Genomic DNA, 143,804 nt, shown 5'->3' on the forward strand with positions numbered 1-143,804 from the left:
ATATTGCTGCTAGTAAGATTGCACCTAAATCAACCATTTATCGGATCATCAAGAACTTCAAGGAGAGAGGTTCAATTGTTGTGAAGAAGGCGTCAGGGCGCCCAAGAAAGTCCAGCAAGCGCCAGGACCGTCTCCTAAAGTTGATTCAGCTGCGGGATCGGGGCACCACCAGTGCAGAGCTTGCTCAGGAATGGCAGCAGGCAGGTGTGAGTGCATCTGCATGCACAGTGAGGCAAAGACTTTTGGAGGATGGCCTGGTGTCAAGAAGGGCAGCAAAGAAGCCACTTCTCTCCAGGAAAAACCTCAGGGACAGACTGATATTCTGCAAAAGGTACAGGGATTGGACTGCTGAGGACTGGGGTAAAGTCATTTTCTCTGATGAATCCCCTTTCTGATTGTTTGGGCCATCCGGAAAACACCTTGTCCGGAGAAGACAAGGTGAGCGCTACCATCAGTCCTGTGTCATGCCAACAGTAAAGCATCCTGAGACCATTCATGTGTGGGGTTTCTTCTCAGCCAAGGGAGTGGGCTCACTCACAATTTTGCCTAAGAACACAGCCATGAATAAAGAATGGTACCAACACATCCTCCGAGAGCAACTTCTCCCAACCATCCAAGAACAGTTTGGTGATGACCAATGCCTTTTCCAGCATGATGGAGCACCTTGCCATAAGGCAAAAGTGATAACTAAGTGGCTCGGGGAACAAAACATAGACATTTTGGGTCCATGGCCAGGAAACTCCCCAGACCTTAATCCCATTGAGAACTTCTGGTCGATCCTCAAGAGGCGGGTGGACAAACAAAAACCCACAAATTCTGACAAACTCCAAGCATTCTGGGCTGCCATTAGTCAGGATGTGGCGCAGAAGTTAAATTGACAGCATGCCAGGGCGGATTGCAGAGGTCTTGAAAAAGAAGGGTCAACACTGCAAATATTGACTCTTTGCATAAACTTCATGTAATTGTCAATAAAAGCCTTTGACATTTATGGAACGCTTGTAATTATACTTCAGTATACCATAGTAACATCTGACAAAAATATCTCATAACACTGAAGCAGCGACCTTTGTGAAGACCAATACTTGTGTCATTCTCAAAACTTTTGACCACGACTGTACACACATACCCCATGATGAAAGAAAAAACAGGTTTAGACATTTTTGCAAATGTATTAAAAATAAAATATTACATTTACATAAATATTCAGACCCTTTACTCAGTACTTTGTTGAAGCACCTTTGGCAGCGATTACAGCCTCAAGTCTTCTTTGGTATGACGCTACAAGCTTGGCACACCTGTATTTGGGGAGTTTCTCCCATTCTCTGCAGATCCTCTCAAGCTCTGTCAGGTTGGATGGGGAGCGTCGCTGCACAGCTATTTTCAGGTCTTTCCAGAGATATTTGATCGGGTTCAAGTCCGGGCTCTGGCTGGGCCACTCAAGGACATTCAGAGACTTGTCCCGAAGCCACTCCTGCATTGTCTTGGCTGTGTGCTAAGGGTCATTGTCCTGTTGGAAGGTGAACCTTCGCCCCAGTCTGAGGTCCTGAGTGCTCTGGAGCAGGTTTTCATTAAGGATCTCTCTGTACTTTGCTCCGTTCATCTTTCCCTCGATCCTGACTAGTCTCCCAGTCCCTGCCGCTGAAAAATATCCCCACAACATGATGCTGCCACCACCATGATTCACTGTAGGGATGGTGCCAGGTGCCTTTTACTGAGGAGTGGCTTCCGTCTGGCCACTCTACCATAAAGGCCTGATTAGTGTAGTGCTGCAGAGAATGGTTGTCCTTCTGGAAGGTTCTCCCATCTCCACAGAGGAACTCTAGAGCTCTGTCAGAGTGACCATTGGGTTCTTGGTTACCTCCCTGACCAAGGCCCTTCTCCCCTGATTGCTCAGTTTGGCCGGGCGGCCAGCTCTAGGAAGAGTCTTGGTTGTTCCAAACTTCTTCCATTTAAGAATGATGGAGGCCACAGTGTTCTTGGGGACCTTCAATGCTGCAGATTTTTTTTTGGTACCCTTACCCAGATCTGTGCATCGACACAATCTTGTCTCGGAGCTCTACGGACAATTCCTTCGCCCTCATGGCTTGGTTTTTGCTCTGACATGCACTGTCAACTGTGGGACCTTAGACAGGTGTGTGCCTTTCCAAATCATGTCCAATCAATTGAATTTCACAGGTGGACTCCAATCAAGTTGTAGAAAAATCTCCAGGATGATCAATGGAAACAGGATGCACCTGAGCTAAATTTCAAGTCATATAGTAAAGGGTCTGAATACTTATGTAAATAAGGTATCTGTACCATTTCAAAACAACTGTTTTCACTTTGTCATTATGGGGTATTGTGTGTAGATTTTTATTTTATCCATTTTAGAATAAGGCTGTAACGTAACAACATTTGGAAAAAGTCAAGGGGTCTGAATACTTTCCAAATGCACTGTAGGTATGCGGTCAGTTGTTATATTGAGAAGAGTCAAATAAATGCATCTTATAAGTGATTTGAAAGATCTAATATTTTTTTATCTTACTTTAATTCATGTAGTTTACTCATCTTTGTTTCCCTATGACAGTGTAGAAGTAGTACCACAACCTCTTCAGTAGATGGCACGGTGTAAGCCTGGGGTGTAATCATTACTCCAAACAGTTACAAAACGTTCTGTTTTGTTACGAAAATGAGTTTCTATTGGACAAATTCAGGTAAGTCTCTCCCATTTCATTCCGTTTTGTAACAGAATCGGCATAATGAATACGCCCCTGTTCAAAGCACTGAAAATCTGGATTCTATGACCTTGATATTGTGGTATCTGGATCAGAATGATCCTATCTGATTATTTTCTGAAAAACTGGCTCAAAAACAGCCAGATCGATCTGATCCTGGATAGTAAAAAACTGGGCCCAGTGGGAGGGGTGTTTACATGCCTGTCCCACAGACCTGTTTCTCTGTCCTGGTGGTGAGGTGAGGAGACATTTCACATGAACAGCATCCACAGAAACCTGAAACCTTAGGTGTCAAACCAATCTAAGCTTCCCCAAGTGGTGTAAAGTACTTATGTATGTTTGTAATTCTGTCCTTGTCTTTGTGTGGACCCCAGGAGGAGTAGCTGCTGCTTTCGCAACAGCTAATGGGGATCCTAATAAAATACCCCCAAAAAAGATGACAAAAATACTTTAAAGTACTACTCAAGTAGTTTTGGGGGGGGTATCTGTACTTTGCTATTTTATATTTTTGACAACTTTTACTTCACTACATTCCTAAAGCAAATAATGTACTTTTTACTCCAAACATTTTCATTGACACCCAAAAGTAGTCATTATATTTTGAATGCTTAGCAGGACAGAAAAATGGTTGAATTCACGCACTTATCAAGAGAACATCCCTGGTCATCCCTACTGCCTCTGATCTGGCGGACTCACTAAACACACATGCTTCATTTGTAAATTATGTCTGAGTATTGGAGTGTGGACCCTGACTACCCCCCCCCCCCCCAAAAAAAAAAACTTTTAAAAAACTGGTTTGCTTAATATATTTGAAATGATTTATACTTAAAGGAAAATTCCACCCGAAAACTATCTTTTGGTATTTCTTTCATTTTGCATCATATGATGCTGCGTTTTGCGTCATGATGCAAAATGTATCATACAGGGATGATTTCTGTATTTTGAAAGTTGCATATTTTGAAAACCTGGTTGCTGACAAGCAAAACATTTTGGGACAGTGTCAACAATGGACTAATGAAACAAATACCAAAATACAGTTTTTGGGTGAGTTTTCCTTTAAGTATATTTTAACAATTACATTTACTTTTGATACTTAAGTATATTTAAAACCAAATACTTTTAGAATTTTACTCAAGTAGTATTTTACTGGGTGACTTTCACGTTTACTTGAGTCATTTTACATTTTTTACATTTTAGTCATTTAGCAGACGCTCTTATCCAGAGCGACTTACAGTTAGCACATACATTATTTTATCGAACCCACAACCCTGGCGTTGCAAACGCCATGCTCTACCAACTGAGCTACATCCCCTGCCGGCCATTCCCTCCCCTACCCTGGGCCAATTGTGCGTCGCCCCATGGGTCTCCCGGTCGCAGCCGGCTACGACAGAGCCTGGATTTTCTATTAAGGTATCTTTACTTTTACTCAAGTATGACAATTGGGTACCTTTTCCACCAGTGGATTCCCCTTATCCAGTCACTGTGTACATGGCAGCTGTTGCTAGGCCAGCTATGACTGATAAACACATATGTAACATGGGTGAACTGAATAGACTCCAGGGGCGGTCACCATGTATGTTTCATTACTCCCAGATTGTTAACATCGCTTTCCCCCCAGTTTGATTGATCTCCCACACTAAATGAGCAAAATATTTGTTACTGAGCTAAGTGTGTTTTTATAACAATATAATAATTACATATTGTATCTCTATGGGGGTTTTTATCCATAGGAGCAGTAAGACCAGGCCTGTGAAAGAGTTGAGACAAGATGATGCGTCAAGCTTTAAGATGATGAGGCCCTGAGACCACTTACATGGAAGAGCCAACACAAAACCATGCAGCCTGGCCAATAACAAACCATGAGAAGTAAGTCTACCATACCCTTACAAAACCCATGTCAATATTCAATACATAAAATATATATTCTCTCTCTACACGTGCTGTACAGGTATTGGATTAATGCTTTACATTACAATGTAAGCCTATTGAATGTATGAACAGCTAAGATACTAAATATATTGACAAGAAACATGGTAACACCGCATTTAGATATACCATTCCCCCTCCCATGCTAACCAGCTGTTTGTGTGTGCGTGCGTCCTTGGTGAAACCCAGGTGTTCTCCTGATGCTGATGCTGTCAATCACACATGACCAGAGCCTTTCTTCATGTCCAGCCTCCTGTGTTGTGTGCTCTGGCGACGCTGTCATCTGCCACAAGCTCTCCAACATCATAGGTAAGAATGAGCATTGACTAAGTTTGATGAACAAATATTGCCGTCTACTGATGGAAAGATGGCATTAATTGGAGTATGATTTGTTGGAATGTCTGGCTCCACACTAGCCTATGGCTATCATAAAGATCCTGACTCTTTGTGTCAGCTATCTGTGTAGCCAGGTGTATGTTTTCTTCCCCATCTAGAGGCCCCTGAGACCACCAAGGCCCTGATGCTGACCGATGGCGCCATCGTCTCCGTGGACCGTCACTTCCTGTCTGACATGTCCAACATGACCGTGCTGTCCCTGAGCCACAACGCCATCGCCACCCTCACCCACGACGCCTTCCAAAACCTCACCATCCTCCACACCCTCCTCCTGGACCACAACCGCCTCTCCAGCCAGGCCCTGGAAAGGGCCACCTTCTCCTGGCTGCCCAGGTTGGAGATCCTCCAGCTGGGGAACAATGTCCTGGGGGAAGTCAAAGGCTCCTGGTTCCACGCTGCCAGGGCCCTGCGGACACTGCAGCTGGGGGGGAACCGCCTCACCAGGCTGGACACCACCACCTTTGCCTCGGCCGACCTCCGGGGGCTGGAGACCCTGGATCTGTCTGATAATCTGATCACATATCTGGGGAGGGATAGCTTTCGGGGTCTGCCGGGGCTCCGTAGTCTGGATATGTCCAGGAATCAGCTCCAGAAAGCCCTGCCTGAAGCGTTTTCATACCTGTCTTGGCTAACTAGTCTCAACCTGGAACTGAACAGGTGGAACTGTACGTGTGAGCTGAGGGAGCTGGCGTCTTTCCTCACCAGCTACATGGAGGCTCCGGATAAGGTTGTTTGTTTTAACCTCTTATTGTTGTCTTTTCATACAATTATTTAATTTGGACTGCACATTGTATGAAAGATACTAAATAATGTTTATTATTCTTGTTCAGGTGCTGTTCAACGGGCGTAGGATGGTGTGTGTGAGTGCTGACAACCCGGCAGTGAAGACTGTGTTGGAGCTGACGGAGGCCAACTGTGTTCCACCCAATCAGAACATCACAGTGCAGGTGGAGGCCAAGAACTCAGTCTCTCCTCAGCGCTACACCAGAGACCTGGCTCTGGCCGCTGCCTTCTGCTTCGCTGGTCAGTACCTCAGGAACTATCTCCTCAATGGCCACATGTACAGTTGAAGTCGGAAGTTTACATACACTTGGTTGGAGTCATTAAAACTCGTTTTTTCAACCACTCCACAAAATTCTTGTTAACAAACTATAGTTTTGGCAGGTCGGTTAGGACATCTACTTTGTGCATGACACAAGTCATTTTTCCAACAATTGTTTACAGACAAATTATTTCACTTATAATTCACTGTATCACAATTCCAGTGGGTCAGAAGTTTACATACACTAAGTTGACTGTGCCTTTAAACAGCTTGGAAAATCCCAGAAAATGATGTCATGGCTTTAGAAGCTTCTGATAGGCTAATTGACATCATTTGAGTCAATGGAGATGTACCTGTGGATTTATTTCAAGGCCTACCTTCAAACTCAGTTCCCCTTTGCTTGACATCATGGGAAAATACAAAGAAATCAGCCAAGACCTCAGAAAAAAAATTGTAGACCTCCACAAGTCTGGTTCATCCTTGGGGGCAATTTCCAAACGCCTGAAGGTACCACGTTCATCTGTACAAACAATAGTACACAAGTATAAACACCATGGGACCACGCAGCCGTCATACCACTCAGGAAGGAGACACGTTCTGTCTCCTAGAGATGAACGTACTTTGGTGCGAAAAGTGAAAATCAATCCCAGAACAACAGCAAAGGACCTTGTGAGGATGCTGGAGGAAACGGGTACAAACGTATATATATACACAGTAAAACGAGTCCTATATCGACATAACCTGAAAGGCCGCTCAGCAAGGAAGAAGCCACTGCTCCAAAACCGCCATAAAAAAGCCAGACTACGGTTTGCAACTGCACATGGGGACAAAGATCGTACTTTTTGGAGAAATGTCCTCTGGTCTGATAAAACAAAAATATAACTGTTTGGCCATAATGACCATCGTTATATTTGGAGATAAAAGGGGGATGCTTGCAAGCCGAAGAACACCATCCCATGACGGGAGTGGCAGCATCATGCTGTGGGGGTGCTTTGCTGCAGGAGGGACTGGTGCACTTCACAAAATAGATGGCATCATGAGGAAGGAAAATGATGTGGATATATTGAAGCAACATCTCAAGACATCAGTCAGGAAGTTAAAGCTTGGTTGCAAATGGGTCTTCCAAATGGACAATGACCCCAAGCATACTTCCAAAGTTGTGGAAAAATGGCTTAAGGACAACAAAGTAAAGGTATTGGAGTGGCCATCACAAAGCCCTGACCTCAATCCTATAGAAAATGTGTGGGCAGAACTGAAAAATTGTGTGCGAGCAAGGAGGCCTACAAACCTGACTCAGTTACACCAGCTCTGTCAGGAGGAATGGGCCATAATTCACCCAACTTATTGTGGGAAGCTTGTGGAAGGCTACCCGAAACGTTTGACCCAAGTTAAACAATTTAAAGGCAATGCTACCAAATACTAATTGAGTGTATGTAAACTTCTGACCCACTGGGAATGTAATGAAAGAAATAAAAGCTTAAATAAATCATTCTCTCTACTATTATTCTGACATTTCACATTCTTAAAATAAAGTGGTGATCCTAACTGACCTAAGACAGGGAATTCTTACTAGGATGAAATGTCAGGAATTGTGAAAAACTGAGTTTAAATGTATTTGGCTATGGTGTATGTAAACTTCCGACTTCAACTGTAACTTTTCTCTTCTTAAATAGTGGTAAATACAGTATATGAAATTGATTGGCTTCTGTATCATTCATTCAACACTGTAAAGTGTATCAACACTAAAGTACAGTGTGTTTTGTCTTTTATCCCCCTACATAAATAAGTCAGTCAGCTGTAACTCATAACTATGCTAATAATTTAAAGGTGGTGTTGGACTCACCCTAGCTGTGGTGTACATTTTTCACCACAAACTGGAGACGAATAAGAGAGACCGGACTGGAGCTGAGGAGGAGGAGAATAGGAGGACAGCACCCACCCAAACAGTCCCCCAGTGGGATCTGAGCAGGGAGAACCAAGCCCTACACTTGGCTCGAATGGGACTGGAAACCAAGCTGACGCTCCTCAATAGCAACCAGCAAGGCAGCCACCTTCAGCCCTGGGAAAGGGAGAAAGCCATGTATGATCTGAGGATGGGTAAAGACGGCTGCCATTTTACATGCCCCCACTGTGGCCCTGCACTCACTGGGTCTGCAGTGGAACAGGGGGGAGGAGTTGGACACATAGACGCGGCCCTGGACATGCTCAGGCAGGGCGGAGCCCAACCTAATAAGATGGAGAGTCTGGCCATGACAGAAGAGAGGGATGAGAGGAGTAGACACGTGCCACCGCAAGCACTGATCTCAAAGATGAAAGGTGAGCATGTTTTGGTGACTATTTCCCTGACTGTGTAGCTAGCACATGGGGATGCGTGAAACGTACTCCTCAGCATGAAGTGTCGCCACAAAATTGTTAACTTATCGGTGGCGCCGACTGGTAAAACGCTTCGGGAGGGCGGTTACGTGTGCTAGCATAGCAGAGGTCCTGGGTTCAAGCGTCAGTGTGAGCCGAATCAGGCAGAAGTGGTACTCGCTAAGCAGGGTTGGGAAGGTTACTTTCTAAATGTAATCCATTACTAGTTACCTCTCCGAAATTGTAATCAGTAATGTAATTTTTGGATTACCCAAACTCAGTAGCATAATCTGATTACTTTCAGTTACTTTTGGATTATTTTCCCTTTAAGAGGCATTAGAAGACAAAAAGGCATCAAACGCATTTAGTGTGTCTCTGACTTGTGGATAAAATGCAAACTTTATTCAATGAATGTCATTGAGAAAACAGAAAGGTGTCATAATGTGTTCTTTTTTTCTGCAAACATCCTTTCTGAATTTTAGTTTTTCTAAGTATCTGTAATCTGATTACAATATTTTAGCTGGTAACGTAACTGATTACAGTTGCAGTTTCTATGTAATGAGTTACTCCCAAACCCTGTCGCTAAGCAAGGAGCGTGACGTCCATTACAACTGCATAGACTGTTAGGATGAGAGAATGAAGGAAAATGTATTAGGATGAAAGAAAATTAGACTACAGACAATACAATAAGTAATTGACAGACACACAAACTTCAGATTATCAAAGATTTATCTAACACTGTCTTTCCCGGTGTTCATACATAGATCTAAGAGGTCAAAGGCCATTTAACAGGAGACCAGAGGGTCAGAGCAACCATACTCTCAGTCATCAGGAGTTTCTCCATCACCAACAGGGTTATAAAAAACATGGTCCTAATGGCAACAACCAGCCATTGGGTGGCAGCAACAGCTACTTTTCGCCTGATCAAAGAAACATGTCCACACATAACAGTGTAAAATATGAGATGGCAAGGCCTAGAAATTACATTGACAACAAACAGTCAAATTTCTATGTCCAACCAGAGGGTGGGAGACCTGTGACTGACTATCAACCCCAAATCACCAGCTGTGTGAACTGTCACAGAACCTATGAGTACAGACAGCCAGGGGATAAAGTCAGGGATGTTTCATATGGACTCCATGCAAGAGAATCTGCTGGGTATGAGGGATTCCCCAACCACAACCAACTGACAAGCCTAAATATGGGAAAGAACATGAACTACAACCAGTCTAATGTGGGCATCTATGCAAAGCATGCAAGTGAGCAGAGGAGTGTGACTTTTGACTTGGAAAGATCTGGAGTGCATGACAGGATTCAAAGTTCTAAGAATGTGGAATATAGTGACAAGCAGACCCTGAGCTATGAAGGCACTGGACGATCTGTGAGGAATAATGCTCTTGAAAGAGAAGACCACTCCAAAAGGCATAAACATAAAGTCCAGTCAAATGGTTTACTAAAAGTAAAGCTCAACCTTAACCCACTTAAGAAAAGCAAGGTCCATCCAAGGAAAAACAGCCGCGAGAAACTAGAACAAGGTGATAGAGAACGAACCAACTCCAAGAACCGAAAACTGAAAACGAGGGTTAAAGATGTCAAAGGCAAAAGGCACCACCAGGATGAGTCTAAAGGAAAAACAGACATATCCAATAAAGGAAACTCGACTCCCAAAAACAAAGCCAATCAGTCAACCAAAAATAAATCTACCACCAGCAAGTCTAAAGAAACTGATGATAATTATGAAGATAATGAGTCAGAAGAGGAGGAAGATAAGGAAGGCCACAGAAAAACAAGGCATCCTCCAAGCAAAACAGGAACACCAGGAAGGCTCGAATTACCATCCCAATGAGAGTAGAGCTGCTCAAGATCAGAAGAAGGCCAATGTCTCACAAAATAGAACTGGAGGAGTAACAAAGGAATCTGGTGGAGCACCTATACCAAGTAATTTGAGTCCTTACCAGTCAGACCCCAACAGAGCTGGTGGTAGTTCAGCCAATGGGCAACAAGTGAAACAATACAAAAATGGACAGGGCCTAGCACTAATCCCTGAGGTACCCCAACACCCCCGTTACCTAGGCGATGGAGTGACTCTTCAGAGGGCATTGAGTAACCCACAACTGTCAACAGCACACCCCCTCACAGGAATGGAAAGGACTTCCAGTTACAGTAAAAAAACACAAACAACTGTACATTCAATATTTGTCAGCCAATGCACTTACTCAACCTGTCATCCTATTTGTAACACCTGATTCAAGGGGTTATAAACTATTTAATGCTGAATTTTTGTTACGTGTGTACACTGGAAGATGACTTGTATTTCTATTAATTCTGTTTTACACAAATAAAAAAATAAAAATAAACTTGGAAATAAAACGTGCCCTGTCCTCAAGTGTCCTGAATCCTTATTTTAAGTTACACATGTTGGTTTGGGTTACATTTGGCACAGGGTAGACACATGGCAGTGTTTACGGTTTAGTTTGACAGCCCTACTGACCCCTAAATCCACTCCATTGGGTTTAGGCTTTCACAAGGTGACTGTTGTGAAGGGTCATGGCACCCCTACAGGACTCTATTTGCTTCCAATTAGCCTTAATCACCTCCTCTACTTTTTCACTTCTCTGTTTCACCATATAAACAGCTTTCTTCTCCCTGAGCACTAGTAATGGTTCATTGGTGATGCCACGGGGCAGCCCTTTTCCTCCCTTCCGTTTGTGCGTGATATGAGAAAGTGCCTATTTAACATGTTGTTGGAGATACCACTACATCCTAAAGCACATCCTTGTTATCCACATCCAATCCAATCTCCAAGACCTTACAAGCCACAACTCCTAACCCTATCCTAACCGCCATCCAAACCCTCCCCCCATGTGCTCTGTTCGTTCCTATGTTCAACTGTGTGTGTGTAATAAATACCCCTAAACCTGGATTCCTGCTCCATCTCCTTATTTGCATTCTGACTGATGCACCATTATAGCAAGAACAGTCCTGAACCCAGTCCATTCTAGCCCTAGTCCTTTTAATATAATAATATAATAAAATGCCATTTAGCAGACGCTTTTATCCAAAGCGACTTACAGTCATGCGTGCATACATTTTTTTTTGTGTATGGGTGGTCCCGGGGATTGAACCCACAACCTTGGCGTTACAAGCGCCGTGCTCTACCAGCTGAGCTACAGAGGACCAGAGAGCTACAGAGAACATTTTCTTCAGTGACACTTCATTATAAGGCTTTGTAGCTCAACAAGGGGCTCTATTTCTAGGTAAACTATTAGGGGCGGTTTCCCAGACAGAGTTTAATTTAAAATCAGGACTAGGCTAATTCTACTTAAATTAATCCAGATTTAAAAAATGGCTTTCTGAGACGTTGCTTAACTTCAGCTGAATTAGTTCTAGACTAGGGAGTAAGGACTAACCAGTTAATCTTTGTGAAGCCTAATTAGATTATAAAAAACAGGGATGGGACACTAATACATAAGCATTGTGTGGAATTTGAGCAAGTCACCTAAACCAAACAATGGACAGAGGTAAAAGAAAACGTTCAAAGAATTTCAGTGACTTTGGAAAAAACGTAGAAGGGAATCGTGTCAGACCCCCCAATTATCGAGAACAAACAGCATGATTCAGCAACAGAAAACAATGAAAAGATTGCCTGGACTACCATTTGTAATGAATTCAACAAATGAAAAAGTAAACAAAAGGACGCTACAATAACTTCAGGTAAGATACTGTATTTACTGTTGGCCCACTTTTACAAATCAGAGTCACTTTGAAATGTTAGTTTTCTTGGGTAACACAATTCAGTGGGGACTAAATGTATTTGTGTGACAGAAATACAGTTGAAGTCGGAAGTTTACATACACTTAGGTTGGAGTCATTAAAACTTGTTTTTCAACCACTCCACAAATTTCTTGTTAACAAACTATAGTTTTGGCAAGTCGGTTAGGACACCTACTTTGTGCATGACACAAGTAATTTTTCCAACAATTGTTTACAGACAGATTATTTCAATTATAATTCACTGTGGGTCAGAAGTTTACATACACTAAGTTGACTGTGCCTTTAAACAGCTTGGAAAATTCCAGAAAATGATGTCATGGCTTTAGAAGCTTCTGATAGGCTAATTGACATCATTTGAGTCAATTGGAGCTGTACATGTGGATGTATTTCAAGGCCTACCTTCAAACTCAGTGCCTCTTTGCTTGACATCATGGGAAAATCAAAAGAAATCAGCCAAGACCTCAGAAAAAAAAATGGTAGACCTCCACAAGTCTGGTTCATCCTTGGGAGCAATTTCCAAATGCCTGAAGGTACCACGTTCATCTGTACAAATAATAGTACGCAAGTATAAACACCATGGGACCACGCAGCCGTCATACCGCTCAGGAAGGAGACGCGTTCTGTCTCCTAGAGATGAACATACTTTGGTGCGAAAAGTGCAAATCAATCCCAGAACAACAGCAAAGGACCTTGTGAAGATGCTGGAGGAAACAGGTACAAAAGTATCTATATCCACAGTAAAACAAGTCCTATATCGACATAACCTGAAAGGCCGCTCAGCAAGGAAGAAGCCACTGCTCCAAAACCGCCATAAAAAAGCCAGACTACGGTTTGCAACTGCACATGGGGAAAAATATCGTACTTTTTGGAGAAATGTCCTCTGGTCTGATGAAACAAAAATAGAACTGTTTGGCCATAATGACCATCGTTATGTTTGGAGGAAAAAAGGCGGTAGCTTGCAAGCCGAAGAACACCATCCCAACCGTGAAGCACGGGGGTGGCAGCATCATGCTTTGTGGGTGCTTTGAGGCAGGAGGGACTGGTGCACTTCACAAAATAGATGGCATCATGAGGAAGGAAAATTATGTGGATATATTGAAGCAACATCTCAAGACATCAGTCAGGAAGTTAAAGGTTGGTCGCAAATGGGTCTTCCAAATGGACAATGACCCCAAGCATACTTCCGAAGTTGTGGCAAAATGGCTTAAGGACAGCAAAGTCAAGGTATTGTGGCCATCACAAAGCCCTAACCTCAATCCTATAGAACATTTGTGGGCAGAACTGAAAAAACATGTGTGGGCAAGGAGGCCTACAAACCTGACTCAGTTACACCAGCTCTGTCAGGAGGAATGGGCCAAAATTCACCCAATTTATTGTGGGAAGCTTGTGGAAGGCTACCCGAAACGTTTGACCCAAGTTAAACCATTTTAAAGGCAATGCTACCAAATACTAATTGAGTGTGTGTAAACTTCTGACCCACTGGAAATGTGATGAAAGAAATACAAACTGAAATAAATCATTCTTTCTACTATTATTCTGACATTTCACATTCTTAAAATAAAGTGGTGATCCTAACTGACCTAAGACAGGGAATTTTTACTAGGATTAAATGTCTGGAATTGTGAAACACTGAGTTTAAATGTATTTGGCTAAGGTGTATGTAAACTTCAGACTTCAACTGTATAACACTATCATACATAATTACTAATATAATTTCTATATTGTCTTCATAAGTTCCTGTGGAAAAACAAAAATCAACATAAAGAAGACAAATGCTGTTACTCATAGGGAGCGTTTCAAGACAGGTGGCGGACCCCCAGTTAGACCAGAGACAGATTAGCTGGAGGACTTGACCGGGATCATTGATGGCCAGCAACCGCTGGAAGGTATCCCAATGATGACCATTTGGACAGCTCAGATGGGGGACCATTCCAATCCTCTTTTGGTAGGACACAATTCAACATGTGCCATCCTCGGACTGCAGGGAATATGTCATGTCAGTCATCTCTGTAATGAACTCAACTCTTGAGGAAATAATATTGTCTAATGCAGCAATGTAATCATTTTCTTGAGGCAGATGATCACCATAGCTTGCAGGGCATAAGACAGGATAAAGGTCAGCCAGGAGGGAAAATTGTCACTAACCCGGGCCGGAGGACAAAGACAAAGAGGCTGAGTATGCATGAGAAACTGGCCATGGAAATTCATGAGTGCAAGCTAATGTATTTAACAGAAGAGCATGATATGAAGACGTGAATCCTTCATGTTGAATTAGCTATGAAGGAGGAGAGAAACACAAAGCAGCAGCAGTACCAATGTTCTTCTCAAACCAGCACCAGTTCGGGGTTCCAATATTTCCATTTGTGAATTAAAACCCAATTTGTTACCAATCCATGGCTATTGTTTGCTTCAATCACTTGAGCCACAGTATCTCTGCAGGCGAATCCCTTACTGTCATTGTCTGCCTCGACCATGGGAACATCTGGGTCATCCTCATCTTCAGTGCGAGGATCTGGGCAGCCATGCTGTTTGAGGTCATTGTGAAGCACTGCTGTTGCAATTATGACAATGCAGCATCTTCTTGTGTTTGAGACACTGGAAACGACTCTTCCATACACCAAACATGCGCTCCACTACACCTCTGGTGCAGATATGAGCGTGGTTGTACCGTTGTTGCTCAGGTCCTATTGCATGAAGATAGGGGTGAAAAAGAAGTAGGTCTGTGCATACCCACTGTCACAAAGTATGATTCCACTGTTGTCCTCCTTCAAGAGGAATTCTGGATAATTATTGAGTCAGGAGTTTCACCTTTCCAACGTGCAACACTGTTGGAGAACTGCAAATTGGGAGTGCACACACTGTACATTTATTGAGAACCAGTTTTTACGATTACAGCACTCCTCAGCATCTGCTGTAGAATATGACATCCCTCTATACAACCAATGACTCCAGGGAAGTTCCCATATTCATAAAACTCTACCTTGTAGTTAGCTTGGGCAGCAGCATCAGGGAACTTGATGTAATTGTCTTTCAGTTCACATATAGCATTGCAGACTTTGTGGACTATTCTGCATACAGTCGGTTCACTTACACCACACAAATCTCCTGTTTCACAATGGAAGGTTCCAGATGCCAAAAACCTCAAGGTAATCAGTACTTGTAGGGAAGGAGGGATGGGCCTTACCCTAAAAGAGTCAGATGAAAGCCTTGGCTCAAGCAAACAAATGATGTCAGCTGCATTTGGGTTGCCGTCTGTCTATAACCGCTCTTCTGTCTGGCCTTGGTGGTGCTCTTTGATCATCATTGAAATAGTCCAGGTAATCCATTGCCAAGGTCAACCTGGGTGCTAACATCCATTCATCTGAAATTAAACCTTCACTTAGATCTAGATTAACTCTAATCGTCCTTCTGGAAATCAGACTTATAATCTAGACTAGGGCAAATCAGACTATTTTAAACCATGTCTGAGAAATGCCATTTCAGTTAGTCCAGTTTAAAAATTCAATTTAGTCTAGGATTAGGCTTAATCTCTGTCTGCAAAACCACCCCTGAATGAGTGGAACAGTGGGATGAAGTTCATGGAAGACTGTCTGAATGGTGACCTTGTAAACTCTTAGCCTTGGTTGTGTGTGAATAATGAATAAGGCAGTCTGCCATTATTACCAGCTTGCACCTGAGCCTAAAAGTATTGACAAGAGTCAGTTATTCCATTGTTTACTTGGCCCACTAACTCTTTTATTCACATTTGCTCATCTCATGTGATCCCCTCACAGGGCTCTGAGGTTTCCAAATTCCATGTTAGTCTTTAACTAGGGCCCCAAGTTTGTATGTTTACCATGGTCAATATCCATAGTCATGAGAGTAAATTGCAATCAACAAAATATTATTCAGTATGGGACTGTCTGTCCTTCACAGCGTTCAGTAGTGAATCACTGGGTCATGTTCATTAGGCACCAAACGGAACAAAACATACTGAAACAGGCAGGGACAACCTGGACTAGTCCAGTAAGAAACTTACATTTTCGTTTTCCGTTGTAAAATATTTTGATATTTTCCGTTGCATGTCCTAATGAACACAATCCTGTTGTCTGGAGAAAAACAATGTTCTGATAAGCTGATAATGTGACATTAGAATACAAGGTGCTGGAAAATAAACTCCCTATCACACCAGCAGTTGTTATTACTATATCTTTATATAAAAGGGTATCAATAATTAACCCATCAACTATTGGATACATTAATTTGGTTATAAATCATTAGGCCACCACACTTTCACCTTCTAAGTTCATCCTTGACCCGTGAAAAACCAATAGTTTTCCCTGAAGGGTCGAGCCATTAAGAGTGAGATGAGAGGTGATCTGCCCTGTGAAATCACTGATTACTGGTCCACAGATTACTCTCCAGTGCAGGCCAACAGTGTTAACACACACTAAAACTCTAAACTTTCTCTCACTCCACAACAGTCCTTGTCTGCACCCAATCTTAAAATAATAATAATAATAATAATAATAATGCCATTTAGCAGACGCTTTTATCCAAAGCGACTTACAGTCATGTGTGCATACATTTTTACGTATGGGTGGTCCCGGGGATCAAACCCACTACCCTGGCGTTACAAGCGCCATGCTCTACCAATTGAGCACTTGTCACAGCTTTGAGACCTCATAGAACAGAGAAAGAATGTATGAAGAAATTAACGATGCATGGAGGAAGAAAACATTTGAAGAAGGAAAGAAGAGGAAGAGGATGATATATCAGATACTTTCCTGAAGAACAGTAGATCATGCTGTGTCGGTGTAGGTCTCCTTGTACTGCTTCTGACCATCACCATCACCTCTGTTGTTGTGACTCAAAATGCAGGTAACTCAAACTTCTTATTTTGTTTCACTTTTTCAAGACAGAACAAAAAATACATTCATCAGCATACAGTAATCAGATATACTTGGAACGTATCATCACCAGTATTGACCTTAATGTCATACAATAATGTCAAAATGACCTTTTTTTACTGTAGCCTACTGTATATGACTTTCTTATTTATCTTTGTAACTAGGGTTTACAGGGTAATGATAGATAACCATCTGTGATAACTGTGCCTGTGCATACTGCTAGGGACCTCTGAGACGATCCTACCGTTCCCTACTGATGGACACATGCTGGACTTCCTTGTCCAAACTGGAGACATCAGGGAGAGAGACGCACTGCATGCCACCTGGTATCACCATGCCAACATGTCAGAGATGAACAAAGCACTGCAAAGTAATGTATTTTGATAAAATATAAGTTGTTCTCTGAATTCTATGTAACTTTAGCAGAATCGTACAGAAAGTGTCGACATCAAGTCTACATTTGACAGTTTACATTTGCAGTAGTAAAAACCTGGGTAGTATTCATTAGGACACACCTTAGCAAAACGTTTAGCAAAGGGAGGGACTGTGAAGAGACACACACAGGCACATATTCACATACGTATAGACACTCACTCTACACATGGATGTTGTATTGTAAATATGTGATAGTGGAGTAGTGGCCTGAGGGAACACACTAAATTTATTGGGTAAAGTGTTATGAAATATGATGTTATGTAATATTTTAAATTGTATAAAACTGCCTTAATGTTGCAGGACCCCAGGAAGAGTAGTTACTGCCTTGGCAGCAGCTAATGTGATCTTTAATAAATACAAACACCTGAATGTGTTTCTTATTGGACACATTCAGATAGTCCCTCCCTGTTTCAGTTCATTTTCATCTGTTGGTGCCATTTGAATACAACCCTGTTCTGTCCACCTCTCTGGGTTCTAGAGGCTGATGTGACCATACAGGGACACAACACGGTCAACGTGACCACCACTCTGGGCCAGTGGCTGGATGCAGTGCTCCAGTCAAAGAAAGGTATCAAACCTATCAATACAACTTTAGATATCAGTTAGAGCCTTAGCGTCTTCTGGTCCTTTAGTACCAATCAATAATGTCGATCAATTACCTAAAAGGATCAGCTGCATAACATAAGATAGCATAGTGAATCTAATCTGATGTACTTTCATATTTTACGAAACCAGCTAACTAGACTAATAATATTGATACACTCGCTAAGGCTAGGGGTCTTAGGCCTAGCTAAATCGTCTGTAACCTGATTTAATGTGTGCATTTACGTGAGAATTCAGTATGCAGACCGTGTTGTATGCATGTGCCCCAGGAGACAGCAAACTTACAGAGTTCAAGGCTAGCTGTCTTGACTTCCCGGTCGGCCAGCCCAAGTGAGTGATTGATGTTCAGAGTAGTGATGAAAATAAATATATACAAAAAGGAGACTACAAAAAGGTATGCCCAAAACTAAGGATTTAAACCAAACCAAAAGGCCCACCAAACTCCAGCAGCCTCACGGCTCTGCAAGCTGCCACACTGATTGCCCACACCTGTGCACAATCGAAACTTAAAGATGCACGATACAGAAATCGCTCTGCCATTTCCTGGTTGCTAAAGTTCTAATAGTTTGCCTAATTTCAGATTGTGACAAAACAAGCGTTCATTGTGTAGTGAATCATTGTACCATCTAAACTGCTGTGAAATATATATATTCCCATAACCAAAAATATTATATTTTCAGCTGTTTAAAGCTGGTGTACAAAACCGAAAGTAAAAGACGCAAAAACGACACTTAAGAACGGGAAGCATAGAAATAGCGCACATAGAATAGATCTACCGGTTCTTAGACTTGCTTTCAATGACAATTAAAGATCTATAACTTACATTTCTATGTGAATTTGGTCATTACATATTGTAGCTTTAAGTTACATGTAGCTTTAACAAGACTCCCTGGCAAAGCGTGTGGAAGTGGTAGTATAGTGTCTAAATATGCTCCTAAGAACTAACATACCTAACCTATTCCATAACACATACAACAGGTGTATGATACTATTGTATTCTGACCCCTTCAGGCATAAAGCTGGACTTCAAAAGCATTCAGGCGGTGAGTCCTTCCCTGGACATCCTGAGCATGACAAACACGACTACAGGGATCAACAGGCCAGTGTGGCTAAACACTGACATCCTCTCTGGGCCCAACGTCCCAGCCTTCTGGCCTGTCGTTAACGGATCTGAGTGAGTAGCCAGGTAAGGGCAATCATATTAGCCAGATCTCAGACCTGTATGTGCTTTAGCTATAATAGCCAACTCCTTACACATACAATCTGGGACCAGGCTAGAGCAATCTTTCTTCATTGACCTCTCATTGGTCTTCTGTTTCACCATGTACAATTTAGTTTTGTCTTTTTCTTTTACAATTAGCCAGATAAAACTCACTTCTCTTCTACTAGTATGCTCAACTGTCCTATTTCTCCAGGTTCTTGGCACTGATCCAGCAGAAGTTTCCAGACGTGACCATCTCTCCTGGATGGGCAGTTCTGTACATGCCCCTGTTCTCTAAAGTCACCTACACATAGGCCATGGTGGAGGACATGTACACCATCATCAAAAATGTCCCTCAGAAAGTCACCTTCCCCATCCACGCTCTCATGGCCAGGAACGGATCACCTCACATCAGCTGACTGCTCAGTCAGTCGCCATGGTAACTGGAACTGCTCCTATATACAGTAATTGATCTAGTCGTGACTTTCACATCTTTCAATCACACTGGTTGAGGTTACGGAAATATCTCAGGTTTGACTTGTTCACACTCACTAGTTAGTGTGGGGATCTAGATGTGATGACTAGCTTAGAAAGAATGCATTAATGATTAAACATAAAAGGTTTGTACTGTACTGATATAAATTGTTTCACATAACAAGCTGTGATTCATGTGAGGAACGTTAGGGGGTAGGATGAGATAAGACTTGTATTTCTCACAGACACATACACACTGCCTCTTTGTTAAACCATCATACTCAAGGACATGTGTACTGCAAAAAGTGCTGACTTTCTGGATAAGTTGCAAAACAACTAGACACCTGGCAACAGTGGAGCGCCAAGGGTCTGGGACCAGCCTGTGCGCCAACGATTGGCTGAGTAAGTCTAAACCACGCTCAGTCTCTACTCTGATAGGCCCAGCAGGGAGCAGGAACTATCTCTGTCAGAGTATTTTAAGAAGAACTCATAACAATGGCTTAGTTCTCTGAGTGCCCTGTGTGGTATTTCAGTGGACCCGTATATACGAACATCATATTTACCATTGAAGTTGTTTGCATTAATTAAAATACTAGTCTATTTTAGAAGACCTCTTTTGTTCCTAATACCAGATTTGAATTGACGCAACTTAACAATTGGTGACCCCGATGTGATCTGGTAGAAGGGACTTCGCTGGGTATTGTCCGGCCCATTGGACATCTCTGTCATTGAACGGTGTGTTTCACAAAGAGTCCGGACTACTAAAAACAGGTAAGCAGACACCTATTGTTATATAACTAAAGTTCTGCACATTGGCTTTATCCAAATTAATTTTGTGAAATACCTGTCTGATGTAAGTGAACTAAATTATGAAACTATTATGAGTAGATAAGCACCATATTGTGACATGCAAACCTGTGGTGAATGTGATGTTAAACCATGGTACCATAGAGTATTGTTCTACCGGCAAGGTCCGTAACTACGAGGGTACGGCTAGGTTCGAAGATACAGGGAATAATTGACTTAGTAATTGCTATCGGCAAGGTCCGTAACTACGAGGGTACGGCTAGGTTCGAAGAATTACACCGGCAAGGTCCGTAACTACGAGGGTATGGCTAGGTTCGGGAAATTTTTGATAAATACTAGCGACTGGCAAGGTCCGTAACTTAGAGGGTACGGCTAGGTTAAGCGGAGTATTTTTTAGATAGGGAGGAGGATAGTAGGCGATGGTGAATTTGACAATGTAAAGATAATGAATAACTAGTATGACTAAACTGAAACGTTTGAACTGATATAACTGAACTGTAACGTTGGTGTTTGAAATAACATAATACTGGTTTTAAATAATTATGTTGAAGCAATTTGGTTTATTATTTGATTTAACGTTTGATGTTTGACCCTGCAAAATACTGGTAAAATAATTAGACTGAAATAATTTGGTTTATCGTTGAAATATAAATATGCACCGACTTTAACTAATTAGGTGGGAATAATTTGATTTAAATAAATAGACTAAAGTACTTTAAATAACGGCAGAATATTGGAAACGCTAAAACGAAAAACAGACAAAGCCTGTTCCCACTGGACACAGAAGGGAGAGCCGCGAGGGGAGGGGCTGGAGACAGCGAGAGTGTGGCTTTTGGAGTCAGGAAAGACTGGGAGTTGGCTGGGAACACCACGGGGCGATTGTTTGAGAGGTGCCTGTGGGTTTCTGACGATATATACGTATGAACTTGCTCACCCGAACGTAGACGTACATCATGGGTGAGAAAGTAGAGAATATTTACATTTGCATTTTTGGTAATTTAGTAGACGCTCTTGTCCAGAGCGACTTGCAGGAGCAATTGGGGTTGGGTGCCTTGCTCGAGGGCACATCGGCAGATTTTTCGCCTGGTTGGCTCGGGGATTGGAACCGGCGACCTCTAGGTTGTTGGCGCGGCGCTATTGGTCACTAAGCTGCCTGCCGCCCCATATGAGTTTAAGGTTGTGCCGTTGTTTGATCATGTGATAAGGTTTAATGGGTAATCGGACCATAACTAATGTGGTTATAGAAGTAATGTATAAATAGTGGAGAGCCAATAGGGGGCTCCATTGAACTATTATGTTTTGTTGGGCATTTCGGTGGCATGAGGTGAAGTCTGTGTGTATGAGTGAATTCAACGGCTGGTGTGGGTGGTGACCGGATGCTACTGAGTATTTGGTTTGGTAATGTTGAATGGACGATTTGTAGCGTGTTTTGGGGTTAAATAGAAAAACTCACTTATTCAATAGGGAATGGGTGAAGGGAGAGAGAGCATTACTGATTGGATTGAAAACTGATTGGATTTGCAAAAAGTCATCAACGTAAGGACATTTCGTCCTTTTTTCACCCAACTTTTAACCTAAATCCAATGAGATGACATTTTTTGTTGATTTCACATTGAATCCACGGGGGGCCAGTATGAAAATGTATGCACTCACTAACTGTAAGTCGCTCTGGATAAGAGCGTCTGCTAAATGACTAAAAATGTAAAATGTAAATTCAAGTTAGTTGACAACTCAACCAAATGTAAATCAAAACTAGACGTTGAATTGACGTCTGTGCCCAGTGGGACAGGTCTAAGATGTGAAGACATGATCACGTCTTAAATGACAGTTTGTAACATTTATGTTTTGTTGTATTTAAAGTTATTCCAAAAAAATGAAAAACAAATGTATTCAATTTCATCATAAAATATTTATTGTAAGATTATTAGCAATAATTGTGTACTATCTTTTGTATTTTCTATTCAATTTTCAATATATTCACTTTTTTTTAATTACCTTAGTTTAAGATAACAATATCTTATCTTAGATAACAATATCTTATCTTATGTGTAAAGTTCAACATTTAATTGCCTAAAAACATATCGGACATATCAAATGCAATTCTGACCCTTCGTCAAATAAAAGAGCCCTTCTCAGTAAAAAACAACATCTCGTTAGTATTCTTTCTCTGGAAAAGTTTAAATACTTTAAATTGATTTCAAACATTGTCTCATTTTTCACAAGTTATGATTGGAACATTGTTCAAAAAGAAAACTATATCGTTTTCCATACGAATAATCCTTGTTGTCAACTTCATGGATCATTTTAGCGTGTGCAGAGGCCAGAGGGCTCTGGGCATGGTTGAGCCAGGTCACAGGGGGTTGGGTGTCAATCTAATGAACACAGGTGGGGAGTGTAGGGAGACAAGTGCTTTAGGGGTAGTCATATGCATTGCTCACATCCCCAAAAACTGTCCAGGTGCTGGATTGAGTCCTGTTCAATCCACACAATTTCACTGTAGATGCTCCAAAATCTTCTTTCATTATAGCCTGGTCCCAGATCTGTTTTGCTAAATCCTACATTCATGGTCATTGTCAATGACCATAGGAGTTGGCAAGACTGCACAGATCTGGGAACAGGCTCCTTTCATTAATCAGTCTAATAAACAGTTGAAGATAATCAGATCATCTAATGGAAGTTTGTTCAATCGATCAGTACAATAGTCATCAAGGGTGAGGGGGTCAGGGTGGTGAGGATAAGGGGTTACAGTTGTGTACTTTTTAGTGTGGAGAAGGGTGGTTGGTCTCTCTAGTTGGGACTGGGGGTGGAGGCATGGTCCTCCCTGTTCTCCTGGAGGAAGGTGTTACAGGAGCAGAAGATGCCGTAGAAGCTGGAGGAGAGCCCGGCGATGTCTGTCGAGATGTAGGGCAGGACCTCGGGAGACGCCTGGTTGAAATAGGAGATCTAGGAGAGCCAACACAAGGATAGGAGTTGTCATCATCATTAACAGTGCAATCTGTCATGTTCATTTTCCCAGTGGAAATTCAAGGTATTTCAAAGAAATTGGGCAAGCAAAAGGCAAACAATTACATTTGCCAAGACCCACCGCTTTGGTTTACAAACAAGTGCAGGGGCAGAACTTATGAGCAGAACTACAAATTACAGTTCACACTCTTTCTTACCTTGGAGATATTTTTGGAGACCTCCAGTATGCTGAAGCCGGCACACAGCACCTCTCCCCTGTTGTAGCCCTCTATAGGAGGGTGTGTGGGTAGAGTGACCGAACGCAGAGCAATAACATAAGGGTCCCTTGGAAGGCAAAAAAAACAAACATTGTCACTCAATCGCTTTCACTCACATGGTCTCTCCTCTCTTTTCCTGCCTGCCTGTCTGTATGTCCGTCTGCCACTCACCCGCTGTCACAAGGTGGTCTCCTGGAGGCCAGGAGGATGAAGTCCTGGACCATCCCTCCCTGATTGGATGAAGGGCTGTTACTGACCCCGCCCTGGCCTATGGAAGGAGTCACCAAGCGGTACAGAGAGTCATCATCGTCCACCCTAAGAATCAGCTCACACCTCCTACACAGGGAAAGTCATGAAATCAGGAGAAGCCAGTGTGACACATTACACTGTAAATGTGGGGGAGGCTGCTGTGTATACTCTTGAGGACTTATATGCCACCAGAGAGAGTCCGGATTGTGTGTGTGTGTGTGTGTGTGTGCATACAGATACCCACTCATAGTTTGGGTCCCACTCCACTCTCTTGCTGAGGTCAGAGAGCAGCATGAAGGCCCTCTCAGCCGGGACGTCTACCTCCGTCTCAACCTTAAAACTCAACACCTGCTTCTGCTCCAGGGTGTACAGGTTCACCTGGGGGCCAGAGGGGGATTACATAAACCAGGAAAAGACTAGTTCGGTCATGTGATCAGGAAAAACTGAGGGCCCCCTTGGCCCTAGACATGACCTTTACATATGTGATCATGTGATCGAGAAAAACTCAGGGCCCCCATAGCCATAACCTGTGGTCCACTATGCCTTGTGGTTAACCTAAAAGAGAGTCTCAAGAATGCTCACCTTGTTTTTCTCAGAGTTTAATACCCAGTTGTTTCTAGCGGCCAGCATCTTCAGAGCAGACACGTTGTTGTAGCTGAGGTACACCTGCAGCCATTCACAATACATTAAAAGTCAGTTGTTACTCACATACTACTATCATATTACTACTGTATGTGAATAGGAATTGTTCCACTATTCATATTTTACACTAATTTAGCTTCAAGTGATTGGACAGTCCATAAAACCGGCCCAAGTATGCCCTTTGGTCTTACTTGTGACTGAGATGTGTTTATTATTCTTGATCCTTCTTGATCAGCATTTCAACTCATGTCGGTACTGTTTAACTCTCACGTCTAAGTTGTATCAACTGTTATGTTAAGAGAGAACCCGAGTGAGAACCAGAGCTTGTAGTCAGTGAGTACAGTGAGACCTTTGAGGCCCCTTCTCCTCCTTTACCTGGTTGCTGTGGTCCCACGGTACAGATAAGGGCACCTCTGTCTGCTTGCAGGATATTATGTACTTCCTGAATAAACACAGAAAATTCTGTTGGCATCTCCGTTTTGTGCCTTAATTCCAATTATGAATATATATAGTGCATGAAGATATTTTGATAGATCTAGATTTTGCAGTTACATTTTACATTTTAGTCATTTAGCAGACGCTCTTATCCAGAGCGACTTACAGTTAGTGAGTGCATACACTTTCATACTAGTTATGTTAACAAATAGGCTAATCTGTTCACCTGTCGAGTCGGATCTTCTTTCTAGCAATGGCCTCCTGGTAACGTCTCCTTCCCTCCTGTCAGTGAGATTCAGATCAGACAACAGGACAATAGTAATATGATAGTTTAAGCTTCGTCGAGTAAAGCTTAAACTATGTATTTAGATTGTAGTCAGGTATTGTAGGTAGTTATCGTGGGTTGTTGTATGTAATTATTGTAGGTATTGTATTCGGCTGAGCCCGGTGAAGCACGAAGCTAGCTAACCCACTACCTGGACTAGCTAGCGGGTAGCTACTGGTAACTATTAGCAACTGTGGATAGTTGTTTCACGCCTGAGAGTACCTGTAATTACGGCAGCTAGCTGCCTACAATAATTACATACAATAATGCCTACCATTCAGCTGTTTTTCTAACCTCATTGTCTGAAGCGTTAACGTTAGGTAGTAAGTAGCTACTGTGCTCGAAATGTAGCTAGGTTGTTGCTACCTGGATAGCTACTAAACAATAGCTGGAACGCCTAGCGAACAGACGAACTGGCTGAGTCAATTCAGTGGCTAGCTTTGCACTTGGCTAGCTAACAGTAGCTGCTAGGGGTAAGTTATAACCTACATTTTTGTTTTGTTTTTACATACTGGTAGCCAGAGTCGTTCAAGGGAATTCGGGACATGGGTGACTAGTTAACGTTAGCTTGGCTCTCTCTGTGTGTTCGTGCCGTGGGAGGACGGGTTTCTTCATTGGCAGAAAGCAATGGCTAGCTAAGCTAGTATGCTAACTATTCTAGCTAACTAACTGGCTGAATAAATTGACGACGGACTCGCTCAAGCTGTCCGGACTAGCCCACAACGTTAGACACGGACACGAATGATTGGCTTGGCGTGTTGACACACTGGTGGTTTGTTGTGGCCGAGTATTGGTGCTAAACCGTGTTGTTGGAGTCCGGCATGCTAGTTGGCTGTGGCGTCATATGACTAGGTGCCCTGGACGGTTTTCACGGACGAATACTGTACCAAGTTAGCTAGCTGAATAAACTAAGTTAGTCTATTCCTAGAAAACATTGAACCACTGTAGTTTACAACAATTACAGTTTCTGAGGTGGAAGTTGGGAGAGTTATATTTGGGTGTTTCAGTGAAACGTAAGTGAGGGAGGCCCGCTCTCTCGCTTTTCCAGATGTTTAGTTCATTTCATTCCGATCTCCTTTGCATTATTGTAGCCATTTTCTGTAGCCTGTCAACTATGCCTCTGTCTATCCCTGTTCTATCCTCTCCGCACAGGCTATACAAACGCCTCACACCGCGTGGCTGCTGCCTCTCTAACCTGGTGGTCCCTGCACGCATGACCCACGTGGAGTTCCAGGTCTCCGGCAGCCTCTGGAACTGCTGTTCTGCGGCCAACAAGGCAGAGTTCATCTCAGCCTATGCTACCCTCCAGTCCCTCGACTTCTTGGCGCTGACGGAAACATGGATTACCACTGAAAACACTGCTACTCCTACTGCTCTCTCCTCGTCTGACCATGTGTTCTCGCATACCCCGAGAGCATCTGGTCAGCGGGGTGGTGGCACAGGAATCCTCATCTCTCCCAAGTGGACATTCTCTCTTTTTCCCCTGACCCATCTGTCTATCTCCTCATTTGAATTCCATGCTGTCACAGTCACTAGCCCTTTCAAGCTTAACATCCTTGTCATTTATCGCCCTCCAGGTTCCCTTGGAGAGTTCATCAATGAGCTTGACGCCTTAATAAGTTCCTTTCCTGAGGATGGCTCACCCCTCACTGTTCTGGGTGACTTCAACCTCCCTACGTCTACCTTTGACTCATTTCTCTCTGCCTCCTTCTTTCCACTCCTCTCCTCTTTTGACCTCACCCTCTCACCGTCCCCCCCTACTCACAAGGCAGGCAATACGCTTGACCTCATCTTTACTAGATGCTGTTCTACTAATCTCACTGCAACTCCCCTCCATGTCTCCGACCATTACTTTGTATCCTTTTCTCTCTCGCTCTCCTCCAACACTACTCATTTTGCCCCTACTCAGATGGTAATGCGCCGTCGCAACCTTCACTCTCTCTCTCCCGCTACTCTCTCCTCTTCCATCCTATCATCTCTTCCCTCTGCTCAATCCTTCTCCCTCCAATCTCCTGATTCTGCCTCCTCAACTCTCCTCTCCTCCCTTTCTGCATCCTTTGACTCTCTATGTCCCTTATCCTCCCGGCCGGCTCGGTCCTCCCCTCCTGCTCCGTGGCTTGATGACTCATTGCGAGCTCACAGAACAGGGCTCCGGGCAGCCAAGCGAAAATGGAGGAAAACTAGACTCCCTGCGGACCTGGCATCTTTTCACTCCCTCCTCTCTACATTTTCTTCATCTGTTTCTGCTGCTAAAGCCACTTTCTACCACTCTAAATTCCAAGCATCTGCCTCTAACCCTAGGAAGCTCTTTGCCACCTTCTCCTCCCTGCTGAATCCCCCCCCTCTCTCTGTGGATGACTTCGTCAACCATTTTGAAAAGAAGGTTGACGACATCCGATCCTCGTTTGTTAAGTCAAATGACACTGCTGGTCCTGCTCACACTGCCCTACCCTATGCTTTGACTTCTTTCTCCCCTCTCTCTCCAGATGAAATCTTGTGACTTGTGACGGCCGGCCGCCCAACAACCTGCCCGCTTGACCCTATCCTCTCCTCTCTTCTCCAGACCATCTCCGGTGACCTTCTCCCTTACCTCACCTCGCTCATCAACTCATCCTTGACCGCTGGCTATGTCCCTTCCATCTTCAAAAGAGCGAGAGTTGCACCCCTTCTCAAAAAACCAACACTCGATCCCTCTGATGTCAACAACTACAGACCAGTATCCCTTCTTTCTTTTCTCTCCAAAACTCTTGAGCGTGCCGTCTTTAGCCAACTCTCTTGCTAGCTCTCTCAGAATGACCTTCTTGATCCAAACCAGTCAGGTTTCAAGACTGGTCATTCAACTGAGACTGCTCTTCTCTGTGTCACGGAGGCTCTCCGCACTGCTAAAGCTAACTCTCTCTCCTCTGCTCTTGTCCTTCTAGACCTGTCTGCTGCCTTTGATACTGTGAACCATCAGATCCTCCTCTCCACCCTCTCCGAGTTGGGCATCTCCGGCGCGGCTCACTCTTGGATTGCGTCCTACCTGACCGGTCGCTCCTACCAAGTGGCGTGGCGAGAATCTGTCTCCGCACCACGTGCTCTCACCACTGGTGTCCCCCAGGGCTCAGTTCTAGGCCCTCTCCTATTCTCGCTATACACCAAGTCACTTGGCTCTGTCATATCCTCACATGGCCTCTCCTATCATTGCTACACAGATGACACACAACTAATCTTCTCCTTTCCCCCTTCTGATAACCAGGTGGCGAATCGCATCTCTGCATGTCTGGCAGACATATCAGTGTGGATGACGGATCACCACCTCAAGCTGAACCTCGGCAAGACGGAGCTGCTCTTCCTCCCGGGGAAGGACTGCCCGTTCCATGATCTCGCCATCACAGTTGACAACTCCGTTGTGTCCTCCTCCCAGAGTGCGAAGAGCCTTGGCGTGACCCTGGACAACACCCTGTCGTTCTCCGCTAACATCAAGGCGGTGACCCGATCCTGTAGGTTCATGCTCTACAACATTCGGAGAGTACGACCCTGCCTTACACAGGAAGCGGCACAGGTCCTAATCCAGGCACTTGTCATCTCCCGTCTGGATTACTGCAACTTGCTGTTGTCTGGGCTCCCTGCCTGTGCCATTAAACCCCTACAACTCATCCAGAATGCCGCAGCCCGTCTGGTGTTCAACCTTCCCAAGTTCTCTCACGTCACCCCGCTCCTCCGCACACTCCACTGGCTTCCAGTTGAAGCTTGCATCTGCTACAAGACCATGGTGCTTGCCTACGGAGCTGTGAGGGGAACGGCACCTCCGTACCTTCAGGCTCTGATCAGTCCCTACACCCAAACGAGGGCATTGCGTTCATCCACCTCTGGCCTGCTGGCCCCCCTACCTCTGCGGAAGCACAGTTCCCGCTCAGCCCAGTCAAAACTGTTCGCTGCTCTGGCACCCAAATGGTGGAACAAGCTCCCTCACGACGCCAGGACAGCGGAGTCACTCACCACCTTCCGGAGACACTTGAAACCCCACCTCTTTAAGGAATACCTGGGATAGGATAAAGTAATCCTTCTACCCCCCCTTACCCCACCCCAAAGAAAAAGAAGAAAAAAAAACATATTGTGAAGTGGTTATCCCACTGGCTATAAGGTGAATGCACCAATTTGTAAGTCGCTCTGGATAAGAGCGTCTGCTAAATGATGTAAATATAAATGTAAAGGACAACATTGTGAAACATTGATTAAATAGGGCCCTTAATTACCGTTACTGCTTATAAATTTTTTTTTTTAAATTTGAATATTTAATCTAATCTTGATCAGTTGTAAATGAGCTTCAGGTGACTGACCAGCGGTTCGGGTTGTATCCTTGGCAACGTGCAGGGCTTGCCTTCCCGGTCGCGGACCTCGAAGATCATGAAGGCGCTGTTGATGTGTCTCAGAGGCTCCTCCCCCTGATAAGCCTCCGCACACACGCCCACCTCCATGCTGCGACATCACAGGTACACTCACGTTACCATCTCAGCTCAGCACTCCAATGGAAGTTAATGAGTGAAATTTGAATTTATTAGAAATTGATCAATCCATTACTGGTAACACTTTACATAATAATAATAATATAATATGCCATTTAGCAGACGCTTTTATCCAAAGCGACTTACAGTCATGCGTGCATACATTTTTTTTTTGTGTATGGGTGGTCCCGGGGATCGAACCCACTACCTTGGCGTTACAAGCGCCGTGCTCTACCAGCTGAGCTACAGAGGACCACAATAAGGTTACATTTGTAAAGGGTTTATAAAGGGTTTGTAATTACACTTTTTTATTCCAGGAATGAAGGCCTCATCTGAAGATCTCAAGCCATATTATTGGTGTGGTTCGCTGGTTTCGGAGAAATTCCAGACTTTGTGAGATCTGCCCATTTGTGAAACGCGATTGAAATAAAGACGACCTGGAACGAGCACAGAATTTTGTGTTGACACTGACATCATGTGACAGTGCGTCGTGAAGAATCAGGATGGATGTGGCTATGAGAAGTGTGCAAAGGCCATAAAGAAGAGATTGCGCAAAATAAACGTTGTTCAGAAGATACAAATGTTGACAGAGGGTAAATTCTCTATGCAATTTGTTTCTGTTTTGTATACAGAAGTTCTGCTGGATGATTTAGCACGCTGCTCAGCTAAGTAGCTAGCTAGATAGATCATGTTTGCTAGCAGTAGTAGCACCTCTGTTCTACTTAGCTAGCTAGGAAAAGTTAGCTAACATTAGGTCAAACTTAAAACACATTTTTTTATATAGAAATTCTGCTAGACGATTTAGCACAAGTTAATATTTGGCATGATATAGTTAGCTAGCTAAGTAGATCAAGTTTGCTGGCTAGTTATCTAGCTTCGCTAGCTAGCAAACGTTAGCTGCCAGCTAGCTAACAAAATTTCCATGCAATTTGTTAAGCTAGCTAGCTTTTTTGGATTTGAACGCTAGCTAGCTAAGTAGTTATCTAACCGTTGAACTCAGGTACTGTCTCTAGCTAGGTAGCTGGCAAGTTAGCTAGCTAGCATCCTTTGTCACCACACTAGCGGTTCCAATTTGAAGTCTAACTTACTAGCTAGCTAGTGTATTAGCAGGAATTGTGATAACTAACCCCTTTAATCTGTGGTAGCTAACTATTAGGGTTAAACACTAGCTATTATTATTATTATTATTATTATTATTATTATTAGCTTGCAGTGGATAAAATAACTAGCTAAGCCTAAATAGTATAAATAATGATGATAGTAGAGTTATGTGTAGCTAGTGTTAAAGGGGAGAACACAACCCCCCAAAGGCATCTTTTTAGCAGTTATAAATGTTGGTAACTCATTTGTTAATGGTCAGTGGATTGCCACTTTAAAATAAGGTATACTTTTAGCAGTTCTACATGTGGGTAAATCATTTATAGATGATTTGAGAGTTCAATCAGAGCTTAGACATACACTACATGACCAAAAGTATGTGGACACCTGCTCATCGAACATCTCATTCCAAAATCATGGGCATTAATATGGAGTTGGTCCCCCCATTGTTGCTATAACAGCCACTCTTCTGGGAAGGCTTTCCACTTGATGTTGGAACATTGCTGCGGGCTCTTGCTTCCATTTAGCCACAAGAGCATTAATGAGGTCGGGCACTGAAGTTGGGCGATTAGGCCTGGCTCACAGTCGGTGTTCCAATTCATCCCAAAGGTGTTCGACGGGGTTAAGGTCAGTGCTCTGTGCAGGCTAGTCAAGTTCTTCCACACCGATCTCAACAAACCATTTCTGTACGGACCTCGTTTGTGCACGGGGGCATTGTCATACTGAAACAGGAAAGGGCCTTCCCCAAACTGTTGCCACAAAGTTGGAAGCACAGTATCGTCTAGAATGTCATTGTCTGCTGTAGCGTTAAGATTTCCCTTCATTGGAACTAAGGGGCCTAGCCCAAACCATGAAAAACAGCCCCAGACCATTATTCCTCCACCAAACTTTACAGTTGGCACTATGCATTGGGGCAGGTAGCATTCTCCTGGCATCCACCAAACCCAGATTAGTCCGTCGGACTGCCAGATGGTGAAGCGTGATTCATCACTCCAGAGAACACGTTTCCACTGCTCCAGAGTCCAATGGCGGTGAGCGTGATTCACCACTCCAGCCGGCGCTTGGCATTGCGCATGGTGATCTTAGGCTTGTGTGCGGCTGCTCGGCCATGAAGCTCTCGACGAACAGTTCTTGTGCTGACGTTGCTTCAGCACTCGGCGGTCCCGTTCTGTGAGCTTGTGTAGCCTACCACTTTGCGGCTGAGCCGTTGTTGCTCCTAGACGTTTCCACTTCACAATAACAGCACTTACAGTTGACCGGGGCAGCTCTAGCAGGGCATACATTTGTTGGAAAGGTGGCATCCTATGACGGTACCACGTTGAAAGTCACTGAGCTCTTCAGTAAGGCCATTCTACTGCCAATGTTTGTCTATGAAGATTGCATGGCTGTGTGCTCGATTTTATACACCTGTCAGCAACGTGTGTGGCTGAAATAGCCAAATCCACTAATTTGAAGGGGTGTCCACATACTTTTGTATATATAGTGTACTTATAGGCAGTATTGGGTACTCATCACTACATACATCACTTTGTTAAACATGTTCAGTCAATGAATGGTGGGTACGAGGACCAAAACATTCAACGTTGAGAGGATACCTCCTCCACTGTTTTACCAACCAAAGGTATTACGGTTACCATTTCACACCAGAGCGTTCACCATACTATCACAGAGAAGTGGTAAGTGTGTTGCCATAATCTGGTAAGGGGTAATATGTTAGGAATGATGATTGAATAAATGTCCTGGATGTAAATTTGGCCAGGGCATCAAGGTTTCAAAGGTGGGTCCACACACATGAAAACCAACCTCTTCTGTTCCTGGGACAGAGCACCAATGCATCAAACCCAAAAGTGAGAAAGTAACTGTTGTTCAACGGTGCATTGAAAAGACGGTTGCATGATGATACATAAGGGCTAATCTTATAAGCATTTGTAAATCCATTTATAAATGGCTAATAACTGGAGGTAAATATTGGCTCACTATTTGGCTAACACTGACCTGTTATTGCACTATTTTGACCAAATGCGATATAACCGTTTATTAATGGTTTATAATGCATTTACAAATGATTAAATCAATCGTTAATAACTATTATAACCCCTTTACAAATGGAACCTTATTGTAAAGTGTTACCCCGATTACTCAATAGTACACAAGTACTCCCCCATTGATTTAAAAGACTCAAATACAAAAAACTGTCACTGTCAAACCAATTTATAATTTTGCTTTATACAGTATATGATCTAAAGCTCACCTGTTCTTGAATGCATTGTTGACGATGGCTTTGAGGACCAGCCGGTCACCCACGTGCGAGGGACCCCTGAAATGGAACATGTCTATGCTCTGCAAGGTGGGGTGGGCGTTACACAGACGACTGGAGGAGGAGAGGAGGAGGAGGACATGACACAGATGAGTCCAAAAAGTCATTTAAATGTCATACGTTTTGTTTTACCTGGAATCAATGTGTAATAACATTATTACACTCGGCTTGTGTCAAAATAGGACCATCACACTCTCCCAAAAGTTTGGTTGGAGAATAAAACCAATGAATCTAGCTAAGCAAAAATGTGATAGGTGCGCAGTCAAAAAAGCTTTTTGAGTGCAGTCCTGTAACATCTTTACATATTTAAGAGTATTACAGGTGGTGTGCATCTGGTGTGGGTGTTATACCTAGCAGCGATGGTAGCCACGTTCTCCATCCAGGCCATGATCTGTCCTCCGAACGTGTTGACCTGGTGGTTGGCATGAGGAGGAAGAACCAACTCAACACTCTCCACCCGTGTCCTCTCTGCTGGCACCGCCTTCTCAGCCTCCTGGACCTCCACTAACACACACACACGTTATTACAGCACCCGTCAGCACACACAAATCCTCCCAGAGTGCGAAGAGCCTTGGCGTGACCCTGGACAACACCCTGTCGTTCTCCGCTAACATCAAGGCGGTGACCCGATCCTGCAGGTTCATGCTCTACAACATTCGGAGAGTACGACCCTGCCTTACACAGGAAGCGGCACAGGTCCTAATCCAGGCACTTGTCATCTCCCGTCTGGATTACTGCAACTCACTGTTGGCTGGGCTCCCTGCCTGTGCCATTAAACCCCTACAACTCATCCAGAATGCCGCAGCCCGTCTGGTGTTCAACCTTCCCAAGTTCTCTCACGTCACCCCCCTCCTCCGCACACTCCACTGGCTTCCAGTTGAAGCTCGCATCCGTTACAAGACCATGGTGCTTGCCTATGGAGCAGTGAGGGGAACGGCACCTCCGTACCTTCAGGCTCTGATCAGTCCCTACACCCAAACGAGGGCATTGCGTTCATCCACCTCTGGCCTGCTGGCTCCCCTTCCTCTGCGGAAGCATAGTTCCCGCTCAGCCCAGTCAAAACTGTTCGCTGCTCTGGCACCCCAATGGTGGAACAAGCTCCCTCACGACGCCAGGACAGCGGAGTCACTCACCACCTTCCGGAGACATTTGAAACCCCACCTCTTTAAGGAATACCTGGGATAGGATGAAGTAATCCTTCTAGCCCCCCCCCAAAAAAAAAAAAATTTAAAAAATGTTTTTGTTGTAAAGTGGTTAACCCACTGGCTATAGGGTGAATGCACCAATTTGTAAGTCGCTCTGGATAAGAGCGTCTGCTAAATGACTTAAATGTAAATGTTAAATGTACCAGACCCCACCACAGGGGACATAGTATAGACAGACTGCACTACCTTTTAGGACTATGCTATTGTTCCATTGTACTTTTGGGACTATTCTATTGCTTACATTGTACTTTTAGGACAATGCTATTGGTTCCATTGTACTTTTAGGACAACGCTATTGTTTCCATTGTACTTTTGGGACTATGCTATTGGTTCCATTGTACTTTTGGGACAATGCTATTGATTTCCATTGTACTTTTAGGACAAAACTATTGGTTCCATTGTATGAAAATGTATGCACTCACTAACTGTAAGTCGCTCTGGATAAGAGCGTCTGCTAAATGACTAAAATGTAAATGTAAAATGTAAACAAATGCAATATTACTCAGCATAAAGTGTCATACACCATTACAGTTCCTATAGTGGTGATAGTCCTCTCGCAAAGGTCGATGCCACGGCGACTTACCTTGTTGGAAGGCCCTGTTGGTGAGCAGGTCCTTTATGATGTCAGCGTGGACGAGCCTCATCCTCCTCCTCTCAGCTGCTAGACTGTGCTCCACCTGCTCCGCCTGGGTACGGGGGACCAACGGACGCAGCTGCACCTGTAGAGTGGACAATCACAAAGTGAAGTGAATGCAGATTACAGCACAGAGCATACACACACTTAACATTACTCAGCATCAACTCTTAAACGTCATCACAGCATCTTTATAAAGGCATTCTCTCATTGATGGTCGTCCACACACTATGTCCCCAATCCAATCCCACCTTCCCTTCCGTAGTGCGCTGGCTGACAAACGTGGCAACTGCCTGACACACCCTCCAGTGGCTATCGCTGAACAGGTCCTCACAGCTCACCACGATGCCAACCTTTAGACACACACACAAAGCATCACAGTGGATAAAATCACAGGAATTATACTATTGTGCAGTTGAAAATCAATACGTTTGGATTTGGACTGGGTATATGTTATAGGGTTTGGATATGGCCTGACCTCCATACTGGTGTTGAAAGCTCGATTGACTTTGGCCTTGATGTTGACCACCTGTCCAACCCTGAAGAAACACACAGACTTCCATAAGTAAACCATACTTTATCATGATAGTAATTTAGCAGAAGTTCTCATTAAGAGGGAATTAGTGCATTCAATGGAAGATGATTCAACAACAGACACTTACCCAATAGTGTGTTCAAAGTGGATGTCATCGACCGAGGCAGTGACACAGGGACACCCAGCATGCCTTTCAGCTGTGGTGAGTAAATAAATATTGACGTTATACTTCCTGTCTAAAGTGTGCTGATTACAGTTAAGGATGGACTACTGTTCCACATACTATTATAGCCTTGTGTGCCAAGTTTAGGGCTCTAGTGAGCGCAAGAGTCATTTATTATGACAGCCATTTACAGTGAGGGTAAAAAGTATTTGATCCCCTGCTGATTTTGTACGTTTGCCCACTGACAAAGACATGATCAGTCTATAATTTTAATGGTAGGTTTATTTGAACAGTGAGAGACAGAATAACAACAAAATCCAGAAAAACGCATGTCAAACATTTTATAAATTGATTTGCATTTTAAATGAGGGAAATAAGTATTTGACCCCCTCTCAATCAGAAAGATTTCTGGCTCCCAGGTGTCTTTTATACAGGTAACGAGCTGAGATTAGGAGCACAATCTTAAAGGGAGTGCTCCTAATCTCAGTTTGTTACCTGTATAAAAGACACCTGTCCACAGAAGCAATCAGTCAATCAGATTCCAAACTCTCCACCATGGCCAATACCAAAGAGCTCTCCAAGGATGTCAGGGACAAGATTGTAGACCTACACAAGGCTGGAATGGGCTACAAGACCGTCGCCAAGCAGCTTGGTGAGAAGGTGACAACAGTTAGTGCGATTATTAGCAAATGGAAGAAACACAAAATAACTGTCAATCTCCCTCGGCCTGGGGCTCCATGCAAGAACTCACCTTGTGGAGTTGCATTGATCATGAGAACGGTGAGGAATCAGCCCAGAACTACATGGGAGGATCTTGTCAATGATCTCAAGGCAGCTGGGACCATAGTCACCAAGAAAACAATTGGTAACACACTACGCCGTGAAGGACTGAAATCCTGCAGCGCCCGCAAGGTCCCCCTGCTCAAGACAGCACATATGCATGCCCGTCTGAAGTTTGCCAATGAACATCTGAATGATTCAAAGGAGAACTGGGTGAAAGTGTTGTGGTCAGATGAGACCAAAATGGAGCTCTTTGGCATCAACTCAACTCGCCGTGTTTGGAGGAGGAGGAATGCTGCCTATGACCCCAAGAACACCATCCCCACCGTCAAACATGGAGGTGGAAACATTTAGCTTTGGGGGTGTTTTTCTGCTAAGGGGACAGGACAACTTCCCAGCATCAAAGGGACGATGGACGGGGCTATGTACCGTCAAATCTTGGGTGAGAACCTCCATCCCTCAGCCAGGGCATTGAAAATGGGTCGTGGATGGGTATTCCAGCATGACAATGACCCAAAACACACGGCCAAGGCAACAAAGGAGTGGCTCAAGAAGAAGCACATGAAGGTCCTGGAGTGGCCTAGCCAGTCTCTAGACCTTAATCCCATAGAAAATCTGTGGAGGGAGCTGAAGGTTCGAGTTGCCAAATGTCAGCCTCGAAACCTTTAATGAGTTGGAGAAGATCTGCAAAGAGGAGTGGAACAAAATCCCTCCTGAGATGTGTGCAAACCTGGTGGCCAACTACAAGAAACGTCTGACCTCTGTGATTGCCAACAAGGGTTTTGCCACCAAGTACTAAGTCATGTTTTGCATAGTGGTCAAATACTTATTTCCCTCATTAAAATGAAAATCAATTTATAACATTTTTGACATGCGTTTTTCTGGATTTTTTTGTTGTTATTCTGTCTCTCACTGTTCAAATAAACCTACCATTAAAATTATAGACTGATCATGTCTTTGTCAGTGGGCAAACATACAAAATCAGCAGGGGATCAAATACTTTTTCCCCTCACTGTATGTCACAGCAGCACATCAGTAGGAACAGTGTGACCTTTCAGTCCCTGGATATTGTCCATATTTAGCCTAACCTGACTGGATGTTTTCTCCCCCTAAACTAAGTAACAAAAGTTACAATTGTTATGCCAGTGAGAAACTATGCCAACATTATATATGCAAAGGGCTTACTGAGGAGGATGTGGGCTTGTATGAGATATTATCATTCAATCATGTCTTACTAGCTATAAAACCTAAGATAAACTTTACTATGAAACCTAATCATGTCTTACTAAGAAACTTTAGTCCTATTGTCATTTAGTCTGGTGTTCTTAGTTTAAACTTGTGTTGCTGTTCTTGTCCATTAGTGTTCTGTATTTTGTCATGTTCTATGTTTTGTGTGGACCCCAGGAAGAATAGCTGCTGTTTCTTCAACAGCTAATGGGGATCTGAATAAAAATCATTAAAATTATCATCCCATCTATAATCCAAAACTGGACAGATAGGCCTATTCCCACAAGCCCATTGTGAGTAAGAACACACATACACACACACCTGACAGACAGGCTGTAGAGTCCATCCATTTGAGCAGCTCGCCTACGCTGAGCTCCTGGCGGTGGTTGGCATGGCAGGGCATCACTATCTGGCACTTCTTCACCTCTGTTGGGTTCCTGTACTCCTCCTCCCCATTTTGGTGTCTGCTCATTTTAGGGGTCCCAGAGAGCTTATGCCTTCTCTAGGAAAAGTAATATAACGTTAGTTAATAAGGAAAACGCATTTAATTTGAATGACCTACCATGACCAACATGTTACCCATAAAATTAGGCTATAGCCTGCGAATACAGAAATGGCTACATTTAAAATGAAATATATAATATATGCTTTATAATCCCTGGGTCTTCAAAGGGTTAAATAGACAGCGCAGTAGCAAAGAACTCTGTGGCAGTAGTGCTTGCCTGCCAAGCCCCATGACTCACCTGACCTTAAATATACAAAGTAGGTGTGACATTCTTGCGCAGTGATTGCAAAATATTCTTCTGTGTAAGGAGCTTCCCCAAACCTACACAGCTAAATAGCAGCAATTCTAGTTGATTCCATTTAACAGCTGCAAGTACCGTCGTAAAAAGTGTAGCAGCATATTTTCATATTAAGACTATAAATGTATAGCTAAACTAAACTGTCTGAGATACCAGCATAAATGGGCACTGCACTAGTGGGCGCAACTCCAAAGTACAAACATGAAATAGAAATGGCTACGAAGCAGCGGAATTAGGATACAAAGAAGAGAATGGTGGTTTTGTCGATTAATTTACCTCAAAAGTTATAACACGCACGGAATATCTCGAGATTGGGTTTTTCAGCTCGTGTACTCCACCAATATAGTGTCGACAATCTCCGGCCCGCTTCAGGTGGTCATGACAGCGTGGTAGGAAGTGGCACTAAACAACACCTCTCTCCACATTTTAAGGTGGAATGGATAATTTCACCGGCATATTTCATTGTAGTTTGAGTACGACATACAGTCCACCTTAATTCTGTGACAACATCTGTACCCATTCAATACATTCTGGAAACAAATAAATCATTAAAATAATGTGTTTATCATAATGACATAGCTATAATGAACAAAAATATAGACGCAGCAAGTGTTGGTCCCATGTTTCATGAGCTGAAATAAAAGATCCAATACATTTTCTATACACACAAAAAGCTTATTTCTCTCAAATTCTGTGCACAAATTTGTTTACATCCCTGTTAGTGAGCATTTCTCCTTTGCCAAGATGATCCATCCAACTAACAGGTGTGGCATATCAAGAAGCTAATTAAACAGCATGATCATTACACAGGTGCACCTTGTGCTGGGGACAATAAAAGGGCACTCTAAAATGTGCAGTTTTGTCACACAACACAATGCCACAGATGTCTCAAGTTTTGAGGGAGCATGCAATTGGCAGGCCCGGGCTGACTGACATGCAGGCTACCACATAGGTGGATCAGGTTCCTCAGCAGGGCCACGCTGGAGAGACACAGAGGAGAGACACACCACATAAAATAAAATTGTATTTGTCACATGTGCCGAATACAACAGGTGTAGACCTTACAGTGAAATGCTGACTTACAAGCCCTTAACCAACAATGCAGTTTTTAGGAAGTAAAAAAGAAAAAGAAAATAAAAATAACCAATCATTAAAGAGCAGCAGTAAAATAACAGTAGCGAGGCTATATACAGGGGGTACCAGGACAGAGTCAATGTGCGGGTGCACAGGTTAGTCAAGGTGTTAAGTAGCCTTTTGGACCTAGACTTGGTACCGCTTGCCGTGCGGTAGCAGAGAGAACAGTCTATGACTAGGGTGGCTGGAGTCTTTGGCAATTTGTAGGGCCTTCCTCTGACACCACCTGGTATAGAGGTCCTGGATGGCAGGAAGCTTGGCCCCAGTGATGTACTGGGCTGTACATACTACCCTCTGTAGTGCCTTGCGGTCAGAGGCCGAGTAGTATCCATACCAGGTGGTGATGCAACCAGTCAGGATGCTCTTGATGGTGCAGCTGCTTTGCGGATCTGACGACCCATGCCAAATCTTTTCAGTCTCCTGCGGGGGAATAGGCTTTGTTGTGCCCTCTTCACGACTGTCTTGGTGTGTTTGGACCATGATAGTTTGTTGATGATGTGGACACCAAGGAACTTGAAGCTCTCAAACTGCTCCACTACAGCCCCATCGATGAGAATGGGGGCATGCTCGGTCCTCCTTGTCCTGTAGTCCACAATCATCTCCTTTGTCTTGATCACGTTGAGGGAGAGGTTGTTATCCTGGCACCACACGGCCAGGTCTCTGACCTCCTTCCTATAGGCTGTCTCATCGTTGTCGGTGATCAGGCCTACCACTGTTGTGTCGTCGGCAAACTTAATGATGGTGTTGGAGTCGTGCTTGGCCATGCAGGCTTACTAGCTACACACTGCTGCAACATGACCATAAACGTTGCAGCTGAAACAGCGCCGTGGATTCAGCACAAAAGCTCTAACAGGATAACTGATATATCCTATCATGATTTTATTGCGTAAAACTCAACTCAATTAGTAAATTAGTAATTATTGTTAGTAACAATTATGATGATTGTTGATTGAAATTAAGGTTAGCTACAGTGCATTTGAAAAGTATTCAGACCCCTTGACTTTTTCCACATTTTGTTACGTTACAGCCTTATTCTAAAATTGATTAATTGTTTTTTCCCCTCATCAATCTACACACAATACCCCATAATGACAAAGCAAAAACAGGTTTCTATAAATATTTGCAAATGTATTAAAAATAAAAAACTGAAATATCACATTTACATAAGTATTGAGACCCTTTACTCAGTACTTTGTTGAAGCACCTTTGGCATTGATTACAGCCTTGAGTATTCTTGGGTATGACGCTACAAGCTTGGCACACCTGTGTTTGGGGAGTTTTTCCCATTCTTCTCTGCAGATCCTCTCAAGCTCTGTCAGGTTGGATGGGGAGTGTTGCTGCACATCTATTTTCAGGTCTCTCCAAAAGATGTTAGATCGGATTCAAGTCCTGGATCTGGCTGGGCCACACAAGGACATTCAGAGAATTGTCCCGAAGCCACTCCTGCGTTGTCTTGGCTGTGTGCTTAGTGTCGTTGTCCTGTTGGAAGGTGAACCTTCGCCCCAGTCTGAGGTCCCTGAGCGCTCTGGAGCAGGTTTTCATCAAGGATCTCGCTGTCCTTTGCTCCTTTCATCTTTCCCTCAATCCTGACTAGTCTCACAGTCCCTGCCGCTCAAAAACACCCCCACAGCATGATGCTGTCACCACCATGCTTCACCATAGAGATGGTGCCAGGTTTCCTCCAGACATGACGCTTGGCATTCAGTCCAAAGAGTTCAATCTTGGTTTCATCAGACAGGTGTGCCATACTTGTAGCATCATACCCAAGAAGACTCGAGGCTGTAATCACTGCTAAAAGTACTGAGTAAAGGGTCTGAATACTTATGTAAATGTAATATTTATTGTTATTTTTATTACAATTTCTAAAAACCAGTTTTTGCTTTGTCATGATGGGGTAATGTGTGTAGATTGATGAAAGAAAAAAACTATTTAATAAATTTTAGGATAAGGCTGTAACGTAACAAAATGTGGAAAAAGTCAAGTGGTCTGAATACTTTCCAGATGCACTGTACATAGAATATGTCATGAGACAAGAACATAAATGTATGAAATATGAATTGTTTAACTTAAAAAAAATAAAACATTGACATTGAAGTAAAAAAGAAGCCACTGTATCTAGCATGGAATATGAACATGGAATAATATTATGTCTTGTGAAGGAACAAGTGTAAGTACATGTGAGATGGTCAAGTGATACTCGACAAAAAAGAAGCTAGCTACCATGGAATAAGTACATGGAATATGTCATGAGACGAGAACATGAATGTATAGAATATGGAATTTTTATTAACTTTAATAAAACAAATTTAATTGATGTGTGAAATTAAATGCTTATTAAATGTGTCACGATCGTCAGGGAGACAAGTAGACCAATGCGCAGCGTGATGAACGAACATGTTACTTTATTTAATAAAGCACGAAACAAAACAATAAATGACTCGTAACGTCCTTGGTAACAATGACCAACACGGAACAAAAACCCACAAACACAAAGGAAAAAACAGACAGTTTAAATATGGCTCCCAATCAGAGACAACCAGCCAACAGCTGACACTCGTTGCCTCTGATTGGGAGTCACTCAGGCAAACATAGAAATACAACATATAGACTATCCACACCCTGGCTCAACATATAGAGTCCCAGAGCCAGGGTGTGACAAAATGTGAACCTTGTCAAATAAATTGTTTGAAATTTGAAATGGATTCTTGTTTTTCCTTTGTGTGTAATTACATTGTTGTGTTATAATATCCAGGCTCTGTCGCCGCCGGCCGCCGGCCGCGACCGGGAGACTCATGGGCGGCGCACAATTGGCCCAGCGTCGTCCAGGGTAGGGGAGGGAATGGCCGGCAGGGATGTAGCTCAGTTGATAGAGCATGGCGTTTGCAACGCCAAGGTTGTGGGTTCGATTCCCACGGGGGGCCAGTATAAAAAAAATATGTATTCACTAACTGTAAGTCGTTCTGGATAAGAGCGTCTGCTAAATGACTAAAATGTAAATGTAAATAATATTAACCACCTGGCCACCTTGTAGACGATATGTCATAGCCATGTACTTACATGCATTTCTGGAATACATTGTCAGGAATATGCAATTGAGCATAGATGCACATGTATTTACATGCATCCCTGGAATATATTTCAAGGCATTACATGCATTTGAGCAAATGTACAGTATTTTAAATACATTTGAAATACATTTTAAGTTAAATATATTTAAATGTATTTTTTTTTCCATATGGGAAAACTCAAAAGGACTGACAGTAACTCCTGTTTCACCACGCTCACCACAGAGTCTGCGTCGCACCAAACGGCAGGCATCTTCAACTTCAATTGCTCCACCTCCCAGAAATCACTCCTTTCAATGGTGCCCTATTCCGAAGCGCGAAGCAAGAAACAAGTTGCATGACACAGCTCCCTCTGGCAGAAGAAACACAAAGGACTACAACAGCGTACCACCCTGCATCCCACTGCTGGATTGCATCTGAAGCTAAGCAGGGTTGGTCCTGGTCAGTCCCTGGATGGGAGACAAGATGCTGCTGGAAGTGGTGTTGGATGGCCAGTAGGAGGCACTCTTTCCTCTGGTCTAAAAAAAAATAAATATCCCAGGGCAGTGATTGGGGACATTGCCCTGTGTCGGGTGCAGTCCTTTGGCTGGAGCGTTAAAAGGGGTGTCCAGACTTTCTATGGTGACTAAAGATCACATGGCACTTATTGTAGGGGTGTTAACCCTGGTGTCCTGGCTAAATTCCCAATCTGGCAATCATACCATCATGGACACATAATCTCCCCAGCTTCCAATTGGCTCATTCATCCCTCCTCCTCTCCCATGTAACTATTCCCCAGGTTGTTATTCAACTGCACCCAACTCCTTTCCCACCCACACTGAAACTAAAAATGGATCTGCCAGAAGGCAAGGATCCACTTTCTCCAAAAATGTCACTCCTACTGGAGCAGATTCTTCTTTATCGATGCCAGGCTCAAACTCCAAACTCTTCAGCACACCTTCCACCTCACTTAACTCGCATTCATTCACTTCCATTTCACCTCCAGAACCAAGTCTGGTGCACGGCTCGCTCTGTTTGCAATTGACACCAATCTTCTTCGACAACCCATCTCCATTTTTTATCGCCATCTTCCTCAAATTCAACTCCAACCTCTGCTTTCCTCATTCTCTTCACCTCTTCTTCCTCTTTTTCTCCCTCCATAGAAATTCACCTTTCTGTGTCCCTGTCCCAATATTCCTCTTCTTCCGATATTGCTTGCATAGCATCCCACAGTTTCAACAGCAGTAGTTCCTGGTTTGGGGTTTTCTTAATTGCTTATTTGGACGAATCAGGATTAGGTGAAGGTGGTGCTTCATTTGGGGTGGTGATTTCAAGCCGTGTGTGCAGTAGTTACTGTACTACCTGGGAAACACTAAAGACGGACTGTTCGTTCAACATTTATATTTTCATTAATGCCATGTTTTACATTAACACCCCCAAACAATAATGTGTAGTGCATATATGTATAAATATGTCACTGTTATTTTATTAAAAATTGGACATTTGAGATAAAATCGATGCTGCTGTGCCAGTGAACAGCTTTGGAACACTGAGCAATGGCTGCACCAGGTGGCTGTATAACAAGTGGGTTGCTTTTTGACAATAAGGCACCGGACTGTCTACAGCAGGGGTCTCCAACAGGTCGATCGCAAGCTACCAGTAACTCGCAGCCCATCAATGAGTAGCTCGCCAAATAATTCTGAAAGTACATGCAATTTTCACGTGTTCCACCCCAAACTGTCATAAACAAATCTCACAAGTATCAGAAACTGCAAGCTCCCAGCTACTATCTAATCAACATAACATTGACATTATCCCACACCTGGTTAGCCACTAAAAAAGCCAACCTAACACAATGGGCCGGTTTCCCAGATAGATTAAGCCTAATCCTAGCCTAAAAAACATTTTCCATTGACAGCACGTTTAAATACAGGACTTGGCTTAATCTGTATCCAGGAAACCGTCCCTCCATCTGCCAATTAATTTCCAGCACTATTGCCGATCTGTCTGTGTGGTGCGAACATTTGTCTATCACTCTGTGTGTAGCCGGTTGACGTGATAACCGTCTTGTGGGTTGACAGAAATACTTTCCCCAAAACCTTCTCAATGAAATGTTAACTGCAAAGTACAGGAACATGTAGCACTCTGTATCAGTAAGTCATGATCTTATTGTTTTCCTTTACATTGCATGATACTATTTCAACAATATCAAGAGTACTAATACTCCACTCATATGAGCCTAGGTAGTCTCATCACACAGTCGGCCAATCAGATTGGTCAGTCAATTACAGTCAAGCTGTGTGACATGGGTAAACTTGTTGGGGACAGTGATACAGCAGAGAGTGTGTCAACAGAGAGCAGAGCAGAGCAGGGACCTACAGAGTTAAATCTCACAGGGGTCAAGCTAGTGTTGCAGTCTGACGTCAAAGAGCCTCCATGCTTTAGGGGAGATGGTTCAGACAGATGTTCAGTACGTGCGTGGGAGGAAATGGAGCTATAGCTGCTGAAGAGAGACGTTTCCATCTTAACGAGGGGAGGCACAGCAAATATATAGCCTGCACGACATCCAGCCCTGATGTCCCCTTTCCTTTTGCCCTGTGATCCAGAGCTTTCAATAAAGCCAATCCTCAGACCCTCAGCACGACTCCTCTTTTAAGGCGCCAGAACACAACGCAACACACCACCTGACGTAGGCTTTTATAAAAACGAACACGTGTCCATCAGTGGAGGCTGCTGAGGGGAAAAATGGCTCCTAATAATGGACAGAACAGAGCAAATGGAATGGCATCAAACACCTGGAAACCATTTGTTTGATGTATTTGATCCAATTCCACTGATTCCGCTCGTCATTCCCATGAGCCCGTTCTCCCCAATTAAGGTGCCACCAACCTCCTGTGGTGTCCATCCCCCTATCCCCAGGTGAGTCTTCTGGGCTATGGAACTCTATAGCAGCACATCAAAAAACCTGACACCCTGTTGTCAGCTATCCGCAGAGTTTCCTGAGGAAGGATGCAACTAACTAACCCTTTTAATGGTTACATTTTGGGGATGACCAAATGCAATAAGGTTTTGTATAAAAAAACTCATTTACATTTTTCTAATTGTTAGATTACGAACAATAACTTTGACAAAGCATGTTTGGCATGTTGGTCTTTAGTTTTTATGTTTTACTTCTGTGGTAACTTCAACATCAAGACAGCACTTATGATTCAAAAGGTCTAAAATCAGTGTCTCATGTCCAGGGTGACTACCTTTTTATTCATTAGACGGGCGTGTCACCTAAAATTTACTGCATATCCCAGTCAAGATTGAAGAATGGGTCAAATGGACAAAGTTTAATATAAGTCACTGCTTCTGCCCGTAGTACTTCGTATGAATTTGAGTGGTTACATACAATATATGTTGACAGAATGGCTGTGAGAGAGATTGTTGCTGTGCTCCCAAGTAAGGCCCTTGCTTCCAGTAGCCCTGAAGGCCCCAGTCTTCAGTCAGTATGCTTGAAGATATGTCACCATCCAGGCCCATTTCACGGCAGATGACAATAAATGCATTGTGTACCTTTCATCACCAAAGCTGTGTTAGCATTCACTGCACATGTTGCTGAACAATTCAACCCATTTGTTAGGGTCATTGATATATGGAAATTCACTTATATTCAGTTCATAAGCATTGACTGGAATACCTCTAAGGTCCCGTGGTGAAACGAATGCTGTGCAAGGTATTGGGGAAACAGCTTTATTCCAGGGCCTGTATTCACAAAGAATCTTCAGAGTAGGAATAGTGATCTAGGACCAGCTCCCCCTTGTCAATGTAATCATATTCATTGTGACATAAAAAGGCAAAACTGATCCTAAATCAGTACTGCTACTCTGAGATGCTTTGTGAATACGGGCCCTGGTCTGTCTGCAGCAAGCTGCTTTCTGTGATCCAACTCCCTCTCCACCTGAAATGCAACATGAATAAGAATTAGTCTAGTCAGTCAGTAACTAAGCTAACTAATGAAATCAGCTAAATAATATCAAAACAGAACAGCCTACTTGCAGTAAAATAGGGAGGGGCATTTACAACTCTGTTCACAGGGCCTGTTTCTGCACATCTGCTAATTGACACAAAGATAAAAGGATGTACTTTCTATAAAAGGAGCTCTGTTCATTAAGCTTTTCAATTCTGAACTATTCAGTGATGGATGATTGCTTCATTTTTGCAAATCTTATAATAAAGTTGTTTTGAAGAATACAGTCTCTCTCTCTTTGGTTAGAATTACCACCACAATTGGCGATGAGGAGACTGAGGTTAACTGCGCGCAGGAGCTGCGTTAGACGTGGCTCAGGGAGCCCCACACTCGGAGCAGAAAGGGACCCGCCTCGGACTGCAGGGAGCGTCAGTGAACGCCATTCCGAACATGCAGAGTTAAGGGTGAGACTGATTTTCTTAAAACACAACCTCCAAATTGGGGAAAGTTCTGGGAACTTTAAAAATCATGTTCTAAGTAATTGTAGAAAATCCCGTTCTAGGAATAGGTCACGTGTTGGAGATACCAGGACAGAGTCCTGAAGAAAGCGAATCCAGAATAAGATCCTGAGGTACTATAGAGATACCAGGACAAAGTCCTGAAGAAATATGCCATGGGTTATGATCGTAAGATGTAAATGCATGAGCTACAGTGGGGAGAACAAGTATTTGATATACTGCCGATTTTGCAGGTTTTCCTACTTACAATGTATGTAGAAGTCTGTAATTTTTTATCATAGGTACACTTCAACTGTGAGAGACGGAATCTAAAACAAAAATCCAGAAAATCACATTGTATGATTTTTAAGTAATTCATTTGCATTTTATTGCATGACATAAGTATTTGATACATCAGAAAAGCAGAACTTAATATTTGGTACAGAAACCTTTGTTTGCAATTACAGAGATCATACGTTTCCTGTAGGTCTTGACCAGGTTTGCACACACTGCAGCAGGGATTTTGGCCCACTCCTCCATACAGACCTTCTCCAGATCCTTCAGGTTTCGGGGCTGTCGCTGGGCAATTCGGACTTTCAGCTCCCTCCAAAGATTTTCTATTGGGTTCAGGTCTGGAGACTGGCTAGGCCACTCCAGGACCTTGAGATGCTTCTTACGGAGCCACTCCTTAGTTTCCCTGGCTGTGTGTTTTGGGTCGTTGTCATGCTGGAAGACCCAGCCACGACCCATCTTCAATGCTCTTACTGAGGGAAGGAGGTTGTTCGCCAAGATCTTGCGATACATGGCCCCATCCATCTTTCCCTCAATACGGTGCAGTTGTCCTGTCCCCTTTGCAGAAAGCATCCCCAAAGAATTATGTTTCCACCTCCATGCTTCACGGTTGGGATGGTGTTCTTGGGGTTGTACTCATCCTTCTTCTTCCTCCAAACACGGCGAGTGGAGTTTAGACCAAAAAGCTATATTTCTGTCTCATCAGACCACATGACCTTCTCCCATTCCTCCTCTGGATCATCCAGATGGTCATTGGCAAACTTCAGACGGGCCTGGACATGCGCTGGCTTGAGCAACGGGACCTTGCGTGCACTGCAGGATTTTAATCCATGACGGCGTAGTGTGTTACTAATGGTTTTCTTTGAGACTGTGGTCGCAGCTCTCTTCAGGTCTTTGACCAGGTCCTGCTGTGTAGTTCTGGGCTGATCCCTCACCTTCCTCATGATCATTGATGCCCCACGAGGTGAGATCTTCCATGGAGCTCCAGACCGAGGGTGATTGACCGTCATCTTGAACGTCTTCCATTTTCTAATAATTGCGCCAACAGTTGTTGCCTTCTCACCAAGCTGCTTGCCTATTGTCCTGTAGCCCATCCCAGCCTTGTGCAGGTCTACAATTTTATCTCTGATGTCCTTACACAGCTCTCTGGTCTTGGCCATTGTGGAGAGATTGGAGTCTGTTTGATTGAGTGTGTGGACAGGTGTCTTTTATACAGGTAACGAGTTCAAACAGGTGCAGTTAATACAGGTAATGAGTGGAGAACAGGAGGGCTTCTTAAAGAAAAACTAACATGTCTGTGAGAGCCGGAATTCTTACTGGTTGGTAGGTGATCAAATACTCATGTCATGCAATAAAATGCAAATTAATTACTTAATTCTGGATTTTTGTTTTAGATTCCGTCTCTCACAGTTGAAGTGTACCTATGATAAAAAATTACAGACCGCTACATGCTTTGTAAGTAGGAAAACCTGCAAAATCGTCAGTTTATCAAATGATTGTTCTCTCCACTGTACGTGATTTCAGGACAGGGTCTTGAAATACAAGTCAAGAATATTCCTGCAGGTTATAAAAACATTAAAATTAATAACTACCATGTGGGTATAACATTTAAAATTACATAGAATAATTAAAAATATATATATACAAAATAAATATACAAAAAATGTATCCCCAGCCCCATGGGCACCCCTACAATTAACACATACCACTACTTTCCCCAATGCTACACATTCCTTTTCTCATGCCCTTCTGCACACTTCTCACACCTAGGAACCTCCTTCCTACACACTGCTGCCACATGCCCATAAGCTTGACACCTGTAACAACGTAAGCTATTCGGCACAAAAGCTCGTACAGGATAACTTATATATCCTAACATCACTTTGTCGGGAAGAGATTCAAGATCAAAACTCAACAGAACAGACAATGACTATTCTGTTTCACCACTCACGCCACCCTGTCTGCGTCGCACCAAACGACGAGTATCATAAACACCGGGAATCTTCCCCTTCAGTTGTTTTTTTTACTGCTACCCCAGTAATCACTCCTTTCAATGGTGCCCTTTTCTTGAGAGCAAAACAATTCACATCTCCTGTCCCCATTCATTTAACGCAGAGCGTCTGCTCCCTCTGACCAGCAGAAACTCAAACAATTATCACCAGACCACTTCTGGTTACCTTCACTGATTCCACAGCACCCAACTCTTCACCCACCTTGAAACCACAAACGGATCATCCAAAAGGCAAGTGTCCACTTTAAAAAGAAATAATCACTCCTATCGTCACAGACTTATCTTTATCCTGACCCTCGGTGCAAGCTTCGGGCTCCGAGAACTTCACCACACCTACCGCCTCCGATACTTCGCCCTCACTCACTTCCATTTCTCTTGTCTTCAATCTGACGTACAGCTCACTCTGCTTACACTTTCTACCAATCTTCTTTAATAAACCATCTCCCTTTTTCCCTACATTTTTTCCAGATTCAAGCTCACCCTCTTCCTCCCTCTCTCTCTCTTCGACCTCCTCTGCCTCCCTTTTCCCCTCCATTCCTCCTCTGTATTCCAAGTATACGTCTCCTTATGATAATACTGCACTTCTCCTGACATACATCTTGTTCTTGCCCTCTCAAGGGACGCCATTTTCCTTATCTCCAGTGCGTCCAGTCCAGACACAACAACGAGTCCCTCTGCACAATGAATGGACCAAAATTAAATAATTTGTTTCGCACTTCAGCAACAGCAGGCGTCAGTAAACCACTAATAATAACACTATTTCAAAACCATATCTGCTAGTAATCTAGAGAGGCCAGTTTCTGGAAGTCTATGGGCTTCACGGGCGGAAATTCTCACTTCCTTTACACAACGGAAAACACAATTTCACAACACATTCCCCCAGAAATTAAACGGGAAGTGACAACTTTGCGAGAATTTTTATTCTGGGTAACCAAGATTACATTTGCACACACTGTATATATATTTTCTGTTGTATTTTCGACTTCATGTTTTTTTACCCCATATGTAACTCTGTGTTGTTTTTATTGCACTGCTTTGCTTTATCTTGGCCAGGTCGCAGTTGTAAATGAGAACCTGTTCTCAACTGGCTTACCTGGTTAAATAAAGGTGAAATAAAAAATAAATAAATAAAAAATTAGTAGTAGGCTATTTCATATTGATGAGCCTAGTTTTATACCCTTTCCAAAGACACAATATCAGTTAATCAGGAAAAGAATTGCTGCTTCAGAATCATCTGTGCCTTTTGAGACAAATGATTTAACACTGACATCACAAAAAAGGTTTGGATTATGACAATGGTATGAATGATAGAATGGAATGGAATGACATCATAAATAAGGAGTTCCCAAGAAGAGACACAGCTGTGTTTAGTCTTCTTCAGATTGATCACCTCCATACATCCCTGTTTTGTGCCAACAAGACAGGCAGGAGGCAGAGATGGACAGGAGGCAACAGGAGAAGGGAACAAAGGAGAGACTGAAAGAGATAGAGAATTTCAGGGTACAAGAGGATAAGACAAAGGCAGAAAAATATGAAAGAAAAATAGGACAGAAGACAAGGGGGAACACAGATATGGAGAGTGTGCAACAGGACAAAGGGAGGATCCCGAGAAAGTGTGAGCCTGCTGTCCCTGTGCTAAATGTCAGGGTCATCGAGTGCAAGCCCAGGCCAAAACCAGAACTGACACCTGAATATGGACTCGAGCCCAATGCTGATCCAGCACCGAGGCCCAGGGCTGACAAGACAAACATGGAGCTGCCGGACATTGAGGATGAGGAGTGTGAGGATGAAGAGTTGACTCTCATGGGCAACAATAACATTATGCGTTCCTCAGATCTGGAGGAAGCCCAGCATAAGCTTCAAAAGGAGGCTGAGGAGGCCAGGCGTAGAGGCCAGGCCGAGGCCATCGAGAAATGTTACAGACACAATGATGAGGAAATCTTATCAGGCTCTAGTAATATTAGTAAAGAGGACAGCGCACCACCTATGAACGTTGCCAATGGTACGACTAATGGGGATATGGAGGGAGGAACCTGTTCCTCAAACAGTAACGAGTCAGATGAGAGAACTACCAAAGTGGACAGCGTGACAGGGAAAGTGATTGGCTGGGTGAACAAAAAAGTCAAAGAGAGAAATGAGAGAAAGATTGCAAGAACATACTGGAGGGAGGAGACTCAAAGTGATCAGTTGTACATAAACGGTGTAGTGATTTGCAGCCGTGCCCAGCGAGAGAGAGAAAAGAGGTCAAAACTCCTCAAGGGTGAGCAAACCAGACGGAGGCTGGAAAGACGCTGGCAAGAGTGTGAGGAGAAGAGAGACAGAAAAAAGAACACGCTGAAGAGGGTACAGAGAAATGGGCTCTGGTACAAGGAGTTGGAGAACAAGTACAACAGCCAGGGTAGACATGAGGACAACTCACTGCCTGATGAAGCAGCTGAGGCTGATGGTGATGAAGAGGTGGAATACCTTTTAACGTACGGGCCCTGCGACTGCGAACTCTGCAGGGACGGATACAAATGTCTCTGGTACAATTATGACAAGGAGGAGACAGACCCCAACGAGGCGAGGAGCAAGAGGAGGATAATCAATTGGATCAATACAAGAGTCAAAGAAGATTATCGCAAGAGAATCAACACAACCTTTAACATCCAGAGTTTAGTATGTGATGATTATGCAATTTACGGAAACGCCATCCTTCGCCAATGGGACCTACAGAAGATCATAAGGCGGGAACTCGTAAAAAAGGAGGAGAGAAGACAGAGGCTGGAGAAGCGCTGGAAGGAGTGGGAGAAGGCGAGGGCCGAGAAGATAAATACAATTCTTCAGAAGAAGGAACAGGCCAGGCTCAATAGACTGATAGACCTGAATCTAGAGGCAGACCAGAAGATCAAGGAGTTCATTGCTGCCAATCCAGGAATCCAGTCCCAGTACCCTGGAAGCCATACCAGGGTGGAGATGATGGGACGTTGGGACATGGGCTACCAGAGGGAGGAGACTCAGGGCCAGGAGGGCAGAGTAGGGCCTGCTACTGTACAGAAGTCCACTGCACCTCTGCGGACCAAGAAAATAACCAAATGGCAGAAGTTGCAAAAATGGTAAAGAATAGAGCTAGAGGGGAGCTGAATATGAGCTGAACTACTGGTGACAACAGTCATTTATGTGAATTTCCCAAAAGCAAAAATGTAATGGTGCCATAATGTTCACATTACCAATATGCTAATTTATCTCATCATTTTTGCAGGTTATACATGATCCAACTGTGAAAGGTCCAGCCCCAGAATGCTCATATGAAAGTTATTTCCTAATAAATCTTTTGGAAGTAAAATCATAATTTGCCTGAAAATCCAAACAGAATCAATTATATACTGTTCCTATCAGATACTATTCCCTCATAATATGGTACATTATTGGAGACAAAAGATAATCCATTTCAAAACAAGACACTTAAAAAAGAGACAGTTAAATTTGTTGCATACATTTCAAAGTGTAATTTAATGAAACAATGAAATAAAATGAAAATAATGTTATAGATTTTTTTGTGAATTAACCCTGGTAACCAAAGCAGGCAAACTGAGATGTGTCCAAAATGGCAATCCCAAGGCATAGTGATGAACAACAATATTTTCAGAATTATGAGATAAAAGTTCCAAAATGCTAAATAAAAAGTTGGTAATTTTCAAAACAGCAAAATGATTCCGTCAAGGGCAATAGAGTATTCATCCTAACAAAAATGTCTACATATATTTCAGGATGTTGTGTATCCCTGGAAATAATCTGAATTCATGTAAACATTACAGTTTTGAAAACATAGCTTCTTTCTCCAAAAAAAGTGGTCTCTTGGCACAACTTACCATGGATATTTCTGATTTGAATGAAATATTACCACTACCTTTTTAAAACCACGTCTATCTTTATTTCCCAAACACAATTCAACAATCACAATCGCTTTTTGTCTTTTAATAATTTTAAGCATATTTTAAACATAGGCTTAGTACAAACACTTAAAACACTATTAACATAGGCTAGGCCCTGTTGTTACCTCATATCCCAGCGATAATGCCTTGCATCACTACGCCTGGGAAGAAAACACTTACATTTGCTCAACTTGCCATTGGCTCAATTTACCCCAAGGCAAACATTTTGACTATATTAGCCCACACAGCTACAAGGATGCACTTTCATTCTAGGTTTAGGACCTCATATTGAAGCTTATAAAGACCCCCAACTGATGTATAGAACAATATTAAAATGATCTACTTTGGTTCAGATACAAGCATCATGAAACCTTTACCACAATACATTCCTTTGACTTGGTGAAAATACGTTTTTTGGATATAACTTGCTTACCACTTTTCCATGTGGTTTCTTCCTTCACAGACTCCATGAAATAACGACCTCTTCCTAAATATTTGGTCAAATTATTAATTTTGTGTGTGGTTTCCTAGAAACAAGGGTGGCTAAACTTACCCCACTCTCCCCTAAGACATGTTTTCGCCACACAAATCTATTCAGAATGTTGGCTACCCTAAGAAAACATTTGTGGCGAACACAAATACGTTTGAATGTGTTAGCTACATGTGCAACAATACAGTATATAGGTACAACAATTCCCTATACATCCCACCAATTCAGAAATCCTGTAGGCCTCACCCATGGAACGAAAATAAATTATTAACTTGTCTTCATTGTCTTTATTCACATGCCATATTCTGAATCAGTTCCAATCTGGTATAATGCAGAGTGCCACCTTGCGGGACTCGCACTGCCAAATGCTATTTTTCTTGCACAAATGACAGACTATCCTGCCCTCACTAGCTTTATCCCTTGTCTCAACAGTGATGGGATCATTAGTGGGCACAGGACAGCACAATGAACCCATTTCCACCTCCTCTTCTTCACCCTGCTTTTCCACTCGCTGTTTACTCTGTTGTTCCTCCTGCTCCTCCCCCCTCTCCTCCTGAACATCCCCTTTCAGTGCAATGTCAGCACATGGTGACTGGTCATGCGTCCATCTACTTGAAGAGCAGCTCCCAGCCACGAAGCCAGCGGATGGTCCCTCTCTTTGCTCTGGGAGGCATGCTGTTCTCTTGGATGCCAGAGAGGCCCACATGGTTTTCACGTATGGTTCCACATGCTCCCAATTTCTTCTTGTACAGGTCACGGAAGAGAGTTGCGCTGGTGAAATAGCTATCAAAGGTAAATGTGGTACCCTGTGCCCAAGTGAGGGACATTCAACAGGATCATGACAGCGTCATAGCACTCCCCTTTTCCTGTAGCAGATGGGTTCTTGCCTATAAATACATTGAAGTCACAGGTGTAGCCATTTCGTGAATCAGCTAAAACATAGACCTTGAATCCATACCTGTAGCGCTTGGATTTCATGTATTGTTTGAGGCTTTGGTGGGCCTTGGAGCGCACCATGCGCTCATCAATGGAAAGGTTCTGGAATAGGAGAAGTCCCTGCATGTCTCCAATAGCTGGTCTTTGAGAGGTTTGATTCTCATGAGCCGATCGTACCCTGCAGTCCCCTTCTTCTTGGCCTTTTCCTCATCCTCTGCTGGGTCACTCAAGTGCAGTGAATAGGTGATTGGCCCGAAATCTTGAGGTATTTGTACATTTCCTCCATGGATACAGGTCTCCATGTTTCTTTAAATCCCTGTTCCTGTCTTCTCTTGGCATTCTTGTTTGTGTTTGAGCGGAGAGTATCAACAATGTCATTACTGAAGAACAGCTGGAAGAGCTCTAGAGGGGTGTAGTTCTTTGAAGTGTCTAGCTGGGGTCCTGGAGTCCTGGCTGGTTCGAAGCGGAACGGTTTAGGCTCTTGTTCTGGTTCATCCTCAGTCCTCCACCTCCTCGCTGACCCACTGTTAAGAGGTGTGGCTGGATGAGCGTTCTTCCTGGATTTGGCAGGGATGGGTGTCCAGGGTGGAGTGGATGGAGAGAGGCGTGGCCTTCTTTTGCCCCATTTTCTGTGCTGCTTTAGGGCTGGAGATGATTTTTCTATTTTTTGAAGCTCTGTTCTCTATGGTTTTGTCTCAGAGGAAAGGGCATCTTCATCCTCCTCACTTGACTCTGAAACCTCAGTGAAGAGACAGGAGGAACCCCTTACTCTGGGCTGTGATGCGTCTGTTCCATTGAACGGGGAGTCATTCCCCTCTACAGTCTCTGAAGGTTCTGTCCAACCGTCTTAATCTTCCTCTCTAAAATGTATCAACAACGAAATAGGGTTAAGGTGAGCAATATCAGTTCATATGCAAATATATAATAGTCAAGGAACACAATTATGTATGAGAAAATAATAATCATACCATCATTTGAAGGCATGATATCACATGTAGTGGTCAATGGATGACATTCTATGAGAGAAGTTATAATAGTGAAATTCAGACACCAACCTCTTATTGATGCATCCAAAGAGTGTCTGGCCTGACCAATTGTGTCCGGCACTTCCTCCTGCTCCATCCATTACCCACTGGCTCACTCCACAGCAGCCTGAAAGAAATACAGACACACACACACACGAGGGAAAGACAAAGTAGAATAATTTAACTACATAGTTAATAATTTTCTTATTTCAAAGCTCATAAATACAGATAGACTTGAAATTGAAATTATAATAGACTACACACTCATTAGATTGGGGTTTAGGAACCAGAAATTCAAGCCCATATTGTTTATCAGAGCTGGCCTGGCTAACCTTAGCCATAGTCTGACTAAGCAAGACACTATACTATTTTGCTTAATCAGGCTAGCTAATTTACCAGTATGAAAAGAAAAGGCTAAACCATGCCCTCCATGTCTCAATCAGTGGGATCCATTCAATAATCCAGATTTCTAGTTGGTTAGGTAGTTGGCTAGCTAGCTAGCTAAACACATTCACTGCTTTCTTACCGTATGTGTACAAGGTAGAACCATTAAAAGTAAAACCATAATGTTTTCTGGTAGAACAAAACGTTATCACGTACTGTCTTTGATGTTATGGCTATGAAATGAAGAATGATGACATCATGTAACGTGATACCAATTTTTCCCACAAGGCAGCAGGGCGATAGTATAAATACCAACGTCACCCCTTTAAGAAATCCTCTTCCGCGCTTAACTCAGCAGTGTATGGTGTGCAGGTGATATTGTGCGGTCCACAAAATGGTAACTATTCTATATTTTTTTGCTTTAGACGATATTATAACGTAAAAATAACTATAATGTTATATGTACTACTCAAAATGTGTATTTTGCGTGGCACACGTGGCTATTTTGATTATTTTTTTATTGCATGGTGTATGTGCATGCGTGTCCTTGAACCAGTATCTGCGTTACGGATTCAAACTTCCATTCACCACCAGCTCTGCAAAAGTGAATGTCAAAATACGTTCGTTGAACACATGGAGTTTCGCTGAGTAAATATTTTCATTTTCAGCCGGTATGTACGTCTAAAGTCACTGCAACTGTATTGAGCTGTTGTTGACTGCCGAGTACCGAGTACCGTTATAAATTTTCGGTCGCTTGTAAATAATTTTTGACTTATTCTTTTTGAAGTACATACCTGCCGTAATGGGAGTAACTAACTTAAATGAAACTAGTTGCTCAGCGAAACTGTATTTGGTGATCTACGAACGTATTTTGACTTTTTATTTATTACAACAATACTACATCAATACAGGGACACATAACGCTTACAGAGCTGATGAATGGGAGGTTAATCGAGACTTCCTGGGCACTGTAGGTCTAACGCACAGCTACTTGTTCAGCGTGGCCTAAACCGCCACGTGTTAACTGTTAGCACCAGCTGAAGTATACTACCAAACGAGGCTACACCCTTTTTGGATTCGCCAAACATTATTTACGTGTTCATTTAAATAGACCTAGTGTTAATACGGAAATATTGCGTATTTTATTTTTGCAGTTTGATAAAATTCATGTTGGTAGGGACATCTGACGACACCAACTTTACTGATTGACATGGATTTGAGCTTTCAACTTCATTCCACTTAACAAGTCTTTGCATGTTATCTTATCATGCCCTTCTAACGTTTCAGATTATGAAGTACAATCTACTTGATCCTGGATGATGAATGAATCAGCAAAAATGGCTTATGATCAGGTATGGCACGCATTCACATCACTCATTGTAATTTGAATCGAGCATACATTATTTTGAATAAGCGTCTAGTGGACAAGTGATTATGTTAACTAAACTCAATAGCTTCATGATTAGCTACCTAGCTATGTCGTGTAGAACCATAGTTTTATGGTAGAATTTTAGTAAATTGTAAGCAACTTAACCCATGTCTAATGTGATGATACGTATGTTGGTAGGGACATCTGAAAAAAATGAGGAAACGCCAACTTTACTGACCAGACATGGATTTGCGTTTAACTGTTCATTCCACTTGCCAATTTTCTGCTGGTTATCTCATGCTCCTAACCTTTCAGATTATGAAGAACAATCTACTTGTTCTTGGATGACTAATGAATCAGCAAAAGTGGTCTACGATCAGGTATGACATGGATTCACTTCTAACTCATTGTAGTTATATCAAACCTACATGATGAATATTTGAATAAGAGTAGTGGACAGAAGTGATTTCTGACACATTTCAAACTGATGGATATCCATTTGGTGACGTGATTGAATTGTTTTAAATGGACAAACTGATAAAGCAAATGTTTTCCTTTAGGTTAAAGCCACTTTTTGCTGACCCTGTTAAGGAAACCAAGACCTCCCACGCTCCTGGTAAGTGCTTTGCATGGAAAACCTTAGTTTTGGACCATATGCATTTTTTTGACTATGCCGTTGATGATGTTTAAAGTATCATTGGGAATCTCTCTGAGACTATGTGAAAGAATATAGATCACTGAAACGGTCTGCAGTAGAATTCTAAAATGTCCTGCCCCTCTATGTGTATCTAAATCTTGATCAAATGTATTTGGTCCTCAGGTATGCCTGACTGGGTAGACCTGGTCAGAACTGCTTGCCCTATTCATCATGGAGCAGTTGATTGTAAGCTTTGTTTACTCAGTTGGAATGTCTCATTGCTGATACGTTGACCGCATAGTTCAGATTAACCATTAAACTATCAGCATTGTCTTTCCTAGGTGCTCTATCAGCTGTTAAATAAGACTGATTTCTGCTCTCCCTGATTACATTTTATTAATTAACTTTATTTGTTCCTCAGTTGGTGTCAGGTGGTTGGAACCTCTAGTTGGACTCATCACATAACAGTTGCCTGTAAGTTGTTTACTGCAGCTGGAACACTTTCAACCATTGCTGACACAATGATGACCGCATAGTTCAGCAGATTAACCATGAAGAACACTCAGCATTGTCTTTCGCTCCTATCTGATGTGTCAGCTATTATACTGAACCAAACATGGAAATTGGACATGTAACAACTTCCAACAGTTTTACTGAGTTCCAGTTCATAGAAGTGCGTATGTAAAAACAATATCTGGTCTTTTATTTCTGCTCATGAACCATGGGACCAACACTTTACATGTTGCGTTTTTGTTCAGTGTGGTGTATATGAGATTTTGAAGATTGCTTCTCTGTGTTTCCTGACACCATTTTTATCTTTCAGGCATGGCGGAATGGAAAGATGGCTGATCCATCATTTTTGGGGCTACGGCACAAGATCAACCACAAGTCGAGGTAAGCACTTGCGCCACACTGACTTGATGCATTCCAACAGCCGGTGATGAAAAGATTCTGCCATATGAGTACACTGATTATACTCCTACCGTTCCATTTATTTCTGAGGCCTCAATGAGCTCTACTTCAGCATCTGTTTTTGCTGTGTGCTGCACTAAGCCTTTTTCTTTTCCACTTTAGGTTCCTAGAGGCTGTCAGACCATCTGCGTTTGCAGTACATGTCCTTGACGCATGAATATAAACTGAGCTGGTATGTTTTAATGTGTACAGACGAAGTAGCTTGTTTAAGTCTGATTGGCATATTGTTTCAGTGAAGCTATACCTGGTCCGTTCTACCTGTTTCATGTGGGGGTGTGCAAATGATGATTCAATTCTTGAACTCTCTCACTGAGATTTTGATGACTACAAGAATACTGATCTTGCCCCAGTGTCTTAATGGTTGACTGCCGTGTGACTTCATTTGGCTAACTTGTCTTCCTCTTCCCACAGGGTTTGGTCATGACTGCAATAATCACCACTGACCTGTGATGTTCTTTACTATGTTTGATGGCGCTGTCAAAAATAAACAAACTGTACATGTAGTATAAACTATAGATTGGTCAATAAAAAAATACTCCCAAGCATTGACGTTTCACTTGCAGTTATAACAATAATGGGGTTTATGTGCATGATGACATTGTGCTGGTGTGTATATAAACACAACATGTAGTGTTGGTCAAAGATAATTGAATGTTAATTTCTCTACCATAAGCCACATCCAACGTTGTTTTTTGGGAATTTGGCTGTGCATCCAACCAGCCTCATAACTGGTTGGATGCACAGGCTCTGTATGTAAGGCTTCGCGTGGGCACAGGGTTTGCTGCCTTCAACTTTGTGAACAGTACCACGTGGTGGGGTTATGGTATGGGCAGGCATAAGATACGAACATGCTCTCATTTTATCAATGGCAATTTGGATGTGCGGAGACGTCGTGCCATTCATCTGCCGCCATAACCTCGTTTCAGCATAATGCACTGTCGTAAGGCTCTGTACTCAAATTCCCGTAAACTGCAAAAGTGCCATGGCCTGCATACTCACCAGACATGTCACTCGTTGCGCATGTTTGGGATGCTCCGACTGCGTGTTCCAGTTCCCACCAATATCCAGTAACTTCGCACAGCATTGAATGGGACAATGTTCCACAGGTCTCAATCAGCCTGACCAACTCTGAAGATGCCCCTACCTTTAAGGTATCTGGCTAACCGATGCATATCTATCCCCAGTCATGTGAAATCCATAGAATGGGACTAATGGATTTATATCAATTGACTGATTTTCTTATGAACTTTGACTCAGTAAAATCTTTGACATTGTTGCGTGTGTATTTTGCTGCTTATCAACCGTTAGCTGATGAGGATTTGACTCGAGCAGCGCCTGTATCAGTGGAGGGTGCAGGATTTTGTTCTAGCCTAGCAGTAATAGTTACCCTGTGTGCAATATTCGTTCAGTAATTCTTTAATATTTGGCAATTTAGTTTTCAGGGAACGTAAAATCTCAATTTTGGTTAATCCTTTCTGAAGTATACGGTAAAGGCAGCCACAGTACCAGATGTACTACAGCATCCAAGGTCGCGGATTTTTTTCTGTCAGCCAATGAAACTAGGACATTTGTTCCGAGTATACTGGGATTGGTCGGACAGACTGGGGGAACCTGTGTATGTTTCGGGGAGCAGAGTGGTCATTCATTTTGTATTGCTAAATTCAATAAATTCGCGACCTACATCATGCTAGTGTCGGTGCTATTGATGATTGCACTAGCCAGTGCCGAACCATCGGTGTATTTTCGAGAGCAGTTTGAAGATGGGGGCAAGTTCCATTTAGTGCAGGCTGCAGCTATTGCCAACTAGCCTAACGGCTAGCTGACCTTAGCTCACTGACATTAAGATGCTAGCTGGAAAATCTATCTAACCATGATGAAACAGAGTAATGGCTAGCTATGTAGTTCGCTAGCTATGCTTTGTGAGACGCGATAATGCATGCGTAGTTGTTTGCCATTTAGCCACACTGACTGCAAAAATGGCCGGCTAGCTATCAAGCGAATCAAATTGATAGCTAACGGATCAAGCTAATCCTAATTCATGTATGAAACGTTCGCTAAATTGGTTTTATTCAACCATGCCAATATTTGCTTCTAACAATGTATTTTTTCTGTCAGATGCTTGGAATACCCGTTGGGTTGAATCCAGCCATAGGTCGGACTATGGGAAATTTGTCCTGACAGCTGGGAAATTTTATGGAGATGCAGAGAAAGACAAAGGTAGATGTCATGGACCTGAGACTTCATGCAGTAGAGTAAAGAACCTTGAATGTATATTCTCTTACCTGCTAATGAAGACTATTTTATCTCTCTGAAATATTATCTGGTTTTGTGACCCCTGTCCATGTGATGAAATATCTGGTGTTGTTACCCCAGCATTGTTTTGAGAATTTCAGATTGTCAGTCTTACACATTTCTGCTCTCTGTGTGGAGCAGGAGCCAACTCTGAAGTTGAAGTAGTCCAAAACATATCTTATTCCTCCCAGGTCTCCAGACCAGCCAGGATGCCCACTTCTACTCTTCTTCTGCTCGCTTTGAGCCCTTCAGCAACCAGGGAAAGACCCTGGTGATCCAGTTCACTGTCAAGCACGAACAGAACATGGACTGTGGGGGAGGCTACATCAAGCTATTCCCCGCTGACCTTGACCAGGCAGACATGCATGGAGACTCTAACTACAACATCATGTTCGGTAAAGTACACCATGAACAATGAGATTTGATTGAGAACCAGTTCCTCCGTTGTTACACATTCAACATTTAGAGAAATTGTTCAGGTTCTACATTTATTTTGTATTGCTAATCATAGTGATTTTTTTCTCCCATCTCCAGGTCCAGACATCTGTGGCCCAGCCACAAAGAAAGTTCATGTCATTATCAACTACAAGGGCAAGAATCACCTAATCAGAAAGGACATCAGATGCAAGGTACAGTAAGCCTATATCACAAATCAGGCTTTTTCAATATTTTACTTCCTCATTGGGAGGAATCAAAATCAATCTTCTTTGTTTTTCAGGATGATGAGTACACTCATCTGTACACTCTGATCCTGAACCCTGACGACACGTATGAGGTGAAGATTGACAACAAGAAGGTGGAGTCTGGAAGTCTGGAGGAGGACTGGGACATTCTGCCCCCTAAAAAGGTCAAGGACCCTGAGGCTGTGAAACCAGACGACTGGGATGAGAGAGAGAGGGTAGAGGACCCAGACGATAAGAAACCAGAGGTGGGTAGATGGACACCTAGCCCGCCTGGACCCATGGCTGTTCTGCATTCAACAATGCTACGCTAGCTAGCCACATTATTGTGTTGGCAGGACAATGGCAGAAGCAGACCAGGCATCTAGCCAGCTACTCTGATGCAAAAGCAATCCATCTTGTCAATCTTTTATGAGTAATATGTCTTTCATGAATTTAGTTTTATTAATGATTAGTTAATGATTCTGTTATTTGTCAGGACTGGGATAGGCCAGAGAACATTGCTGACCCTGACGCTAAGAAGCCTGAGGACTGGGATGATGAGATGGATGGTGAATGGGAGCCACCCATGGTCTCCAACCCTGACTATAAGGCAAGCAGTCAGACACAGTAGCATTCCCTATGGTTTGGATTACTGCTTCAATTATATGAACAGCTGTTTGATTGATTTGTTTGCCCTCTCAGGGTGAATGGAAACCCAGCAAGATCGATAACCCTGACTACAAGGGCAAATGGGTGCATCCTGAGATTGACAATCCAGACTACAGTGCAGACTCTGAGATCTACAGATTTGACAGCATAGGAGTCATTGGCCTGGACCTGTGGCAGGTACTGTGGAGGCCTTTATTCAGTCTTTTAATACTTTAGTTATTGATCATTAATAATAAAGAGTGGAATCGTATTAAAAAGGATTCAGTTTGGGATCATTATTTTAAAAGCCTCTATATTTTAATTTCATCGAAAAGTGAAAAGGAAACGCATCCCTGAAAGAGTATTTTTGCCCTGAAATGTTTGAAGTAATTCTGACTTATTCATTGCCGTCACAGGTGAAATCTGGGACCATCTTCGATAACTTCCTGATCACAGATGATGCTACGCTGGCAAAAGAGGTCGGCAATGAGACCTGGGGTCAGACTAAGGTCAGTGGCACTCACCTCTCAGGTTCAAACTTTCACGCTTACATATTCACACTGGTGTCTCTCTCGAGTCACATTCCCCCCAACCCCAATTTGTTCTCTGACAATTTGTTCCAGGATGCTTTGTCTGAATAAATTCACTAGTTTGCTTTCAGATCCTTATGAAGACATATTTGTAACGTTGCCGACCAGCCAGTGGTGTAAAGTACTTAAGTAAAAATACTTTAAAGTGCTACTTAAGTAGTTTTTTGCCGTATCTGTACTTTACTTAACTATTTATATTTTTGGCAACTTTTACTTTTACTTCACTACATTCCTAAAGAAAATAATGTACTTTTTACTCCATACATTTTCTCTGACACCCAAAAGTACTTGTTACATTTTGACAGGAAAATAGTCCAATTCACACACTTATCAAGAGAACGTCCCTGGTCATCCCTACTGCCTCTGATCTGGCGGACTCACTAAACACATGCTTCGTTTGTAAATTATGTCTGAGTGTTGGAGTGTGCCCCTGGCCCCTGCCATCTGGTTTACATAATATAAGGAAGTTGAAATGATTTATACTTTTACTTTTGATACTTAAGTACATTTGAGCAAATCCATTTACTTTTGATACTTAAGTATATTTAAAACCAAATACTTTTAGACTTTTGTATGACAATTGAGTACTTTTTCCACCACTGCTACCAGGACACTACAAACAGTAAAAATTCTAATTTCTGCAGTTTGTTAAAAAGGCTGTATTTTTCATGTTCTGTAGGATCCAGAGAAAAAGATGAAGGAGTCCCAGGAGGAGAAGGAGAGGAAGAAACTAGAGGCGGAAGAGATGGCAAGGAAAGAGGAGAAAGAAGTGGAAGAGTTGGAGCATGAAGAGGAGGAAGAAGTGGAAGAGTTGGAGCATGAAGAGGAGGAAGAAGTGGAAGAGTTAGAGCATGAGGAGGAAGGAGTGGAAGAGTTAGAGCATGAAAAGGAGGAAGAAGAGGAGACTGGAGCACAGGAAGAGGAGGAGGAAACAGACTCTATAAAGGATGAACTTTAGAGGACTTTGACTTTCTCATAGGGGCAACTTCCTTCTTTGAGCCTGGGGAGAGATTCTGCATCATTTCGCTTTACCATCCAGTCAGCCAGGCCTCAAAGTAATAATGTTGAGAGAACGGGAGGTGAAGGAGTCATTTACTGCAAAATCGGTGCCATTTTTTAAATGTACATTTTTTGTTAATTTATTGGATTTTTACTTGCTAGTTTATCCCCTAATTAATAAAAAAACGGACCCTTTTTTGTTATTGTATCAAATAATAATTCACATTTGGTAATATATTGGCAAATGTTTTTACTGTGTTTTTTCTTACAGCCTCGACTTAATGCTAACCTATTTCTTGTAAGTAGGCTTTTTGTAGTCCGTTGCTCCACCAAATATTACAGATGAAGTCTAATTTAATGGAGCTTGTTTGTTTTGTATTATTAATTCACATTGAGTGATTATGTACACCATGTGAATCCTACTTGACATTGATATGCATAGTGATAGTTTCCCATTCATTCCATTTCCATTTTCTTACTAAACTAAGTCACACACTGGAATACATAATATTAGGTAGAATTTAGAAGTAACATCTATAACCTCACCTATCCAAATTCAGTCAACAACCTCTTATTCCACCCGCATTCAGCCAAGAACTATTGTAGCCAAATCATCAAACTTTTGTCTCTCAACCACTAACTTCATAATTCCTAATGTAGCATATTGCATTTGTTCCCCCCTTATTGTTTTTGTAGATATTTGTTACCTTATTTGGAAATTATGATTACAGAGATTGTTGTGCAAAAATACTGTACAGTAATAAAAAAGAGGGCTGTTTGGATTTGACATGTGTATGGTGTGCCTTTGTTAAAAATCACCATCACACTATACTACTTGTATTTACAGGCAATTAGAAGTCAAACTAATTAAATAGCACCATATGGATGCTTCTAGGCATTTTTCTACAGAGCAGAATTAATCACAAACACTGACAGCCTTTCATAAAATCTCTTTAGAAAATATTTGTTCTCTGTGTTGAAGTTATTGTCTTGCGATTTAGAGGAGAAAGTGACAAGTACGCAGTTTAATTTCCAATTGCAGTTACTGTCTCTCCAAAGTGAATATTTTGTATCACCAGCAGTCAGCATCGTCTGTCTCTAGGTCCAATGTAGCTTGTTGAAGCCTTATCTGCCCTCCTGCACATTTGCGTCAGCAGAATAGCATGTTATTAATATACATTTTGCACCATATAAAGGGCTTTATAACTTCTGTAATGCAGCACAATGACAATGTAAACAGCGCTAATGATGTTTGGACGCCTCTGAACTCAGCTAGTATCAAGGGTCGACTCCCCCACGTGATGAAATGCTCAAGAATGGAGTCGGAAGAGTCAAGGAGAAATTGTCAAATTTACTAGAAGCGCCAGTTTACTCCAAACAGAGTCGACCATGGTTATGTCGAGGTAAATAACCGAACTACCAAAACCTTCTCGGATAATCGCTTTGGGATCCCACGCTTTGCACGGGACCGCAGCCAAGATCTAGTCGGGTACCCGGGGATGCAATGGGAGAGCGAGTACCGCAGAGATGATGCGTTTTGTACTGGATTGCTTGCGGACGCCAAGGCAACGGGCACCGTGCAGTGAGAGGTTGGTATTGGGATAATGGATTAGGAAATGCTTAGTTAACGATAATCTAATTTTCTACATTGACCCATCATCCATAATGGAGCGAGGTCATGTTTAAGGTTAACGGCTCACCCTCCTATGCAATTTCAACAATCGTATTGTGAAGAGATGCTTTTTTATGAATGACCAGTAAGAGGCACTAAAGCAGTGAATGTTTCATATCTTAGCAATGATCGTAGTAACAGCTGGTCCATGCATGCAATACATTATATTCAGGGACATGCACCAACAATAAAATATAGACTATTTTAGACAGACAGACAGCAATTGGTTCATTTTCAAATTGATTGCAATTAATTACATTCTAAAATGGATTTCTTGGTCATCACCCCAAAAAGAGAAATATAAGCAAATAATTTCACAAATGTACACCTATCGGAAATAGGTCTATATAGTAGATTGGGCTATTTCCTATTGAGTATAATAAATAGCCTTTTACATTCACCTGTACACTCATTCATTTTTCATTGCTATTTAAAATTATCCTTTGAAAACTGTATGGTATTTATTGAAGAACAAAAAGGTGCAGTACAACATTTACTGGTGCAAATGTTTATTAAATCTACTGTATTCAATAACACTAGATAGGTAAGAGTCTTCAGGTGAGGTCTCCCTTGACATATAGTGTTGCATTGACACTGCAGTCATATTGATATTACAGTCATTCTCAAACGAGGCTGTTTTACTTTAGAGCCCTCTGAGCTCTGAGATTTTCACTGGGCATAGCCTATTCCTTTAGCCCATTCCTCTGCAGCTTGGAGCAAACAGTCATTTGCATAGAGAGACAGCAGGGTTAATACAGTGTAACACAGTACTGTGGTATTAACTTTGCTTTGTCAGAGACAATCGGCATCATGGAAATGGTTAATGAACAAGTAATGCCTCTCATACTGTGGTTTGACAGCATGTCCTTGAGGAATGGCACATTCCCATTATTTCTTATTATTGTTAACCCTTCACGGTGCTGAATCAGGTATGGGGGGGATAGATGGATAGTGGTTGGAGAGGGGAGATAGGGGGAGGAGGTAGTTAATTCTTCTGTCATGGATGGACAAGCTTTTTATGGGCTACCCTGGAAATATGACTGCCCCTCTCTTTTCCTGTCCTCTCCCTCTTCTCTCATCCCTCCCTCCCTCCCTCCCTCCCTCCCTCCCTCCCTCCCTCCCTCCCTCCCTCCCTCCCTCCCTCCCTCCCTCCCTCCCTCCCTCCTGATTCATTCTCCATCTACATGCAACCCCTCTGCACAAGCTTAGTTGGTACATTCTCACTCTCTGCCTCCCCTTCTCCCCTCCCTCTTTTACTGCCTGGTGCCCATACATACACACAACACACACAGCCTGCCTCAGTTTCCATATGCACCATCTGTTTGACTGACAGACTAATGAGAATGGATGGAGTGGGGATGGAGGCTGGGGAAGAGGGGAAGAGAGAAGGGGGAGGAGGAGGTGAAGGAAAGGGAGGATGGTTAGGTGCAGCATCAGTTTCATCCCTCCTTAAACATTCCTGTCTTCTCTGCTGGTCCCCCAGGGACAAGGACTTTGTGGAACAGGACGAGTGTGTCGCTCAGAAGACTGGAGAAATCAGAGTAAGGCTACACGTTTCTTATTACATTCATTTGGTGTGCGTGTGTGCGTGTGTGTGTGAGCGTGCGTCTGTGTGTGCACGTCTGTGTGTGCATCTGTGTGGGTTCTCATGTATCACTGCCTACAGTAAGGTGTACCTGTTATGTGCGAGCCTGATCAGGATATACAGGGTTTCTAATGGCACCTTACATGAGCATACAGTACTGTATGTATCAGGTCTCTTAGCTGAGAGGCTTCTGTGTTGTCATGTTGTTCTGTGAATGAGGATTGAGGAAGACTGTACAGGTATTAGTAATCCTTTAGGGAATCACTAGCCTTAAATAACCAGATTCCCTTATCCTTTACATATCTCCAAATGATTTTCTCTATCTCGCCTTCCTTTTAGAGCAGGCAAGCTCTGCATTTGCAGAGCCAAATGAATAAAGAGTACCATCAAGCCATGAGAACACAGATCATGTCTACTGGTGTCCTTCAGCATCATAGGAATGCCCATCCCAGCATCATAGGAAAGACCATCATTGTTTCAACTACAGTACACTATGAACACGTTCCGTGCACCGCTGCCTGTGGAGATGTCACTGTGTGAGATTCTATTTTTGTAAGCCTTCAACAACCTGGGATGGAGCTCTGTATCCCCCGGCAACAGCATCTCTTTGACTTCCGAGAGGTGGCCCCGACGTGATCTCACCCAAAGCTGATTTCCTGTCTCAGGATTATTGTTGCAAATGTCTATGCTACTGGGCCCGTATTCAAAAGGGAGTGCTGATCTAGGATTAGGTCATTTGTGAATACAGGTCCTGATCCACTGTGTTTTTCTGCTGTCAAATAGCTGCAATGTCACAGTGCAGAATGAACTACTTTGTGCATAAATGGTAGTAGATGCATGATAGATGCATTGTAGCATTATGAAGGTTACTCAAGTGAATGAACTGCCCCTCTATCCAAGGTAGCAAGTTGACGTTGGGAAAATGTCAGATTTGTTTAGCAAGATTGCAAGTTAGCCTAAAATTGTCCCTGTGTCAGCTTGCTATCTGGGATGATTCTCCAAATTATCACAACTTGATCCCCTAGTGACATCTTTTATGACCTTGAGCAGAAGGGCTGAAATCCTTTCCAGACAATAGCCAACTGTCAGGATGAGCTGTGCATATTGAGCCTGAGTGAAACAGCTCTCTCATGGTTTATGCAGGTCTGAGTCACTACAGTGAGATTTTATCTCTCTCTTTACTTTGCTTCGCTCACTACAAAGCTGTTTAGTCTTTACAGCTGAAAATAGAACTCTCAAAGTGTAAGACGCCAGCGGTTGAAGTGTTGAAAGTGCCTGTGAATATAAAGTAATTTATCTGTACATTGTCTGTCATTCATAACACCTCTCGCACTAGTGTATCGACAAGCTCATTATCAAAATACCCATGTGTGTAGAGCCCTGGATACTCGCTAGGAAAGTGCCTCAAGCATTGCTTGAACTTTGGCTCTTACACTACCCCCCCCCCCCCCCCCCCACCCCCCCCTCTCTCTCCCTCCCTCTCGCTCTCTCTCACTATCCTCCTCTCCTTCCCACTGTCCTTTCTATTCCTGCCCATCCCCCTCTTTCTTGGCAGTTTTTCCTTCCGTCAGTTAGATTTCTAATCATTCCTCTTTTTAGATTGGATATCAGGTTACTGCTGTGTAAAATTAATGGAAAAGCATCATTTCAAGTAAGCCTTATTTCTGCAGTGAAAGGCACTTTGCATAGCTCTGTCCCTAGCCTCTATCTCCTCAGATTTTCAGTAACCACTGATGTCTCTCTCTCTCTCTCTCTCTCTCTCTCTCTCTCTCTCTCTCTCTCTCTCTCTCTCTCTCTCTCTCTCTCTCTCTCTCTCTCTCTCTCTCTCTCTCTCTCTCTCTCTCTCTCTCTCTCCCCATTCCCTCTCCATCTGGTCCTGTTTTCTTTGAATCTGTCCACGTGTCCTTCCATTATTTCCATCCCTCCGTTCTCTCTCTACTCCATTTGCCCCTGCTGTCCCTCCATCCCTCCCTCCGTCCACCTACCTGTGTGTTCCACCCCACCAGGACCTGCAGGATGCAGTGCAGCAGGAGTGCATTGAGCTGCAGGAGCAGCGGGGCGACCGCCGGGAGCTGGAGGAGACCCTGGAGAAGCTGGAGCAGCACAGGATGGAGCTGGAGGAGCAGCTCAAACTGACCAGGCTGGAGTGTGTCCAAGCGAGCCAGCAGGTGAGATACACACAGAGACGACAGCTGCTGTGGCTGCTGTTAGGGGGGAATTCAGACTTAAGTTACACGCATGTAAATTGAATTTAATTCCCTTTTAATGCACTTTTCACTCTACGCGTATTCTGACCTTGAACATAAACATGCCAGCCAGTTATACGTTTGGGGCGGAGATTACATAAATGGAGGTGTGGCAGAGGTGTGTCAGTAATACCAACATAAATAATATCACTTTAGTGTTAGTTTCCTTCAATTTGTAGCCTACATTTTACATCATCCCATTACGTCATTAGTTTACCTTTATTTCCTCTGTCATGCCCGTGTGGTTGTTCCTGAGGATCGCTAACAATAGTGGATCATATTAAGCTAATGTGTTACAAGTTGTGCAATAATTTGAGACATGTAGCTTATTTGAATCATTATGGAACGCAGACCATACATAGCAGTTCGCACTGTTCACGACGACTGGACCGTTGTCATCACAGTTCCATGATTAGTGAAGGTAGATTTATAGGATTATTGTTCAACCCCTATTGTACACTTTTCTCACCTTCCAATATGTCATGGATTGAACAATTGAATATAGCAACTTTCAGGATGACTCAAACCACTGTCTTTTTGATTCACCAATATACACTATATGTACAAAAGTATGTGGACAACCCTTCAAATTATTGGATTCGACTACTTCAGCCACACCCATTGCTGACAGGTGTATAAAATCGAGCACACAACCATGCAATCTCCATAGAGAAACATTGGCAGTAGAATGGCCTTACTGAAGAGCTCAGTGACTTTCAACGTGGCACCGTCATAGGATGCCACCTTTCCAACAAGTCAGTTCGTCAAATTTCTGCCCTGCTAGAGCTTCCCCGGTCAACTGTTTGTCCCCTGAAAAAAAAAAGAAACTGTTTGTCCCCTGTAGCTCAGTTGGTAGAGCGTGGCGCTTGCAACGCCAGGGTTGTGGGTTTGTTTCCCACGGGGGGCCAGTATGAAAATGTATGCACTCACTAACTGTAAGTCGCTCTGGATAAGAGCGTCTGCTAAATTACTAAAATGTAAAACTGTAAGTGCTGTTATTGTGAAGTGAAAATGTTTAGGAGCAAGCTCACAGAACGGGACCGCCGAGTGCTGAAGCGTGTAGCGCGTAAAAATCGTCTGTCCTCGGTTGCAACACTCACTAACGAGTTCCAAACTGCCTCTGGAAGCAACGTCAGTACAATAACGTCTTTGTTAGGAGCTTCATTAAATGGGTTTCCATGGCCGAGCAGCCGCACACAAGCCTAAGATCACCATGCGCAATGCCAAGTGTCGGCTGGAGTGGTGTACAGCTCGCCGCCATTGGACTCTGGAGCAGTGGAAACGCGTTCTCTGGAGTGATGAATAATGCTTCACCATCTGGCAGTCCGACGGACAAATCTGGGTTTGGCGGATGCCAGGAGAATGCTACCTGCCCCAATGCATAGTGCCAACTGAAAAGTTTGGTGGAGGAAGAATAATGGTCTGGGGCTGTTTTTAATGTTTAATTGTTTGGGCTAGGCCCCTTAGTTCCAGTGAAGGGAAATCTTAACGCTACAGCATACAATGACATTCTAGACAATTCTGTGCTTCCAACTTTGTGGCAACAGTTTGGGGAAGGCCCTTTTCTGTTTCAGCATGACAATGCCCCCGTGCACAAAGCGAGGTCCATACAGAAATGATTTTCTGAGATCGGTGTGGAAGAACTTGACTGGCCTGCACAGAGCCCTGACCTCAACCCCATCGAACACCTTTGGGATGAATTTGAACGCCGACTGCGAGCCAGGACTAATCGCCCAACATCAGTGCCTGACCTCACTAATGTTCTTGTGGCTGAATGGAAGCAAGTCCCCTCAACAATGTTCCAACATCTAGTGGAATGCCTTCCCAGAAGAGTGGAGGTTGTTATAGCAGCAAAGGGGTGACCAACTCCATATTAATGCCCATGATTTTAGAATGAGATGTTCAACGAGCAGGTGTCCACATACTTTTGGTCATGTAGTATATTGTTTTGTGTAAAGGCTCTCCATCCCTGTTTTTGTATGATTCATAAAGACTTTCCTAACCCTAAATAATCTACAAGATCAGAGTATTTTTACATCTACTAATTGGTGCTGAAAAGCTTTCATGGATCCCTAATATTCCGAACCCGTTCACTCGATTCTAGTGAGCCTGTCGAGAAAATTCATATTAAAGGTACACAGTATTTAAAGGGATGGCTTAAGATAAATGTACTGAAAACCCTATTGAATGAAAACTCAACGAGAAAATCTGTTGGCCAACAAGTGGGAGGGTTTTCAGCGGTTAAATAACATTTATTCAGTGCGCGCAAGGGAGCCACACCTTTCTGAATCAGCCTCTTACTGAATAAAACATAACAAATACCGTTTTTATGAGTGATGATCATTTGTATCAGTGAAAGTTTATTGCACATTTTATAATTTTTATGCAGTCATCTATGCTTTGCTGGTGAGACACTGAACAACAAAGACCTTTACCAACCATAGACAGATTTGGGGCTGGATTCAATCCGTTGCGTCGAAGATCAGCATTGTAGCATGGTTGAAATGTAAAGATAATTTTCGATTGAGCCGACATATGCAGCGTTTACCGTGAACGCAGTCTCTGCGAACATGGAAACGTTGCCTTTAAATTTCAATCACACCACAACGCTGATCTTCGGCACTACAAATTGAATCCAATTTTTATGCAGTCATCTATGCTTTGCTGGTGAGACACTGAACAACAAAGACCTTTACCAACCATAGACAGATTTAGTTGGTTTGTGGTCAATTCAGACCTCTTCTCCAATCTTCAAATGAATAAAGATTATATTCATCCATGTTATCATTGCTACCCTTCACGGCTCCCACGTTAGCTCCCTCTGACTCTGCTGTCTCCTTCTTCTATCCTCCTCTGTCCCACTTCTTCCCTCCTTACAGATTCTTTCCCTGCAGGCGGAGGAGGTGGCCAGGGAAACAAAGGTGGAGGAGTATGAGCGTGAGCTGGCCCGTGCCAGGAGGAAACTCAAACAGCTGAAGATGGAGGTCAGACGGGCCCAGGGGAAGGTGGAGGAGGCGGGCGAACGCACCATCCCGCTCGAGGAGTCCATCAGCCAATCATATGAGGAGATTTTACAGGTGGATGTGTTTTAATTGAAGACCCATCCCTTCCAAATATGTCCCACTCTGGTTATAAACTCATTGTCCTTCAAAAAATGATTGCTATGGAAAGATTGGATTGATGACAGCATTACAATAGGCTAGTCTTTCATGAGTTCATTGATCCAGTCCTGCAGTCATAAAAAGGGACAGTGGTCACAAAAGACAGCATACAAGCCCTGGGCTATGGTCACAAGGGAGAGTATTCAAGCTGGTAAAGCCCATTAAGAGAATTCGACCATGGCCTCTTATTTTCCTGCCACTGTGTCTCCTGCTATTCTCCTCATGTGGCAGCTGGAACCCTGGAAGTAAGATAGCCTCACTTGCCCGGCTTCTAGGGTTTTCCTAGAATGCCAGGATGTAGAGCAAATATGAGAATATGGTATCATGCTATATGCGGGTGTGACCAACTGAGGTTCAAATCCAGGTTTCCTCTGTGTTAGCCCGCTGAGCTAAAGCTTCAGGTCTCAGGCGAAGGTACTCATCACAGGAAGGTGGTTCCAAACCACCTCTGTTACATGAGACTACTAATATAAAGCGGCTCAGTCAGACCAGTAGGTGGTGGGGATTCTGTGTTATTTCAGTCCCCTGCTGACATGCCCCCAGTGTATTGATCTGTGTTGTCACGGGACTGGAGGGTGAAGAGGCTGGTTGCATTGATCCGTTGTGTGTGTCATTGATCCTCCATGTTGATTTTTGCTCCTTTTAATCATTCTGTCTCATGAGAAAAGCCTTCAAGCTGTAGTAGACCGATATTTCATATCAGCTGGATTCCTTTTGTTTGCTGATGATGTACCAGACATAATCTTTAAACAGATAACAGTCATTGATTCAGGGAGAGTTCAAAAGGTCTATGTTATTGGATAAAGACAAGCACAAGGTCTTTCAATAGCCGTGTGCTTGGTGTAACAGTACTCTTCTTGCGTTGTGTATTATCAATCATCAACACGAACGCCATCTTGTAACACCAGTCATGGAGCTTTATTCTGATAGGAACAGCACAAAATTGCACGTCATGCAATGCACGGCTCACCATCCAACTCTGCACTCACGCACGCTGGTTTGGTGCTTGTTCACTGGGGCATGTAGTTACCAAAATAATACAATTACAATATCATATCTTTAACAATGTACCTGATAGGAACAGCACAAAATTGCACGTCATGCAATGCACGGCTCACCATCCAACTCTGCACTCACGCACTGTACACAATATACAAACCCCCCACCAGACACAGTAAGTTGCTAGCTAGTATTAGCTGGAATTCTCTACAACAAAATGCACAACAAATATTCACTAAAAAACACTGCATCTTATGTGTGATGTTCGAATAACATTTACAAACAAATTGATATAAATTATACATTTACATCATCACTTGGGAGTATAAAAATCACTTTTGACGTACAGTGCTTTGCAACCAACAACTTACCACTGGTTTGGTGTTTGTTCACTGGGACGATTCTAACTGAAACATCCTCCCTCGTAAGCAAGCTATGCCAACCAGCCAATAAGATGCCATGTTGAGTAGGTGAAGGCAAGACAAAACCAAAAACCCATTGGCTTAACAATAAAGTGGCAAGGGGAATCACCAATATAACTCTGTTACACTGGCACTCAAGCCCAACCATTTACATTACATTTACATTTTAGTCATTTAGCAGACGCTCTTATCCAGAGCGACTTACAGTTAGTGAATACATTTTTTATTTAATTTTTTTATACTGGCCCCCCGTGGGAATCGAACCCACAACCCTGGCGTTGCAAACGCCATGCTCTATCAACTGAGCTACATCCCTGCCGGCCATTCCCTCCCCTACCCTGGACGACGCTGGGCCAATTGTGCGCCGCCCATGAGTCTCCCGGTCGCGGCCGGCTGCGACAGAGCCTGGATTCGAACCAGGATCTCTAGTAGCACAGTTAGCACTGCGATGCAGTGCCTTAGACCACTGCGCCACTCAGGAGACGCCAACCACTTACTTACTTGGTCTTTACCATGCCAAGTGGAGCAATAGGCCTTCCTCCATCTCTTCCTGTTCTGGGCAAAGCTAACACATGCATAGACTTCTCTAAGATGTATGTAAATGACAAATAATGGCTTTCGTTGATGACTGCTGTGGACTAGGAGGAGCAGATGCTCAGTACACTGAGTGGGGAGCGAACGGGAGATGCAACACTGCCAGACCACCAACAGGTGGAGCCAAACAACACATCTCCCAGCAGCCTCAGGACAGAGGACGGAACCCTAGACGTACCAGATGTACCAGCCAGGTCATGGGGCAGGAGCCAATCACTGCCTGTCTACGCTGAAATCCTGGTATATTTCATACAAATGTGTTTAAATCCCACATGATGTCCATCATAACCAGAAAACTTGGGATAGATTGAATTATGGGTCCTCCGTGCTTTGAAATTAGTTGCCTATTCTCTCTTTTCATAGGCAAACCTTGGGTGCGCGGCTCGTGCTAAGAACGGATTGGCTGATACACAAGAAGAGGAGGAGGCGACACCTACACCAAGCACACCAAAGGTATGGGTACCGTATTACCTCAGTGTATAGTACTGTAAACCAAAAATAATTTGAAGAGACTGGATGTATGAGGAAAACTCCCTTAATCTGTGAGAAATGTTTAACCTATACCTCTCTAGCAGATAGATAAGGGAGAAAAGGAAGAGAAAGTGGAGGACGAAGAAAATATTTCCCAGACACGATCCACCAGTAGCATAGCAGTCGAAGAGCTGGACTTCTACCACCCCGACCCCTTCATTCACTGTGAATCTGAACGTGAGTATCTATCTGTTCTCTGTTCCATATGATTTGATGACGATGATGATGATGGTGGTACTGATGATAACGGTGATGATGATGATAATGATGATGATGGTGGTGATGATGGGGATGATGATAATGATGATGATGGTGGTGATGATGGGGATGATGATAATGATGATGATGGTGGTGATGATGGGGATGATGATAATGATGATGATGGTGGTGATGATGGGGATGATGATAATGATGATTATTTTCTTTTTGCAGATGACCTTTTCAAAGATGACGACCTCTTTGCCAAAACTGATAAATCTGGTGAGTGAAGTTCGTATCTAAAACTTTGACAATCTGATTATGATACGCTATAGCATTATCCAGGCCTCTAATTCTGTTGCGACTGATCCTTTATCGTAGATGATGACCCGTTCAAAGGCACAGACCCCTTCGCTGCAGACATCCTCTTTCCAGAGGGGACAGAGGAGCCCTATCCCTCTGCTGACCCAGACACCCCTGCCCGCCTGGAACCTGGATCTAATGACGAGACAGACAACAGCCTCTCCTGCGCTGAGAACAAAGCCTCCACCGGCACCCAGTGCTTCGAGTCCGAGTTCCCGAACGAGGACGAATCCAGCGATATAGAAATCAGTTACAGCAGGGAGGATCTGGACACTGTTCACACGGACGCTGTTGAACTCTCCTTTGTTGATCCCCAAACCTTAATCATGACCGAACGCTTGGGTTTCAAGCCCATCTATGTAGTTCAAACCTTGGATACTGAATTAGATGACGCAGATGAACCCGGCATAGCTTCTGGGCGCGAACCCTTCAGTCAAGCATCCAGGGCCAACACCTGGGCTGCTGGACCCAACTTCTCCACCGAATCAGACCCCAATGGATACGAGTTTGACATCAACGCAGTATCCCCGCCTTCCGACATAGAAGAGATCGACATCACTCTTGGATCTATACCAGTTGACTTTGACGTTGTGCCACCTAGGTACGACTCCGTGGAACCCAGCTACCCTATTGGGATTCAGGCTTGTGACTCAGAACATGCCGGAACAGGTGGATGCGACCTTCCTGAACCCAGCCCTCCTATGCCCACCCGCCCGGTCCGTCCACCTAGACGCCTCAAAGGGGGAGCGTCAACTGACCTTTTAGAAGAGCCAGACACTCCCAAAGCTGAAGGCTGTGATCCAGGTTCTTCCAACCGCTCTGCAGATTCAGAGCTGGACAGTGCTATCGGGATTGACCCTCTCACCAGCTCAGCTGAACACAACAGTAAATTCAGCTTCGGAAACAATAGTTTTGAGCTGAACTACGAGCCCAACTACGAGCCCAGTAGTCAAACTTCGTACAACTATGGATTTAAACTCAGTCCCGAACACCACAGCGAAGAGATCCTAAATCCTTTTGGCGCTGAACTCAGCGATGAAGAAGCTGACAACCAAGCCTCATTTGATCCTTACGAATTTGAGCCTACTGCTCAATCTGAGAGCCAAGACGAGTTCGACCCTTACGAGTTTGGACATACATCTCATGCTACCAACCGAGACACATTTGACCCCTATGGTTTCAAACTCGCAAGTTTTGACACTGACAACCAAGCTATCGTCGACTTACACAGTGGCGATGATACAAACCTTGAAGACAATAATAACACAAACAAAAGGGACCCCTTTAGCTTCGATTTCAGTAACGCAGCATCAATGGACCACTATAGTTCAGAACCCAGTAATACTGCAACAATGGATCTCCTTGGTCTGGAACTCAGCAGAGCCAACAGTGTTGCTGAGTCAGACTGTAACAATCCTACACCGTCTGACCCAATAGGAACAGTACAAACTATGGCAGCTGGAAGCGACCTACTGGACCTGGACCTTGTGTTTGGAAGCAGTAGTTATGGTAACCCTGATGTCACCCCTGACCTCGACCCCTGTGAACCTAGACCGGGAAACCCCGCTGGTCCAGACAACTTTGAATTCAGAGTGAGAGACACCGCCCACTCCGAATCTGTAGACACCGTTTCTGACTGGATGACTGTTAAGGTCAGTGGCTCTGTTGTTTGACACTCTGTGGACATGTGTGTTCTGGATGTGTGTGTGTTTACTGTATAGTTGTGTATGTGGTATACTGTAAGAGGGTGTGTGTAGCTGTGGGTTTGTGTGCAAGCATGGGCATGTGTGTGTGTTAGTTTGTGCATGTGTGCATATTTTACAGTTTACGATCCAGTGACAGTAACTTGAACTATCATTTGTATTCTTGCCTCACAGACCAACTCCAGGGAATCCTTGTCATTCAGCCCAGTCAACCCCCGCACACACAGCCTGGACAAATGAACCATTCCCTGGGAGGAATCACCAGTGTGGCCATGACTATGCAGTACAGCCCAACAATGGGGAAGTAGTTGGAAGGATAGGAAGCAAAGGAGGGAATGAGAGAATGAGCGTCTCTTTTCTCCAAGCTGGCATGATTCACCTTGACCCCTAGTCAAGGTTAGCAACATTGCATTGATTTGAAAGTGATTGATATGTTCATTGAAAATCATAACTTTATGATTCTAATTTCTGAGTTATTAATTGCTGATGGTTGCTTTGCAGTTATACGGCCTTGGTTTGTTCTACACCCTGTTAAAGTTGCAATACAGTACTAAATCTGGGTCCAGATGCAGTAGGTTCTCGGAGGTGAGAACATACAATTCCACATCCCTAAGACCAGAAGTTTGAAATGCATGAAAACAAAAGGATGTATTATCCTGTTTATCTTGAAACTCTTCAACCATCCTTTATCCATCCTTTATCAGAAATACAGTATATGAGGTGCCAAGGGATAGGGAAAAGGATGGAGTGAATAGTTTGGAATTGAGCTGTCTGCAAATACAACCAATTACTTTTGAGAGAGGTGAGAACCAGGTTGGTAGAATGCAGGGTCTGAGCAGTTTTGTGTTTAAATTTTATTAGTCAACTGTTAATTAATAATTTAATAGATTTTAAGTAAAGCCATCTGTGGCCAATACAAATTGTTACATAACAGTTTAACACACCTTGGACCTTCCACGACCGGATTTGCCCTCTCCTGGTTGACTATATTATATTCTAACTATCAATGTTACATGGCGCGAGCCAAACCTTCAACAACTACATGTATATAAATCCGTATGTACTTGCTCAGACCCCCCTGGGCCAGTAATACATAGATACATTTAGGGAATTACAAAGTGAGTGAGTGGCTAATCTTTCACACATACTACTGTAAATGAACCGTTCAGCCAGTGTGCAAATATCTATAGTGTTACAAAATGAACTCCCATTTTTGCATACTGCCAATATAACAACAGCCACATGCTTAGTACAAAGTGTCTTTATTGCAGTGATGGGGAATGGCAAAACAAACAAACAGAATGTAAGAATCTAGACCCAACTGCATGTAATACACATTCATCATAAGCTACAACACATAGTCAAATAAGTGAAAAATACACTAGTAAACCTGCTTGGTCAAATAAAAGTCCATATAATCAACAAAATCTACTTATTTTTACACATACAACAAATAATGTGTAGATACTGTACATTGTGTGCATATGCACAATATAAGCCTATGGATGCACAATTTCACCTTGTTTCATACAGTTCTTAATCCATATTTTATCAAAACATAGTTGATACTATACAGAATCAACAAGATATGGCATACAAAAAGCACAACATAACCTTTCTGCCACTGAGAAGGTTGTTCAGAAGCTACAGATGACCTTGTATTGATGTAATCAACTACCATACACCACAATGGTGTCAAATAATAGCATTGCTTTTAATGAGTGGGTATACAAGTATATTCACAGTTCATATTGGTTTGAAAAACATGTCCATTTACCCTTAAATAACTTTTGTTCTTCAGCAAATAACTCTATAACAAGACACTCCTCATTGACTGTCTACCAATATTTTGCATGCTTAGATACTTAGAATTAGAACATTAATAGACATGTAGCGACTGAGGACAACAGATCTTGATTTAACTTTTATGTACTGTAGACTCATGGAGTGACCACTCTAACTATGGAAATACATGTCCTCAAAAGATGGAAGGCAGGCAGAATGAGGCGAGATCAGGTGGGACCATTCTAGCCAGTGAGGGCAGATGTGTGTGAACAACAGGCCATAGAGATGGAGGACTCATTTTGTATCTGTGCTATTATAGCATCAGGGTTACAACTCCATTTTAAAGTAGTACATTTTCTTCATTGGCTGATTGCTCCCAACTCAGAAATCCCCACCCAGTTGACTACTTTAAAATAGTGGAAGCCCTCAATGCCATTGTCCATGCTAAAACGGGTGATACCCATGAGTCCTACATCGCTCTCTATGAAAGCAGGCACAACTCCGATATAAAGGCATTTTTTTTCAAAATTGCCGAAATGTCACGAGCATCCACTTATGTCAGTGAATTTGTAAGAACCATACCATTGTGAAACTTATATTCAATCAAATAAGCCTCATGTAGCAAATCAGTTACATTTTTTGTTGACCAAATTCAACACTCATTGACCTCCATACAAAAATTCCTCACTATGTGGGCTTATTTTCGTGGCCAGATATTGGGTGGAGTAAAACCTCTCGCTTCGCCCCTTCCGGTCTGGTACTGTATGATTGATCAGGAGATGCATCAAAATGCCAGCCATGTCTTCATTTGAAATGTCAGACTGCCATGAATAACACTGTTGCAGTTTTAGTATCTTTCCTTTTGCCCACAAACCAAAAAGAAGACTTGTACTTTCTGGGGCTTTAGCTTGGAATGTTGTACATTGTCCCTATAGGTTTAAAGAACTTGTACTCTCAGCTACTGATAGCATTAGAAAAGGCATCCATTAAATATTTTGTCCCAAATAGAGTAACACTTACTCAGTGAAAGGTATAGAAGAGATGACAGTTGCACTTTCTTTTACAATCTTTACTTAGAGAATACATTGATCCTGGGGTCAAATACATAAGCTGTACTTGATTCAGTTTGCCAGACAGCGAACTCCCAAGCTAAAACAAGCACATGAAAGTATTTGACATACAGTACCAGTCAAAAGTTTGGACACACCTACTCGGTCCAGGGTTTTTCTTTATTTTTACTATTTTCTACATTGTAGAATAATAGTGAAGACATCAAAACTATGAAATAACTCATATGGAATAACGTAGTAACCAAAAAAGTGTTAAACAAATCAAAATATATTTTAGATTCTTCAAAGTAGCCACCCTTTGCACACTCTTGGCATTCTCTCAACCAGCTTCATGAGGTAGTCACCTGGAATGCATTTCAATTAACAGGTGTGCCTTGTTAAAAGTTAATTTGTGGAATTTATTTCCTTCTTAATGCGTTTGAGCCAATCAGTTGTGTTGTGACAAGGTAGGGTTGGTATACAGAAGATAGTCCTATTTGGTAAAAGAACGGCTCAAATAAGCAAAGAGAAACGACAGTCCATCATTACTTTAAGACATGAAGGTCAGTCAATCCGGAAAATTTCAAGAAATTTGAAAGTTTCTTAAAAGTGCAGTCGCAAAAACCATCAAGCGCTATGATGAAACTGGCTCTCATGATGACCTACACAGGAAAGGAAGACCCACAGTTCTCTGCTGCAGAGGATAAGTTCATTAGAGTTACCAGCCTCAGAAATTGCAGCCCAAATAAATGCTTCACAGAGTAACAGACACATCTCAACATCAACTGTTCAGGGGAGACTGCGTGAATCAGGCCTTCATGGTCGAATTGCTGCAAAGAAACCACTACTAAAGGACACCAATAAGAAGAAGAGACTTGTTTGGGCCAAGAAACACAACCAATGGACATTAGACTGGTGGAAATCTGTCCTTTGGTCTGATGATTTTGGTTCCAACCGTCGTGTCTTTGTGAGATGCAGAGTAGGTGAACGGATGATCTCCGCATGTGTGGTTCCCACCGTGAAGCATGGAGGAGGTGGTGTGATGGTGTGGGGGTGCTTTGCTGGTGACACTGTCTGTGATTTATTTACAATTCAAGGCACACTTAACTAGTATGGCTACCACAGCATTCTGCAGCGATACGCCATCCCATCTGGTTTGCGCTTAGTGGGACTATCATTTGTTTTTCAACAGGACAAATGACCCAACACACCTCCAGGCGGTGTAAGGGCTATTTGACCAAGAAGGAGAGTGATGGAGTGCTGCATCAGATGACCTGGCCTCCACAATCCCCTGACCTCAACCCAATTGAGATGGTTTGGGATGAGTCGGACGGCAGAGTGAAGGAAAAGCAGCCAACAAGTGCTCAGCATATGTGGGAACTCCTTCAAGACTGTTGGAAAAGCATTCCAGATGAAGCTGGTTGAGAGAATGCCAAGAGTGTGCAAAGCTGTCAAAGGCAAAGGTTGGCTACTTTGAAGAATCTAAAATATATTTGATATAACACTTTCTTGGTTACTACATAATTCCATATGTGTTATTTTATAGTTTTGATGTCTTCACTATTATTCTACAAAGTAGAAAATAGTAAAAATAAAGAAAAACCCTTGAATGAGTAGGTGTGCCCAAACTTTTGACTGGTACTGTATATATTTGTCCCAAGAGCTGTGGAATACAAAACTCTTTACTTGGACCGTAGTGACATTTCCAATGACTGAACTTGGTAGCATACTTCTGATTTGATCCCATTACCAGAGTGAAGTAAGGATAAATACATTGTACTGATTTACACATTTATTACGCAATAAGTACTTGATGATAGTTCAACAACCCATATCGATGCTTTACACAACGTTCAAGGGTATTAATTCAACATAGTGCATCCCCTCTAGACCATCATTCAACCAATCAAATCATAATAATTCTGCCCGCCATCCAATCAACAACTGAGGACATACTAACTTCCTGAAAAGGTCTTAATACTTGTACATTCCTGTCCGTTGACAAGCTCCTCACTTGGACGTAGTGGAACCGTGTCTGTTCCTTATCTGTTCCTTCTGCCGACCACTTGGGTCTCAGTTCTAGGTCACAGTTCTAGGTCAAGAGTGGTCGGACGGTCACGCACAGCTAACGAGTAACCCCAGACACCATACTGCCACAATCTGCCAGTTGTCCATGGTTAAATCACGGTCAGATCAGTGAGGGGTGTAGACTAGTGCGGTCCTCAGAAAGAGAAGGGTACAGGGGGTTAGCCTAGGCTTGGTTGTCCCCCCTCTGTTCTAGGCTTTGTCCTTGCGCTTCAGCTTGTTGACTTTCTTGGCTCCACCATTCTTGTTGATTAGCTTCATGACTTTCTCCTTGTGGTCCAGCACCTTCATCATGGAGTCTCTAGCCTCAGTGATCTGGTCCATCACCAGCTTACAGCGCTGCATGTTACCCTGGAAAAAGGGGAGGGAGAGACAATTCAAAATGGCTGACTGACATTCATAACAAAGACTAGGCCCAGGTAGAATTTCCCCTGAGTCCTCAGAAATGGTATAAAGCTGCCTGTGGAATTGATCAAAATCATCCCAAATACTGCTAGAGGGCGGCATGCCTGGTTATAATAGTGTGTAGTAGTAGTGTTTATGGGAATAGTGAGTTCTTAGATATTGTAAACTTGTGGTCAGTCAGATAGTGATGTGAAAACATATGTGGTTTGTAGGCTATAACTAGGGCCTAGAGTATTTCCTGGTTAGGTCATGTGGTCTGGGAAAACTCTGTTCCTATCCATGAGCAGCAGACTTATTTATTTGTAAAAGCTGTGTTGTCTCGTGTTGTTTGACCTCTGACCTGTATGAGCTCATTGATACGGTGCAGGTCATCATCCGACCCGGCCTTCTTCTTTGGGATCAGACCCTCTTGGAGGGTAGTGAGGCGGCTGTACACGTCATGCTCCAGATTAGTCTAGCGATAGAGAGAGGAGAGACGTATAAAGACCAATACTACACTACAGTACAACATCACAACTGACTTATTCAGGAGGACAAGTATCTTGGTCTAAGAAGATCTCTGGTTTTAGATCCACGTCATTGTCTTCCGACAGCCACGTCATAACGTGATGCGTTGCCATGAAGCACTATCAGTGCAGACAGTCGTCGTGCTATCTGACGTGAGACTGAGATCCACTTCGGTAAAATTTTCAAGCGTCATCCCTTTTCGCTCCACCTCCAACTTCGTAACTCTTAAGTTCTCTTTTCATAATGCTTAAAAGTTGACTGCACTGAGTAACTGTACTCTCTATACAAAGATCATTGCAAAGGGAAGTAGTGTTTCTCTCACCAACTGCATGAGCTGTGCAGCACACAGGTGCATCTTCCAGCCCTGCGCTCTGCACACCACCCCTTTCTGATTAGCTACGTCCTGCAGGGTGCCCTTCTTCTCCTCTGAAACCATGACAACGCACCATTAAAGCCATATTATTATATAATCCAGTAATACCTTCAACAACACACACCATTAAGCTATTTAACTATAACTAGGGTCAGGAGTTTTTCCTGGTCAGGTTACATGGCAGGGATAAACTCTAAGCCCTAGTCATGTAATGTGTGTGCTATGAAAGTGACTGGTCATTTGCTAGCAATTTAAATAGCATTTCCCTGATTAGCATTTTGTGATGTCTCCAAAAATTTGAAGTCAACAAATGACACTCGCTTTCATAGCATACTACACCTTCCAGTTTTGCATCACAGTGCACATAGCACAATAGAAAGTCGTCCTCTTGATTTGTGTATGTGTGATTTCTAAATGTTTTCCTATGTATGCATTTTAACATCTGGTGAGAATAATAACCTTGTGTGATGTTGTTGTAATAATTGTTGTGTAATTTAGATTGTCCAAACAAAACAATAAATAAACAATTCAACATCAAAAAGCCTCCAGAGCATCACTGGCATTTCAGTCCTCAATTAGCGCATTTCAGACCCAGAATAATATAATTTCAGTCCCCCAAAAAATTGAATTTCAGTCCCTCGAAAAGCACATTTTATAATATACATTTAGTTTTTAGTTAATTTCTTTGCAAAATAGAAAGACAGTTTGTACAAAGTAAAATAAAATAAAAAACTATGTGCAGGAGGGGGAAAAAGCCCAGGGCTTGTTGAGTAGCACCCCCCCCCCCCCCAGTGGTCATAAATCACACAGTGTGGACAAATAAATGCAAAAGAGGTCAAATAAAATAAAATCTAAGCAGTAAGCCAAACTACTGGGGGCGTAGAGCTGTGATGGACAGTAGTTGCCTCAAATTTCTTTCAGTACAATGACAGGGATAGCTTGGCAAAATCAGGCGGGAGTGAGTTCCAGATCATAGGGCCTCTGTAGGTCATTCGGAATTGGTTGTTCTTGAATGTGGGTGCCGTAGCTGTTGTCTGTTAATTGTTAGTAGTTATGGAATTCATGTGGCAGTGAAATCGTTTTTGAAGAAAGCGGGTAGTTAGTGATTTAAAGAGCCGTAAACAAATTGAGCAACTTGAAGAGAATTCCTTGAATAAATATTCAGTCCTAATTGTTTGAAAAGTGGTGATAAATGGTCTCTAAAACCGGCAGACATTATTATTTTTACAGAGCGTTTCTGCAGGCGAAAGATTGATAGTAGTTTGGTATGCTGTGTGCTGGCCCATGTAATGTTACAGTAACTGATGAATGGGAAGATCATTGTGTAATAGAGACAGAGCAGTGCTTCGGTTTATGAGATATCTAATTTTGCCAAGTCTCCTCGTATTTCTGATCTTAGAGGTTATAGTCTTTGTGGTTTCCATGACAATTCATCATCAATCAAAACACCAAGAAAGAGGGTCGTACAGGCTTGATCAACAGGCATATTAAATCGACAAAAGCCACTTGTCCTAGAGAGATTTACACAGTAATCAAAACATCACGCCAGGGTAAGCCTACACGAAACACAGCCCTTATTGTAAGTGTTTCTAAAATCTCCTATGGGAAAAATGAATGGTGGAAAAACGATTGGAACCATTTCCCTGTTTGACCGCTAGGTTTTATGGGTATTATGATTCATACTGTGGTATATATAGTCTTTATTGTATTTTCTGTTCTTTGGACTAAATCTTCATTTTTTTTTGATTCAGTGACAATTTGTTGATTTTAAACCACTGAGACATTACACAGTTCATAATTAACAACATTAATAAGGTAATTGAGATTTATGTGAGGGTAAAACACACTTATATGATCAGCAAACAATATCTGGGAGAGCACTTTGGATGCTTTTGGCTGATCATTTATATAGATAAAAGAATAATAGGGTCCAATAATTGATCCCTGCGGCACACTACACTTATTCTCTATTCCTTTGAAAGTCACATATTGCTTTCTATCCTTTAGATAGCTGGAAAACCAAAGCAGAGATTGTTCATTCACGCCCTAGTTTCAAGTTTTTTATTTTTAACGAGGGGTTGGGTTGTGGAACCCTGTCAGCATGGCCACTGCCCTTTAAATAATTCACTCATTGCTTCAAGCCATACCTCGCCACACCCACCAAACAGGAGCAAACGTACCTTAAAGTCTGTTCAAGAACATACAAGAATGTTTGGGGGAAACTTGCCGTTCAGTACAAACCTTTCCGCAATGTAGCAAACGTTCAAGCGAACTGAACGCACCTCAGCTCTCTCCCGAGTCGCGCAAGCAAGTCTCCAAAAATGTTTTTCTTTAAAACGCATGTATTTCCGGATATCCGTGGAAAAATAATAATATTTGAATAGTGAAATAATTTCAAATGCCCATCCCTAGTTCTTGAGAGATCCCGAAAATACCTAATGTATGATCTTTGCCATCATTTGTTTTATGTATTTCGTCAATTAAATAGAGAGAGATTTTCTGAAGCCATACGGATGTTTGCATAATAGATATTTCATTTATCCGTTATATGAAAGCTTCAAAAATATTTTTTATATCCGGCGAAATTCAGATTGTCTGTAATTTGTCAAGTTTGCTGGATCGGCTTTATGAATAGGAACAATTTTGGCCATTTTCAGTTCATAGGGCACAATGCCCTTTGCAAATGATACATTGAAAATGTGGCCAAGAGGTGTGATAATGAAATCATCCACGTCTTTAGCCAGTTTAGCATATAATCTGTCCTGGGTAATTTGGTTGGTGCTTATATTGGTCCAATTTCACACATGTACAAGTGTGTATTAATACGCATGTGTGAATTGTACAAGTGTGTATGTTTTTTGTTGTTGCATATCCCAACTCTCCCTGAGACACCCTCGGAGAGTGGGGTCACGGCCAGGATCTGCCATTATCAACAGCGACCCTGGAGCAATTAGGATTAAGTGCACAGGAGGTTGATGGCACCTTAATTGGGGAGAACGGGCTCGTGGAAATGGCTGGAGTGGAGCAGAATGGTATCAAACACATGGTTTCGATTCCGGCCATTATTATGAGCAGCAGCCTCCTGTGGTTAAGTGCCTTGCTCAAGGGCACATAGATTTTTCACCTTGTTGGCTCGAGGATTCGAACTAGGGACCTTTCGGTTACGAGCCCAACGCTCTAACCGCTAGGCTACCTGCCGCATTTTAGTCCCATTAAGTGCATTTCAGTCCCACAACAAGCTCTTAGAACCCAGAATGTATGACAATTCATTATAAATACAGTTATGATTTAATGTTATCAATAATAAAGACATTGGTCTGACCTTTGACCCGGATGTCGCTGTATCTCTGGAAGTGGTGGTAGGCAGCCTTCCAAGGGTTCCTGTAGTGGCGGAGGAGGGTGACCGGGGGGCGAGCACGGGTGGGGACGTAACGCACCCCCTCCTCATCTGCAGGGAAGAGAAACGTACAGTTGTCACTTACAAGGTCAAATATAGAGAAATTAGGTCTTAGAGAAATTAGCATGTTGCCTACCGTAACTGCAGCAAGCTTACCCTTAACCTGGACATGTGAATCATGAATAAAGAGGTTGAGTATCTTCTTTCTCCTACCTATGTACTCCTTGAGGGGCGACTTGCGTTTCTCGGCCCTCATGCTGAGGGGTCTGGCCAGGACCTTCTCCTCGTCCGTGCTGTTGGTCTCCATCATCTCGCTCTCTTCCGTGGAGATGACATGCTGCTGCTTCCGGGGCTTCTTCCTGGGGGAGGCCCCGGGGGTCACATCCCCACCGGGCATCATGGACAACAAGGGGGCACCACCATGGGGCATGGGGGGGCCTGGAGGGAGAGAGGAAGAACAAGGAGATCAATAGTTCAGGGCCCGTATACACAAAGTGTCTCAGAGTAGGAATGCTGATCTATTTAGATTTTTTTTTTTTTTACGATCCTAGATCAGCAATAGAAGAACACCAATAAAAAAAAAAAGAGTTAAAGACAATATCGTGGCAAATTATTTTTTCAATTTAAATGTACCTGGTTTGGAGGTATCCATGGCCTCCACCTCCTGCTTTATCTTGATCTCAGGGAGGGTGGAGCTTATTCCACATGCCGCAGTGCTACTGGCCGCTGACTGGGTAGCTGGAACCACCACGTTGGCCATAGACAAGATTGGTGGAGTGATGGCGGACAGGGCGGGGCCAGGCTGTGAATGTGGGGGTGCTGACACTGAGAGGAGCGTCTGGATTGGCTGAGAGGGGTGCTGGTGGGGCGGGGCTCCGGGGTGCTGCTGCTGTTCATTGGTCTGATGGCTGGGCAGAGCCTCCATGGAGGATGACGTCACCAGGGGAGCCAGGGACACGTGGAGATCAGGCTTGTGCTTCACACTGGGAGGACAGGGAAAATATAAATCAACCACCCAATCATTTTAAAGTACATTTTCAACTACAAGATGTTATTAATACTAGAGTATGCGGTTCACCAGAGGATTCCAGCGTGTGCACACAGCATAGTCTTTGATCAGTGCCTACTAACAATGTGCAGTGCTAAGTCTTACCCTGCTGGGCGTGGAAACCCTGATGCATGCCTGATTCCTCCGTCTATCCTGGGGCTGGTGGCCTCTGGGATCAAGTTCTTCCTCACTGCAGACCTTTATAGGGAAAACAGACACAGGTTAGTGCTGTGATAAAAGAAAAGCCTACTCAAACTGTAGCTGCTCATGAATAGGGCTGTGGCGGTCACAATTTCGTCAGCTGGTGATTGTCAAGCAAATAACTGTCGGTCTCACGGTAAGTGACCGTTAATTAACATAAAAACATTTAGCATCTCCTGGCTTCCACACACAGCCTATAAGCCACTGATGCAGACCTTTGGAACATCTACATTTAAAAAAGTCTTATAAATCTGTGTAATATAGACCACACCTTCACAATAAATATATTATCCATTTTAGACAGGTCTAAACATGATATAAAGAAAATGTAGTCTAGTTCAGAAGAACAGAATAGCATACTCTGAGTTGTCTTCATGTTAGGCCCTGATCTGGCTATGCCATATGGCTGTGGGCTACACTAGGTCAATTAGCAGACAAGATTTGCTTAGAGCAGACACCTCTAGCACTGCAGTGCCTTAGACTGCTGCGCCACTCGGGAGGCTATTTTATAGTATGATGAATACAATTGAACAAATCTCCCAACGATTTGAGAGAGTGCGCACATTCGGCTATTTGATATTTTATTAGGATCCCCATTAGCTGTTGCAAAAGCAGCAGCTACTCTTCCTTGGGTTCACACAAAACATGAAACATGACATAATACAGAACATGAATAGATAAGAACAGCTCAAGGACAGAACTACATACATTTTTGTTAAAGGCACACGTAGCCTACATATCAATACATACACACAAACTATCTAGGTCAAATAGGGGAGAGGCGTTGTGTCGTGAGGTGTTACTTCATCAGTTTTTTTAAACCAGGTTTGCTGTTTATTTGAGCAATATGAGATGGAATGGAGTTCCATGCAATAATGGCTCTATATAATACTGTACGCTTCCTTGAATTTGTTCTGGATTTGGGGACTGTGAAAAGACCCCTGGTGGCATGTCTGGTGGGGTAAGTGTGTGTGTCAGAGCTGTGTGTAAGTTGACTATGCAAACAAGTTGGGATTTTCAACATATGTTTCTTATAAAAATAAGTGATACAGTCAGTCTCTCCTCAACTCTTAGCCAAGAGAGACTGGTATACATAGTATTTATATCAGCCCTCTGATTACAATGAAGAGCAAGACGTGCCGCTCTGTTTTGGACCAGCTGCAGCTTAACTAGGTCTTTCCTTGCAGCACTGGACCGCACGACTGGACAATAATCAAGATTAGACAAAACTAGAGCCTGCAGAACTTGCTTTTTGCAGTGTGGTGTCAAAAAAGCAGAGCATCTCTTTATTACGGACAGACCTCTCCCCATCTTTACAACAATTGAATCTATATGCTTTGACCATGATAGTTTACAATCTAAGGTAACGGCAAGTAATTTAGTCTCCTCAACTTGTTCAACAGCCACACCATTCATTACCAGATTCAGCTGAGGTCTAGAATTTAGGGAATGATTTGTACCAAATACAATGCTCTTAGTTTTAGAGGTGTTCAGGACCAGTTTATTACTGACCACCCATTCCAAAACAGACTGCAACTCTTTGTTACGGTTTCAGTGACTTCATTAGCTGTGGTTGCTGATGTGTATATGGTTGAATCATCAGTATACATGGACACACATGCTTTGTTTAATGCCAGTGGCAGGTCATTGGTAAAAATAGAAAATAGTAGAGGGCCTAGAGAGCTGCCCTGTGGTACACCACACTTTACATGTTAGACATTAGAGAAGCTTCCATTAAAGAAAACCCTCAGTTCTATTAGATAGCTCTGAATCCACGATATGGTAGAGGTTGAAAAGCCATAACACATATGTGTTTAACAACAGGCTATGGTCAATAATATCAAAGGCTGCACTGAAATCTAACAGCACAGTTCCCACAATCTTCTTAATATCCATTCCTTTCAACCAATCATCAGTCATTTGTGTCAGTGCAGTACATGTTGAGTGCCCTTCCCTATAAGCATGCTGAAAGTCTGTTGTTAATTTGTTTACAGGGAATAACATTGTATTTGGTCAAACACCATTTTTTCCAACAGTTTGCTAAGAGCTGGCAGAAAGCTTATGTGGTCCTCTGTAGCTCCGCTGGTAGAGCATGGCGCTTGTAACGCCAGGGTAGTGGGTTCGATCCCCGGGACCACCCATACACAAAAATGTATGCACGCATGACTGTAAGTCGCTTTGGATAAAAGCGTCTGCTAAATGGCATATTATTATTATTATTATAGGTCTGCTGTTAGAACCAGTAAAGGCCGCTTTACCATTCTTGGGTAGCGGAATGACTTTGGCTTCCCTCCAGGCCTGAGGACAAAGACTTTCCTCTAGGCAGATTAAAGATATGACAGATAGGAGCGGCTATAGAGTCAGCCACCATCCTCAGTAGCTTTCCATCTAAGTTGTTAATGCCAGGAGGTTTGTCATTATTGATCGATAACCATTTTTCCACCTCTCCCACACTAACTTTACAAAATTCAAACTTGCAATGCTTTTCTTTCATCATTTGTTTTTTATGCATGAATACGATGTCTCACTGTTCATTGTTGGCATTTCCTGCCTAAGTTTGCCCACTTTGCCAATGAAGTAATCATTAAAATAACATCAAATGGTTTTGTGATGAATAAGCCATTTGATTCGATGAAAGATGGAGTTGAATGTCTTTCTGCCCATAATTTCATTTAAAAGTACTCCAAAGTTTTTTTCCATCATTCTTTATATCATTGATCTTGGCTTCATAATACAGTTTCTTATTTTTGTTGAGTTTAGTCACATAATTTCTCAATTTGCAGTAAGTCAACCAGTCAGAGTGCAGCCACTCCTTTTGCCCCATCTCTTTCAACCATACAGTTTTTCAATTCCTTTATCAATCCATGGACAGTAAGTTTCCTAACAGGTGCATGTTTATCAATAATTGGAAGAAGCAATTTCATAAATTAATCAAGTGCAGTGTCTGCATGCTCCTTATTAATCACATCAGACCAACAAATATTTTTTACATCATCCATATATGAGTCACAGCAAAATCTTTTGTATGATCTCTTATACACTATTTTAGGCCCAGCTGTTGGAACTTTGGCTTTCCTGGATATAGCCACTATATTGTGATCACTGCATCCCATGGGTACGGATACAGCTTTAGAACAAAGTTCTACAGTATTAGTAAAAATGTGATCAATACATGTGGATGATCTTGTTCCTGTAGTGTTTGTAAACACCCTGGTAGGTTGATTAATAACCTGAACCAGATTACAGGCACTGGTTACAGTAAGAAGCTTCCTCAAGTGGACAGCTAGATGAAAACCAGTCCCCAAGAAAGTAGACCTTTCTGTTTAAATCATACACCATCAACCATTTCACACATATTATTTAGATACTGACTGTTCGCACTTGGTGAACTATAGCAACACCCCAAAAGAAAAGGCTTTAGATGTGGCAAGTGAACCTGCAACCACAACACTTGACATAATATTTTCTCTAAGCATTACAGGGATATGGCTCTGAATATATACAGCAACACCTCCCCCATTAGCATTTCTGTCTCTTCTATAGATGTTATATTCTTGTATTGCTACTGCTGTATCATCAAATGAATTATCTAAGCCAGTCTCAGAAATGGCTAATATATTAATGTTATCTGATGTTAGAAATAAGGTTCATGAAATCAATAACTTGCTAAGGCTATATATATGAATATGGGCTATTTTCAGCACTTTCAGGGGTAGTGTATCAGAGAGACATAATACTGAAAAGAGCAAACAAAGCGAGAGAAAAAATATATACATTCAGCAGTCCATTAATCAATTGGTGTGTGTGTGTGTGTGCTGTGGGGTTGAAGCTACGAACCCATAGGCTTGGCTCTCTCATCCCTTCCAGGCTTCTGGGAGGAAGGGTGGACAATGAGCCTGTCATAGCAGATGTAAGCAATGTCCCCACGCGCTCTGGCAGCTTTCATGGCTGGGATAAGTTCTTTCCTCTTCTGGCGCACAGCTTCAAGAGAGTCCTTGTTGAGAAAGAGATATGTTCTTCTCAAGTTCTTGGCTCTTTCCAGAACAGCTACCTTGTCCTTGAACCTCAGGAACTTGACCACTATCGGCCTGGGCCTGTCACCTGGGCCGGTGGTGGGTTTTCCAGTACTGTGGGCGCGCTCCACCTCAATCTTCCTGTGGTCCATCTTCAATTTCTCACAGATCATTTCCCTCACTTTGTCCTCAGACTCCGTCCAGGTCTCATGTGGAGATTCTGCAATTCCATCCACAACCATGTTGTTACGCCTTGAATGTCCCTTGAGCCTGATTTATCCGTCATTGTTATCATGGATTCACACACAGAACTGATGTCCTCTCTGAATGACTTACAGACTGCTGTAATCTTGCCGTTCTCCTGTTTCAACTCATTGAGCTGACCCTGGGAGAACTGCAAACTGTTCTTTAGGTCCTGGACCTCTCTGGTCAGGTCGTCCATTATTTTATTAGTTGAATCCACCAGTATTTGGACAAAGCACTTGACGCTATTTTCTTGTTGTTGTAACAACTGCTTGTAGAACTATTTTTGTTTGTTTAAAAGATCCTTCACGTGTGATAGAGAACCGCCACTTTCCACGACAACGGTACTCCCGCCGGCTTTGGTCTTTGTCATGGTAGCTAGCAACGTAGGTTACGCTGTTACTCCTTGCAGTTCCAGACAGGGCAGGTCACAGGGAAGATTGAAAACAATAAACAGCAGGGATCTAGACATCCACAAACCCGGGACAATCCGCGGTCCCAGCCACAATGGCTAACCGCGTCGCGGGCTGCGTTCAAGCCCTCAAGAAAACCCTACTAGCTTGATATGCTGCTAGCTAGCAGCTAGGCTAGCTGCAACGCCAAATAGCTCCTCAGACCCGTCCTTGGTCGGCAGGATCACTGGACAGAGACTAGCAATCCCAGCAACTGATGCCAACTGTGTCGCGGGGATATTCTGTGTTGAGCGGTTAACAAAGAAATAGGTAGTCCTACAGTGAGGGAAAAAAGTATTTGATCCCCTGCTGATTTTGTACGTTTGCCCACTGACAAAGACATGATCAGTCTATAATTTTAAATGGTAGGTTTATTTGAACAGTGAGAGACAGAATAACAACAACAAAATCCAGAAAAATGCATGTAAAAAATGTTCTACATTGATTTGCATTTTAATGAGGGAAATAAGTATTTGACCCCTCTGCAAAACATGACATAGGACTTGGTGGCAAAACCCTTGTTGGCAATCACAGAGGTCAGACGTTTCTTGTAGTTGGCCACCAGGTTTGCACACATCTCAGGAGGGATTTTGTCCCACTCCTCTTTGCAGATTTTCTCCAAGTCATTAAGGTTTCGAGGCTGACGTTTGGCAACTCAAACCTTCAGCTCCCTCCACAGATTTTCTATGGGATTAAGGTTTGGAGACTGGCTAGGCCACTCCAGGACCTTAATGTGCTTCTTCTTGAGCCACTCCTTTGTTGCCTTGGCCGTGTGTTTTGGGTCATTGTCATTGTCACCCATTTTCAATGCCCCGGCTGAGGGAAGGAGGTTCTCACCCAAGATTTGACGGTACATGGCCCCGTCCATCGTCCCTTTGATGCGGTGAAGTTGTCCTGTCCCCTTAGCAGAAACACACCCCCAAAGCATAATGTTTCCACCTCCATGTTTGACGGTGGGGATGGTGTTCTTGGGGTCATAGGCAGCATTCCTCCTCCTCCAAACACGGCGAGTTGAGTTGATGCCAAAGAGCTCGATTTAGTCTCATCTGACCACAACACTTTCACCCAGTTCTCCTCTGAATCATTCAGATGTTCATTGGCAAACTTCAGACGGGCCTGTATATGTGCTTTCTTGAGCAGGGGGACCTTGCGGGCGCTGCAGGATTTCAGTCCTTCACGACGTAGTGTGTTACCAATTGTTTTCTTGGTGACTATGGTCCCAGCTGCCTTGAGATCATTGACAAGATCCTCCCGTGTAGTTCTGGGCTGATTCCTCACCGTTCTCATGATCATTGCAACTCCACGAGGTGAGATCTTGCATGGAGCCCCAGGCCGAGGGAGATTGACAGTTATTTTGTGTTTCTTCCATTTGCGAATAATCGCACCAACTGTTGTCACCTTCTCACCAAGCTGCTTGGCGATGGTCTTGTAGCCCATTCCAGCCTTGTGTAGGTCTACAATTTTGTCCCTGACATCCTTGGAGAGCTCTTTGGTCTTGGCCATGGTGGAGAGTTTGTAATCTGATTGATTGATTGCTTCTGTAGACAGGTGTCTTTTATACAGGTAACAAACTGAGATTAGGAGCCCTCCCTTTAAGAGTGTGCTCCTAATCTCAGCTCGTTACCTGTATAAAAGACACCTGGGAGCCAGAAATCTTTCTGATTGAGAGGGGGTCAAATACTTATTTCCCTCATTAAAATGCAAATCAATTTATAACATTTTTGACATGCGTTTTTCTGGATTTTGTTGTTGTTATTCTGTCTCTCCCTGTTCAAATAAACCTACCATTAAAATTATAGACTGATCATGTCTTTGTCAGTGGGCAAACGTACAAAATCAGCAGGGGATCAAATACTTTTTTCCCCCCTCACTGTATATGCTTAATTTAGAGTTATTAATGTAACTTTAGTTGTTCTACAAATGTTGGGCTATAGGTTTAGATTTTTAATACATTGTAAGGCTGCATGATGCGACTAATGATGATTTGAAAAAAGTTGCTTGAAAAGGCATGAGCTCTGCTTTGTTTTTTGCGCAGGCTGTACACACTTCATCAGTCACAATTTGACAAGCACTTGATAATGCCTCGAATTTCCCAGCGACATCCCCTTTGAGTGGCCATAAAGCACCCTAAAAAAATCCATTACTTTTGCAGTCCTTCTCCCTGAGTGCTGCCTGCTCCGAAGCACTTCTCACTCACACGGCTCTTCATCACGTGATCTGGTCTTTCTCACAGGCTATTATCATGCACCTGTCTCGAAACAGGGGCAGGGGAAAAAAATACATGCAATCTCTGCACTTAAATAGCGAATGGAGGATGCTTTTCCTGTGGTTCATTTTCATGCCAGCCAGGTAGGCTATACTCCTGTTGTAAAGATAAGCAATGTGCTTAATATTTGCTTAATATTAGGAACGTTTTTTAATAGAGGCCATCACTCGGTGTTCTCCTGCAATTTCATAGCCTATAGAAATGTTGCGGAACATGAGCTCATGGGCTCTCATGAAGTGTTTGATTAGATTTTTGATAACATTTGCATTGATGTCAGAGTGATTAGAGGGACAATAGAGCGCTGAGTACCAGGTAGTTAGCAAGTTTGGTAGGCTACTTATGACCATCAGCAGCATCAGAGCTTGGAGAAGCCTAATTACCGTGATTAAACGGTCACGTGGAATTTGACTGCCTTCATGACTCGTGACCGCTGGAGTGGCGGTAATACGGTCACCGCAACAGCCCTACTCATGACAAGGGTTGGTGACCACAACTGCTCTAGTAAGTAGTAGCATTCACAAAATAAAACTTTAAGGGGTTTTCTAAACTCACCCCTCGTTGGCAGGCTTCTTGCGTAGGATGCTAGGCCGGGGAGAGGACACCAGGGTGGGGGCACCAGGCCCAGTGTTCTGGGGGTGTGTCTGCCCCACAGAGGTGGGCGGCTGACTGCTGCCGAATGTCTGGCCGATGGGGTTGGTTACCAGAGTAGAGCCGTCTGCTAACACAACTGAGAAGACAGAGCAATGTTGTTGTCAGAATAGTTGTTTTGAATAGTTGTCTGAAAAGAATAGCTGTTGTGAATCATAGTAATACTTTTTTTCCTTTCTCCAATAAATGACATAAAAATAAATAAATGTAACCAAACTGGAGAAAATGCATAGAATGATTATATTCATAATATATCTCAGACCTGATTTTAACTTTCAAAGAAACTTAAACTGCTTTGTTCACCAACTCACTTGAGGTCTTGTTCTCATTGGTTGGTTGTTGTGGGTTGATGGGCGCCGGTTGGATGTTTTGTGCAGTGATCTGACCGGTGGTGGCGTGAAGGCCCTGGGCACTGATGGTGGTTGGCTGGATGCCCTGCGTGGTCATGCCGGCGGGCTGGATGTTCTGCGTGTTGATCTGAGCGATGCGGTCCACCGTCATCAGCTGCATGGGGTTGAGGTGCACCGCCGACGCTACGCCCACACTGGTCTGGGTCTGCATGGCTGTGCCGCTGGGAGCCTGAGGGGTTACTGTAGGGGTGACAGGAAACCGAGAGATGTTGGGTTTGGATTTGACACACAGGATGAAGGATGGTATTATAGATGTAGATTAGACTAGAGCATAATTAGGTTGAACATGAAAATGTATGCACTCACTAACTGTAAGTCGCTCTGGATAAGAGCGTCTGCTAAATGACTAAAACCTCAAATGTAACATAGCTTAGAAAGTCAGAGCTTATTAAAAATGTAATTGATTAACAAAATGATCAATAATTTTGATTAAAGTGAGTGTTCAGGAGTTAACAATCTGGCTCTGTGAAAACGACAGAGTATTATCTGACTGGTTGCAGTCACATAGAGCCAGATGTAGCTTTCTGTTAAGAGGGAGAGGAGAATGGTACCTGGGTACTGTCGGATGGTGGACACAGAGCTGGTGATGGGGGTGTAGGTGTGTGTCAGAGGGAACGGTGAAGAAGGGTAGGTAGGCAGGAAGTACTGGAACTGCACTGGCACTGATTGCCTGTGGGGGAACATGCATATCAAATGAATGAAATAAAACAACCATATCGAAAACTTTCAACTAACAACCAGGAATTTACTCCAAGTACATCAGAAATTAGGAGACTGACATTTGACACTATTGAGATGTAGCCGAGGACCAACGAGGACCACCTTGGAAATAAGTGTTTTCATGCGCTATCCTCTGGATCAAATAATCATCTTGTTGATTAAATGTATCGTCAACCCAAAATAAAAATGAATCAATCAGCCCTCGTCGCTGACCTGTTGTCACTGCGGGCCTCCATGGTGATGGGGTTCGGGGAGGAGCGGTGACCAGAGATGGGGATCAGGTTGCCCCTCTCTCCAGGGTACTCCGGCTGGATCCTGGGTGAGGTGTGGGCTATCGGCTGGGGAACCACCTTAGCTGAAGAGGGTGGAGGTGGAATGGTGTACAATCAGATGGGTGAAATTGTAATCTTACAACATATAAATCACCCTGTAGGGACTTCTGTAAATTCAATGTAAGCTAAACATTACAGAATCTGATGCAATGTATTCGACCGTTGATAATTCAATGTGTCACTGTTCTTAATAGCCACTCTACTCCTATCAATTACTTATTAGATAAGTAAACATTACATGAAATGTGGAGTAGCTTACTCCAGAGAGTAGCTTGGTGCCTTTGCACTCCTTCAACATTAATGATTGAGATACTTACCCACAGGGATGTTGGACGTGGTGACTGCTGTGGCGTGGGAGGAATGAGAGGTCATCGTCATGGTGACGATGTTACTGTTGGTCATTTGGGGGTGAGGTCCTGAGTGAGTTACAATAATGTGGTTATTACACCATTAAAACAGAACAAAGGAAACAGTCGGTCTTGATAGTTGATAGTGTCAATATGATGCTGGAATGAAAATAGATTAGTTAGACCTATCTCTATCACAACAACAGCATCATACCCGTAGTGCTTGGCGATGGAGCAGTATTGGTGGCTAATATTGGGGCAACAGTTGCTGCCGCGACAGGAGTCACATTGCTGAACATGGGCTTCTGTGCCATGGTGTGGGGCAGCTGGGGTTTCTGACCCCCAATGGCAGGGTGGGAGGGCAGGGTGATGCGTGTGGGGGTGTCCCGAGATTGGGGAGGACGCTGGATGCTCATAGTGGCTGGAGGGGGGTGGATATTCAGTCCTGGACGCCTGATGGAAGAGAGCAAGAGGATAGTTAACATTGGTTTTACGTACACTTGCAATAGCTGGAATAGTATTGGGCTCCCTAAAATTAACTATCTCAGCGGGAGTCATCTAGATCCATTTACAAAAGAAACAGTAAAAAATGATTAACGCTTTCAGCATGTCATACTGTGTTTATTTTCCTTACCCATGAACCATCTCTGCGGAGTGCGTGGCTGAGCTAACCACTGGGGACTGAGGCCTGGTGGCCGTTAATGGGGCAACTACCGTGGGCATCACAGCTGTGGACGTTGTGACTATAGGGCGGGACTGGATGGGCTGGTGGATGATGTGCTGGACAGTAGGTGGGCCAGTGCCACCACCAGGGCCTGTAGCAGGTCTCAGCACTGTTTGTCCTTTGGAACTGGACATCACAGCAGCTGCAGCAGCTCCTGGAAACACACATGAACAACAGTTAGCCATGTCTGTTCTTAGGATGGTTCTGCTGAGGACCTACAGTGGGTTAAAATATGAACAAACCACTAGGGTGCATTTTTTTTGTCAGTACCTTGACCATTTTCAGAATTATAAACTTTTTATAATTCTGAAAATGGTCAAGGTACATCAACTATGCTACTATGCTGTCTTGGGCACTGACTGACCTCTGGGTAGATGGGAGGTGAAGGTGTGCTGGGGGGTGCCAGGGGAGCCGAGCTGCAGGGGCGGGGCGTTGCTGCGGATGATCTGTACGTTGGTTGTCATCAGGTGATGGTGCAGGTTACTGGGGTTGCCCTGGAAACGCCACGCCCATGGACACAAAGCATTATAGATTTGGAACCACATTTTTCATCATGTCATCACATTGGGTAGACCTCAATAGGGTATTTTATTGCTGGGGTGTATTACAACTACAAACACCAGTCCTTACCTGTTGGCCACTGATAGTTGCAACAGGGATGCCGGCGGTCTGAGGCACAGTGCTCTCCATGGTTACAGTGACGTGGCTTGGCACCTTGGGTGGCAGGGTGATGTGGCCCTGGGTGTTGGCTGGTGCTGGGGCGATCACTCGACCGGGCATGGGCGACTTCAGAGCTGGTTGCACCTAAGAAAAGGCATGGAGAGATGAGAGAAGAGAGAAGATGAGATAAAGTAGCTGAGTCAGCTCAAGACAGAGAGAGAGGGCTAATGCAGCAGACAGAGCTCTGAGCTCCCCCATCCATACCTTCATGGGCCCTTCAGTGAAAGCCAGAGGCAGGCCCTGGGGGATGTGTGGTGGAGGGGCTGACACTGTGACGGGCATGCCCTGCTGGAGGGGCAGGTGCCCTGCTGGAGTGGGGTGACCCTGGGGGGGTCCATGGACCTGGGCTTGGGGGTAAGGCCGGACCACCACTGTCTCCTGCTTGTCATCTCTGAAGGTCGATGCTCCACCACCACTGCTGGGGTGGTCACGAGGACCGTGGTCTGGGTGAGGGTCACGGTTGCCATCATCTGCCCCACCTGTGGTACAAAGAGTTGGAGTTACTTTTTATGAAGCAGACTTGCAGTGGTAGGAAAAGTACCCAATTGTCATACTTGAGATACCTTTATAGAAAATGACAAGTAAAAGTGAAAGTCACCCAGTGAAATACTACTTGAGTAAAAGTCTAAAAGTATTTGGTTTTAAATATACTTAAGTATCAAAAGTAAATGTAATTGCTAAAATATACTTAAGTATCAAAAGTAAAAGTATAAATCATTTTAAATTCCTTATATTAAGCAAACCAGACAGCATAATTTTCTTGTTTTTGTTTATTTATGGATAGCCAGGGGCACACTCCAACACCAAGACATCATTTATGAATAGAGTATGTGTTTAGTGAGTCCACCAGATCAGAGGCAGTAGGGATGACCAGGGATGTTCTCTTGATTAGTGTGTGAATTAGACGATTTTCCTGTCCTGCTAAGCATTCAAAATGTAATGAGTACTTTTGGGTGTCAGGGAAAATGTATGGAGTAAAAAGTACATTATTATCTTTAGGAATGTAGTGAAGTAAAAGTAAGTTGTCAAAAAAAAAAACTACTAAAGTAAAGTACAGATACCCCAAAAAACTACTTAAGTAGTACTTTGAAGTATTTTTATTTAAGTAGTTTACACCACTGCAGACTTGACTGACCAATGATTTCACACACACTGACTGACCACTGCAAATAGTTGTGAAAGCTGTGATACAAAGTGAGTTAGTTCTGCTGTGGGTTAGCAGGTTGCATGATGTTACCTGCTGTGTTTGGTTGACTACCAGACACCATTGCCGTGTTTCCTCCAGGAGTCTGGTTTTGTCCCATACTAGGAGGTATTCCCGGTCGTGGATATTGTTGAGAACTCATCTTCTGACACACTTGATAGCTATGCAAGGAAGATAACAATATTAAACCTGACAGGTATGTAGATACAAGTTTTCACAGATGAATGTTGCCAACATCTAAGCAGGTATTTTCTCCAAACCATATATCAGGGATCATCAACTAGATTCAGACACGTGACAATTTTTTCTTTAGTGGATGGTCAGGGGGCCGGAACCGAATTACAAATCATTTGTAGACTGCAAATTGGCTGCAAGAAGCCCAAACAAATATTAGAATTTATGTGAAACATCACAGCACAGTTGAAAAATGTATTGCACATGGAAATCATAAGAGGGCAGTTTACAGAGAAGGGTAGGATGGACAGAGTAGCTGAGGAGTGGATTTAAAAGCTCATGTTCTATAATAGTTATGACCAATGTTCGCTCTAAAAAATTTTGGCACTGAGAAAATGTCAGGTCTGCTGAGCACAAACGAACATTTTAACATGGCAATAGCTGTTCTATCATTCAGCCTACAGTAGCCTGTCAATGCAATAGAATCCTATTCCGATGCGTTCTGCCTACAACAAAATCTCTTGCATAGTTAGTTTTGCATACTAATATTGCGTTGATTCGATCACAATTCCAACAGTAAAGGGAAACGTTGATAGTGTTAACGGGGGAAAACTCTATAAAGTTGATTGTGCTTCTCTGCGCAGGCTGATATTTATTCTGCACCGCAGTCCTGGGGGAACATTGGTACATTGGTTATGACTGATGTTTAATGTGTAAGTACTATCCAGATGTAATGTATATCAAATTACTTTATTCTTGCTATGTAACTACTGTAGTAGAAAAAAATGTATGTATGTCAAATGTGTGTAGAAAGACAACAAAAGTGGTCCTCTGCAGCTCAATTGGTAGAGCATGGTGCTTGTAACGCCAGGGTAGTGGGTTCGATCCCCGGGACCACCCATACCATACGTAAAAATGTATGCACAAATGACTGTAAGTCGCTTTGGATAAAAGCGACTGATAAATGGCATATTATTATTATTATTATTAAAAGAAAAAGCTGTAAAAACAACGTTTATTTTTGTCCTCCGAAGAGGGGGGGTGGGGGGATGGTGGATGGCCCCATTTTCTAAAATAAAATAATAATATATATATATATATATATATATATATATATATATATATATATATAAATATTTGACTAAAACATACTAATTTCAAACCTTATTTTTGTATACTCTCACGTATCTCTCTCCATTATGCGTGGGAATACTTTGGAACAGATTTCCAAAATGTTAATCACTTGGAGCCGATTTGCTGGTGTGTATACAGTATTTTAAATGTCCAACAATAAACAAATAAAAAACGATATATATTTGTTTTGTTCAAAAAAACTTGGTGGAGCCAAATAAAATTATCGCGGCCCAAATTTGCCAACCCTGCCGTACATGACATTGTCAATGATTTATCTGCAAGTTGTAACCATAGTTAGCCACAAACAGCTGGCTAGCTAACTAACTTGAGCCGGGCCAACCTTGGCCATGAACACTCTGCAGTAGACTGGATCCAAGCCAAGGATAACACTGTTTACTCCCGAGTCCTTGACATTAGCTTGCTACAACTTCAATGCAGTCCCAATAGCTAGCGAGCGACTGTAGTTCCCATTACAACTAGCTAGCTAACTAAGTTAGTCGGCTGGCCACTGACTTGTTCGTTTGTAGCTAACTAGCTGGTTGGTTGACGCTACTTCGATGTAACCAGTTTCTACCTAACCAAGTTGAACAGACAGCTTAACTAACATCTGCTGTTATAGCTTATTTATATCAAGGAAACAACACAGGTGTGCGGGTGCGTGACCGAAGTCGTAATTAGCTATAGCTTCAAAGACAGTTTCTTTTACGCCTGCTACGTTAGGTTAGTACATAGCTGCTAGTTAGTAATATAGCTAGCTAGCTATATGAATTGAAATCGCACCCCCACTAACTAACGTTAGTTAGCTAGCTGCTGCATTATTTATGTCAATGAACCGACGATAATCAATACTTTTTTGATTAGAGTTACATTAATCTGGGATGATTATTGATGGTTACTAACGAACAGTACGATTATATTAAACTTGCAACAAGAACATACCTTGCTTGTGTGATCAGGAATCTCCATCCGTCTTTCTACTACGCACGTGTTAAACAAGCAGCACTATTTCAGAACCTCCGGTTTTCAGTGAGTTTGTTTAGCCACATTGCAAAATAAAAGCCATATGAAAAATAACAACGCTACCATAACGAGGTTGCTGTAACATCCATTAGTTGTTCATGTTCACAATTAATAATACTTACGATATCTTCTTCATTAGTGTGTAGTATTTTCGCCAGAGTCCTTACTAAATTAAAAACAAATAAACCAGGGCCTTTAATTTGAAGGATTGCCTTGGCTTCCGATTTTCTCCTGCTGCCAAATGTCGCTAACTTACTGAGATAGAAATGAAAACAAAAGTGCAAAATGCAATCTTGACACACATAGCATGATTTGGTGCAAATAAAGGACATGTTTATTGTTGAATTTTTAGTCCTTAAACAGTTTCTGCATAGAATACTTGCAATGCATTTGTCTGATGAAACGAAATTGTGCACCATAGCTCATTTTGCTAGCACGCTAGCCAGATAGCTAGCTAACTACCCTACCCCAGCATGCATCTTGTTACTCCCTTGGTCGGCAGATGGAAACATGGCGGCGATCAGTAAATACTTGACAGCCAAGAACTCCTCTATAGCAGGTGCCACAATCGTTGCCTTGTATCTTCTCAAGAGGAGAAGTCATGCAGCCCAGTTAAATGGGTAAGTTAAGTCTTGACAACTATTTTGTAGCTAAAGTGACGACTATCATAACGCTAAGCTGATGTAGCCAACATTGGCTGGCTACTAGAAAGTCAGACAAGAATAAGATTTGTCACCGAGACAACTTGCAGTTTGACGATGACATTGAATCAGAGTGTTCTTTTATTTTAACATACTATTTTAGATATCTAGTAGTTTATGGAGTTAATTTTCTCTACTGACACCCGGTGGTGGGTGTTGTCATTGAATTGCCTGCCTGCTAGCTGGTTGGTCAGATTTCCAAGGACTAAAAGTAATCAGAGTTTCCTACCATGGCGTCATCCATAGACCCGTACTGTTATGTAACATACTTCATCCCTGTTTTCTGTTTAGGGGGAAAAGGTCATCAGAACTACAGTTGAGCAAAGATGTAAGTGCATGTAGACAAGAAATGTAACCAAGACTCTTACTGCACTTTTTGTTTAAATTGCTCTCACCACACCAATGGCCACAATCTTGGCAAGAATGTCAATATCCACAGACTTTAGCCCCTGATTAACAAGTAGGACTGAGTTGGTGAGATTTAAATTTGGGTTTATTTATCTGATTAATCTGTAAATGTTTGGTATGATGTGAGGCAGGATGCCAAGAAGGAAAAGACGGTGGTGGATAAGGTGTTCTTTGCACGTGTCCTGAAGATAGTGAAGATCATGGTTCCTGGAGTGTTCTGCAAAGAGGTATTAACTTTTTTTTAACAAACTTTTTACTTTGAATGCACTCAAACATTTTCATCTTGATTGGAATAATTTTTCACTTGCTGTATGGACATGTATTGTGTAACATCTCAACACATCTCCCACTCCCTTGTGTTTGCCTATTTCTGGTAATCTATCTGCCCACAGTCAGGATACTGTCTCCTCATCGCTGCCATGCTGGTGGCCAGAACCTACTGTGATGTGTGGATGATCCAGAATGGAACCATGATCGAGAGGTAGGACTCCATAGAAAACCCTATTGCACACCAACACTTAAGTTCACACCAACGACACTTTCTGAAGCAACTTCAACATAAAGTACTTGTTTAGCATTATTTGTCTTGTTCGACAGCTCGTAATAATCTCCTCTCAATTCTTCTACAGTGGAATCATTAGCAGAGATGTCAATCTCTTTAAGAAGCATTTTTATTACTATATTGCTGCCATACCAGGGGTAAACTATTGTCCATGCTATATTTGCATGGCAAACTTTGGCCAAGCACTAAACCCCTATATAACACTGTGCTGCTTGTGGTGCCTGGTAGCAGAATATGATTAAGTGCTTATGAATTCACTTGTGTATTGTTGTTGCGCTTTAATTGGATTTGTGGACATCACTGATCTTGAAGGGTTGCAGGCCTGCACATATTTGAAATTTTTTATTTACCTTCTAGTCAGTTATTCACGTAGTCCTGGTACAGTAGGTTATTTTCTAGAGCGTGTTTCATTTTGTGGTTGGGGTGGTAAAAGATGGATAAAGAAATTATATCCCCGCAGCCCTACAGGACCAGACTGGCCCAAGTTATGAATGAGATTATTCTTAGTTTATTTTGTGTCCATTCCATTTTGCAATCCCCATCCTGCTGTGTTCACCTCTCACAAGTGGCTTTTTCCACTGTTCAGTAATTTATCAGGATACTGGTGATAGCCTTTCGCAAGATCCAGTGTCTCACTCTCACCCCAACTAGTTTGGTTAGTTTAAGGTGCTGATAATCCACAGAACAAACACCTCTGGTTTTAAATGTAGAACGTAGGACCCCACTTTGGCCCTGTATGTGTCATTTTGTGTGTGTGTGTGTTCACTTTGTGCATGTTGGTTTGCAGTGCAATTATTGGTCGTTCAACAAAAGATTTCAAGAGGTTCTTGTTCAACTTGATAAAAGTCATGCCATTTGTAAGTGCAACTTTCATACAATTTTTCTAACTCATTTGTTTTCTTAATTGTCTTTACCACCCGTGGATATTTAAATATATATAACGATATAACATTATAATTTGTAATTCTACACATTACAGTATATTTGATCATGTGCTTATGATTCTACTGTAAAACAGGTAACCTCATGATTTGGGAATGGTGGTTTAGGATGGGGTTAGTATTGTGCCCATTAGGGAGAGAGTTTGTGTTTGTGTGTGTAATTTAGGGGGAGTCTGTACTAAAACAAAGATCCTGCCTGATTACTAACAGACTGGTGATCCCTGGCCTATAGTCCTTTGAGTTTTTATGAGGTGTTCATGATTCTTATGATTATTTACTCAATGCATAAATGCCATTGGTTTGGTTTACTCACACTATAAAATGTAATGCACTGCTTTTAAATGAGACCACTAACGTTGCCAATTTCCCTGTTTCAGATCTCGCTAGTCAACAACTTCCTGAAGCTGGGCCTGAATGAACTGAAGCTCTGCTGCCGGGTTCGACTCACAAAGCACCTCTATGATGAGTACCTGCAGTAAGTCCTTCTGATGCCTGCTTCTTGCAGAAAACGAGTTTCTTTAAACAAGAGAGAACATATGTCTGTCTGCCATTAGCTGGTGTCTTGTGATAGACGTTAACATTTAAACGTAACCCAAATGGAGGAGTGGGCGATTTGGTTCTGGGTAACGAGATTAGCCTTTAGCAATAGAGTTATATTGGAAGGATTTTGCCTTGATCCTCTCAAGTTTCCTAGCCCCAATCCAATAGTTACTTACAGTGTGTTGACCCCGTTACACTGATGTAAGGAACAATGACTTCATAAGCTCAAAGTAATAGAAAATACATAACACACCTGCCAAACCCTGTTTCATGTTTTCACCACACCATCCTCCCATCCCCCATCTCCTCTCTAGAGGTTACACATACTATAAGATTGGTAACCTGGACAACCGCATCGGTAACCCTGACCAGCTGCTGACCCAGGATGTGGAGAGGTTCTGTAACAGTGTGGTAGACCTCTACTCCAATGTCAGCAAGGTAATCTGCACTTAAATAGCCTGGTTATACCAGACTGAATGCTTCAGTCTTATGAAACTATGGTGAGTTTAGCATTCAGTCTGGTTCAACCAGGCTACTAAAAAATACCTCTGTTGTAGAGACAACCAATGCTGCTCAAAGCCTGATACAATCTAATGCTATTGACAGTACACTGCACCTGTGATGATAAGTATACTTATGTTTTTCCACCTTCAGCCTTTATTGGACATTGGTCTGTACATCTTCAAGTTGACCTCAGCCATCGGGGCACAGGTGAGTCTTGCTCTGTCTAATGTAGCCTTCTATGCCGATATCCAGTTTCAATTGAAAGCATGAAAATGATAATCCCCAATGCATCTACACAGTAGAATAGAGTTTCTAATGCCTCTACTCTACTCTACTCTACTCTACTCTACTCTACTCTACTCTACTCTACTCTACTCTACTCTACTCTACTCTACTCTACTCTACTCTACTCTACACTACTCTACATAAATCCATCAGGGTCCTGCCTGTATGATAGGCTACCTGATGTTCTCGGGGCTCATCCTGACACGTCTGCGGAGGCCCATCGGCAAGATGACGGTGATGGAGCAGAGATACGAGGGAGAGTACCGATTCGTCAACTCTCGCCTCATCACCAACAGGTCAGTCAGACGCACGTCTCTCCTTTCCACTGTTCCTCTTCTCTTCTCCTTTTTTGGACAAATAATGATTCATGTTCTTTTTCCACTGTGAAAATAAATGGTTGAATGTTTTGTTTCCCACAGTGAAGAGATTGCCTTCTACAATGGAAACCTGAGGGAGAAGCAGACCATTCACTCTACCTTCCAGAAACTGGTGAGAGGGTTTAGGACTTTAAATGTATCAGTGGCGGTAGTTGACTTACTATGGGATCAGAGAAGACTTACACTGCAGTGCATATACAGTGTCTTACATCCTCTCCCTTTTACCCCTAGGTGGATCATTTGCACAATTTCATTGTCTTCCGCTTTTCAACGGGTTTCGTGGACAGCATCATTGCTAAATGTGAGAATACTTGTCTTGTCATTGATTCTAAGCTTGTAGTATTATCATTTGCGTTATTTATATAATCTCCACTGATATGGTTTAGTAGATGGCAGCGATAAATACTTGTTTTTCCCACCTCTAGATATTGCCACTGTTGTCGGGTACCTGGTGGTGAGCAGGCCGTTCCTGAACCATACCCACCCACGCCACCTACACAGTACCCACGCTGAGCTGCTAGAGGTGAGGAAAGACAAAGGGAGTGTGTGTATGTGTGTTCTGTATGGTTCAGAGCCTAACTTCCCTCTGTTTCACATCCAGGACTATTACCAGAGTGGGCGTATGTTGTTGAGCATGTCTCAGGCCCTGGGCAGGATCGTCCTGGCTGGCAGGGAGATGAGCAGGCTCTCAGGGTCAGTCATACACAATGCTCTTATCACACAACTGGTTTATTGGTTCAATGGTTTGGTGGTTCACGAGTAGCCTGAATGCCCATCTGTTTGCGCTATCATGCCAACTCCTTGTCAGTTGTTGCGATAGAGTTCCAATATTTACATAACCCTTGAGATTGGAGGGTAGCTGTGGGGGTTATCGAATCAGGATCCAATCCTCTGTTCTCCTCGAGCTCATTAATGATAGAATGCGCATTCATATTTGAAGATTGCTGTGAGGCCAGACTGTTTGGCGTGACAATGACAGAAATGGAGTAAGCAAGAGCACAAACAGATCTGGAAACAATTGAAACATTGTAGCAATTGAACCAGTGAACCAATTGGTGTGTATTCAATGGTTCATTGGTTCGGTGGATCAATAGTTTACTGGTTAGCTGGTTCATTGGTTCAAGGGTTCAGTAAATCAATGGTTTACTTGTTCAGAGTTTATGGTTCACCAGTCTTAGGTCTCTCCACTTGTTCTTCTCTCCCTCTGTCTCCTGTCCCCTCCTCACTGACTCCCGCTGTCCCCTCCTCACTGACTCCCGCTGTCCCCTCCTCACTGACTCCCGCTGTCCCCTCCTCACTGACTCCCGCTGTCCCCTCCTCACTGACTCCCGCTGTCCCCTCCTCACTGACTCCCGCTGTCCCCTCCTCACTGACTCCCGCTGTCCCCTCCTCACTGACTCCCGCTGTCCCCTCCTCACTGACTCCCGCTGTCCCCTCCTCACTGACTCCCGCTGTCCCCTCCTCACTGACTCCCGCTGTCCCCTCCTCACTGACTCCCGCTGTCCCCTCCTCACTGACTCCCGCTGTCCCCTCCTCACTGACTCCCGCTGTCCCCTCCTCACTGACTCCCGCTGTCCCCTCCTCACTGACTCCCGCTGTCCCCTCCTCACTGACTCCCGCTGTCCCCTCCTCACTGACTCCCGCTGTCCCCTCCTCACTGACTCCCGCTGTCCCCTCCTCACTGACTCCCGCTGTCCCCTCCTCACTGACTCCCGCTGTCCCCTCCTCACTGACTCCCGCTGTCCCCCTACAGGTTCACTGCTCGCATCACCGAGATCATGAAGGTACTGAAAGAGCTGAACTCTGGGAAATACGAGAGGACCATGGTCTCTCAGCAGGGAGGCAGAGGTGACTGCTGCATGTTCCCTGATAATGTATTGATGATATTGTTGTTGTTGTTGGATAGTAGTCTCATGTGGTAGTAGTGTCATGCAGGAAAATGAAAACATATTACTAGTTTAAGTGCAAGATGATTGCTTTAGTGGTGTCATACATTTTCAGATAGTGAATCGCAAGATAGAATCACCCTGGTCCCAGGAAGTGGTGAAATCATCAACAAAGACAAGATCATCAAGTAGGTGTCTAACAAATACATGTATTATAGCAGTACAATAAACAAGATGAAATGGTTCATAAAGTAGGCATCACCTGGTTTGACATTATTTTACTTGTGTCTCAGGTTTGAGCATACACCTCTTGCAACGCCTAATGGGGACATTCTTATCAAAGACCTCAGCTTTGAGGTGAGTATCTCGAAGGATCAACTCCGTACTGAACCATTTGATACAATTCATGAAATCTAAAGACTTGTGATGATGGTTGAGGGACTGTTTTCATCTGTAAGTGCAGACTGAACTGCTGAACTGTGCCTTCCCTTCATCTGCTAATCTAAGGTGACGTCAGGGACAAACGTCTTGGTGTGTGGCCCCAACGGCTGTGGGAAGAGCTCACTCTTCAGAGTCCTGGGAGAGGTAAGAGAGATCAAGAATTTACGAAAAAGCCTGTTATGTTGCTTTAGTGTTAAAGTTTTCCACTCATGGGTAATAATGGATGTGTCTGTCTCTCAGCTCTGGCCTCTGTTTGGTGGCCGTCTCACAAAACCTGAGAGAGGGAAGCTCTTCTATGTTCCCCAGAGACCATACATGACCCTAGGCTCTCTGAGGGATCAGGTGATCTATCCAGATACAGTGGAGGACCAGAGGAGGAAGGGGACCTCTGATAAGGTAGTCTAGCTAGCCAATTACATCTCTTTACTAGGCCATATCCAATCACTGCAGCCCTTTACCGGACCATATATCCCTGCTATTCCCATACTGGGGTACGTACCCCTGGCTGTCGTGGGTACGCCAAATAAAAATGTGATTCACATTTTCAAACAGTCCATTTAGATTTTCCAACGGGGCTATACATTTGGGTGATGTTTTTTTCTCTCGCCTGAGTAGCCTTGTTTCACTGCCAAAAATAAAATTAAACCATCTAGTGTTCAGCGAAATAACAACACAATGTCAAATACAGGTAGTCTAGTCAAATAATTAACATCCAATCACATTAACCGTTACTCTCTCGCGGGAATTCCACTAACGGTGGTTCTCTGTAGCTCAACTGGTAGAGCACGGTGCTTGTAATGCCAGGGTAGTGGGTTCGATCCCCGGGACCACCCATACACAAAAAATTTATGCACGCATGACTGTAAGTCGCTTTGGATAAAAGCGTCTGCTAAATGGCATATTCTTTTATTATTATTTACTCTCCGCAACTACAGTCGTGGTCAGAAGTTTTGAGAATGACACAAGTATTGGTCTTCACAAAGTTTGCTGCTTCAGTGTTTTTAGATATTTTTGTCAGATGTTACTATGGTATACTGAAGTATAATTACAAGCATTCCATAAGTGTCAAAGGCTTTTATTGACAATTACATTAAGTTTATGCAAAGAGTCAATATTTGCAGTGTTGACCCTTCTTTTTCAAGACCTCTGCAATCCGCCCTGGCATGCTGTCAATTAACTTCTGGGCCACATCCTGACTGATGGCAGCCCATTCTTGTATAATCAATGCTTTGAGTTTGTTAGAATTTGTGGGTTTTTGTTTGTCCACCCGCCTCTTGAGGATCGACCACAAGTTCTCAATGGGATTAAGGTCTGGGGAGTTTCCTGGCCATGGACCCAAAATGTCGATGTTTTGTTCCCCGAGCCACTTAGTTATCACTTTTGCCTTGTGGCAAGGTGCTCCATCATACTGGAAAAGGCATTGGTCGTCACCAAACTGTTCTTGGATGGTTGGGAGAAGTTGCTCTTGGAGGATGTGTTGGTACCATTCTTTATTCATGGCTGTGTTCTTAGGCAAAATTGTGAGTGAGCCCACTCCCTTGGCTGAGAAGCAACCCCACACATGAATGGTCTCAGGATGCTTTACTGTTGGCATGACACAGGACTGATGGTAGCGCTCACCTTGTCTTCTCCGGACAAGCTTTTTTCTGGATGTCCCAAACAATCGGAAAGGGGATTCATCAGAGAAAATGACTTTACCCCAGTCCTCTGCAGTCCAATCCCTGTACCTTTTGCAGAATATCTGTCTGTCCCTGATGTTTTTCCTGGAGAGAAGTGGCTTCCTCGCTGCCCTATTTGACACCAGGCCATCCTCCAAAAGTCTTCGCCTCACTGTGCGTGCAGATGCACTCACACCTGCCTGCTGCCATTCCTGAGCAAGCTCTGCACTGGTGGTGCCCCGATCCCGCAGCTGAATCAACTTTAGGAGACGGTCCTGGCGCTAGCTGGACTTTCTTGGGCGCCCTGAAGCCTTCTTCACAACAATTGAACCTCTCTCCTTGAAGTTCTTGATGATCCAATAAATGGTTGATTTAGGTGCAATCTTACTAGCAGCAATATCCTTGCATGTGAAGCCCTTTTTGTGCAAAGCAATGATGATGGCACGTGTTCCCTTGCAGGTAACCATGGTTAACAGAGGAAGAACAATGATTTCAAGCACCACCCTCCTTTTAAAGCTTCCAGTCTGTTATTCTAACTCAATCAGCATGACAGAGTGATCTCCAGCCTTGTCCTCGTCAACACTCTCACCTGTGTTAACGAGAGAATCACTGACATGATGTCAGCTGGTCCTTTTGTGGCAGGGCGGAAATGCAGTGGAAATGTTTTTTGGGGATTAAGTTCATTTTCATGGCAAAGAGGGACTTTGCAATTAATTGCAATTCATCTGATCACTCTTCATAACATTCTGGAGTATATGCAAATTGCCATCATAAAAACTGAGGCAGCAGACTTTGTGAAAATTAATATTTGTGTCATTCTCAAAACTTTTGACCACGACTATATTCAATGTGCGGGACAAAATTGAGGCTATTATTAAGAAGTTGGAGCTCTTCTCTGTCTGCATTATCAAGGACAACACACAGGTCTTTCCATCATTGTATGTATTTTTGTGTGTAAATGAACTCAAGCTTACGGACAATGTCAAATGTGATATAGCAAAGCACCTGAGTGAGCTGGGTGCGCAATTACGCAGGTACTTTCCCGAAACGGACGACACAAACAACTGGATTCGTTATCCCTTTCATTCCCTGTCTCCAGTCCACTTACCGATATCTGAACAAGAGAGCCTCATCGAAATTGCAACAAGCTGTCCTGGGAAAATTTAATCAGAAGCCACTGCCAGATTTCTGTATAGGGCTGCGCTCAGAGTATCCTGCCTTGGCAAATCGCGCTGTTAAGACATTGATGCCCTTTGCAACCACGTACCTATGTGAGAGTGGATTCTCGGCCCTCACTAGCATGAAAACTAAATACAGGCACAGACTGTGTGTGGAAAATGATTTAAGACTGAGACTCTCTCCAATACAACCATTGCAGGGTTATGTGCATCCTTTCAAGCACACCCTTCTCATTAACCTGTGGTGTTATTCACAATTTTTGATGAACAAATAAGGTTTTATATGTAAGATGGCTAAATAAAGAGCAAAATGATTAATTCAATCAATCAATCAATCAATCAATTTTATTTTATATAGCCCTTCTTACATCAGCTAATATCTCGAAGTGCTGTACAGAAACCCAGCCTAAAACCCCAAACAGCTAGTAATGCAGGTGTAGAAGCACGGTGGCTAGGAAAAACTCCCTAGAAAGGCGAAAACCTAGGAAGAAACCTAGAGAAGAACCAGGCTATGAGGGGTGGCCAGTCCTCTTCTGGCTGTGCCGGGTGGAGATTATAACAGAACCATGCCAAGATGTTCAAAAATGTTCATAAGTGACAAGCATGGTCAAATAATAATCAGGAATAAATCTCAGTTGGCTTTTCATAGCCGATCATTAAGAGTTTGAAAACAGCAGGTCTGGGACAGGTAGGGGTTCCATAACCGCAGGCAGAACAGTTTAAACTGGAATAGCAGCAAGGCCAGGCGGACTGGGGACAGCAAGGAGTCACCACGGCCGGTAGTCCCGACGTATGGTCCTAGGGCTCAGGTCTCTCAGTTGGCTTTTCATAGCCGATCATTAAGAGTTGAAAACAGCAGGTCTGGGACAGGTAGGGGTTTCGTAGCCGCAGGCAGAACAGTTGAAACTGGAATAGCAGCAAGGCCAGGCGGACTGGGGACAGCAAGGTGTCATCATGCCCGGTAGTCCTGACGTATGGTCCTAGGGCTCAGGTTCTCAGAGAGAAAGAGAGAACGAGAGAATTAGAGAGAGCATACTTAAATTCACACAGGACACTGGATAAGACAGGAGAAGTACTCCAGGTATAACCAACTAACCCCAGCCCCCCGACACATAAACTACTGCAGCATAAATACTGGAGGCTGAGACAGGAGCGGTCCGGAGACACTGTGGCCCCATCCGAAGAAACCCCCGGACAGGGCCAAACAGGAAGGATATAACCCCACCCACTCCGCCAAAGCACAGCCCCCGCACCACTAGAGGGATATCCCCAACCACCAACTTACAATCCTGAGACAAGGCCGAGTATAGCCCACAGAGGTCTCCACCACAGCACAAACCAAGGGGGGGGCGCCAACCCAGACAGGAAGATCACGTCAGTAACTCAACCCACTCAAGTGAGTGAGTAATTATTATTATTTGTGCCCTGGTCCTATAAAAACAACATTTGAGAGTGCGCTGACCCTAGTGCTAGAGGGGGTACGCAGCTGGAGGTTGAATGTTTGAAGGGGTAGGGGATTATATAAAGTTATATAAAATATCCAATCACATCTGCTCTTCACTGTACCAATATATTGTAAGGCCCCTCAAATAGAACAGTCATACATGGCCTCTGTCAGTAGGGTGTGGTATGTCAGAGCACACACGCACACATGCACAGAGACACACTTGTACGTACACACACCAGCACACCACACTCCTTGAGCAAACAGCACGCATAGCTTTGTGTCTGTGTGTATGTGTGTGCACATCTCTGTGACTGTGTGTTTGTGTAATGGTGTTTATGTGTTGTGCTGGAGAACAGGTGCTGAAGGAGTACCTGGACAACGTCCAGCTAGGTCACATCCTGGAGCGGGAGGGCGGCTGGAACACGGTCCAGGACTGGATGGACGTCCTCAGTGGAGGAGAGAAACAGAGGATGGCTGTAAGTCAAAAGAAAAGAACAGAGCCTGTCATTCTTTTTTGTCTCTTCACAGTTTATTTTGTCTTATGATGACTTGAGTCCATTTTACAAGCACATTGGGTTATAGAATGTGTGAAGGGAGCTTTTCATTGATCGCTGTCTCTCTCTCTCGGTCTCTCTCTCTCTCTCTCTCTCTCTGTGTGGTTTTTAGATGGCCCGTCTGTTCTACCATAAGCCCCAGTTTGCCATCCTGGATGAGTGCACCAGTGCTGTTAGTGTAGATGTGGAGGACTTCATCTACAGCCACTGTAGGACGGTAAGATACAACACCGTAGACTATTATTCAGATGATAAATTATTAGGTCATTTGTCAATATATTGATGATTATTTAAAAAATATATATTATTTATGTAGATCTTGTGAAAAAGGAATGAAAAGGAACCAGGGAAACTGATGCATGGTTACAGGATGCTGAGAAAGTGGATTCCGAGCTTATGGGATGTCATATTTACCTTTCCTCAGGTGGGCATTACGCTGTTCACGGTTTCTCACAGGAAGTCTTTGTGGAAGCACCATGAGGTAAGAGCTTTCATACTGAATGATGACACATGAAATGACTGCATATAATAACAATAAAATGCAGGTGAATACCAGAACCCTGTTATTTTTTCATTTTTTTTAAATGCAAAGAGCATTTTCTTTTATCACCTATTTGCTTGGAACATACTGTTCAAATTGTAACCAGTGGTTTCTGTCTTCTCCAGTACTACCTGCACATGGACGGAAGGGGGAGCTATGAGTTCAAACCCATCACCCAGGAAACGGTGGAATTTGGGTCATAACAATTTCACTATAGCCAAGTATTGCGCACCGAGATGGTCCTAAGTAATTCTGCACTTCATGAAGCATAGAGCACAGAGGTCAAGTCAAGTCCTAACATCTTAAAATGTTACGCTACAGTATGAAGACTGGGAGCTCTCTCAATGTCAAGAGAGAAATACCTAAACCTGTACATTAAAGGTAGGGTCTACAATATGACATCATCATACACAGCACGGTACACTTCCTGCTTACAGAAATAATAAACAACCAAATGTAATTCTGCCGAGACTGACAGTATTGGTTCTTCCTAAGTATTGGTTCATCCTTAGGGCAGATTTTGAATTCTGTTGTTTATGCCTGGAAACAGGAATGTGTATGATGATGTCATATTGCAGAGTCTACCAATAAGAACGTGTGTCTGTACAGGAGAGTTTTAATTGTATATGAAGCAAATAATGTACTAAGAAAGCTAGCCTTAACGATTGTTTTTCCCGTTTTATTTCCGTTAATATTGCATTGTTTTTAATTATTTAAAATGTTCAGTTTTGATGTCAATGAATTGAGATGTCAGAGTTCCATGACATGATTTGTTTTTGAAATGTTTGTCTAGTGCAGTTAGTTTAAACACTGAAGTGCATTTTTCTTTCATTAAGCCAGTTACTGTAACTGTATCTTAAGCATAGCTAGTCCGAATCAGTCAACTACAGTACATACATGTACCTGAAAATGTATTTTACTGTACTGTAGTTATTTTGAACTGTACTGTAAGTTGAGCTTTGATTATTTTGTTGAAGGGGATTGAGGACGTGGGAATTTGTTTGTCAACATAGGATAGTTAAAATGCAATCGCTATGAGCTGAACTACACATTAATATATTTCATTAATATATATTTCTCAAAACAATTTAGAGGCCCTCTGTCTTCTGTCCTACAGACTGCTCATTGTGGAGTTCTCTGTTAGATATCAGAGCATAGTTTGTGCATCCCAATAGTCTAAAATGGCTTCCTCTTATATAATTTCGTTCATCCACACTGATCTTGAAACAGTTGGGCAATTGAAAGCAAATCCCCCAGAAGGCTTCTGGCATGTCCCTGATCCTGTATTTTCAGAGTAGTGCAAAATACTCAATGTCACCCCAACACAGTGCAAGACAAATATGGGGGAACAAGGACTAAGTTAGAGGGGCATTTAAATCCATTTGGATGAAGGAGAGGAGGTCACTTTTTAGATTGAGCTACACCCATGACTTGGACCTGCTCCAGGGCATGTCTCGGAGGTCTCTGGCATTGTGTTGCCAAGTTACCAATGTGATTGTGGTGTCACCCCTCTGCCAGAGTATTCCACCTGGCTTACTGGGTCATAAGCTGATAAGCAGGCATTGAGCTACAATCAAAAAATCTCTATGAAAAGGCTTTCCTCTTGTCTCATATCAGTTTCAAACATGATTTAAGTATGATAGATAATTTTAAGGCAAACCAGATGGCACTGTTATGTCAAAGTTCCCTCACATGGATATTGTTACATGAAAGACAAATTAGAATTTAATTGTATAAATATGAATTTAATTGTAAAAATTACCAGAATGCACAAAAGTTATCACAAGTAATCATTTTCCTACTAACCTTCCTTCACTCATCCAAAAGTACCAAATCCATGTTCCAACAGCACAGTACATGGATGAATCCTATTCAACATGAACTACACATCATCAACATATAAGATAATACATCTTAGAGACATAACATTACACATTTAACATATAAAACATTGAAATAAATTATATTAAATGTTTCTTATCTACATAGTGGCAAAAATAACATGTACTTCTCAACAATTCATTTAATTTACTAGTTCAACATTGGTATAAAACAAATAAGTAATCTAAAAAATTATCTACCCATTAAAAGAACCAGCTCATAATGACATTTAAAAAGACAAGATTAATTTCACAGTTTCCAGTGTTCGACGCATTTGTGCTACATTATTGGGAGCACAGCTCCCTCTCTCTGAAAGGGTTGGTCAAGTCGCACCATCATCACACACACCTTTACACTGAACTCAAATGCAGGTTCTCCTTGTCCACCGTTTTGGTCTTTTTGCAGCAGCAGCGTTTGCAACACACCACGGTGAGAGTGATGAGGATGATGAATATAGCCAGCATGATGCCAATGGCAGCTGTGATCACACCAAAGCTGAATTCTGAAGAAATAAAAAATTCTCAATTTAACATGATCATTTAATTGAAGTTCTTGAAGTTGCTAAGCATTGTAGCCTACAGTAAAAATGGCTATTCTAACTTGCCCACATTTGATCTTTATCAACAAGATTTGTTGTAGTTACTCAATCCACTACACATTTCATTGAATCCACTGAATTTCACCCTTCTTCAATTCCCTTCACCCCACCTCATCCTTAACTTGTGCTTTGCATTGTAGGGTCACTTACCCTCAAAGATGGTCTTTCTCTCTCTGGCTGAGCACTGCGGCTTGCTCCAATCTCCCAGTCTCTTCTTTGCAGGACGAGAGGGGATATAGGCTGCCACCATGAAGCAGTAGCTCTGTCCTTTATCCAGATTGGTCAGCTCTACATTTCTCAGGTCTGACATCTTCTCTTTCTGTGGACAGGAGTTTACAGTTTAGTATTATTTCAAGTCACACACTGTTTGTGTTGTCATTGGAGGGAATTGACAGGTATCCGGGACGGACTGGGACCAAAAATCGGCTTGGGTATTTTTAACACACTGGCCAATTCCTTCCTTTGAGGCCCCCACAACAGCCATTTGTTTCCTACAGGCCCCCCATTATTAGCCAAATAATTGTAATTTTGGGCAAACCCCCAAATTTAAACCTGCTCACGGGGCTAGAAATGGACCAGCCCATATGTTATTTGCCGGAACTGCCCTATGGCCAGTCCGCCCCTGACCGGTATAGTCTCAAAAGCATTTACAATGAATGTATGTCTATGACTGTTCAACTCACTTTTCCTGTGCTCCCAGCTTTGTTGTATACGACTCTGTATTTCAGGTCATTCTTGAAGACGTCTCTGATGGTTAACAGCTGGTCATCTTTGTAGAGGGGAGTGAGAGGGTCCTGGATGTGGAGAATCATCTTGGTCTTGTCTTCGCTCTGCACAATCTTGAAAGTGGGTCCTCCTATTTGAGCTGAGAAGAGAAGGGGATGTAAGTTAGGCACCATAGCCTTCATTTCATTTTTGAATACCTTTACAAACACAGCAATGAAGTATTTAATTAAAAAAAATACCCAGTGAAATGAACCTTTCTAATATAATAATAATGCATGAATGTAATTATTGTACAACACAATAACAATGTAAATAATGAATGACCCAGAAAAATGTTACTATATGACTTAATGCAATTTAGGGCAGAATAATAATGTGATAACACTCACTGTCTTTGTAAGGGCTGAACCTCTTGGCCCGGGTGTAGGGGAACTCCACAAGGTCAGAGGTAATGCCGGGTAGGGGTTCTGATAGGACGTCGGCAGAGTAGGTCTCCTGCAGGTTCCGCAGCTCGTTGGTGAGGTCACACTCTGTCCCCGAGCTCCGGATGCAGTGGGGGTTCCTATGTCTGTCCTTACCAACACTGAACAAACAACAGTCTATCAGTCAGAGTCCTTGATTTGCCTTTCTGTCATTCACTTCAAATGAATTAAGTGCTAGTGTGTAGTTGTATATTAGGTATACAGTGGCCTCCGTAATTATTGGGACAGTGAAGCATTTTTTCATTCTTTTGGCTCTATACTCCAAAGGTTTAGATTTGAAATCAAACAATTACTATGGAGGTTCACCATTTAGAAATGACAACACTTTTTATACATAGACCCCCCATTTTAGGGGACCAAAGTATTGGAACAAATTCACTTATATGTGTACTAAAGTAGTAAAAAGTTAAGTATTTGGTCCCATATTCATAGCATGCAATGACTGCGTCAAGCCTGTGACTCTACACATTTGTTGGATGCATTTGCTGTTTGTTTTGATTGTGTTTCAGATTATTTTGTGTCCAATAGAAATGAATGGTAAATTATGTATTATTTACCATTCATTTCTATTGGGCAATTCAGCCAAAACCAACAGCAAATGCAGCCAACAAATGTGTAGTCACAAGCTTGACGCAGTCATTGCTTGCTATGTATAAAGACTGTTGTCGTTTCTAATGAGTGGAACCAATATGTACACAAATACTCTCAAATAAAAGCTGAGAATCTATACTTTAACCTCATAGCAATTGTTTGATTTCAAATCAGAAGAAATGCTTCATGTCCCAATAACTACGGAGAGCACTGTAGGTTGTACACTCAGTTTTAAATTGGCATTCTGTTGACATAGAGTAAAGTATTCACCCAGAAAGTGGTCAATGTGTTTGTGCTGACCGGATGTTTTTGGTTGTTTTGTAGCAATAGTGATATAATGATGAATAGTGCAGACTGAGACTGCAGAGACATGATGTAGGATACTTACCTATAAAATTCAACAGTGTATGTGTAGTTGGTAGGCTCAGGGCCCCATGTTAGAATAGTCTTGAAGTTATTGGACACCCACTGAACATCCATTGCCTTAGGGAAATAATCCTCATCTGTAACCCAGGACGATAAAGCCATGATTAGTTATCTGTTCTGCAAAACATAGACTTGCTACAGTATATTGATAAAGCAGAAAAGATCAAGATATCATCCACGAAGGAGGCCTTTAGCCTATAGATTAAATAGGATCTATAGCCTACAGATATGCACATATTTCAAAAATTTTCCACTGAGCCTCAGGGCTGAGTAATTGTGCATCTGATGATCATGTGGAATGCAAACGGTCAAACTTACCAGCTGCTCCAATTGTGAATAGTAGCGATGAGAGTAAAACTCCGAAGTGAAGGAAAGTCCTTACATTCTCCATTATGATAATCCTAATTATTACAGTAGCCTCTTTACTATCGAATGCGAATTGTGAGCATTGATTTTCCCCAGGTGAAACGCGTGTGGCTACTATTCGTCTAATAATAAGACATCAAAGTTTGTCAGATAACTGCACAGTGCAGCTGGTGCCTCGCTTTTATACCACATTGAGGTTGCGAGCAGTCGGAAATTTAGGTTATGACTCATTCAACAATAGCTCCACCTCCCTTATAACTCTGCTCGAGCATGGCGTTTTGTCACTGGCTGAGCATGCTTCGCATACAATCTGTCGAAGCGTTTATTGTCCATATATGGTTAACCGGATGATGGGCAAGCAATTTTACCTGCAGCTTGCCATGGCAACGTTGTAGCGGCGGCATGAATGGAGACAGACCTGAAGCTCATGGAAATTTGAGTCAATGTCTGGATTTGTTGGAGTCATCTTTGATCTGTATTTTGTGTTCTTTAAATAACTTGAATGATTAGTTTCAATGTTATATAAAATGTTGTTATAACTATAAATAACTATTATGAATTATATATATATATATATATATACACTACCGGTCAAAAGTTTTAGAACACCTACTCATTCATGGGTATTTCTTTATTTTTACTATTTTCTACATTGTAGAATAATAGTGAAGACATCAAAACTATGAAATAACATATATGGAATCATGTAGTAACCAAAAAAGTGTTAAACAAATCAAAATACATTTTACATTTGAGATTCTTCAAATAGCCACCCTTTGCCTTGATGACAGCTTTGCACACTCTTGGCATTCTCTCAACCAGCTTCATGACGTAGTCACCTGGAATGCATTTCAATTAACAGGTGTGCCTTCTTAAAAGTTAATTTGTGCAATTTCTTTCCTTCTTAATGCGTTTGAGCCAATTAGTTGTGTTGTGACAAGGTAGGGGGGGGGGTATACAGAAGTGTTATTTCATAGTTGTGATGTCTCCACTATTATTCTATGTGAAAAAGTGTGATTAATGGAATGGAATTTTATTATTTCTGAGCATACACACAACCTGAAGCAATTTGTCAACATAAAAAAGTCCTGTACACACTAAATGAATACATTAATTCAAAATGTCAAACATAAATTAAGGCTACAAGCTTCAATTAAGTGTACAAGTACCCAACCTGTGACATATTTATTTGTATGTTGCCATATGGGGGTGATTTAGTGCCTGAGAGAGTGAGCAGATAAGCTCTAGATTCAGCATGGTGAATTAGCATTAAGTGAAAAGACGGACTGAGACACTGGTGTACCTGCATCTCCACACAACCTACAGACTATGTATATCTTCTAGCATTGATTTGATTGATAGGGCTATTATTTACCAATCTATGACAAACCATGGCAATAGTTTTAGATATCTTTTGATGTATGTTTGATTTTTGGACTTGGAGAATGTCCAATCGGATCAATCTCTCAAATCATATTGAGAGAATGAATGGTGGTTATCATTACACATACTGTACCATTTATAATGGATAATTCGTTGTTGATTACTCCCAATTCTGCAATGCCATCACTGTTATTTCACTAATATGCTGAATATGACATTACATCATATATTAAGTCTAGGTCCAAAAGGCTTCTTAACAGCTTCTACCCCCAAGCCGTAAGACTCCTGAACAGTTAATCATGGCTACTCGGACTATTTGCATTGTTGGTAAGTAAGCATTTCACTGTAAGGTCTACACCTGTTGTTTTTGGGTCATGTGGCAAATAAAATTTGATTTGATTTGATGTATTATTTGTGGTATATTTGAAAATACAGTATCATCCTCAAACTTTCCCTGGATGGGCTTACGTGACCCTTTAAGGGTGAAAGTAGTTCCTCAAAGTTTCCATGTCTTTTTTCCATACATAATTACTTTCTCAGGCAGCCCCTTTCCCCCGACTGAAATATGACATCATAATCTCTTGTGTAAAAACAGGAGTTGAAAAATGATTTTCTGGAAGACTGAGGAAGACATTTCGCTTTACTCCAATTAGACCAGTCTTCATGAGGACCCGTTTAGAATGATTCTATTTAGAAAAGTCTAAATGGGATCATTGGAACGTCTCAACTCTGACGTCACCCCATTGAAGTTTACATTTTAAATGGTTAAGGTTAAGGTTAGGTAAGGTTTATGGTTAGGGTTAGGGTAAGTGTAGGGGTTAAGGTTAGGGTTTAGGGTAGGGACGTCCCAAGGATACCAGATATCACTAACTGATTATATTTACTCCACTCCAATCAGCCATTTCATTGAATGGTTCATATGGTCTGAGCAACTATTGACCTTTAACCTTTGACTAATTGACTAATAACCTTTGAAATAAGTATTGTAATGGTTACATTCAATGCTTGACTTCCATCATCATTACTGATCTAACTGTGTAATGTGTCAAATAAATAATTATTTTGTAGCTTCACAACCCCACCTTGCTTTCTGCGCAGAGGTAATCCAAAGTGAATCTCAACAAAACACTGATAGACAGTTTATTTACAATCCTTTTCAATTAAAACACTTATTGTGTTAGTCAAGGTGTTATAATGCATTAATAACACTTTAACAACGATAATTAGCTACACATCACTACACTGACATCAACTCATATCTAAAACTTCCCATTCTCATCTCCAAGAACATGTAACTCATGGAGGATAGTCCGTCCGGTAGAGTGGTGGGCAGGGAACGAACATGTGACTCAAGCTGGAGACCTCTGGACCTTTGGTATTAGCTGTCCTCAGTGCAACTTTTTCCCAACCCTCCGCTGTTCGCTGAAAGCGGTTTCCTGTCGAATATGAATATGGACACAAAAGAGCACTGTTTAAATTTACTGGATGTCTCCAGTGTGGGTCCATTTCATATTTCACTCAGGGATTCCTGCATTTGGTTCAATAAAGGAATTGATTTAGGCTTAGCAGTTTTAAGACAGTTGACAAGCATGGGATCCAGTATTACCCTTGTTTGAGAGAACAGCTTGATCACTAAGCAATGGACTTTATGTCAAATGACTAGTACTCCACCACACCCTCCTCTCCTCTCCTTCTGGCTGGCCTAGACTGCTAAGTAAGACATATTATTGTGGGAATTAATTAGTGGTCATGGTGAGCTAAACCATTGATCACTCCCAAATGTTGAAGATTCAGAGTATTGAGTATGTGAAAATAATCATACATTTGCATTGACCATAATAAGCTAAGGCAGTTAATGGTTATGATCAGAATCTGCAGAACAAACGTCTCTGAATTAACCCTCATAACAAATAACTGCAATGAAATGCAATGCAATCAGAGGTGTAGTCTCAGTGGTTTCCAAACTTTTTCATTGGGGATGGAAGGGGTGCCCGAGTGCAATGTCTATTTCTATATGCACAAGCACTGTCCATGACAAAAACTGTTCACATCCCTCTTGTTGGTGAAGATAACATTTTGCAGGTTTTAAGCTTATTTCCTGCATTTCTACACATTTTGCCATGGAGTAGAGAGAAGATTTTGCATTTAATAAAGCTAATTTCCTGCAATTCTACACATTTTGCCATTTCTTCTGTGTGTTCATGTGATATCTGAGTGACTCAAACATTACAACAAAATCAATGGGCTAAAAAACCTAGCTAAAAACATTAGCTAACCTGGGCTAGTTGATCTTGACATTTCTGACAAGTTATAAATAGCTCTAAGGTCTGCAATGACAAGAGGAAAACTGATGATGCACTACCCAATTTCGAAATTGCATCTTGTGCATTCTACTATTACAACTGTCAAGAGTAGGTTGAAGGCCGGACTGAGTTCCTAAAAAAATATATGTATACAGTTTGGGAAGTTTACAATCATGGTCAAATATACAACGATTAAATAAACGTTTTCTATTTTGGATCTCTGTGTGGCTCTGTCAATCTCTCCCAGCTTGAAAAGGTTTGTGTCTGGTAGCCTACGACTTCTTAAAAGGCAAAGTGTATGGATGAAACATCTTAGCTCCTTGGGTCTAGGCAATGTGAATAGTTCAACAATGCTGTAATATGTCATGTAAGCAGTGCCTCATCTATTAATCCTTCAAACAAACCATCCAGTAATGACTTCCATAATCAGAGGAAGAGATGACATCAGTATAGATGTGAGTGTTATAGTAAAGAGAGGACTCGGGGAACGTGGCGGCTAAAGTTTAGTCAATGTTGACCATTGGTCCAGCTAAAACTTTGGATAATGTAATAATTTGTGTATCTAGGGCTAAGATGTTGTCATTAAATGAAACTTTAAATTCCTCAATATCCTTTGTGCTGACTAGAATCCACTCAGGAAGTAATTTACCCTAGGTTTGTCACTGGCACAAGACTCATGCCATGACTGAGTCCTTTCGTAAAGTAATCAGGTAGATTTCCATTGCACTGCTACATGAAAAGTAGCATACCCACCACCTGATTTTCTAAAAGCTTTCTGCTTTTAGAAAATTCCCAACAGCCCAAATAGACTGTGATGCAATCATGCCATGTGCCAGCCATAGAATGGGCATCCCCTTATGAGTCTGGTTCCTTTCACGGTTGTTCAATCTCTCTATTCCCTTGAACAAGTTTTGCCAACGCTTCCCAAGGTTGCTGTCTGTCTCTATTTGAAATGTCTGTTTGTACAGACAGGAAGGAAGGTTGGTTCAGTTGGTAGAGCATGGCGCTTGCAACACCAGGGTTGTGGGTTGGATTCCCGCAGGGGACCAGTATGAAAATGTATGCACTCACTAACTGTAAGTCGCTCTGGATAAGAGCTTCTGCAAAATGACTAAACATTTCAAATTCAAAGTAAGGAAGGAAGTGATCAAAGAAGGGGGGAAAGCCTTCCCAAACCACAACAGTGTCTACACTTGTAATATAGAAACTAAACTAATACCACATGAAATATACAGTGGGGAAAAAAAGTATTTAGTCAGCCACCAATTGTGCAAGTTCTCCCACTTAAAAAGATGAGAGAGGCCTGTAATTTTCATCATAAGTACACGTCAACTATGACAGACAAAATGAGAAAAAAAATCCAGAAAATCACATTGTAGGATCTTTAATGAATTTATTTGCAAATTATGGTGGAAAATAAGTATTTGGTCAATAACAAAAGTTTCTCAATACTTTGTTATATACCCTTTGTTGGCAATGACACAGGTCAAACGTTTTCTGTAAGTCTTCACAAGGTTTCCACAAACTGTTGCTGGTATTTTGGCCCATTCCTCCATGCAGATCTCCTCTAGAGCAGTGATGCTTTGGGGCTGTCGCTGGGCAACACGGACTTTCAACTCCCTCCAAAGATGTTCTATGGGGTTGAGATCTGGAGACTGGCTAGGCCACTCTAGGACCTTGAAATGCTTCTTACGAAGCCACTCCATTGCCCGGGCGGTGTGTTTGGGATCAGTGTCATGCTGAAAGACCCAGCCACGTTTCATCTTCAATGCCCTTGCTGATGGAAAGAGGTTTTCACTCAAAATCTCACGATACATGGCCCCATTCATTCTTTCCTTTACACGGATCAGTCGTCCTGGTCCCTTTGCAGAAAAACAGCCCCAAAGCATGATTTTTCCACCCCCATGCTTCACAGTAGGTATGGTGTTCTTTGGATGCAACTCAGCATTCTTTGTCCTCCAAACACGACGAGTTTAGTTTTTACCAAAAAGTTATATTTTGGTTTTATATGACCATATGACATTCTCCCAATCCTCTTCTGGATCATCCAAATGCACTCTAGCAAACTTCAGACGGGCCTGGACATGTACTGGCTTAAGCAGGGGGACATGTCTGGCACTGCAGGATTTGAGTCCCTGGCAGCGTAGTGTGTTACTGATGGTAGGCTTTGTTACTTTGGTCCCAGCTCTCTGCAGGTCATTCACTAGGTCCCCCCGTGTGGTTCTGGGATTTTTGCTCACCGTTCTTGTGATCATTTTGACCCCACGGGGTGAGATCTTGCGTGGAGCCCCAGATCGAGGGAGATTATCAGTGGTCTTGTATGTCTTCCATTTCCTAATAATTGCTCCCACAGTTGATTTCTTCAAACCAAGCTGCTTACCTATTGCAGATTCAGTCTTCCCAGCCTGGTGCAGGTCTACAATTTTGTTTCTGGTGTCCTTTGACAGCTCTTTGGTCTCGGCCATAGTGGAGTTTGGAGTGTGACTGTTTGAGGTTGTGGACAGGTGTCTTTTATACTGATAACAATTCAAACAGGTGCCATTAATACAGGTAACGAGTGGAGGACAGAGGAGCCTCTTAAAGAAGAAGTTACAGGTCTGTGAGAGCCAGAAATCTTGCTTGTTTGTAGGTGACCAAATACTTATTTTCCACCATAATTTGCAAATAAATTCATTAAAAATCCTACAATGTGATTTTCTGGAATATTTTTTCTCAATTTGTCTGTCATAGTTGACGTGTACCTATGATGAAAATTACAGGCCTCTCTCATCTTTTTAAGTGAGAGAACTTGCACAATTGGTGGCTGACTAAATACTTTTTTTCCCCACTGTAAGCCCTGCACAGTACATACATTACATTCATGTTTACTCAATGCAATAATGTTTCTTTAATAATACATGTGTAAGTTTATTGGAATGTAAGAGATGATCATTTTTTATAAATCAGTGATAATAAGATTACAGCATATTGTGAATGTCACAGAATTTGTTAATTATTTCCTCAAGCCACAATCTTCCCAATCTTCAATTTTTGTTACACTACAGCCTTATTCTAAAATGGATTAAATAGTTTTTTCCCCTCATCAATCTACACAAAATACCCCATAATGACAAGGAAAACATATTAAAAATAAAAAACTGAAATATGACATTTGCATAAGTATTCAGATCCTTTACTCAGTACTTTGTTGAAGCACCTTTGGTAGCGATTACAGCCTTGAGTCTTCTTGGGTATGACGCTACAAGCTTGGCACACCTGTATTTGGAGAGTTTCTCCCATTCTTCTCTGCAGATCTTCTCAAGCTCTGTCAGGTTGGGTGGGGAGCGTCGCTGCACAGTTATTTTCAGGTCTCTCCAGAGATCGGGTTCAAGTCCGGGATCTGGCTGGGCCATTTAAGGACATTCAGAGACTTGCCCCGAAGCCACTCCTGCGTTGTCTTCGCTGTGTGTTTAGGGTCGTTTTCCTGTTGGAAGGTGAACCTTCGGCCCAGTATGAGGTCCTGAGCACTCTGGAGCAGGTTTTCATCAAGGATCTCTCTGTACTTTGCTCTGTTCATCTTTCCCCTGACTAGTCTCCCAGTCCCTGCCGCTGAAAAACATCCCCACAGCATGATGCTATCACCACAATGCTTCACCATAGAGATGGTGCCAGGTTTCCTCCAGACGTGACGCTTAGCATTCAGGCCAAAGAGTTCAAAATTGGTTTCATCAGACCAGAGAATCTTGTTTCTCATGGTCAGATTCTTTAGATGCCTTTTGACAAATCCAAGTTGGCTGTCACTTAGCAATTTTTTTGTCCATTAAAATAACATCAAATTGATCAAAAATACAGTGTAGACATTGTTAATGTTGTAAATGGCTATTGTAGATGGAAACGGCTGATTTTTTATGGAATATCTACATAGGCTTACAGATGCCCATTATCAGCAACCATCAGTCCTGTGTTCCAATGGCACGTTGTGTTTGCTAATCCAAGTTTATCATTTTAAAAGTCTAATTGATCATTAGAAAACCCTTTTGCAATTATGTTGGCACAGCTGAAAACTGTTGTGCTGATTTAAGAAGCAATAAAACTGGCCTTCTTGAGACTAGTTGAGTATCTGGAGCATCAGCAATTGTGGGTTTGATTACAGAATCAAAATGGCCAGAAACAAATAACTTTCTTCTGAGACTCGTCAGTCTATTCTTGTTCTGAGAAATTAAGGCTATTCCATACGAGAAATTGCCAAGAAACTGAAGATCTCGTACAACGCTGTGTACTACTCCATTCACAGAACAGCGCAAACTGGCTCTAACCAGAATATAAATAGTGGGAGGCCCCGGTGCACAACTGAGCAAGAGGACAAATACATTAGAGTGTCTAGTTTGAGAAACAGACGCCTCACAGGTCCTCAACTGGCAGCTTCATTAAATAGTACCCGCAAAACACCAGTCTCAACGTCAACAGTGAAGAGGCAATTCCGGGATGCTGACCTTCTAGGCAGAGTTGCAAAGAAAAAGCAATTTCTCAGACTGGCCATTAAAAATAAAAGATTAAGATGGGCAAAAGAACACAGACACTGGACAGAGGAAGATTGGAAAAAAGTGTTATGGACAGACGAATTGAAGTTTGAGGTGTTCAGATCACAAAGAAGAACATTTGTGGGATTGTGGGAGATTTGTACAGGGTAAAAGGGATCTTGAAGAAGGAAGGCTATCACTCCATTTTGCAACACCATACCATACCCTGTGGACGGCGCTTGATTGGAGCCAATTGCTGCAAATGGAGCATTCTTTGAAGTTTGAAGGACACAATTATTATTTCTATTAAAAATCATTATTTCTAACTTTGTCAATGACTACATGTCCTATGCATTTTGCTATATTTCCTATTCAAACTGATTTATTGTATGTTTTCATGGAAAACAAGGACATTTCTAAGTGACCACAAACTTTTGAATGGTAGTGTATATTCTCCCTCACATTCCACTTCATGTGAAGATTTATTTTCACAGCTGTCCCATGAGCCTTTGGGGTTTCGAATTCCACGGGTGGCATGAGTCCAATCGCCTGTCGCCGGCTTTGTTAATCTCTCTGTTTCTCTAACATTTCGAAATCCTTTTATAACTTCAGTCTCTGATTCTATAGGCCCAATCATTCTCACTCAGTCCCACTCCTTCTTATCACTGTATTTTCAATGTACTTAAGTTGTTACTGACTGTTGAGTCTACAGACTAACCACACAGATTGACCTCTTGATCATTAACTGACTCATTCTCTTCAGAGTATTGTTGGTTATTAATAGACTGTCTGTGAAACTATTCCAGTGGGCTGAGTAACATGTCTAACTCCTCAGGTCTGCTGTCTCCTACGGCTATGACAAACCTAACCTTAATCTGCTCTGTACGGTACAGTAGTTTAATGGCGCTTAGCCTTGGCACACAGTCATTCCTCAGGCTCACAGACAGATGTGAGGGGCCATGGCACCTCCACCCATGGGCTCAGTGGCCAGATGCTGTTAAAGAGTCAAGCTGGATGACAAATGAATATAAAAGTGAGATGACAGATGAACAATGGAGCTGTCCTTGTCCGCTGTGATCACTGAGTCCGAGCTGGATGAGTTTGGTGGATGGTGGGGCTACATCTTTTTTCTACATCAGTTTTTTAATTCTTATCTATAGGGCATACTCCTATAGGAACAAGCATAAGGAAACATATGGTGTCCTTTCAAACTAGCCCCTTTAAAAATCATATAGGAAGCACACTACAGTCCTCAAAGCTACTTTAATTTTCAAAATCATGATGACATAGGCACAAATCCTAAAAGAGGAAGAGAGTGTATAGAAAGAGAAAGAGAATGGTAACGGAGACCCCCTTTCTCCCTCTGACGTATATGGAAAATGTTGTCCTATGTTGCATAAATGTAATAAAACTGTAAACTAGGAAAACATACAGTATGTGAAGTAAACAGCCCCCGAGTTGACAGGTTTTGGGTTATATTCAAGCACTCAGGCAGAGTGTGCCTCAAAGAATCCAAATATTTGACCATTTGGGTCAGAAATATTTGTTCATCTGCAGTCTATACAAAATCCTAAATGTTTGTATTTGTTTGACTTTGAAGTCAACATAAGAGTGAGGGATGTTTGTCCTGCCCTGACTGCTGCTGTGGTGAAGTGGATGTTTCATCTATTAAATCACTGGAAGTCTGGTCCCAATTATCACACCACAGAGAGCCTTCCCACTGGGGACAGACTGGTTGAATCAACGTTGTTTCAACGTAATTTGTCAACCTATTGTGATTTGAAAAACAATCAACTGTTGTTTTGAGGGTGAAATTACAACTACAGGATCATGTCATCATGGTAATCAAATTTCAACATAGACAAACTTTGTATAAAATGTTGAATTTGTACCTTTAAAACAACGTCAGATCTTCAACGTTATATCCATTATCAGAAAGAAAACATCAGGCTGGGCAGCACCTCCTCCTGGAGAATTGATCTAGCTACATCTTTAAATCAAGCCTAGCCCTGCTTAGCTATGATATTTGTTACTGACTGCTATTGTGAGAATGATTGTTGAGACAGCTCCACTTAAAAACTAAATAGATTCACTGTTGCTATAGAAGTCCTTCCAAAGGGTAGGTTACCAGAGCAAATTAAATGTGACCTTACTTTATCACTCATCATCAATGATGCTATTTCGGGCTATATAACATTTGCAAAGTCATCAACAGCTATTGTTTCAATTCAACCCAAAATTCAACAAAAATTGACAATACAATAAGCCTAGGGTTTCAAGCTCTGGTTGATTTAAAATGTAATTATATTTAATGATATTGCATTGTGTCATCAGTGCCACTGACTTAGTCTGTCTTTAATCCCAGTTTGTCTACAAATTAATAATTGATATGTTGGATTCGTGTCTCCATCTCAACCAAAAATCTAAGAATAGGACTAAATCAAATCCAATCAAACTTTAAAAGCACTTTAAATAAAGTTTGATTTGATTTAGTTATATTCTTTAACTTAGATTTTATGTTGAGATGGCGACATGAATCCAACATATAAATTATTAATTTGTAGACAAACTGGAATTAAAGCCAGTCTAAGTCAGTGGCATAGATGGAACTATCCAACAGAAGATAAATCTACTTCAAATGTTGATATTTCGTTGATTTGACAACCAAACACAATTCAATGTCACTTTTGAAATACAATAAATGATAATGAGTCGACAAGTTAAAAAATTATATGTTGGATTCATGTCTCCAACTCCAAAAATGTTAGTTAAAGAATGGGATTAAACCAGTAGCTCAGACGGAAATATCCAAGCAGTAGATACATATTGTTGTCAACCAAACACAATTCAATATTACTTTTGTAATACAGTAAAAAGTTAAGGCTATCTTACAAACTAATGTAACATTCAACATTAAAATTAGTAACACATCCACGGCCACATTGAGGTTACTGTAACTAGAGTATACATTTCTTCTTATGTAATCATATAAAGCCTGCATGTTCAAGATAGTGTGGAGATACTGTGGAGATCTTCACAATTGCTGTAATAATCTGTGCAGAATCTCTTGTACCATGTACTTTTAATGTAGACTCAACTGCAATCCGGGTCATTTGGTTCTGCTATTAGATGAAGCACAGTGATAACATATTAATCACTTCTACAAAAAAAATATCTGACATTGTATTCCCATTTGAACTTAGTTTTTTTTATTTAAATTTGGTTGTGCTTTTAGATGGTTAAAAGCAAAGTGATAACACATTGGAAATTCAACTAACTTTTGGCTCTCTTTTTGAGTGGGTGAATATAGGTTGTAATCTCATTGATCAACGTCTCACCCAAATTCTACCCAATTATCCATGTTGAAATGACGTGGTGTGCCCAGTGGGTTGCCTCGTCATTCTAACGAGCACATTCTGTATAGGGCCTGGCGCTCATTTTATGGGCAGAGAACTTTTATGGAATCCTGCATTCGCAACATGCAGGGAGGGAATTGTATTACATTTGTACATTTTAGTCATTTTGCAGACGCTCTGATCCAGGGTGATTTACAGGAGCAATCAGGGTTAAGTGCCTTGCTCAAGGGCACATCGACAGATTTTTAACCTAGTCGGCTGGGGGATTCGCTCTTAACCGCTAGACTATCTGCTACCTGTATACTGGTTTATTTTAATTTAGGCCAATGACCAACCAGGTTGATCATGAAGTTCTGACCAATTATGATATGATTTCTTCAACGCGTTTCTAATCAGAGAATAATGTCATCGGATTCTTGGAAAGATTTATACATTTCCTTTGTTACTAGAGAAAAATGTCAGTTGACATACATTTCACGATTCTTTACTTCTCTGTTTCTATAAACAGCATTGAACAAAGCATCTTTTTTAATGACAACACTCACAATTATTCAACAAGAAATGACATACAGAAATGTCATGAGGAAATTATGTCATAATTTTCAGCCGGACAAAGGTCATGATCTTTGTAACAGGACATTCACTCTAAAAACCCAGTGTCCCCAAGATGACTACAATCCTTCTACAATCCTGCTGAATGCATGTAAACCTGCCAGCCTGCCAGTTAGCGAACGAATAGCCACCAATACACCACATTTGTCAACCTGACTTTAGGCCTCTAGGGCCAGTTTCCCAGACAGATTAAAGACATCCTAATCCTGGACAAATCTTTGTCAGGATACTGGTCCTTTCTGCATAAACCTGAATACAATAGTGTCTTCAATGAAACCATGAAATTGAGGCCAACCATTCTCACAGCACTGTGAGCGTTGAAGTGAGTTGAATTGAGTTGAATCAAGCAATGCTGTACAGCTGGATAAACTGTTCACATGAACATATTTCTCAAGGCATTCTTAGACTCAGAACTCCCACTGTCCCACCCCCATTCACCCCACGAGACCCTTCCCCCAATACACCCTGCTGTTTTGGTGTACATTGTGTAATCATAACATCCTATGAGAGGGGAATTACCATCCATGAAAATCCAGGACTCCCTACAGGCGTATTTGATTTTCATATCCAGATCCAGAATCAACATTTAGCACTTTATAAGTCCCCCACTAAACATCCCCAGAATCCAACAGATGCATAACTCAGCTCTTCAAATAATAATGATGAAGACATAAAGCTTTGTAAAGTATAGGGACATGTGGCTGCCGTATATCTTCCATTGTTGGTGTCCCCCTTGAGCCATATGCAAAGCATCAGTGAAACCTAGGAATTTCACTCTCACATACCTTGTAAAGGTCTGTTGGAGTGAAACAGCAGGAAGTGGCTAGTGTAATTTGGGTTTAGGTCTGTGAAACTGAGCAGTGTCTCTCTGCTATCTGCACCGGAGGACACTCGTAATTGGACCTGTCAACAGGGCTGGCTAACCTAACCCTCTGGTATGTATGGTTTCTGCTGGATGGGATATGGCATATAGCCCCAGACTGTTTTAGACAATCTTCAACAGATTGGTTCATTTAGCTGCCTGCCAGACACATGATACACAGAGACAAAGTTTGCTTTTCCCTGAAATCCTCCACTCTTCCGATAGTACAGTCATGCAGCAATGGTTCTGGCCCCCACTATCAGATAATAAGTGACAACAAATCTCTAGTCAGACCATGACTCTTGTATTTCTCACTTGTCTAATCAAATCTGTATTTGTTTTTATCTACAGTAAAAAAAAAAAAAAAAAAAATGCACAGCACATTCCTGTTCACTCCCTCTGTCCTAGCGTGGACAGAGTTAATTTTCAACAGTGCTGACCTCTTGCCAAGATGAATAGACACCTTATTCACACAGGGGGAGAACATTATTGGTCAAGTGAAATTTCTTGAGTAATTATTTTCCTTTCTTCTATAAACGTTTTGTAGTGTAGTATAGTGTAGGTTCATGTTTAGAGAGCCCATTCCAGAGGTTTTGTTCACCTCTAATTTGACACTTTAATAAGTAGGCTTCATGTGTTTGATCATAGACATGGTATTGCAAGATTGAAGTTGAACATACAATAGACATTATACCATTCCCTTGGCAGGGGAACAAACAACAAGATGTCCCTTGCTGTGTACCCCAGATGTCCTTTACATAACAATAACCGCTCCCCATCATGCCATTCCAGAACAAAATGGTACCAGCTGTGAGAGCTGAAACCTCCAGAGTCTACTTGGCACCAGGCTTTGGGTTGGTACGATTCAAAATGGCCCCTGTAACAAAAACAACAAGAAAAGACTGTCTAAAAATCCATGACCAGACATATTTACAAAATTAGACCCCAGTTGGAAAACCCCTGCTCTAGAGAACATCAGAGGTTAAAGTAATGCTGTATCCTGTGCATTATTCACCGTCTCGACAGGGTTTGTTCCAAACATTTCTATGGGCTTCCTTCCGGTACATTCTCAAAATCTCTTATTGGCATATGCATAGGAGGACCATAGCCAAATGCTTATTCAGCAGTATCTGTCAAATGGTAAATTATTCTCACAACTATCTGTGTGTGTGAGTGTATGTGTGCATGCGTGTGTTTGAGAGGGAGATAATATTATTGTATGGCTATTGAAGCGTGGGCTTCAGTGCAGTCTGCTTATCTATGACACATTTCAGGGCTTTACTCTGTTCTGGTCTGTAAATTCTGTACAGTCTCACTGGGTTGTCCTCATGTTCCCTTGGCAGTGATTTCATCCACAGCCCCGGCCCAGCTCTGCTTGGTACAACTCCCCTATAATCCACAAAGTGAGATAAAACAAACTCACTGCTACTAGCACTTTACTCCACTCCAGTTCAGGTGTTGAAAGATCCTTCAGATAATGCTGAGACCGGTGTTTAGTCAGGTTATCTAAACAATATATAATCTCTGAATTACCATTTGACATTACACATTCAAATTATTGCTGCAATTTCTTTGAAAAGGAAAGACGTTGCTGTGGGTATAATAAATTCAGACAGTTATAATGTTATTCCCCTTCTTGGAGAATATATGGACCATTTTCTAGAACTTTCTTTCATTTTGAAAATGTGGAGTAGGTTGTGTAGATCTGTAGGCAAAAACAATCCAATTTAATCTCTTTTTAGATTTAATTTTAAGGCAGCAAAATGTGAAGAATGTGCATGGGGTGTGTAGACTTTCACTAGGTACTGTATTTGTTAGTCCCCTTTTTGGAGAATAATTTGTTATAAAACATTTAGCATCCAGCTGTAACAGTGGCCTCTGGAGATCTGTGGGTTTGGATAGAACATTTTGTCAAATATCATTGACTCCCTAAATCACCATCATAATTGAACCATCATAATTAAATCACCATGCATTTTGGGAAAAGTTAACACTAATGTCTATTGGATTTCATTGATAAAACTGACATAAAACTGGAATCTCTCTCTCTCTCACGCTCTCTCCAACAGTAAAACAAATCCTTCTGTAGTTCACCTCCAGTCTTCTACACTCTCACACCCCCTTGTGGCTGGCATGGGAATCATCTCTCAAGTGCTGTGAATTCCTTGAAAAGACAGAAGGGGAACATTTCTGTCACGAGACAGAAATGGTTTTCGATGAGATTTCCCTGACTGTATGACTTGACCATTAAAAACGTAACCCTATTGTACCCTATAACTAAGGCCAACATTTTTTCCAGATTACTCTTTCTGAGCCTTACTAAGGTCCGTGTACCTTCTGGCCAATTGATATCCTATGGTTCCCAACTCCGGTCCTCGAGTACCCTCATCAGCACACATTTTTGTTGTAGCCCCGGACAAACATACCTGATTCAATTAATTGAGGGCCTGATGATTATTGGACAGGTATGCTTGTCCAGGAGTACAATAAAAATGTGTACTGTTGGGGGTACTTGAGGACAGGAGTTGGGAACCACTGTGACAGACCTACATTAAACAGGAAAACGGGTCATCGTTTCACTGCTCGTTCTCCGTTTCCCAAACTCTGTCCTCGGGACCCCAAGGGGTGCACATTTAGTTTTTTGCCCTAACACTACACAGCTGATTTACATTATTAAAGCTTGATGATTAGTTGATTGTTTGACTCAGCTGTGTAGTGCTAGGGCAAAAACCAAAATGTGCACAGAGTTTGGGAAACCCTGAGTTAGGACAAATTGACAGAAATCAGCATTTTTCATTCTCCGTTCTTTATTTCAGAAAATGGGCACTTTCAAGGTTATTGGAAAAGGGCTGCCGAACTGGGTGCATTTGATTTTGTTTACATCGAGTGCAGTTAGCTAGCTCACATTAATGATGGTGCATCCTCTTAGGTGAGTGTAATTAGTGTTTGTGGCTTGACAAGTTAGCTAGTTAGTTGAGGGACTTGATCATGGTAATCTAGCCAGCTAAATGAACGTTAACCTAGCGGCTGTGTACATAACTAGATTATGTAACTAGCATTTAAAGCTAACTAGCTAACTACTGTAGCTGCTGCGGGGAGGACTGCTCATAATAATGGCTGGAATGGACTAAACGGAATGGTATCCAACACATGGAGACCATGTGTTCGATACATTCCATTAATTCCGTTCCAACCATTACTATGAGCCCGTCCTCCCCAATTAAGGTGCCACCGGCCGCCTGTGGAGTGTAGCTGTCCCTACCGCACGCCCTCCTTCTGCACCGGCAGGACCCACCATGAACGCCTCCCTGCCATCGTATCATGGCCGCTCCCCACAACAGAAGCAGGTCAGTGGTCAAAAACATAGGCGCACTGCTACTTCCTACCTAACGGATAAGAGGACATCACTTCTACTTATACAATCAATCAATCGTGCAAATTTATATACAGAACAAAAATAAAGGCAACAATTTCAAATATTTTACTGAGTTACAGTTCATATAAGGAAATCCGTCAATTGAGAAATTCATTAGGCCCTAATCTATGGATTTCATACGTCTCGGAATACAGATATGCATCTGTTTGTCACAGGATACCTTTAAAAATAAGGCACGACAACGGCACGTCAATGGGACTCAGGATCTCGTCACAGTATCTCTGTGCAGTCAAATTGCCATCAATAAAATTCAATTATGTTTCTTGTCCGTAGCTTATGCCTACCCATACCATAACATACCAATGCTTACTAACAGGGATGTAAACAAATTTGTGCACAAAATTTGAGAGAAATAAGATATTGTGTGTATCAAATTTCCGGGATCTTTTATTTCAGCTCATGAAACATGGTACCAACACTTTATATGTTGCGTTTATATTTTTGTTTAGTGTATATGGCCTTTTTTTACATGAGCAATTGTCAAAAAGTGCTTTTACAGTAACCCAGCCTACACCAGAGGAACCTGGGACATACAGGGCACCATTGCTCCTGCCATCTCTTTCTCCCTGTGTGATGTCATATCCTGTTCTTGTTTAGACACCTGGCCAGCCGACTGCAGGTGGGCTCTCCTGTCAACTCGAGGCTCCTGCTGCTCCCACCCCTAATACACACACACACACACACACACACACACACACACACACACTATTAGGAGTGTTCCCCTATTTACATGTTTGTGTGTAAGAGGTAAGGGATGATAAGCCAGTGTTTGAAAAGAGGCCTCTGGTCTGGGAGGAGGACATGCAGATGCACTCCAAGTTCCTGGACAGAAAAGTGACATATTAGTCTTACCCTACACCCTACCCATTATCCCCTACTCTCACCCTAGCCCCTTACTCTTAAACCACTAACCCCTAAGTTTCTAAAATGACCTGACGTGTGTGTGTGTGTGTGTGTGTGTGTGTGTGTGTGTGTGTGTGTGTGTGTGTGTGTGTGTGTGTGTGTGTGTATGTATGTGTGTTACAGGAGGAGTTGAAGGCGGCAGCACCCGGATCTCGGCGCTGTGATGGCCGACTTCTTGCAGTTACTACGAAAACCGAGTGACAAGACGTCCCCGGGGGGCACTTTCAACACCTCCTCACCTTAAGGAGACACAATGGGGCTGCGTCTCAATAGACCAGTAGCTTCGTATCACAGGCACTTTAGTGAGGACAATACATTGGACTGCTCGAATCACCACACTTGAGCCACATTACTTACATTTTCCTGTGCTTGCCAGACTTCTGTAATACCTCCCGTGAACCCTGGGGGAGTCACAAAATGGCTACATACAATAACACATCGTTGGGGTCCCTGAAATGAACCAACATCAGTCTAGTTCATCCATAGGCTTGGCAACCTTTCTTATAATTCTGTCATCAGAGGGAAAATATTTCCTCTCAACAAAAATATGCTAGTCGATTCCCATAGATTTCCAGTCATTGCACTAACGCTAGTTAGCATTGGCTCACGAAACTACCTCTAACTTCCTTCATACTAGAAACAGACATAAAAACGGTATCCACAAATTCATCTGACTCTGGGGAAGAAGAGAAAGGGCCTCATTGCCAAAATTCACAAGTATCCCTTTAATAGTCTTTCCAATACACTTTATACATTTTTCTTTTTCTATTCATATGACAAATGTTACAAAATACTCAATCTGATTATGATAAACAAGACATACAGCAATAGGTATTCTGCAATAGTCCATATTATTCTGGTGAGGTAATGTAATGTCCATCAGAGCAAAGCACAGCAAAAATAAAAAGTGGTAGAATAATTGCTTTTGTCATAAGTGTGTGCTTCAGGGAAATGTATTTAAGTATGACCAACATGTTGGGTCACCTGCAAAGACCACAGGTGAATGTGAGTGAAATATGGTTTCATTCCCATACAACAAGTGAACATCTCAAGAGTAAATTGAATCTATGTCCATTATAAGACAAGTGACCCAATACTATACATTCAAATGAAAATATGTATGGCACAGTAACTAAACTTGAACCTAACTTTACATCAGTTATAACGTGTGCAGTGAAATGCTTGTGTGCAACCATGCTACTGTCTCATCCTGCACCTGGATTGTTACCTGTGAAATTATTGTACAGTGAACTTGAATATGTTTTCATTGACAAATAATAAATACAGCGACCAAACCATTTTAGATGGTAGGAAACTATGGAGATACACATCTTCACCAGTTACTTTTGTGAGTTGTGTTCTGATGTCTAACCTAGAGCTGATTGATTAAATCTGTTCCCTAATCACATCCATACTCAGTCGATTTTGGACCTGGCGGGCTCTGATCTTGAATAGGTTGCTCTGCACTTTGCCCTTCACACTTGTGAGTGAAGAGGAGGAGAAAAGAGAGGTGGGGATCCGATTGTTGTAAACACACATTCACAGCCATTCATCCCCCCCATTATTACCAGAGGGAAGGCCGTTAACGTCCAGCTCAAACATCACGCAGCCTTGGAGAGAGAAGCCACCCACAGGGCTGAGCTGTCATCCTAACAGGTGACATAACACAGGATGTTGAGGAGACAAACAAAAGGTCCTTAACCACACAGACTAAATACTGAACAAGCCCAAAGACCATAACGATAATGAGCAATGAAAGTAGCTTCATGTGGCCATGCAATGTGTGCCTTCCAGTTCTTCATTTTCAGTCCTTTCATTAGAAAAAACAGATACAGTACCTTCAGAAAGTATTCATACCCCTTGACTTATTCCACATTTTGTTGTGTTACAGCCTTAATATATTATATATAAATATAACATATATTACATGGCGACGAGAGCTGACATGGAGCTCACCTGATTAGCCACAGCTCCACCACTGACAGTGACATCTCTGCCTCCATAGACTCCCTCTTCTTAAAGCTCACTGAATGTACTGTCATGAGCCTCTCACTCCACCGGGTTACCACCTTAATTTTCTTCCACTCTGCTCACCACTCTCTCTACTCAGCCTAACTAGCTCCACCTGTCCCTGCTCTGCTCTGCTCTAATTACTCTGCCAGCTGCGCTGCATTACCCACTACCTCTCCCAGTATTTAAGGCCCTGTCTTTCAGCTCTCCGGTGTCAGATCGTCTGCAAAGCTCACACCCGGAACCTGTTTGCTCGCGCTTCTGGCTCACCCTGGTTTTGTGACCCCGGACCTGCCTGATTTTTGGATACTCTTCTGCCCCATGAGATCCAGACCTGCTTCTGCCATAACGACTCCTGACTACTCTTCAATCCCGGTAACTCTGACCAGCCTTCTGCCTTGCTACTACGTATTTTGGATTTCCCTTGAACTGTACTGCTGCCTTGTTTCATTCCGCCCTGTTGTGTCTGTGTCTCCCCCCCCCAGGACTTCTGGACCACCCACCACCGGCTTCATAGGACGCATCGCTGCCACTGGGGGGGGCACAGACCCAGCACATTGGACGGGATCCCTGTTACCCCTGGAGCCTTCATTCACTCCCTACTTCCCTTTTCCCTTAAGTTTTAATAAACTTTCTGGTGTGACGCAATTGTGGTCCTCTGGTCGTCTGTCTGAACCGTGACAGTACGATCTGACCATTATGGACTCAGCGCACACTTTCCCCGACATGGAAACCGATGAGCATGAGCAGCAGTTCCAGCAGCAGCAACAACAACTCGCCATGATCATTCAACTCCTCACCAACCTTACCCCAGCCAGTCTGCCCACCAGCCCTGCCCCCGAGTTACCTGCCCCGGTCATTGCAGCCGCTGCTCCGGAACCCAAGATTGGAAACCCCGAGCGGTTCAACGGCGATTCAACCCAGGTCCGGCCATTCCTGACTAGCTGCCGACTTCAGTTCTCCTTGCAGCCAAGGACCTTCGCCACGGAGGGGGCTAAAGTTGGGTATGCCATCACTCACCTGACGGGCCGAGCTCGACTCTGGGGAACAGCAGAGTTCGAACGTCAAACCCCTGCATGTGCAACCTTCGACCTGTTTGCTGAGGAGATGCTGAAGGTGTTTGACCTGGATTCACCAACCGCAGAGGCGTCTCGTGAACTGTTCAGTATTCGACAAGGCAGACGTACAGTCGCAGACCATTCCATCGACTTCCGAACCCTGGCTAGACGAAGTTCTTGGAACACACCATCGTTGGTGGACGCGTTCTTCCATAGTTTGGCTGACTATATCAAGGACGAGTTGGTCTCCCATGAACTGCCTTCCACTCTTGATGAAGCCATCGCACTGACTGTCAGGATCGACAGAAGGATACAGACCCGTCGTCGTGAGAGGGGGCGCCAAGGTCCACCTACTACCGGCATTCGGAGAGATCCGACTGGGCTCCTGTCATCTACTGCCACTCACCCAGGTCAGCTTGATCAGTCTGAGCCTATGGAGATTGGGCGAGCCTCTCTCACTCCTGCAGAGCGCCAGCGCCGCTTCACCTCAAACCTCTGCCTCTATTGTGGAGGTGATGGACATCGTGTGGTAACCTGCCCTTTAAAGGGCCGAAGCTCACCGGGCATAGGGGGAGTCCGGTTGAGTTCAATGACCATCCAGTCCTCCGACCGCAAACCCCTGCTGCAAGTTCACCTCCGCCTCTCTGACTCAACTCACACCCTGGCTGCTCTGGTGGATTCTGGCGCCGAAGCCAACATAATGGACATCAAGCTGGCACGCCAACTGGGACTGGAGAACCTCCGTTTGACACCTCCTATTCCTGCCCGGGCACTGGACGGACACTTACTCGGATCGGTCACTCATGTCACGGCCCCGGTCTCGATGGGTCTGTCCGGAAACCATCAAGAAACTATCCAGTTTCACCTGCTCCCCTCTCCAGGCCAACCCCTCATCCTGGGTTACCCATGGCTCCGCCGGCACAACCCTCAGCTCGACTGGGTGACCGGGGTGATCAGGGAGTGGGGAGAGGACTGCCACCGAACCTGCCTGCTTGCTGCCGCACTACCCCCTCGGCCAGTACCTACTAACTCCGCTCCTGACCTCTCCAATGTCCCAGAATGCTACCATGGTCTCAGAGAGGTGTTTAACAAAGCAAGAGCCACATCTCTGCCCCCTCACCGACCGTACGACTGTGCCATCGACCTCCTCCCTGGAACAGCCCCTCCAAAGGGTCGTCTTTATTCGTTGTCTGCTCCTGAAAGAAAGTCCATGGAGGACTACATCAATGGCTCTCTGTCCGCAGGATTAATCCGTTCATCTTCATCTCCTGCTGGTGCTGGCTTCTTCTTTGTGGGGAAGAAGGACGGATCTCTTCGCCCCTGCATCGACTACAGGGGACTCAACGACATCACAGTGAAAAACCGTTACCCTCTGCCTCTGCTCACCTCTGCTTTTGAGTTGCTCCAGGGAGCCACTGTTTTTACCAAGTTGGATCTCAGAAACGCTTACCACCTAGTACGGATCCGGGAGGGAGATGAATGGAAAACCGCATTCAATACACCAACAGGCCACTACGAGTATCTGGTTATGCCTTTTGGCCTCACCAATGCTCCTGCTGTGTTCCAGGCTCTAGTGAATGATGTACTGCGGGACATGTTAAACAAGTTTGTCTTCGTTTACCTGGATGACATCTTAATCTACTCCAGAAACCTGTCTGAACACACCCGCCATGTCCAGCAAGTCCTTCATCGTCTTCTGGAGAATTCCCTCTACGCCAAGGCAGAGAAATGTGAGTTTCACGTCAAGACAGTGGCCTTCCTGGGGTACATAGTGGCAGAGGGAAGTATCCAAATGGATCCTGCCAAAGTATCAGCAGTCACTTCATGGCCAGTTCCGGAGAACAGAAAGAAGCTGCAACAGTTTCTGGGGTTTGCTAACTTCTATAGAAAGTTTATCCGGAACTACAGTACCGTTGCTGCCCCTCTCACTGCTCTAACCAGCACCAAGCAACCCTTCACCTGGACCCCAGCAGCCGACAAAGCCTTCAGTACCCTCAAGGTGAGGTTCACCTCCGCTCCCATCCTCCAGATGCCTGATGTGGACCGGCAATTCATTGTGGAGGTGGACGCCTCGGATGTGGGAGTTGGTGCTGTGATTTCTCAGTGGGCTGCGGAGGATAGGAAGCTCCATCCCTGTGCCTTTTTCTCACGTCGGTTGTCCCCCTCTGAGTGCAATTACGACATAGGGAACCGTGAGCTGCTGGCTGTGAAGCTTGCCTTGGAGGAGTGGCGTCACTGGCTGGAGGGGTCCACCATTCCATTTCTCGTTTGGACCGATCATAAGAACTTGGAGTACATCCGCACGGCCAAACGGTTGAACTCCAGGCAGTCCCGCTGGGCCCTGTTCTTCACCAGGTTTAATTTCACTCTGTCATACCGGCCTGGATCACGCAACACCAAGCCAGACGCCCTCTCCCGTCAATTCCAGAAGGATGACACCCCCTCCAAGGACCCTGTGTCGATTCTGCCAAGTCCCTGCATCGTTGCAGCTCTTACCTGGGCTGTTGAGGAACAGGTGCTGGAGGCTCTCCGTAACCAGCCAGGTCCCAGCACTTGCCCAGCTGACCGCCTTTTTGTCCCCGAAGACCTGAGGTCCCAGGTCGTTCAGTGGGGACATGACTCCCGCCTAGCTTGTCACCCTGGCTCCACCCGCACTTACAACCTGCTCGCCCAGAGGTTCTGGTGGCCCTCTCTGAGAAAGGATGTACGGGAATTCGTCCAAGCCTGCCCCATCTGCAACCAACACAAGTCGTCCTGCCAGCCCCCAGCCGGATTGCTGCAGCCCCTGCCTGTGCCCAGACGTCCCTGGTCTCACATCGCCCTTGACTTTGTCACGGGGCTGCCCCCTTCAAGTGGCATGACCGTCATTCTCACCATAGTTGACCGTTTCAGCAAGATGGCACACTTCATTCCCCTCCCCAAGCTCCCAACCGCCAAGGAGACCGCCCAGGTGGTCCTGGAACACGTCTTCCGGATC

At 42.9% G+C, this 143,804-nt stretch overlaps 6 protein-coding genes, 2 long non-coding RNA genes and 1 pseudogene across 11 annotated transcripts; 4 read left to right on the forward strand and 5 right to left on the reverse strand.

The window, feature by feature from the left end:
* Positions 1 to 8,060: 8,060 nt before the first annotated feature.
* On the reverse strand, positions 8,061 to 16,055 carry LOC311150478 (putative nuclease HARBI1; annotated as a pseudogene). Its single transcript has 4 exons — positions 16,040 to 16,055; positions 14,622 to 15,438; positions 8,225 to 8,321; positions 8,061 to 8,137 (listed from the first exon to the last, which is right to left on the reverse strand). The product of its transcript is annotated as a putative nuclease HARBI1 (transcript).
* Positions 16,056 to 17,435: 1,380 nt separating this feature from the next.
* On the forward strand, positions 17,436 to 19,646 carry LOC311150479 (protein FAM151A-like; the record flags this gene model as incomplete). Its single annotated transcript, XM_084187977.1, has 4 exons — positions 17,436 to 17,463; positions 18,007 to 18,096; positions 19,143 to 19,305; positions 19,547 to 19,646. 4 exons carry the CDS (start codon positions 17,436 to 17,438, stop codon positions 19,644 to 19,646), a joined length of 381 nt encoding a protein of 126 aa, XP_084044103.1.
* Positions 19,647 to 22,504: 2,858 nt separating this feature from the next.
* On the reverse strand, positions 22,505 to 39,106 carry LOC311098750 (acyl-coenzyme A thioesterase 11-like). 2 transcript variants are annotated; one of them, XM_084139301.1, is made up of 17 exons: positions 39,011 to 39,106; positions 38,253 to 38,433; positions 35,889 to 35,958; positions 35,705 to 35,765; positions 35,478 to 35,579; positions 35,176 to 35,311; positions 33,738 to 33,891; positions 33,322 to 33,441; positions 29,808 to 29,946; positions 25,387 to 25,442; positions 25,101 to 25,167; positions 24,666 to 24,749; positions 24,328 to 24,461; positions 24,006 to 24,170; positions 23,775 to 23,901; positions 23,370 to 23,556; positions 22,556 to 22,985 (listed from the first exon to the last, which is right to left on the reverse strand). In XM_084139301.1, exons 2-16 carry the CDS (start codon positions 38,401 to 38,403, stop codon positions 23,401 to 23,403), a joined length of 1,722 nt encoding a protein of 573 aa, XP_083995427.1. In that variant the 5' UTR covers positions 38,404 to 38,433; positions 39,011 to 39,106; the 3' UTR covers positions 22,556 to 22,985; positions 23,370 to 23,400. The 2 variants fall into 2 exon arrangements, with proteins under 2 accessions (XP_083995426.1, XP_083995427.1); XM_084139300.1 differs by having other exon boundaries at positions 22,505 to 23,556.
* Positions 39,107 to 53,133: 14,027 nt separating this feature from the next.
* Positions 53,134 to 56,697, reverse strand: LOC311098605. Its single transcript, XR_014609649.1, has 3 exons — positions 56,555 to 56,697; positions 56,059 to 56,155; positions 53,134 to 55,863 (listed from the first exon to the last, which is right to left on the reverse strand). It is a non-coding gene; the product is annotated as an uncharacterized lncRNA (long non-coding RNA).
* A 47-nt stretch (positions 56,698 to 56,744) lies between these two features.
* LOC311099175 lies at positions 56,745 to 59,935 on the forward strand. 2 transcript variants are annotated; one of them, XR_014609690.1, is made up of 9 exons: positions 56,745 to 56,809; positions 57,700 to 57,764; positions 58,097 to 58,161; positions 58,342 to 58,397; positions 58,602 to 58,664; positions 58,840 to 58,892; positions 59,242 to 59,312; positions 59,493 to 59,562; positions 59,802 to 59,935. It is a non-coding gene; the product is annotated as an uncharacterized lncRNA (long non-coding RNA). The 2 variants fall into 2 exon arrangements; XR_014609691.1 differs by having other exon boundaries at positions 58,349 to 58,397.
* Positions 59,936 to 60,838: 903 nt separating this feature from the next.
* Positions 60,839 to 65,367, forward strand: LOC311099179 (calreticulin-like). The gene is made up of 9 exons (XM_084139859.1): positions 60,839 to 61,156; positions 61,506 to 61,607; positions 61,874 to 62,077; positions 62,217 to 62,311; positions 62,401 to 62,610; positions 62,841 to 62,954; positions 63,047 to 63,190; positions 63,409 to 63,501; positions 64,262 to 65,367. The coding sequence occupies exons 1-9, from the start codon at positions 61,075 to 61,077 to the stop codon at positions 64,538 to 64,540; spliced, it is 1,323 nt and encodes a 440-aa protein (XP_083995985.1). The 5' UTR covers positions 60,839 to 61,074; the 3' UTR covers positions 64,541 to 65,367.
* Positions 65,368 to 82,667: 17,300 nt separating this feature from the next.
* On the reverse strand, positions 82,668 to 103,288 carry LOC311099176 (histone deacetylase complex subunit SAP130-like). Its single transcript, XM_084139856.1, has 19 exons — positions 103,232 to 103,288; positions 101,018 to 101,145; positions 99,985 to 100,259; positions 99,691 to 99,864; positions 99,425 to 99,554; positions 98,971 to 99,214; positions 98,551 to 98,789; positions 98,307 to 98,405; positions 97,871 to 98,012; positions 97,489 to 97,607; positions 96,839 to 97,117; positions 96,432 to 96,606; positions 88,810 to 88,902; positions 88,290 to 88,639; positions 87,870 to 88,094; positions 87,582 to 87,707; positions 84,209 to 84,312; positions 83,720 to 83,833; positions 82,668 to 83,325 (listed from the first exon to the last, which is right to left on the reverse strand). The coding sequence occupies exons 2-19, from the start codon at positions 101,124 to 101,126 to the stop codon at positions 83,167 to 83,169; spliced, it is 3,156 nt and encodes a 1,051-aa protein (XP_083995982.1). The 5' UTR covers positions 101,127 to 101,145; positions 103,232 to 103,288; the 3' UTR covers positions 82,668 to 83,166.
* A 530-nt stretch (positions 103,289 to 103,818) lies between these two features.
* Positions 103,819 to 116,315, forward strand: LOC311099177 (ATP-binding cassette sub-family D member 3-like). Its single transcript, XM_084139857.1, has 22 exons — positions 103,819 to 103,932; positions 104,305 to 104,341; positions 104,553 to 104,648; positions 104,814 to 104,902; positions 105,771 to 105,840; positions 106,302 to 106,399; positions 106,779 to 106,902; positions 107,119 to 107,175; positions 107,407 to 107,549; positions 107,673 to 107,742; positions 107,862 to 107,931; positions 108,056 to 108,153; positions 108,232 to 108,323; positions 109,384 to 109,478; positions 109,632 to 109,704; positions 109,810 to 109,873; positions 110,024 to 110,101; positions 110,198 to 110,353; positions 114,597 to 114,716; positions 114,907 to 115,011; positions 115,219 to 115,275; positions 115,461 to 116,315. Exons 1-22 carry the CDS (start codon positions 103,823 to 103,825, stop codon positions 115,536 to 115,538), a joined length of 1,980 nt encoding a protein of 659 aa, XP_083995983.1. The 5' UTR covers positions 103,819 to 103,822; the 3' UTR covers positions 115,539 to 116,315.
* Positions 116,316 to 117,063: 748 nt separating this feature from the next.
* On the reverse strand, positions 117,064 to 120,561 carry LOC311099181 (tissue factor-like). Its single transcript, XM_084139861.1, has 6 exons — positions 120,358 to 120,561; positions 120,002 to 120,116; positions 118,930 to 119,123; positions 118,498 to 118,679; positions 117,965 to 118,133; positions 117,064 to 117,718 (listed from the first exon to the last, which is right to left on the reverse strand). The coding sequence occupies exons 1-6, from the start codon at positions 120,428 to 120,430 to the stop codon at positions 117,567 to 117,569; spliced, it is 885 nt and encodes a 294-aa protein (XP_083995987.1). The 5' UTR covers positions 120,431 to 120,561; the 3' UTR covers positions 117,064 to 117,566.
* Between the last annotated feature and the right edge of the window lie 23,243 nt (positions 120,562 to 143,804).

The sequence above is a fragment of the Coregonus lavaretus genome (genome assembly GCF_964263955.1).
Source record: "Coregonus lavaretus genome assembly, chromosome: 23".
NCBI lineage: Eukaryota > Metazoa > Chordata > Actinopteri > Salmoniformes > Salmonidae > Coregonus > Coregonus lavaretus.

What these genes read in the sequence shown, in the direction of transcription:
- LOC311098750 (XM_084139300.1), bottom strand. Translation starts at nt 38,403, where the DNA reads ATGAGCAGACACCAAAATGGGGAGGAGGAGTACAGGAACCCAACAGAG. An exon ending in AGCGCACTACGGAAGGGAAG is followed by an intron (nt 35,312 to 35,477) that starts GTGGGATTGGAT and finishes TCCACTCTACAG; the next exon opens with GTGCAGCTGCGTCCGTTGGT. An exon ending in AAGAAGATCCGACTCGACAG is followed by an intron (nt 25,168 to 25,386) that starts GTGAACAGATTA and finishes GTGTTTATTCAG; the next exon opens with GAAGTACATAATATCCTGCA.
- LOC311099179 (XM_084139859.1), top strand. Translation starts at nt 61,075, where the DNA reads ATGCTAGTGTCGGTGCTATTGATGATTGCACTAGCCAGTGCCGAACCA. An exon ending in AGATGCAGAGAAAGACAAAG is followed by an intron (nt 61,608 to 61,873) that starts GTAGATGTCATG and finishes TATTCCTCCCAG; the next exon opens with GTCTCCAGACCAGCCAGGAT. An exon ending in TCTCCAACCCTGACTATAAG is followed by an intron (nt 62,955 to 63,046) that starts GCAAGCAGTCAG and finishes TTGCCCTCTCAG; the next exon opens with GGTGAATGGAAACCCAGCAA.
- LOC311099176 (XM_084139856.1), bottom strand. Translation starts at nt 101,126, where the DNA reads ATGAGTTCTCAACAATATCCACGACCGGGAATACCTCCTAGTATGGGA. An exon ending in GAGGCCCGCAGTGACAACAG is followed by an intron (nt 97,608 to 97,870) that starts GTCAGCGACGAG and finishes GTTCCCCCACAG; the next exon opens with GCAATCAGTGCCAGTGCAGT. An exon ending in CACCATCCGACAGTACCCAG is followed by an intron (nt 97,118 to 97,488) that starts GTACCATTCTCC and finishes TCACCCCTACAG; the next exon opens with TAACCCCTCAGGCTCCCAGC.
- LOC311099177 (XM_084139857.1), top strand. Translation starts at nt 103,823, where the DNA reads ATGGCGGCGATCAGTAAATACTTGACAGCCAAGAACTCCTCTATAGCA. An exon ending in ACTCTACCTTCCAGAAACTG is followed by an intron (nt 107,743 to 107,861) that starts GTGAGAGGGTTT and finishes TTTTACCCCTAG; the next exon opens with GTGGATCATTTGCACAATTT. An exon ending in TCTACAGCCACTGTAGGACG is followed by an intron (nt 115,012 to 115,218) that starts GTAAGATACAAC and finishes ACCTTTCCTCAG; the next exon opens with GTGGGCATTACGCTGTTCAC.
- LOC311099181 (XM_084139861.1), bottom strand. Translation starts at nt 120,430, where the DNA reads ATGGAGAATGTAAGGACTTTCCTTCACTTCGGAGTTTTACTCTCATCG. An exon ending in TACACTGTTGAATTTTATAG is followed by an intron (nt 119,124 to 120,001) that starts GTAAGTATCCTA and finishes TTGTTTGTTCAG; the next exon opens with TGTTGGTAAGGACAGACATA. An exon ending in GTTCAGCCCTTACAAAGACA is followed by an intron (nt 118,680 to 118,929) that starts GTGAGTGTTATC and finishes TTCTCTTCTCAG; the next exon opens with CTCAAATAGGAGGACCCACT.